Consider the following 126540-nt stretch of genomic DNA (forward strand, 5'->3'; position numbering starts at 1 on the left):
ACAGAACTGGGGAGAGATGTACTCCACATACCAGAGCCATGTGTTTAAAGAGTCAGGCTGGGAGTATTGTTTTGGCGGAAAAGATAAGGAGGGGAGAAATGAAAAACACAGAAAGAAGCTCTCAGCAAGTCACATTAGAGAAACTCCCCCCCCCCCCCCCCCATCTCCCTCTCTTGTCTCCCTGCCTGTAGGTTATTGATGAGAGGGGGTGGGTGTGATCTGTAACCCCAGACAATCAAGCCTGAAAACACACACTCGTCCCAGACACACACACACACACAAAATGCTTTTCCCGGCACTTCACTGGCTGCCGCCCGGGCACCGCCCACCCCAGCAGCATGATTCAACCCTGCACACACACACACACACACACACACAGACAGACAGACACACATCTTTATATAGCCAGTGTGAAACGGAGATTTGTAACTCAAAAGGCAACAGGTCAGCCCAGGACCAGCAAAGATCCTGCAGGGTCAGTCGGTGCCTGACCCCCTCGGAGCGCGGCGGGGCCTGGGTGTGAAACTGACCAGCAAACTTTCCAAGTTTGGGGTTTGGTTTTGGTTTTTTTTTTTTTTGATCGCTCGTCTCAGCTCATCATGACGCCCCGGCTGGTGCTGCTGGCGGTGATCTGGGGTCACATCAGCGGCGAGGAAGGGGACTCGGTCCAGGGTAAGTGATTCTTACCGGCGGCTCCAGGTGCAGCTCTTCAAAATAATAATGCAACCACCCCCCAGCCAAAAAAGCAACCCCCCGCCCCAGCCACCTCATGCGCCCCTGTTAGCGCGACGCGTGTGTGTTTGCAGGTGAGCTTTGCAAACCGCGGGGGGCAGAAGTTGCGGTGTGGGGGGGTGGGGGGTAAATATTCCCCCTTCCGAAATAAAACCCCTTTCCAATGCCGGGGCTAAACCTTGCGATTCTGCAGCGCTCAGATCTCAAGTCGGTCCAAGTCGCTTCTGACCTCGTCCCTGAACGAATCCGGATCAGGATCCGAGCTGGCACCCAGGCGAGGCGCACCTTGGTTTCTTTTTTGGATGAACGTCCTCGAAGCGCCCGCCTCGCCCGACCCCCAGGCGTGGCCGTCCCTGCAGGGCCCGCCGCCGAGTGGGGTGCTGCCCCTTAAGGCTGCAGACGGCGGGTCTAGTCCGGCTCCGCCTGGCCCGGAGACCTGCCCTCCCGGCGCTGGAGAGCTGGGGCTGGGCTGGTCCCGGGGTGGGGGCAGCGCTGCTCGGAGCTGTTAAGTGTTTCACCAGCTCCTTGGCCCTAGTTTAGTCACTTTAAAAATGATCTACGGTAAAGGCTGGTTGGCACTGTGGAGCTGGGACGTTCAAATCAGGCGGGGTACAAACATCTGCATTAGGGCAGGGGGGGGGAGATGCCCGGCTCAGTGTGTGATGGAAGAGGTGCCAGGGCTTATGCCATTTTTTTTTTTACATTCATAACTGATGCAGCAAGTCCAGGGGTGCCGGGGCTATGAACTGCCCAGCCCAGGGGTGCTGGGGTTCAGCTCTGGCACTGCAAGCACCCATCCATGTACCTGCCACATGTTTCTTACCTTCCCCACAGCCGGGTTCAGGAAGAAATTCCCTCCCTGTGTTATAATTTTGTAGGTCTCTTAACCTCAGGGAAGTGATCCCCGCAGAGATCATCACAAACAGGGGTGTGTGTGTGTATGGGGGAGGAGGGAGAGGAAGGTTGTGACCACTTTCCCCCCTTCTCATATTGCTAAATGAGAAGGGGTTCCCAGTACAGGAAAGGTTGAGAACCACTGTCATCTAGCATGATGGCTGTTCTGTGTCTTCCTCCGTAGGATTCAGCCCTGGCTGCTATCAGAGACCAGCTAAACTAGGGGTGTCTTTCACAGGGGCATTCCTCCTGTGCTTATGTTTTGTCTCACCAGGTTTCCTGTAAGATACTGAGCATCCTCTGCCCTCCCCCCTAGCTTCCCTCCCTGTTCCATTTGAGCCTGTGGGAAGACATAATGATGAAATTATGGCATTGATACAGACCGCAGTGTCATAGGGGCTGTGGTTTCATTGTAGAAGTGATTTGCTCTGTGGGAAAACGCCAGTAACTACAGTAAAAGAAAGGGATCATGGGCAAATGTTGGCCAGGACGTTCCCCCACTATCTCAGTATTCTGCAGCTGGTCTGCTTCACCAAGCTGGAGTTCCTATAAAAGTTGCTCATTGGAATCAGTTCCTAAGAGGTGTGGCGCACCCACAACTCCCACTGATGTCCCCCGATGCTCCGCACCTGTCGGGATCGGTCCCTCAGGATCTCCAAAGCAAGAGCTCCCTAGGGTAGCTGTAATGCTGAGTTTTATCTGTTAATGCCTGGAAATGGATTCCAAAGCCCAGCTCTAACTATTCCTGGAACATAGGGCGTTCAGAATCCAAACCTGGGAACAGACCTGAATTTAGCAGCCAGCCCATGGGCCTGATTTCCCATTGCCTCGTGTGGTCGTTTACTCCAGGGCCCAGGTACGATCATTCTGATCTGGTAGCATTTTACACTCACTTTGCACCACTGCAAATGGCTCCTGAAGATGGAAGGTAATGGAGAATCAGGCCCGTCGGCTTTATAAAGGGGCCAACCCCAACCCCCAGATCCATCTAACTCAGAACTATGGAGCGTGCCAAAGCCAGGTGCAAATATTGCAGCTTGAGCCCCTTTCTGCTGAGAACATTGTTAAGGTAAAATGACATCAGGCATGGTGTTGGCCATTACCAAAATTCCATAGGCAATCTACTGTGGAAGCTACCTTAGAGACTCCAGCCAACCAACAAATCCCTGTCTTATGAGAGCATTTTAAAGCATCCAAGTTCCCACGGCAGTTTTGCTCAGCCTGTATATAAAGCTCGACTTCTGCCCAGCAATTGGTTTTTGCATCTTTCTTGAGTGACACAAAAAGATTGATGGCAGCATTGCTTAAATATGGTCCCCATCACTTTTGCTATGGCATCAGCTCAGCACGCTGCAAATATTAATGGATTTTATGCTTGCAGCATCCTTGCAAGATAGGATTCCCATTTTACAGGTAGGGAAACCAAGACATGCATGTGATTTATCCAAGGACCACAGCTGGGAATGGAACCTAGATCCAGTCCAATGCCTTCACCGCAGACATTCCACTGATCCCCAATGCACCGCTGAACCCAGTCTAATCCAACTAAAAGTACTACTGCTTGCCCATTGCACGAGATACTGTTACTGACCTGACAAGGGTCATTTGGACCCTTGCTGAAATCAAAAGAATCCTTCCAAATACCAGCCAAGAGCCAGTTAAAGCAAGGGTATTGGATGCACTAACAGTGTCACACGTACAGTTCTTGGGCCAAAACCCCGGCGTCCTGAATTAGCTCTTATTTTCACAGAGGAAGGATGATCAGAGGTTATGCACTAGCCTGGAATTTAGGCGACCTGGATTCGACTCCCTGCTCCTCTACGGGCTTACTGGGTGGCCTTGGACCAGTCACTTAGTCTCTCTGGCCCATGTCCTCAAAGGTATTTAGGCTGCTAACTCCCCCTGATTTCAATGGGAGTTAGGAGCCTCAATGTCTTGAAAGATCTGAGTCTCTGTGCCTTAGTTCTCCATTGAACAGCACTTTCCCTGCCTCGCAGGACACTGTGAGCCTAAATGCAGTAAGGCTGGTGAGGTGCTCAGGAACTTCAGCGATGGGGGCTAGAGAAGAACCAGGGATGGATTCAGTCCCTACAGAGGCAAAAACCAAGGGCCGAAATCCTGGCCCAACTCCCCTTGTCAGCTTTTCACCCTAGGAGTCAACAGGACCTTTGTCTGAGTAAGAACCTGGGGAATTGACTCCTTATCAGGGATTGTAAAACCAACCTCAGGACCACTCATTGTCATTACAGAACCCAGGACAAGTATACAGCTGTTTGCCCTGAGGGCCAGGCCAAATTGCAGTTTGGAGAGTTACATTCTGCCTTCCTTAAATTCTCCCCTGAAGTATGCAATTGGATGTGGGATTCTAATTTGCTCTCTTCCCTGAACTGCTGTGCAGAGTTGCTGTGCATTGTTAAACCGACTCTGTGGTCCTCCCTAGAGGTAGCTGCATTTCAGCAGTAGCTGAAGTGTTACTTGTGTATAAATTCTCCTGATAGTTAAGTTTACAAAGTGCTTTGGGGTTCCTTTAAATTGAAAGGCACTAAATATTGAAGGACTTTAAGTGTGCTAAGCACCATGGGCCACAGTTATAAATGCATGAAGTTGTTATGTAATCACAATAGTATTAATGGATGTGTTTTTAAAAAAATAACGACACAGGGTAAATATCTTAAAACAGTTGTTTTTTCTAAGAAAGCTCAGAACTACTGACCCACTCTTCATTTGCAAATTATTTTGTCAACTCGCCTATTTTAAAATAGTCAAAGATTCCAGAAAATCTGGTTCTGATTATATCAAAATGTAATAATTCCGCACCCCACAGTATCTGAGCACCTTAGACGATATCTGTGAGTCCCATGCCAGCCTAGGCTGAATTTAAATCCCACGGGAGGAGTGACATTGCTTTATTAAGCAGGCTCACGGGAAAGGGTCTGGGCCACTTCTAATATCTGTGCTTATATTTTTCATGAGCTTTTGAGGGGTGTGGTGGGAACAGACATTTGTGAGACTGAGATGCCATGAAATTGGGATGTCTTCAGGTAATTAATCTCCCGGATCTAGCCTAATTTATTTCTAAGGTGCCAGTGGCACTTTAAATACCTATGACTAGTGGAAATCCCATAGAGAAATTAGCGGGGTCAGGACCGAGGTGCATCAGCAGAGCTGTGAGTGGGGAGCCCAGGACTGGAACAGCAGGAGTGGGGGCAACTGCAGGTTAAGATTGAGGAGGGTTGACAGGGAGCTGTCTGGGGAGCCCAGCTGGCCGAGCTGCAGGGCAGGGCTGAAGTTCCTCAGCAGAGCCGTATGGAATGCAGCGATTGGAATTGATGGAGGTGGGTCGGCTGGGGCCAGGATTGGGGAGGACGGACGGAGCTGTGTTTGGATTGTCCAGGACTGGAACAGCCGGGCATGCTGCAAGGCGAGCAGAGCCATGAGAGGGGCCACAGATCCCCACATTGCATCAGGCAGAACTTAGTACCTCGTCTGGTGTTGAGATTTCCACTTGGTGAATTACATTCAGGAGAGGGCAGTGCAATTTCTGCAGCAAACAATAAAGAATCATACAGGGCTGACTGGGGTGGAAAACAGGACTGAAAGAAGAGGTGATAGACAAGGGCAGAGGCCCAGATCCTCAGAGGTATTAAGCTCCCATGGGAGTTAGGCGCCTAAATACTTTTGGGGATCTGGGCCTCAGCCATTTATTTCAATAGGAGCTCAGTACTTCTTGAGATCAGGTCCAGAATTAGCATCTGGACGTAGAGATGGGTGAAAAATCGTGGATGCAAACACTTTCCACCCACAAACCTTTTTTTTTCGGCGGGTGTTTTTGAAATCTGAACCTGGATTTTGCACCAGGCCTCTTATCATCTGCTATACTAAAAAACCATGGGCCAGATCCTCATCTGGTGTAAATCATTGTAACTTCATTGAATTCAGTGCAATGATGTGGATTTACACCGGCTGCCTGCATACTTTAAAAGCAAACACATTCCTCTACCCATAGTGCTCTAGGTTGAAAGAATGTTAACAATCTACTGTAGGGTTTGATCCTGCAAACACTGCTGAACAAAGTGCCGGCTATCAGGATCAGTGGGACTGCTCTGGGTAATAATTACTACACTCACTATTAACAGCAGGATCTGGCTTGCCCTTGAGGCTCTTTGTTTACCTTTTAGATTGCTCTCAGCTTGGACAAGGAAAACAGGCTGGTCAGTTTCACTGTTTCCAGTCAATTGCACCAGCAGAATGTTGCAATGTTAGGGTTGCAAATGGGGCACAGGGATGTTTATTTGCTTCTAAAACTTTTTTTTTTTTTTTTTACCGTAATGGGGACAAAGATCTGGCTCTGAGCTAATGCTATCACATGCAGAGTACGTAAGTGAGGCCTGGTCTACACTTCAAACTAACCTCGGTATAACTGTGTCGCTCCTCAACGGGTGGGCTTCTCCCGTCCACAGAGCTTCTGCCTCTTGGGAAGGTGGAGTATTTACGCCGACAGGGACAAGCTCTCCCATCAGCGTAGGTAGCGTCTTTGCTAGGCACGACAGCCCCTGCAGCGTTGTAAGTGTAGACAAGCCCTCGGACACTGATTTGACTTACACCTGCCAAAATGGAGCGACTCCAGAATGGATGTTACAGGGATTTTGTTACAGGGTAACAGAGCAGAATCTAGCCCAGTTAATGCTATTGACAGATGAATAAGGAATTTTACACCAAATTCCAGGCTCACGGACACCCATGTAATCTCAATGTACAGTTGCGAAGGAGGCTGTGTTGTTTAGTGGTTAGATCAAACATTGGGACTCAGCCTTCTAGTCCTGCCTCTAGGAGGAACTGTGGTCTGGAGGTTAGAGCAGAGGAGTATGAATCAGGACTTCTGGGTCCTCTTTCCCGCTGTGGCATGGAATAGTTATGGACTTTGGGCAAGCTTCTGCGGGCTTGTCTACAGGGGAAACTTATACCAGTATAAGCTAAGGTGTGAACTGGAACCAGTTACATAGTGGTATAATTCCTTGCCTGAACACTAGGGTTCATGTTATTTTGGATAAAGGTGGGATGAGAAGTTTAAAGTGCGGCAGACATTCCTGAATCACTCCATGCATGGACACTCCGTTCTAGCATAAAATGTCCCTGATTAGCTCAATTCACTTAGATTAAGCTAAATTGGAACGCGGCACTCCGAACAAGCGTGCCCACATCTGGAGTTACTCAGGAACAGTTATTCTGGAGTAGCTCTATGTGGAGACAAAGGTACAAAAGTGCTTTTGGAAAAAAAAAAAAAAGTAATTTATTGTGCTTGGGAAGGGATTTAAGATAAACAGGAAAAAGCCACTCATACTGGAATAAGGGTGTCCACAGGGTGCATTATGCCCTTATAGACAAGCCCTTACTCGCTCTGTGCCTCAGTTTCCCCATCAGGGGAGTGGTCCTCACTCATCCCCCAAGGGGCTCTGTGAGTAATAACTCACTAATATTTGTGCGGGGCTATATACAAAGGGCTGTGTCGGTGCTCGGGGCTGAATCCTGCCCTGGTTTACACCCTCTGTGATGTCTTTAACATCTATAAATGGGTGAGATTAAGGGCAGAATCCAAAGTCCTAAGCAAAGAAACACTGATGGCAAGGGGCGGGACAGCCCCTGTCTATGACCGAGGTGGGTGGGGGGTGAGGATGGAGGGGGGTATGCTACCCCAGGGTCATCTCTGTGGCTTCACCATTGGCTGTAGCATTGTGGGGTTGTGGGGAGAGGGTGGAACTCAGCCCTTAGTCACACAGAATGATCAGAACTCAGCGGCTGGTTTGTCCAGGATTCACCCTGCATGAGGCCACAGTGGGAGAATCCCTCCAGGCTCCCGATTCCCATTGTTGCTGCTCAGACACCCCACCCGTCTAGACCGGTGACTGGCGTGGGGGTGGGGGACTAGGAGCCTTCTGTTCCTCAGCTAGTGGCATGTTGTCCTGTGCTTTTAATCGGAGACGGCCCAGACACAGAGCCTGTTATTATCTCCTCTATAGACCAGAAAAGGCTGGGCTGCAGTGGGAAATCTTCCCTCTGAGCTTCCGATTGCCAAGGGCAAAGAGCTACTCCAACCCAACCAGAGTCAGGTTCATTGTGGGCTGGGGAATCTCTGGCCAGACTTATACTGGGGTGAGTCCGGCATGTCTGAGGGCGGAAACTGGCCCCCACATCTTTAGCTGTTTAACAAACCCCAAATAGAGCTAATGAGAAAACAAACCAAACAGCGTCAGCAGAGGCCGGTTTACAAGGACGGAAATTGCAAAGGAATCACTCACAAAAGAGAAGGAAAAAAAAGATTCACTGGCAAGATTAAGAAACAAACCAGGCTTTTGACTCAGTAATATCAGATGCCAAGGGGCTGGCTGGTTCCCAAGGGGCTGTCTCCAGTGCCCAATGGTCAAGACATGGCTGCATACTAGAGGGATTGGTCAGAAGAGCCATATCACCAGTTGTCGTCCCGCACTTCTGCTCCTCCAGCATAGCCGGTAGTTGTGCAGTGCTACACACTGCATATCGGGTCTTAACCCAGTCTGGGCACACAGCACCAGCATGTCTGAGGCATGACATTTTGGTGTGTTCTAGGTCAGGGAAATTCATTGTGCTGCTGGTGATGTGCCAGGTCTTTCCCGCCTGTTCTAGTCTTGCTTGAATGATTTGTGCTTTTTTTCCTCAATCGGTGACTGTAAAAGATGAAAATATAAGAAAGGGAGGAAAGTAACGAGGCAGGGCTTGGAATCTCCAGAGCCAAAAATCCCTCGACTCCTGGTGGGTGGCTTGGACTCTTGGAGGGAGGTTTGAAATCTAATCCTAGATTTAAAACTCACTGTTACCAACTCTTGCGATTTAATTGCGAGCCTCATGTTATTCAGTGCCTTTCTTAAAGCCCCAGATCCTGGATTCATGTGAATAACTGAGAATCTTTACTTTCATTTTAAACAAAATAAAAGATTTTGGCCCAGAAAGCTTGACCCACTAGAGGCGGTGACACTGGAAGGCAAATGAAAAGCATCCTAAAATTGCTTCTTCTTTTTTTTTTTTTTTAAAAAGTCTGATGATTTTTAAGCCAATCTGATGATTTTGGGGCACCCAACTCATGATTTTTGAATGCTTGGAGCTGACAGAACTTCAAATCTTTTTCCATTGAGGGGTGTTTGCTGTCTGGAGCCCAGGTCTATAGCTTGGGCCCCATCTGTAGAACTAGTTTCATGAGTATACAGCCCTACAGAGGAAAATGAAGGGGTCTGGGAACGTCCAGTTTAGGTTCTTGGTGCTACCCAACAGCTATCCCGTGTCTGTTTTTCAGAACCTAATGCCAGAGGTGGGTGAGGAGGGACGGTCAGGTCTGGCTCAGAGAAGGCACTAAAAGGGGTTATGGGGAGAGAGACAGCCCGTCTCAGACACAGTAATTTGCAGACAGCTTGCCATTTGCAAACCCACCCATTGCAGACGGTGCTACTCGGAAACGCCCCTTTTCTCAAACCAGCCACAATGGGGGCAACCTGCAAAAATTATTGTGTGCACCTGCGGTGCGTGCAAAGCCCTGCATTTGCATGCATGTATTGGGCAACTGTGCATGCAGATGGGTCACTACACATGCAAATGCAGACGCAGGGGATGCACATGGCATAGCAGGCTGACACGCATTTTGCAAAGCCAGCTCTAAATACTTCCCGCTCGGTTGCATCTCTGAAGAGGGGCGACAGCCAGCTTGTGAGCTGCCAATATCTAGACGCACCAGTAGGTAGGGAACGAATTCTCACATATTATGCACTGTTTACATGATGCATAGGCTTCACCCAATAAATGCAGTCGCTTCCTCTTTAGGACACTGCCTCCCACGTGTGGCTCTCATGGTCTGCTTTCTCCTTGCAGGTGGGATTTGCTGGCTGCAGCAGGGGAAGGAAGCAAAGTGCACCATGATCCTAAAGACCGGCGTGACTTGGGAGGAGTGCTGCGGCAATAGCAACGTTGACGTAGCCTGGTCCAACTACAGCCAGCCGGGCAACAAAATCAGCCTCTTGGGGTTCCTGGGGCTGGTGACCTGCCATCCGTGCAAAGGTAAATGGGCTTGCTGATGGCTGAAATAATACAGCGCTCCTGCTGTCCTCATGTAGGCCGAGTGCCCGTGGAAGCCCTGCCTGCCCAGGGGCTGAAGGTGCAGGCCTGTTGTGTTTTATTATAATTAGTTGTTAGTGTTATGGGAGCAGCGAGAGGCCTCCCCTGAGATCAGGGCCCCATGAAGCACAGGCGCAGTATGTCTACACCGCAAAATAACCCCCCAGCAGCAAGTCTCAGAGCCCGGGTTAACTGACTCCGGCCTGCGCGAGGGAGCTAAAAATAGCAGTGAAGATGTTCCCACCTGGGCCCTGAAGCCCTCTCTGGGTCTCAGAGCCTGGGCTCCAGCCCTACCAGGAACGTCTACACTATTTTTAGCCCTGTAGCATGAGCCGGAGTCCATTGAGCTGGGCTCTGAGACTCGCTGCCGCTGGGTTATTTTTTTGCAGTGTGGCTGTACTCAGGGAGGCCTGGTCTACAGTTAAAAATTAGATCCACCTCGCCACATGGCCCAGGGCAGTTGAAAAATGTCACACCTTGTGCTGGGTGGTTAGGTCGACCTCACCCCTGGTGTAGATATGACGTAGTTACCGCCTCCTGGAGCGGTGGATAACTACATTGAGGGGAAAAACCCTTCCACGGCAGCATAGACAGACTGAGTGAGACGGTCCCTGCCCCGAAGAAATGAGTTTAGATTGAGGCCAGGTAAAGGATGGGAGGAGAAACAAAGGAAGTGATTTGCCCAAGGTAACACAGCAGGTCAGAGGCAGAGCCCGGACTAGAACACACGTGAGTCCTAGTCCGCTGTCATAGCAACTAGACCCCAAACAGCCACTAGGAGTAGAGGTTTGGGTTTACATTTAAAAGGGCAACAAATCCTGAATCCCCCTTGCGGGATTTTGGTCCTACAAAGCAGAAATCTCTAGCCATTGGCTGTTCTTGCAGCATTTTCACTGTCTTGGCTCAAGAGACGGGGGCCGCAATGGACCTAGAAAAAACAATCCCTTTCTGGATCGGGGGCCGGCATGGAAATAGAAGAGTCGGTTCTGATCCAGGGGTGCAGTCCCTGCCATGCATGGCGTGCAGTCATTCACACCCGTGCAAGGAGAACGTAAGCGGATCCCACAGGAAACGGGGGAGCCTTTGCACCCACTTTGAACAGGTGTAAATGACATCATGGGCTGTCAGGCCCAAAGTGTGTGACCTCGTTTCTTCCTGCTCCAGCATTTGGAGGAGGCTTGGCCTGGAGGTTCCCCCCATCATGGCCCATGTCCCCTGGTTATAAATAAAATCAGGATTAGGAGGTTCTGGGGTTTGTTCCTTGCCCCACCACTCCTGGCCAAATCCTAGAGCGACAGGAGCAGAGCGTTGGACGGGGTAACAGGGCATCTGTAGGAAAATCTGTTTCACGAGCCGCTTTCCCTCTAGCAGCAAGATCCCCAACTAGGGGCAAGAGCCCAAGGGGGCAGAGCTGGCATCATGCCCACAGGGTTCTGGGTGGCACCGGGGGCTGGAACGGCGCCTGACATCAGAGTAACCCCACAAGAGCGCTGTGTTACAGCTGCCTATGGGCCGCCCTGCATTCCAGAGAAGTCTTGCGTGTCCATGGCGTGCATTGTGGAGACATCTCCTCCCACTGCTGGCACTGCACCAGAGCTTGCAAGGGGGGCAGCGTAGGACAATTTACCACCGCCCCACACTGTGCCTGCTCCAGGCGAGTTTTCCTCCCAGACCCGTTGGAATGGACGCTGCTACCGGGGCAGGGCGGAGCAGAGTTTCGAGTGCGCTAAGCCGGCTTGTGGCTGCTAGTTCCCAATGAAATACGTTTCTTCTTGCCAGATCTTCCCTTCCAAGCTGCCCTCCATAGATTTCCCCAACAGGGAATTGTTATTTACTTATTTACTGCTCTTCCCTTTCAACCTCTCCAAACGTCTTTCTATAACGGGCTAGTTCCAAAACTGGAAACACTCCAGTTGTGCCTTCCAAGCTGTCCAGATGTTTCGGAGCGAGCCAGAGGCACCGATCTTGCGCGGCCATGTGAGGATGGGCCAGGAGACCTGCTGACTGCAGTAGTAAGGGAGCGGGTTGGGATGGTCGTGTGGAGTTATTTGTTTTACAAAGAAGGCCGTTAAGCGACAGCGGTCCCCCACCCTTACGCACCCCACTCCGGCCGGATGACAGACACTGCTGCCTTCCTGCCCTTCATTCAGCCTGGGAGGGGTCCCCTGAAGAAGAACAACGTGACGGGTGGTGAAAGAGACTGGAGGCAAAACTGAAACCACCCTCCCGGTCCTTGATTCCTCATAGACACCAGGCCCAGGATTCAGACTTGGGGGAAAGTTTTGCGCTTGGATCCAATTGCAGAGTCTTAGGATCAGGGCCACGTCGGATGTCTGACGTCACATGGCTCAGCCCTGAGTGGCCGGCAGCAGTGGGTAAGGAGAGGCCCTGATTTAGTGGGCGTTGAGGGAAGTCAGCGCCGTACAGAATCAGGAGCTGAGTCCTTGTGCAAATCTGGCCCTAAGCGACTTACTAACGGGCACCCGAGGAGTTAGGGGCCCAGCCAGGAATTAAACGCAGCTCTTCTGTGTCTCAGGCTGACGCCTTATCCGCAGCACCAGCTTCCCTCTCCCTCTTCCCTCTCACTATCAGGAGGATGCAACAGAGCAAACTCTTTGATCTGCTGTGCTTCTGTTTGGTTTGAGCTCTGCTCCTATAGCCAATCATCGACCCCGCTGCCTGGGGATTATCAGGGCAGGGAGCAGGACCCGAGAGATGAGAGCATCCCAGAGCAGGAGGAGGAACAAACTCCCCACCCGGCAGAAACCCCCGTGAAGTCCAATCTAGATGGAGCAGATCCTGCCCGTTCCCCAGCATGAAGTTCCCTCAGAGCCGCGGATGAGCAGGAGGCCTCGGAAAAGGGCAGGAGGGATGACAGCTCTCTGTGATCCAGCGCCTGGCTCTGCGCCCAGATAAGCTGCGTCTCAGTCGCCAGTGCAATGTCTCTCCCTGTTCCGCAGCCAGGTCGGCTGGAGAGTGGCAGAAAGGTGCTAGCAGCACCTCCAAGGGCTCCGGGCAAGACACGAGGCGACAGAAGTGTCGTGTGTGTCGTCGTCCCCCCCCCCTCCCAGGCTCGTGCTTTGTTTGTCTAACAACTCTCTCCACTGCAAAGCCGTTGCCCAGAGCATCCTCTGTGTGCTGGAATCACCCAGCCCGGCTCACTGAAGGAGCACAGAGCGCACCAGGCGAGTTCAGCCCAGGCTCATGCACGGGCCAGAGCTGCTTCCCCACCGGAGCTAGCCCCTTGCACCCCATTCACGCAGCCACTGCAGGTCTAGGGACGCTGACTCACAAGACAGGCCCTGTTCCAGGCAATTGCTACAGCTCGGATGCCTTGTATGTGGAGTTCCGGCCCGGGTGCAAACAGGAAAAGCAGTTGATCCTCTGCCAGGGGATTTCTCCTCTGCAAAATAGGGACTAACTCCTGGGGGAATTACACCCTCCATGTTATCTTCAAGGGTACCCCCCCTGCATCCCCTGAGAGAAATCCCTTCTTCCCCACCACACCATGTCCCCCAGTAAATCTTCCCCTTATTTGATGGGGTCACTTCCTCCTCACCCCATCTCCTGGGGTAAATTCTCCCTTCCCTACCATGTAGCCTTCCTGCTTCATTCTCACGGAGCATGTTCCCACTCCCTCCCTCCCACGCCGTCTGCAAGGGCAAGTCCCCTTCCCACCATCCCACTTACTGGGGTAACATTACCCAAGGCCCCCATCCCCCCCCCAAAATCCAGCGAAGAAATGAATCCACAGAGGGAGGATTCTCAGGATGCAAAGAGACACGTTTCAAATACTAATCTGATGGGCGTCCGTGTGTGCCCCTAAGGAAGTAATGCTGAGCCCGTTCCTAGCTGACAGGCCATATGTGCCCAGAGGAGTGGGGCAGAGGACAGACCTGCAAAGCAGGGACAAGGGGCCCGAGTCACACCTGTGCAATGTGATGTAAACGCTCCCTGTGGGACAACCTGATTCTCGCCCCCGCGCACCTCAAACTGCTGGAGATGTGAGAACTAGCTTCTCATAGGAGCCAATGTCACATCTTCCTGGCCAGCTCTGCGCTCCCCCTAAATGTCCCCCCATGTTCAGGGGAAATTCCTCAGCTCGCCACACACGCACATGAGTTCAACGGCCCCTTTGAACCCGGACAGACTGTTTTCGCTAGTGCGACAATACGGCCATCTGTTTCATCCTCCCCCGCCTGTAGGGAAAGAGGCATCCCAGACAGATTTTCCCCCCTCGTGGCTGCCCTTTCTCGTTTTCAAGTCACGGAGGCCTGAAGCGAAACAGGGCTGAGTATTGTTTGGGAGAGAGAACTTGTGTTGATCACACAGACGCTTGCCTAGGCTGACCCCGCTGGAGGGTGCAGTGCACGACAGAGCAGGGTTCTCTTGCACGAGAAAAAGAAATGTCTCTTAAAAAAAAAAAAAAAAGTCCGCTGGCAGTTGAACGTAGGGGCCAGCTCCGTGACTGCTGTACATCAGCATGACTCCACTGCCTGATCACAGCTGCAGATCTCTTCCATTATGGGGCCGAGGGGCTCAGGAGCCTGAGTGGCATTCACCTGCAGTTACGCTGGCACCAAGGGAATTGAGGGAACGCCAGGTAAAACCTGGGCTGCCGGGCAGGATCTGAAACGTACCCATCAAGCAAGGGAGTTCTGGGTCTGGATGGAGGGCAAGTTGCAGTCAAGCTAGAGGGAATGACCGAGTTATTGCTTCCCCGCAGCCCCTCGTCGAGGCAAAGCCTGGGGAGCTCTCCACCTCCAGAGCTGAACCCAGCTATAACCCGAAATCGTTACCCTCCATTTGTGTAACGAGTTGGGCGGGTCTCAGGGTGGTTCCTAGGACATGGGCGGGCACATCACAAAAGCCAGCGCTTCAATGAGCATCTTGATGGTGGTCCCAGAACTGAGCAGGCTGGGAGGGAGCAGGGGGGCAGTGTCCTCATTTCAGCCTTCAACTACCTGAAAGGGGGTTCCAGGGAGGATGGAGCTAGGCTGTTCTCAGTGGTGGCAGATGACAGAACAAGGGGCAATGGTCTCAGGTTGCAGTGGAGGAGATCTAGAGTGGACATTAGGAAAAAGCTTTTTCCCTAGGAGGGTGGTGAAGCACTGGAATGGGTTACCTAGGGAGGTGGTGGAATCTCCATCCTTAGAGGTTTTTAAGCTGCGGCTTGACAAAGCCCTGGCTGGGATGGTTTAGCTGAGGTTAGTCTTGCTTTGAGCAGGGGTTGGACTAGATACCTCCTGAGGTCCCTTCCACCCCTAATCTTCTATGATTCCTCCCCAGCCTGTGACCCAGCTTGGGCTGCTGCTTGCTCCTGGCCTGTGGTAAAGAAAGGCTTCCAGCCCCCCGGGGCAGTTACATCCTTGCCTCACAGCAGTGGGACTGGTGCGCAAGCTTTGAACTGCCGCCGGTTCTTTGTCTGCCTTAGATCACTCTGCAGAGGGAGGGGACGTGCCACGGTGCAAATCGAGCGGGGGGTCCCTAGCGCTAACGCTGCTTTCGTTTCCCCCAGAGACCTGCGAGGGGGTGGAGTGCGGCCCTGGGAAAGTCTGCAAGATGAAGCACGGCCGCCCCCACTGCGCCTGCGCCCCGGATTGCTCCAGCCTGCCCAGGAAGTTGCAAGTGTGCGGCTCGGATGGGTACACCTACCGGGACGAGTGCGAGCTGCTGACGGCTAAGTGCAGAGACCACCCCGACCTGGAAGTGATGTACCAGGGCAAGTGCAAAAGTACGTTGGGCCCATCTGCTTTCCCCCGCTTCCTCGCCCTCTCCCCGCAAGGCAACAGGCTTTGCGTACTAACGGACTTAGTGGAACGATCGTAAAAATGCCCAGAGTCAGGGTGTTTCGAGCTCCCTTGGTAACAGGAGGAAATGGCGCTCAGTAATTTCATGTCAGAACGGATTGCCCTGGCTTCTCCAGGCTGGGTCTCCTCCCAGCTGACCCTTTCCACCGAGGCAGCTGATCCTCACCGAGGGCAGCTTCCCCAGTGTCTGGTGTTTGCACCCCTAGCCCATTGACAGCTTGCTCCAGGGAACCCTCTCTCTCCCCCATGTCTGGCAGCTTTGAGGCAGGTCTTGCCCCCCGGGAATGACTTTGCAATAATTCCCCCACTGATGTCCCCATGGCATATCCCTCTAGCAAGGAGTCTAGTGCCTTCCCCTGACGTTCAGGATGTGCCGTCTGCAGCGGAAATGGGAATGCACTGTGGAAGAGCACAGCAAGAACGGCGCGGGGAGGAAAGCTCAGGACTGCAGCCTGGGGCACATGTGCTGACAGGCCGGCGCTAGGTTTGCCCTACATGCCCTTCCCCCCCTTCCTACCTCTTGCCTCTGAGCAGAAGCTTTGGGGTCCAAGAAAGCCCCCTGCCATGATGCGTGCTCAGAGCCAGGGCCTTTGCCCCAGCAGAACCCAAGAGGGGATTGCCCGGTTGGGGCTACAGTCTCCCTGCTGAGCTGTTAAATTGGGGCCCCTCCTGACCATGCCCCGGGGGCATTGAGAGAGAGGTTAACGACTTTGCACTTCCCATATAGCACCTTCCATCCCTGAGGATCCCTGCCCCCACATCCTTTCCCCTCGGCCTCGCCCAGGCTGAGATGTGGCAGCTGGTTGCCCGGCTGAGCAGATCCTACTCAGGAGCTCCATTTGGAACGGGGAGGTGATAATCCCTGCGCCCCAGCCAACTTTCTCTTTCGATGGCCCAGCTTCTAACATCAAAGGCTGCAGTAGGAGCACAGGCTCCTGTCCCCTGGGGTGCCGCTGATGTATCCCGCCTCTGACCTCTTACTCTAGGGCTGCTCTGGGAGTCTAGGATCAGAGCTGTGCTGGAGAGATGGCGTTCAAGTCTGGGCTTCTCTAAGGGCCAAGGTGGGGCAGATCCATTATCTGGTTCAGGCCTGTCTCCAATTTTATTGCATGCCTTTTCATGGGTTATTTCAATGTCACAGGTTGCCCAGTCGGAGAGACCTGGCTTTCTCTTGGCCGTGTCTGTTCCCAAATGGTGGGAATGCCGTGGGGAGAGCAGATCGTGCATTATTTCATCCTCCTAAATAACCATCCCGAGCTCCCAGTAAAGCTTAACACGTTTTACAAAGGAAATGTTTCCCATTGGGGAAACTGAGGCACAGGTTGGTGAGGTGACTTGCCCAAGGTCACTTGGCAGAACTGGGAATAGACCCAAAAAAATCCTGAGTTCCCAGTCCAGTTATCCACTGGGTAACACTGCCTCCCATGTCCCCCTGAGGGCAGAGCCTCCCAGAAAAAACAGGCGCACACCTACTAATCAGCAAGATGGGGGGTGTTTTTGGCATTCCTGAGGAACCTGGATGCTGAGCCCCGTGTAGGACACCTCCAACTTGAGCCCACTGAGACCTGTCCGCAGTTCGCCCACTCGTGGTCTAGCCCCAGTGGAGCACCACCCATGCCAGCAACACCAGCCCTGAGCCGGATGAGACACCTCGCTGTAAAACCCCAGCACCAGGTCTGCACTAGTGAACCTGCTTTGGTCGCTTGCATTCCTGCCAGGGTTTAGAGAGGCCCCATGCGGTGAGAGTGTGTAGCACTGGCTGGGACCCAAACCAGAGAGAATCCGAGGGGCTGCCTGTGTCCAGCAGCTGTGATAAACGTAGCAAATTATTAGTAAAAACCAGAATCTTCTAATAATGAATAGCCTGATTCTGCCACTCTCTTTGCATAGCAAGTCCCCAGGGAGCTCCTTGCCTCGCAAGGTACCACTCTGCATGGGTAAAGGTGGCAGAATCGAACCCTACGGCTTTGAGCGTCTGAAGAACATGTTGAAATTCTGTCCCTGAGTCTGATCTCTTCTACACTGATCTCATTCCATTGGCTTCCATGGATTTCCCTCCGATGTTCACTGACGTAAATGGGATGAGGTTTAGACTCCCTGCCTCTAACACCCCGCTGCGTCTAGGAGTTGTAGGGTGTCTCTGGCTACGTCCACACTGCATTGGAAACCTGGCTTTCCATTTGCTGGACCCGGGTCTCACAGCCGTGCTAACTGCACTGGGCAGACCTGACTTGGCTCTGCAGTTTGAGCTGCACCCGCACTGCAGACTGACAGGGCTTGGACCTGGGTCACAGCAGGACTCGGGCTCTGATCCATCCCACTAGCAGAGTCCTAGGACCCAGGTCCTGAGCGCTGGCTGAACCAAGTCAGAGTGATCTGTGTGTGGGCGGAAGGAGGAGGGTTGGGCTCAAAGCTGAATCAGAGCCCGGGCTTAGTGTGCAGTGCAGGCACGCCCTCTGGGACGCGCGTAACCTCACATACCAGAGGGCAGATTCTCAGTTGCTGCAAGTGGTCAGAAATAGAACGAAGACCATTTACACCAGCTGAGGATGTGCCCCCATACGTGCTAAGCTGACTAGGCTCAACAGAAGTGTGAGGAGTTAAGGTGATAAAGAATAAAAATAATGCCTTCCATTTAACCCCAACCATCCCAAAGAAATTTGCAAACTGATCTACTGCTGTGGGGGTTACTTTATTCATCACTGAAATGCAGCCACCTCTGGGTGAGAAGTGGCAGACATTTAACAGTGCACAGCAACGTAGATCATCATCATTCACTCCAAATAGGTCGTTGCAATAGGAACCTTTTGACTCTAAAGGCTTGATTCTCCGTTCCCCTGCACTTTTTGCGGTTGCAGCAGCATGAAGTGGGTATAAAACGCTGCCATCCTCCTTTAGAAATGACTGCACAGGGGCAGGGCGACAGAGGATCAGCCCCAAAGTCTCATTGAGCAATGGGATTTTTAAGTGTCCAAAGAGCCCTATGTACTCACTGAAACACGATGCACAGTGTTGAATGTGCTGTATATTCTACACTGGAGTAGCTTCTTCTGACGCATAAACAGCTCAGGATTTAATGGGGGTTTTATATACATCACAGGCTAAAGAATAACAGCCCATAACATGTCACTTAGACACAACAAGCTATTGTTTTTAAAACAAAGCAGACCAGAAAAGCATCCCAAACCTGCCAAAGTCTGGCAGCTTTATTACTCCTAATTTTGCCAGCCCCCTCTCTGAAATTCCTTCCCGTCGAAATCATCTTCAAAGCCAAATCTGGGGAGAGACGTTTGAGTGGTGAGCTGGGATGCCGAGTCACCCACCGCCTGATCCAGCTTCAAAAAGAGCTGAAGTTTTAAACCCCTGTGAAAGAGTGTTTATAATATGCAGTAAGTGATGACGCACTTTTGCCATGGAATGCCTCCGTCTGCTGCTGTGTGTGTGTGTGTGTGTGTGTGTGTGTGTGTGTGCACAGCAGAGATGGGACACAGGCGGGTTATCAGAGCAGAAATCAGCCATTGCTCCATGTGTTCCGGCTAGCCTAGTGGGTGGGTAGCCCTCTTGTGACTGCTGGGTGGGCTGAGAACCCAGCAATTCACCAATTTTATTTGGCACTGGCTGGGGAGAGTTGTGTGCCTAGGTACGGGAAAGCCCCTGTTCGCTTCTTGTTTTAATTTGGAGTGAATTGTATTAGCCAGGTCAAGGGAGCCTGGCATTGGGTACAGTGCAGACGGGGGGCATCCCCCAGACAGCTCTGCCAATGCATCTCTGTTCTACTTGCAGCACCTTTGCTGTTCTAAGCCTGCTCTGCTGTTGCACCTAGTTCTGGCCTGCATATCCCTCAACCCTCGTCTGAGCACAGACCTTCCATCGGGCAGCGGTGCGGGGCCAGAGGCAGGGTCGCCAGTTTACATCAGCTGAGGTTTGGTGATAGGTGCAGGTGTCATGCCAGTGGGCAGATGAGGCCATTAGATTCATTACACGTATGATCTGATTAGCTCCTGAACCCAGATCAACAGAGGTGCAAAGAAGTTGCCATCAGATTCACAGCACCGTCTAAAACCACATGGGCTTTTTCCTGCTGCAGGCGAAGAGAAGCCAGCTTTCGCCAGGAGCTAAATACCTGAATGTGTGCTGAATAAAAAAAGTGAGAGGAAGCCCATTTTTCCAGGGAAACCTGTTGCTAAATCCTGCTCCCAGTTACCTCAATGTATAGCCGGAGAAGCCCCACAGAAATCAGTGGGGTTATTCCAGAGCTAACCTGGTGAAACTGAGAGCAGAATGTGGTCCACAAGGATCCTTTGAATGCTTTTCCCCAGAGCAGCATCTCTAGAATTTCCTGTTGATTTCCTCGCACCCACATGCTCAGACCAAGTGGTTGATCTCCCTCTCTGGCTTGTGACTGCTCCCCTTAGAGTCCTGCTCCAGCGTGGTATGCCCCGGGACTCACACCTGTGTCGTGGACCAGACGGGCAGCGCTCACTGCGTGATGTGCAGGATGGCCCCCTGCCCTGATCCCTCCACGCTGGACCACGCTCTCTGCGGCAACAACAACGTCACCTACCCGTCGGCCTGCCATCTACGGCGGGCAACCTGCTTCTTGGGCAGATCGATTGGAGTCCGTCACTACGGGAGCTGCTTAGGTATGGTTTGCTTCTTGACCTTTTAATGCCTCTGTTTGCAAGAGCCCAGCGTCTGGGTCTCACTGTCACCGTTACGCTGAAGGAGATGGGGCCTGCTTTTCAATGGTGCTGGCCGCTCACTGCTCTAGCTGAGGTCAACGCAGGGGGGCGGGCCGGCCAGGGCTCAGCGCCTCTGGCAATTCAGGCCGTAAGATTTTCAAGAGGGATCAGCTCCCAGTTAGGCCGTGGGGAAAAAAGGGGCCGGATTCTCAGACGTGCTCCCGGCGTTGGGCGCTGAGCATTAGGGAAAATCCATTCCTTGGTTTGGTGTCTGGAAGGGGAAGTGAACTCTTCTGGAAATCCGGCCCTCTTTGTGGTTAAGCGAGTGCTTGGGAATCCGACCTTTGGTGGATTGGAATTGGAACCCCCAGATCCAGGACCCCAAATGATCCAGGCTACCTTAGATAATATGGCCGCACTGTTCAGCTGCTTGCTGAAGGTCACGTACTGATACGGGTGAAGAGCTGGGAATAGATCCCAGCTCTTCAGCTTCCCCTGATCCAGAGACCTGACCACTGGGTACTGGTCTGAGAACTGTCCAGAGAGCAAAATGATGACTTTTGGCCACTCTTGTGATGGGCCACGCTACACCAGTGACCTAGAGGTAAAAAGCTCCGTGGCCCAGGCCCAGTCCCCCGAGTCATTCAGACTGTGGTGTTTAATATTTCCCTTCAGCTCATTCTCTTTTATGGCTCTGTTTCCAGCTGTGGCCAAGTTCCCCCTTGATACGGGCGATGCCGAAGAAAACTATGTGTGAAACACTCCTTCTTTGCCAAGCGGCCGAACCCAGGAGACAGGGGCATTATGTGTATATTGTACAAACCATATCCTGATATTTATTAAGATAAAAGATCCTTATTTATATCTGTTTATGTTATGCAGATACATAGGGCCCAACTCTCATTACTCTGTTCCTGCGTTTGGGGCACGGGAGGGGGATTAGGATGGCTTTACACCACCTTTCTGCTCCTCAGAGTCCAGAGTGGCTCAGACCCTGGCGTAAATTAGAGCAGCCTCTGGGGTGCTCTAACTTATGCTCTGCTCCCCGTGGGAAGCAGTGAATAGCCGGAGCACAGGGCACTCCGACCATGCCTACAGTCTGCCCTCTGTGCTGGGAGCAGGACTGTTGTATACCAGCTCTACCCTGGCTGGGGAGATCCCCAGGCGCAGGGGGGATTCTCAGGGGGCCATTTCCACCCTCTTTAAGCCCCCTTTATGCTGCCAGAGGGCCATAGTGTCCCTGAGAATTGGGCCCACACTGTACACTAGCCCTGAGACAGCACTTCTGTGCATATTTATTTTTTTGTTTTAATCCTTGGTGCCCCCATCTGCAGAAGCTCCTGGACCTGTCTAGCGGGAATCCAAGATCGATCCTTCCCTTGAGGGACTTTCTGTCCTAGGGGCTCAGCTGTGGGGATGGACAGCTCCCAGCAGCAGAAAACACAGTGCAAAGCTGTGGTGGTTGCATCTCCTTGTTTTCCTACTCTTGTCTGATCCAGGTGCCCATGTGATAAGCACCGTCCGTGAGGACACCGAGGTAACACAGCCTCACACACTGCCCTTGCGGCTGGGTTTCACACGACGGGCGAGGCTGGGCAGATCTTTGCCGTTATAATGCCATGCCCCTGGGTGGGTGATTGGCAGCAGGGATTGAACTGGAGACCTCTGGTGCTCTGCCAGTGCTGCGGCAGGCTCATCCACCGCTAGCTGTGGACTGCGCATCTCTAGATGGGAAGAGAGTGCTGCGGGAGCGGGTCACACCATCCCCAATCACTGTCTCCACAAAGGGCACCAGATGCAAAGTCTGGATTCAGACCCAAATTTACCCAGTCTTCAGTGGCGTTTGGCTCCGGGGTCTTAGTCCAGGCCCACCTTGGTAATGACACGTTTTTCATTGCCTTGCACCTCTGTGGCACCACTGATGCTGGCAGGATTTTGCACTTGTTCCGAGACTGTGCAAAGGGGAGGGCAGCTGAGCATTGGGCCCCAAGGGGATGTGAGTTAAAGAGACAGGCAGACAGATTAGGTGCCAGCTCTGACCTCTCCCAACATCGTTACAGACGTGATCTCACCTACATCAGCTTCACGCCAGCTGCAGGGGAGTTAGTCCAGATTGACACCCATGTAAGTGAAAGGAGAACCAGGCCCAGTGCCTTTTGGGTTCTAGGTACCATTCTGGGGTTTTCAGATCAGTCCCTCGATAGTTATACCCCGTGGTCACTATCAGGCTCACGCTAAAAGGCCACTGCTAGCTACAGAGTGTGCTGCAGGTTTACTGCAAACTCTTTCCAGACTGGGCACGTTCCCCCTGCTGCTGACGTTGATCACCAGTGCTGGGACACACATGGGGGAGGAGACCCAAAGAGACACTGACTAGAAAGTCCAGCGGGGAGGGCAGTCAGGAGGGCAGGTTATCGGGGTTTGGCAAAGAGAAAGGGAAGTATTGTGAGATGAAGGCTGGCTGTGTAGCCCACGCACTGGACTGTGGCTCAGGAGATCTGGGTTTAATTCCCAGCCCTGCCACTGATTCTGTATGTGACTTTGGGAACTTTGTGCCTCAGTTTCCCATCTGCAATTAACGGTTCTTCCGTTGTCTGTCTTATCTAGTTAGCCTCTCTCCCAAACTCCTGCCACGCTTTCTCTCCCTATGTGTATTAACAGAGCCCTGCCCAAGGGGGGGCCTTGGTGTCAGCAGGCATCCCTACATGCTATTACAGTGGATTGGCCTGTGGGGTACTGGAACCAGTGCCTGACTCCATAGTCCATTCTGGACCCACCCCAGCTGCCCCCTCTCCAGCAGGTTGGTTTCTTGAGCCTCAGGACATTACAACCGTCTCTTAACACACACATCACAAGAACCTCATGGACACATTCAAAAGGGGGGGGGGAGGCAGCTGCCACATCCCCCTTTGCATCCTCAACTCAGCTTCCTCTGATTGCATCCCCTGTATTTATTTTTCACCTCCTCTGCGACATCGTGTGAGTTGTGAGCTGTGTAAATAGCGTATCATCTCCAGCACTGTGTAATTCAGAAGCTGTTGCCTTTATATTATTATGTGTATTAAAAAAATATCCTCTCTTCTATTTTTGTATGGTTGTGTCCCATTCCTGTAGAGGTATGCAATGCAACATGTACGTTTCCTATTCCATATTGTTTGGGGCATTTTACTGCTATGTTACATTTTGGGTTATAATTAAAAGGAATAAAACTAGTTCCATGGCATTGTTTTCTGTTAGTAATTTCTAAAGTGGATGCAGTGCCCAGTTTCATAGAGGTTAAGGTCAGAAGGGGCCGTACTGATTCTCTGGTCTGACTTCTTGCATAATCCAGAGCAGAAAATTTCAACCGATAATTCCTGCATCAAGACCTGGTAATTTGTGGTCGAGCTGGAGTATGTCTTTTAGAAAGACATTTCACCTGGATTGAAAGATGGTGAATGCTAAACTCTTCCAATGACTAACCTGTATTAAACATTCGCATCTTTTTTTTCCCCGTCTGAGTGACAGCACCAGAGGCAGCAGTTTTCTGTCATCCCCCGAACAGGTGCATGCTGGGTAGCGACAGCGCCAACTTCCCCAGCAATGTTTCTCACCACGGCCCTTTGCCTCTCAGCTGAGATTGACAGCAAAGGGGACCCATTAGTAGCAAAGGTCATGGTGTTTTTTGGGGTCTCTTGTGCATGGATGGGGGGTTGATTGAGATCTACCAAACTCATTTCACGTAGGTTGCCACACAGCCATCATGTGGTAAAGCCATTTGGGCATCACTGACCAATGCTACATCAGGCCCTACGGGCCAGTTTACAACACCAAATGGAATTACTCTGCTGTACCGGAGACCATTGAAATCAGGGGAAGCCTTTCTATGGCCCTCATTACCATGGGGTCCAAGCACCTCAGTCTTTAATGTAGTTAGCTTCACAACACCGCTGGGAGGTAGGGCAAGCTGCTAGCCCCATTTTACAGCTCAGGTTCCAGCTGATGGGAAACTGAGGCACGGAGCAACTGAGTGACTAGCCTAAGGGCACACAGGGAGTCACTAGCAGAGCAGGAAATTGAATCCATGGTTCTGGAGTCCCAGGCTAGCACCCTAACCACGAGACCATCCTTCCTTTCCAATAGGTTTTAGATGAGCCTGGAGTGGAAATGTTGCAGAGTCCATTCCCAATTCCCGATCAATCCAGTCCACTTGCTTTTGTTAGCAGACGGCTTGTTAAAGCTGGTACGTTAGTGAATCAGGGCATTCTGGCAGAGTCCCTAAGGAAAGGCTAGGTGAGATCACCATCGATACTCAAGGCAGGTAGCATAACACATGCAGGGAAATGACGTAGGAGTTAATCATGCAAAACACATTTGATAGACTGGGCGAGCCCGTTAATCCTTTCTGCGCCTACTGCATATGGGTCACATGCGAAGGTGACTTTTGGTACATCCCATTTTGAGGCAGCAGATGGAGGAGGCAGTACAGGGTGGGCACTGGACTGGGTGTCAGGCCTTGGTTCTATTCCTGGCGCTGCCAATGTCCTGTTACGTGACCATGGGCGAGTCACTTTCCCTTGGTTTCCTTCTCTGTAAAATAGGGATAGTGAGATTTGCCCAGCATTGTAGAGCTCTTGGGGATCTAAAGACGCAAGAAGCGCAATAGCACACTCGGAGGTCCCTTGGCCATGACGCACCTTCCCATTGCGCAGCTCAAATGCCCTTAATGCACTTTTATACATTCAAGCCACTTTGCTTCCCAGTAAAAATGGCTGGGACACGTCACTGCATTAATGGTGTTTGAGCTGGTCTGTGGAGCTGGGGGGGGGGGGGGGGGGGGCCGTGCAGAAGCCTGTCCATGGACAGATTGGATCCTGTCTCTGGTTTTCTCTCAAGCCCCTTGCTGAATTCAGTAAGAGTGAGAGCAGGATGTGGGGCCAGATCCTAGGGTCACTTAGATGTGAGGCTACTTCAGAGAAAGAATAACTGAGAATAACAAGAAGCTGTTTCTCAGCTTCTATTTTTTACTGAGCACTTTCTGGCTCCGCTGACTGAGGTTGGAGCAGAGATTAAAACAACAACAGCACAGAACACTGGCTAAGAGAGCAGGACAGAAAAGCAAATTCCTAGAGGCTCTGCACAGGCATCAGTCTGGCTGGTGCAGGCTGAGCCATGGGGTGTGTGTGCACAAGAGTGGGAGTGCATGTCCTTGTGCAAGTGTGTGTGTGTGTGTGTGTGTGTGTACACATAAGTCTGCGCGTGCATGTGTGCCCCTGAGTGTGTGTGTCTGTGTGTGCATCTGCGTGTCAGTGAACTGTCACTGAAGTTCCCTTTTCTTTAAGGGTCTTTATTATTTGTGTAATGCCAACGCGTGCGCTGGGTGCTTTGCAGACATAGAAGGCAGCAGGCTCCTGCTTGTCCAACATGGGAGTGGCAGAAATGTCCTGATGTCCTTCTGTAAATCCGGAAAAGGGAGCAGGGCCGGCACCGTCTGGTGCGTGTTTGGCAGATCACTGCTTTGCGATGCTGTGATGCAGCTTCAAAACGTCACAGCAGGGCAAGTAGCATCAGCTCACAACGGCCATGAAAGGGACGTGACATCCTGAAGGAGGTAAAACCCAAAGCAAAGGGACCTGCAGCGTACAGAACAGACCCGTGGCAGTCAGGATGCTCCCACAGCTCCTTGGGAAGGTGCACAGAAGCCCTGTCTCTAACTTACTGGTCACAAAGTATTTATAACAGCCGAGGCAATCAGCTACATCTATAGAGCCAGCTTTAATTCCAGCATTAACCAAGCCTCTGTTTTTGCACCCACAAAAACCCACATGGGTGCAAATAAGCTGCTTAAACCTCACATGCCCTTGCAAATAACCAGGGGTGCAAAATTGCAGCTGAAAACTGCCAAGAGAAGCCGGTGTTCGCACACCTGGCCCACCTGGTAGTGAAGCAGAGACAGGACATTGGTAATGTCATCTTTCCTTTGCAGAGCCCTGACTTCCCTGACTGGCACTTTCCCTTACTATTGTTTGTCCTCCAGTAGCACTTACTGAGATCCCGGCCCCGTTGTCTCAGTGCTGCACTGACACAGCCTCAGACGTGGGCCGGGCCTCAAAGAGCTAAAAATAAAATCGTGATGACAGACCAAGGGGAAGAAGCGGCACAAAGCAACTTGCCCAACCTCATACAGCAGGGCAGTGGCTGAGCGGATGCCTACCCCCAGTCCCTATCCACTAAGCCACCTGGATTCCTGCATGAGCAGATGTTTACCCCTGTGCGTAAAGGATTTACAGACAGTTTAGCTTGAGTGCCGGACGTTGGTTTCCAAGCGTAGAACTGTACCCCTTGTTCCTTTCAAGGAGCTTTCTTCCTTAAGTGAACACACCCCCCCAGCTTGGCATCCGGCCACCCAGCTCTCTGTTATTGGGAGGGAGGAGGAGGATTAAAACATCTACGCTGTCCCTGCTGCAGACGTATCGGGCGCTAGCAGGTGAAGAATGCACCGTGGCCAGGCCTTTGCTCCTGCAGGGTTGTGACTGGAACACGCCAGACCCACGGCACGCATCTGGTTTGACTTTGTGTTGGGGTTTATCCATCCTGGCCACGTCTCCTCTCTGTGCAGAAAAGAAAGAAAGAAAAAAAAAAAACCCACCATCCAATGTGTTTTTCATATCAGCGTGTGCCATAGAGGTTTGGTGTTTCACAACACAAACGCCTGCAATTAATTGAGTCCCGATGTGCGACTCCCCCGTCCGACCTCACCCTTTGCGAAATCGCAGGAGCCGCAGCCTGAGACGGGCTGTGCCGACGGCTAGGGGTCCTGACCATAGAATATTAGAGTTGGAAGGGACCTCAGGAGGTCATCTAGTCCAACCCCCTGTTCAAAGCACCATGGTCCCTGGGGGCGTGTTTGGGGAGTGGGGGAAACCTGTGCGTCCACCCAAGGAGTTTGCTCTCAGGGGGCGATAATTGACCCTAAAGTGTGAAAACCTAGCACACGCCTGGGCTGCAGAGACCTAGCACAAGGCCTGGGGCCGGCACCACTTAAGCCCCGGGGTTGGATGTGGGTCTGTAGCCGGGAGGGATGGTTCCCCTCTGAGAGAGATCCAGAGGGAGAACCAAACCCACCCTGGCTGCTAGAGCCCAAAAGAAGATCACCTGACCGGAAGCAGGGAGGTGGGGCCAGGCCTTTAAAACCCCGGCCTGCGAGCTCAGTCAGGTGGGGATGGTTGACGGAGAAGGATGTCTCTCCATGCTAGAGCCAGGCCTGAAGTCCATGCTGAAGGGGAAAGACTGGTCTCAACCCCAGACTGGGGACTGATGGAGAACCTGTCTGAATCCCCCGTTGCCTGGGAGTCGGGTGGGAACCCACCTGAGTCACCTGCTGTCTGGGAGCCAGAGGAGGACCCGCCCAGGCCACCTGCTGCCAGGGAACCTGAGGAGGATAGACCCGAGCAGTACTGAGCCTGGGACCCGGAGACCCTACTGGTGGCCTGGGGGCCGCAGGACCTGGAGGAACTCCCATCTGAGGAGGGGCCCATGGAGTTGCTGGAGCTGCCACTGGTGGATGAGGAGGGCCTGATGGGACTACCTCATCCTGGTGACCTGGAGGAATCAGGTACCGGTGGGTACGGGGAGGAAGAAATGGAGGCTGAGTGCGGGGCAACCTGGTTGGTGTGTTGTGGCCGGAGCCCCGCCAATGCAGTGACAGGTACCCCGCCACTGCTAGTCCCTGGGCTGGGATGCAGTGGAGACTGGTGGGTCTGCGTCCCCCTCCCCCCTTCCTGAGCCACCCTGGGAGAACCTTACCCTCCCTACCATCCTGGACTGCTTGTTGCTTGTTTTCCAGCCCTGCCTATGGGCTGGGGGCGCTGGACTAGGCTCCCCCCACAGGGGAGAGTCAGGAAGATCGGTCCCCCTCTTGACAGGACTCTGAGGGGAAACCCCAACGCTGTCCCCAGAAGGGCAGGTTTACACGGTCCCTAGCAGCGCCTTCGTTGCCGACTCTCGCCGTGGGTTGCTGCTCGCAGAACTCCAGTCCAGTGCCCGAGCGGGTGTCGCTCCCCTGGCCTCCAGCAAATTTAAGCCCTGGGGAGCGGGGGAAGAGGAGGAAACTCCCTTTTGACTGGCCATCTGTCTCACTGCCCCGCCTCCTCCAGGGGCAGAGCAGCCAATCAGAGCTCTGTCTCCCTCTCCTCACCCGCCCCCACAGCAACCACAAGTGAGGAGGAGCCGAGCCTGGCAACTCCCCCCAGTCTCTGGTGAGCAAGGGGTCAGCTTCTCTGCCCCTCCCGCAGCCCTTGGCCAGGTGGGGGCTGAGAGGGGGGGAAGAGACCCTGGAGCTGCCCCCCAGGAGGAGCAGCGGTGAGGTGCTGAACAGGGGGGTGGGGGCTCAGTTGAGGTGGGGGCTGGGGAGCAGCTGGGGTAGAAGTGGTGGGTGCTGGGTGGGAGTGGGGCAGAATTGGGGTGAGGTTGGGGATGGACTGGTGGAGGGTGAGGACAGACCTAATGGGGGAGCTGGGGGGCAGAACTGATTTGAAGACCAGGGGCAGAGGACTGATCTGGAGGTTGGAGGGGCAGAATTCATTGCTGGGCAGGGGAAAGGCAGATGTGGGGGTGCCTCCCTGCCCCCGTATAATCTCTTGGTGAACTCCAGTCTCCCGATTTCTTTTCTGATGGCTTGAGGCTGGCAGTCCTCTGCGTGGGACTTACACGGCGCTGATGCCTTCTGCTGGGCTCTCTGAACAGGGGTGAATTGCACCCTGGAGCCCAGACGTCTCCATCCCTAACTCAAACCCTTCCCAATGCCGTGTTCTGCCTTTCTGGGTTTGGGGAAGGTCGGGAGACAGGTCACAGAGAGGCCAAGTAGGGGGTATTCACAATCTGCAGCGGCTCTCTGTGGCAGCGTGAGGAGGGTCAGGGGCTGTTGGCACCAGGAACATGTGGATCTGGTGAATCCTCACCCAAGGGATGCAGGACCCCAGCTGTACAGCCCAAGGGCTGCTGCAGGAGTAACCCTGGCACCCCGCATCTGTCTATTTATAAGGGTCCTCTCAGTGAGGTGTCTGCGTGTGGACACAACTCGCCTCCTTTCTGTCTGAAGGCTGTGGCAGAGAGATGGGTCTTAAATCTCACTCTGTTGTGGCAGGATCCATGGTCATCACATCCCAGACCCCTCCCTACCCCCCGTGGGAAGTAGTAATAATAATAACAACCCCTAGCAGTTCTCATCCAAAGAGCTCCAAGCGCTTTACAAAGGAAGGCAGGAGCCTTATCCCCATTTTACAGATGGGGGAAACTGAGGCACAGAGCAGGGGAGTGGCTTCCCCAAGGTCACCCAGCAGGCCAGTGGCAGATCCGGGAATAGAATCCAAGTCTCCAAAGTCTCAGTCCAGTGCTTTGTCCACTGTGTGTCATTCTTCCTAATGTACAGATGGGGAAACTGAGGCACAGTGAGGTGAAAGGCCTGATCCATGAGGTGCTGAGCCGTACCCATGGCCCTCAGTGAAGTCAGTGGGAAATGAGGGCATTCAGCACCATAACGGATTTTTGTTACTAGCCCTGCAGCTTCTGAAGGAAACCAGCGGTTTCAAATCCAGGGCCACATTCGCTGGTTCACTGCCAGCATTGCTGAGCCAGCATTGCAAAGCAGCCATGACCCCAGTTTCAGTGGCCGATTCCGCTGGCTTGCTTGCATTGCCAGAGCTGGGCAAAGCAACTGGAATGTACCTGTGAGTCTGCTCCCCTGTCCTTACCTTTGGGGAGGAGTTTCAATGAAAGCCACTAATACCTGCCGTGGGCTGCAGGGATTTGCACAGTCCTCCCTGCAGAGCAACTAGCTACCGATTTAAGGATTAAAAGCGCCTTGAAGATGAAGGGCTGCATCATGGCTGCTGAACGATTGCATCGCCAGAAAGCCCCAGGCGATGTGTTTTTAATAACCTGCTGGCTTTCAAGCAACATGCAATAACCGTCCCGTTACTATCCACATGAAACACACATCTAAGGCCCTGCGCTCACTGAGAGAGGAGCTGAAGATTTGCCAGGGACTCAAGATGCTAGCGCCTCCCTTCCTCTCCTCACCAGGCAAAGCCTCATAAACTTTTATTGCCTCCTACGCCTATGGCTGCATTCAAAGGCTCTTGCCTCCAATGCGGCAATGGGGTTTGTGGGGTACCAAGCTGGCTGGGGACTCAGACACCACACACGTGGCTCTCAGACTGTCCTTCCTTGACGGTTAGAAGAGACCAGTTGAATTCAAACCTGACCAACTGTTTCCAAACAGAGCAGCCTCCTCGGATGTTCTCAGGGCTTCGACCTCAGAGCTGGGGTTAGCGTCTCGTCCCGGTCTAATGGGGTCTGGGAAACGGGAGCCTCATCTGCACTAGATGTTCGCTCTGAAGACATCCCAGCGGTGCGGCTTCCCTGACTTCCGTGGGAAAGAACTGCACCTCCGATCAGCCCAGTGGATTCCCAAAAGAACTGACGGCTGCGGACTGGTGCGAGTTGTGTTCTCTGGAGGGAAGGATGTGTGCAAAGGACGGGTGGCCGTGTCGGCGAGGCACCAGATTAAAACTCCGGGTTCTGTTCCTGGCTCTCCTACTGACTTGGTGTGTGACCGTGGGCGAGTCTAGCCCGGTCTCTGGTGGGCTGCAGTATTTTGGTCTAATCTGGGTTGTTGGGTTAGTGTGCGGGTGTTGGGTGGCATTGGTAGCCTGTGACACGCAGGAGGTCAAGTGCTGTTGACGAGTTGCGAGGTTTAGGGCCCCAGTGGCTGGGAGTGAAGGACTCAGCTGGGATTCCCGCACACACGCCTGTCCAGATTGCTGCGCCCAGTCGCTGGGGTGGGGGTCTGCGGTTTACACACCTCAAGAGTTGGATGCAGCTGCCTCCCGCTCAGACCTTGCTTGCTGGATCGGAGGAAGGGAGGGAGCAGATGCCAGGGCAGGGGAATCTCAGTGTATCTGGATTACGCTCACTTGTTCCATGAGGACATAGAAGGGCTTTGCTGGCAATGGCATGGGAAAGGCAAACTTCAGGCATCCCTCTGCCGTCCGCTCCACTGCCTGCCAGGGATAGAGACGGCACAGGTGGGCGAGTGCAATGGTCGGAGGCCTCCCAACCAGACATCCTCTCCCTCTTCCCCCCCCCGCCCCCCTCCAAACATCCTGATCTGTCTGTTCTGAAGAATCACTGCTTCCCTCCAGGCCTCAAAAGGCTGAGACGTCATCACATCCCATCTGTGCCTTCCTCTGCCTCTTCTCAGACCTCTAGGGATTAGGATGGGGTTTATTAACCCCACGTTATCCCAACCCTCTTGCTCACGGCTGTTGGGGAGGGTCTGAGCCGTATGGAACAGTGGGCCCGTTCTGTCATTGACTAAGGGCCATTGAGACAGCTTCCTGCATTCAGTCTGCACCAACGGCAGGCGCCGTGGGGTCAGCAGTGCCGGTCCCAGCACATGGTCTGGATTAGAAGCTGTGACTTTAACAGAACGGGCCTCTCAGTGCAGACCAGAAGTAGGCAGCGTGTCACTGTGGGTGTCTTGGGGGAGGCAGTGTTGGCTAGTGGTTGCAGCAAAGGACTGTGAGCCAGGACTCCTGGCGTCTATCCCCAGCTCTGGGGAGAGGAGCGCTGTTTAGTGGTTACTGCAGGCGACTGGGGCTCAGGAGTCCTGGTTTCTAGTTCTGAGGCTGCTCTAACTTACACCATGGGCTGGGCAGGAAGCCGCAGAATATGGGGAGCATAAAGATGACTTAAAGGCACCCTAACCTTAGCCCTGCTCCCCCCCCCCCTTCCCCAGGAGCAGAGTAACCCCGGCCCTGAGCAGAACGAGCGTGATGTCATCTGCATGGTACTGACGGCTGTTGTGGGCAGATAGCACGACCGTGGTCTCCTTCGGGAGTCTCCCGGAAACGCGATGTGTATCTTGCACTGGCGCAGCGGCAGGCCAGCAATTTGAAAATAAAACAAATAAATGGGAGCAGGGGAATGTCCCAGGAGGAGGCTCAGAAAAACCCCAGCAACGGAGGGTCAGCGCCACGTGCTTGTGTCAGCCGAAAGTGAAATATAATTTGGAAAAATATTTGTTTCCCCCTGACACTAGAGCAAGTTCCCGGCCTATAATAACAAGGTGAAGGCCAAATTCTCCCCTCCAAGAAACGTACTCAGCCTCTTTGACTTTAGTGGAGCGGCTCCAGTCTTGCTAAGAGGAGAATTTGCTCCTTGCCTGGCAATCCGGATTTAGGGTTAGGGTGGTGATATTTTTAGGGGGGGAGGACGATTGAGGCCTTGGGCTGGGACTCAGGAGACCTGCCCCAGACTCCCCACGTTCCCCGGGCGCATCACTGCCTCTCTCCCTGCCTCAGTTCCCCAGCTGTGAAATGGGGTAACACTCCTTCCGCGGTTTAAGTTGCTAACTCCTTTCCCGTGAGGCACCATCTCACTATGTATGTCCAGCGCCCTGGGGCCGAGTGTACAGGTATCTAATGCCACCCCTGGGGACCCTGGTAGCAGCAGGATCTGGCTGGGGATTGGGGCAGGGGAGTCTAGTGAAACAACGCTGGGTCTGCAAGGGGGGCAGTGGCTGGCTGGGGCCCAGGAATGAGCCCCAAGGGCATTGTTCTGTGTGACTCAAGAACTGGAGGGGGCAGGTCCCCCACAGGGCAGATAAGGCTCCCAGGCTCATCAGCCCACCCCTGGCCACATGGCCAGCAGGACAGCACCATCCACCTCTCAGCAGATCCCTTTCCTGCCGACGCTGCCTGCGGCCTGTGCCGGTGGCCAGCCAGGTCCCAGAGGGAGTCTCAATTCGTTTCCACTGTCGCCGGTTGCGTCAATCGGGGGGGATTGGGAAACAGCTGGGGAGGGGGAACAAGCCCCCAGCGGTGCAGTTTGTGCTGTGCTGGCTGCTGCGGTGGGCTTGGCAATGGCAAAGCCTGGCCCAGCACGCAACACCCCCTGGCACCAAGGCCCGGCTCCTGCTAAGGGTCTGAAGGCTCCAGCCCCATCCCCTTCTCTCGGGCTGGCGGGGGGAGGGAATATCGGAGGCAGGTGCCCCTGGATACGGTGAGGCAGGGATGAGGGGCTGCCGGAGGAGGCGTCGGGTCTGATTCTCATCTCACTCACCCCGGTGTAAAGCCGGAGTAACTCCAGTGCTTGTCCTGGGCCGGGTCTAGGATTTGTAACCCGACCTGTACGCACGGGGGTAAAACTGGTTTGCCCCAGCGGCTAAAGGCCCAGCAGGGGTATCCCAGCTCCCTGGTGCAATAAACCCCTTCCCCTCCATTCCTACCGGTGCAGAGTGTTCAAGTCTCTAGACGGCCGTGTGCTGGAGGCGGGATGCCTGCCAGCCTTGCAAGAACCAAGCAGCTGGCTGTCCCTTGCACACAGGGCTGGGGACCAAGGCAGGTGCACTGCATGCCGCTACGGAGTTAGTGCCCGTCTGCCTACCTTCCGCTTGCATGTTCGTGGCTCCACCCCGCTGCCGCCTTAAACCGGTCACCTCCCCCAGGCAGCAGAGACACTCAGACCGGGACCAAGCGCCGGGAGGAACTCTTTATTGAGGAGCAGAAACGAGCAATGATGGTCCTTCTCGCTTCCCCCAGGAAAGCCTTTACATCCATGCAGGGTGATGGCTGGAGACCGGGGTGGGGAGGAGACACTGGAGTAGAGGGACAGGTGACCAGATAGCAAATGTGAAACATCAGGCTGGAGGGGTGGGTAACAGGTGCCTATGTAAGACAAAGCTCCAAATATCAGGACGGTCCCTATAAAATCGGGACGTCTGGTCGCCCTAGGTGAGGGGGGCAGCGTCAATGGAGGTAACGGTGGATCACAGCACCTGCCAGGTCTTCAGGTGTCATCTGAGCGGAGATTTATAGGCAGAAGGCTCCAGCGTTGCAGCCCCAGCGGCTGTCCTACTGGTCAGCTGGAGCGTGCGAGGCCCACGCTGCCTCCTTGTGGCTGTTCGGGACAGCGCCGTGAAATGGAGAACGGTATAACCCAGGCCAACGGTGTGGGGCCGTGTCACCCTCTAGTGGCTGGACTACAGAGAGGTTGGTGATGCAGGGACACAGGTGGCTCTTCCAGCTCTGACCAGCAAGGCCTGTGTGCTTAGCTCCAACGGCTGCAGGTCCAATCCTGGGTGTTGCTGTCCCCTGCCCCTCTGGGATGTTGTGTTACAAAGGGCAGCACATGTGGATGGGGCGCTCCTCCTCCGTGCAGCCTGGGAATGGCACCTAGGCTTCTGTACATCCCTTTCACCAGGCTGTGTGGGACAGGGAAGCGCACGATCCACTGGACCCAGGGGCGTACCATGGCTCTGCAGAGTTAGGCTTGTCCTGAAACAGCCGAGACAAGAAGACGTGCAGCACCTCCGTCTGCCCCTTTCATCTGAGCACTTCACAGGTATTAACTCATGAAGCCTTCCAATAGCCCTGCGCGGTAGGTACCCTTATCCCCATGGGGAAACTGAGGCACAGTGCAAGAAAGGGAGTGGGCCCAAGGTCACCCAGTGGATCACCCAGGAGTCCTGAGGCTCATTCCCCCCACCCTAACCACCAGACCACATGGACTGTATAATAAAGCCCCCATTAACTGCCCCACAAAGAAAGATCCCTCCTCCTTTTTCATAGTCTGAACTGCGCCTTCTTCAGAATTCCTCACAGCAGCAGCCCCCAGAGCTTTCCTCTCCAGCACTAAAAGCGCTTCAGAGTGTCCTGGACCCAGGAGACGTATTTGGAAATCCGAGTGTAGATGTCCGGGTACCTGCGATACCCACATCTCTGCCCGGAGAAGGAGACGATGCCATGTACCCTGCCCCCACAGGTGAGGGGCCCCCCAGAATCGCCCTACAATGCAAGAGGAAACCTGTTGTTAGCACAGGACTGGCTAAGTCTGGAGGGAGAGGAAAGTCTCAGGAACTCGAAACTACGCGTGGAGCTGGCCCTATCTCGCCCTAGGCAGAAGAGAAGGTTCGGGACTGGACTGTGGAGAAGATAAAGGGGATTTTTTTACTCAGGCGGCTGGACACAGACAGACCCTGGGGTTCTCTCTGGCTCTGCAGCTCCCTGTTCCTCGGACCCCTATCTGGCCTGGAGAGACACTGGAGTGCAGTCAGCAGCCCTTGTAGCAAGCCCTGGCTGTGGGGAAAGTTTACATGGCAGTTTGTGCCTGGCATTGACGGGGGTCGTGCTGGAGGTGAAAGGCCAGGCGGCTGGGTCCTGCAGGGCTATCACCTCCAATGCTGAAGTCTAAAAACCGCTTGAGTGACTGGGCGCTGGGAGAAAGCTCAGAGTCCCGGAGTTCTGGCTGGAACTGACCCAGCTGGGAGGAGAACTTCAGTGTTGGAAGCTGAGCTGGCCTGGCTCAGATACTGCAGGTGCCATGGCTGGCATGGACAAGGCACCACTGTGGGGGAAGATCACAGCACCCGCTATGGACTGGCACCAGAAGCCGCTTCAGGCTTCCCGGCAAAGCAGTGCCATGGCTGGGTCTCGCAGCCTGGGCTCCGTGGGAGCACTGGGAGGAGGAAGCACTCACCGAGCAGACACCCTGGAGGGTGCTGTTCAGGCTGGCGGCACACAGCATGTCTTTGTTGACATGGCCTGCCCACAGCGCTCTGCAGATCTTCCTGTTCACGATGGTCGTCCGGGTCTCCATGAGCTCCGTGGGGATGGTGCCAAAATTGGAGGTGTCTCCCCAGCCCAGCACTCGACATATGACCCCAGGAGACAGGTCGGTGTCGGGTTGGGGGAGCCTGATCCGCTTCACAAACTGGTTAAAGACGACCGATTTGTTCAGCTGGGAGAGGAGAGCAAACGTAACCTGTGTTAATACGGGGGGAGGGGGCATTTGTCTCCCTCTAGTGGCTGAATCATGGAAAGAGGTTTCTGAGCCTATTGCTACGCCCTGGCTAAGGGAGCTGGCCCTTCAGCTCAGGCTGCACAGATGCCTGCTTTCAGCTGGAGGGCCCTGGGTTCAATCCCTGCTGGGGGTCGTTATACAAACACAGCCCCAGTGCCCAGTTCATGGGGTGTCCATCCTGCTCCAGCTGTGCCTCTTTAAATGCCCAGGAGCCTGTCTCAGCACCACAGGCTGTTTAAAGCACAGCCCATGCAGTTTACCCAGCGGCTCCAGTTTGCTAAAGTTGCTGACTGTCTAGATGTCAGGCAAAGCTAACAAATCTAATGCCATCGCTCCGGGGGTCAGGGAGAGACCGCGATGGGGCAGCCGTCCATCCTTCCCTGCCTTCCTGCACGCTCCAGGGACCAAATCCAGCATGGGTGTAAAGCGGGTGCAACTCCCTTAAAGCCCCCAGGACTGCAGCGTTTTTCTGAGCTTTAGTCCCACCTAGTGGCTGATTTAGTTATTCCTTTCCAGACAGGTCCTAACTCCAATACCAAGGTGGCAGTGACTGATTTTTCCACACTGCCCGAGGCTGTGTTTCCTATTCTGACCCACACCCCAAGTCCTGTCTGCAGGGGCTGGTGCTGGGGCTGCTTCTGTCCTGCTGCTGCCCCCAGCAACGCCCCTTGCTGCGCTCTGCGGAGCCCAGGCATTCCCATCACAAATAGACTCCGGGGTGGGGACGTGACAGTGAAACCGGCTCCATTTTTCACCGTGTATTTCTGCCCCTCCACCCCCACAGCCTCACCTAAGCACAATGCAAACCGCAAATCACACAAGCGCCTTTGAACCCACCAGCTTTGTGCGACTCTGATCTGAGTCCCCAGATAATACCCGCACCTGAGCCCACCTCTGTAGGCTGCACACTTAACCTGAACAGGACATCAGCAGATTAGTCATTTATTCCTCCGGTCGGAGTTTGCCGCAGTGGGTCCAATTCACCCCTGCTGTGACCTCGGTTGGCTTCCGTATGGTTACCCCAAGAGGGAAATTTGAGCCTGATTTTCCAGTGGAGGTGGGGAGCATGATTACCCACCTTCCCAGCGTAGGGTTTGACCCCCAAAAGAAAACTCTCTCTAAACTCTGAGAACTTCGGAGCAGCTGGAGGTTTCCAGCCGGGCTGTGAGCTTCTCTCTTTCCCCAGGGATCTGAGGAGCTAAGGAAACTCCCAACTCAAGGAGGGCGACTCACTTCCAGCAGGCGGATGTCGTTGTGGACTGTCTGGGCGTTGAAGTCCGGGTGCTTGATGGATTCCCGGATGCTGAAGATCTGCTGAGAGGCCTCTTGGTGCTTCAGGGAGTGAGCCCCCAGCACCACGCGCACGGAGGGGGAATGTCTGAAACGCAGCGTGAGAGGGATTGAAATCAGCACGTGGCTGGCCTGCTGGAGCCAGGAGCCGTCTGCAGGTTGGAGAAGGTAAGGGGCTGGGAGTACAAAAAGAGGGGCATGCCCACCTCAGATGGTGAGGGGCTGAACTGCCTCTGCTGGGATTTGAACCTGCATCCCCAGAAGGTGTAGAGATTTCTAACGAGGGGCTTAGACTTTGATGCGGGGGGCTAAGGGCCCCTAGGAAGGTCCCTGGGCTGGGCAATGGGACAGGATCTCCTCAGCCCCTTGCAGTGAATGTCAGGGGAGCAGGGTTTATTTCACATCCTAGGGGAATGCAGAGATCTGGGCTAACTGGGGTCCTCCAAAAGGTGGTGCCTTACCTGGGAATCAAACAGTGAGCAGCCGTCAACACCCACTTGTGCCCGACCAGGGATCCCCCGCAGACGTGCTGGCCATCCATCTGGATGGAAGCAATGTAGGGCCGGGAATGGGGCTTGGCCTCCTTCCCCCCGATAATCCAGCTCCGCAGGGGACCTGTTCCCAAGCCAAACAGCTGTTTGCGGGAGGGGAAAGAATCCACCCTCCAAAACGGATGATCTCAGGGGGCGAGGCTGGGGGCAGAGGCAAGGACTCCCAAAGGGGCAGGAAGGATCATCCTGGGAACCACGGGGCTGTGGGAGTGGCTGTTCCAGGACATGGGGGCACTGCACCAGAGGATGAATTATGCAACCCTGATTTATACTGAGTCACCCCCTAAGGGTCAAATCCAAGTCTAGTGCACATGGATGCAGCTCTGTTTGCTGTCATAGGGGCTGGTGGGGAGGTGACATCTCCCGCACAGACCCCACAGGTCATGGGGAAGAAGCTGGGATTACAGCTCAGCCATTCCGGGATCCCAGACCCATGTGCAGGCCATTAGCTCACACATCTCTCTAGGTACTTATGCTCATGAGTGGGGAGGGGGGGGAGAGGGAATCCTGGCCCCACTAAAGGCAATAGCAATTATCAGAATGCCATCAGGTATTTAAAGCATTTCTCTCCACACCCCCTGGGAGGCAGGGTGATCACCCCCCTTTTACAGAGGGGAAACTGAGGCACAGAGCTGAAGTAACTGGCCCAACATCACACAGGGCATCGGGGACAAGCGCTGGGAATTGAACCCAGCTCTGCTGAGCCCTAGGCTGGTGCCCAAACCACTAGGCAATACTGCCTCTCCCTATCCAGAGCCAGCCACAGTGGCTGTCTCCCCACCTTACGCCCCGCTGCTTCTCAGCATCGACTTGCTTAGCTCAGAAGCCGCTGAGCTCAGACACACTCGCCTGCTCCCCACCGAGCCCCTTCTCCCCCAGAGGGGCATCGTCGTCTGCCAACCCCGCCCGCCCGTTGTCCTTTACCTGCTGGGCGGAGAGCAAGGGGCAGCGCTGGGCCCCACACAAGCAGGAGTAGCAGGCTGGTGCCCCTCATACTTGCTCTCGCTGGCAGGGTGAGTGCTGGGGGCTGAGGCCCTGGGAGGGGGTTAAGTAAGCCCACAAGGCGTGGGAGGGTCTTGTGGTGCCGCTACCCCGCACAGCTAGGCTGCCGCTAGGTCTCTGCCTGCCCCCCTCGACTTGGTTCCTCTTTGGTTTGCAGGCTTGTGCAAGCCCTGTCCTCTGGCCCCTGCCGTAACATCCCAAAGGGAGAAACCTCAGGCTTCGTGCAACTTCATGGGGGAGATTTAGACACAGGCCCCCACAAAGGGGGAAGGGGCCCTGTGCCGTGGCAGGTAGCGGCCATGTCGTCGGAGCAGCGCAAGGGGTTCTTCTGCAGATGGGTTATGTCGGGGCGGGCGGATTACGGGGCTCCTGTCTGGCCTTGGACGGCTGAAAGGGCAAGGCCCCCGTGCACAGGGTCTTGCCCACACACGGAGCGAGAGACGGTCCCCGCCCCGGCGCTTGCAGTCTGAACAGAGAAGACAGGCAGAGGGTTCTTAGCCCCATTTTACAGATGGGGACTGAGGCCCAGAGAGAGACTTGCCCACAGTCACAAGGAGCGTTTGGGACTGCCAGGCATTGAACCCTGACCCCCGGCCATCCCAGAACTCACTGCAAGATGGGGAGGGACGTTTTGGTCTCGTTTTCTAGCTCAGTGTTTCTCAACCTGGGGTACATGCACCCCTGGGGTACTCAGAGGTATTTCAGGGGGTACATCAACCCATCTAGATCAGTGGTTCTCAACCCGGGGTACATGTACCCCTGGGGTACTCAGAGGTATTTCAGGGGGTACATCAACCCATCTAGATCAGTGGTTCTACGGGGTACATGTACCCCTGGGGTACTCAGAGGTATTTCAGGGGGTACATCAACTCATCTAGATCAGTTTCTCAACCTGGGGGTGCAGCCCCAGTGGGGTCACAGGATGGATTTAGGGGGGGTCGCAAGTGCAGAGCCAGCATTAGGGGACGGCAGGCAGGGCAACTGCCCTGGGCCCCACACCACAGGGGGCCCCATAAAGCTAAGTCACATGCTCCAGCCCCACTGCCGGGGGCTCGGGCTTCAGACACGGCTCACAAGTATAAATCAGGCGTACGTCTCACACTGAGATGTAAGTACAATATTTATATCCCAGTCAATGTATTTTATAATGATATGGTACAAATGAGAAAGTCAGCCATTTCTCAGTAACCGTGTGCTGTGACACCTTTGTGTTTTTAGGTCTGATTTTGTAAGCAGGTAGTTTTTAAGTGAGGTGAATCTTGGGGTGCGCAAGACAAATCAGACTCCTGAAACGGGTACAGTCGTCTGGAAAGGCTGAGAACCACTGTTCTAGCTGACAGCCCCTGAGACAGAAAGAGGGTGGGTTGCGTTTCAAAGCAACCCTGGTTGTATTTCAAAGGAGCCTGGGCCAGTTTATGGGGTGGGGTGGAAAACAATCTCTCTAAACACTCTGAGGGAGGGACTGTCTCTTCCTGCATTCTGTACAGCACCTAGCACACGAGGTCCTGATCTCACTGGGATCTCTGGCTGCTACTGTAATACAAATAAATAATGATTGTGACTGTGTGGGAGGCAGCATTGTCTAGTTGTTAGGGTCCTTGGTTGAGGCACAAGATGCCTGAGTTCTGTTCCTAACTCTGCCACTGACCCGCTGTGTGATCTTTGCCAAGTCACGTCCCTGCTCTGTGCCTCAGTTTCCCCATCTGTAAAATTAAGATCATGGGCCCAGATCCTCAATGGTATTTATTGATTTAAATGGGAATTAGGTACCTAGATACGTCTTAGGATCCAGGCCATAGCACTTACGAACCTCTGAGATGCTGTAACAGGTAGAATAAACCTCCTGAGATTTTCCATTGTGCCTTTCGCTGTAGTACTGCAGCTCAACAAGTCTCTGCATTTTCCCTCAGAAACCAGGTGAGACCTGGTGGGTTTGGCTCCGTTTTGCTTTAAAAAAAACCCTCCAAACAAAATTTAGGGGCCGGGATAAAAACGGGGAATGAATCAGACCACAAGGATCAAAACTAGGGAGGCAAGATTGCCATGGACGCCAGCCAGCCAAACCAGAGATCTAGCCAGCAGGTGACTTCCACAAACGTCACCTGGAAGCTGACAATCATCCTGCCAGCCTCACCTCCACAGCACCGAAGCGTCTGCATTCACGCAGGAGGGAATCTGGCTTGCTTTGCCAGGGCTACACATCCCCCACAAGCTCAGCAGAAGAACCCCGTGTTTGCACATATGATAAAGTGAGCACCTGAGACCCGGGGACCTCCCAGAGCAGGTGGGAGGTGTAACAAAGAAGCCAGTTTTACAGAGATGCTCTCCTAGCTCCTCTAGTGGAAGAATTTTATACGTGGGGCCCACGTGACAAACCTGCCATCCAAATTTCAAACCCTCCCCAAGAAGACAAGGCCCAGACTTTTATTTCCATTAAAAAGATAAGGAGCTGCTGTGAATTTAGAATCTGTGTTCAAATGCACCTGCAGCTCTGACAGCTTGGTTCATCCCATGCTAGAGTTAAGGGCCAGCTGTGAAATTTGGAGCCAGATTCCAACCCCACCTACTGGGGTTTGGTTCATCCCATGCTAGTGTTAAGGGTCAGCTGTGAAATTTGGAGCCAGATTCTAAACTCACCCACAGAACCAGGTTTTTGGTTCCGCCCGTTATAGAGACAGGAGCAGTTTGCAAAGTATTTTCCCACCAGTGTTTGGGAAGGGGTTTGAAATTTGGAGAGCTGATCCCATTGCTGCTAATAGGATTCAAATTCATCAAGTATTCTCCTGCCTGTGGAAGTGGAGTAAGAGGCTTCTGCTCTGGACTTCAGGCTTCAAGCTTTCACCATATAGATTTCCCAACTCCACTTGTGGTTCTGAATTCACCATCTTTGCTTCCTGTGTCAGTTTGCTGAAGGAAACCGTTGTGTTGGGGGGGAGCCCAAAATTTCTCTCCCCTCCCGCTGCTTGCCCTGGCTTCGCGCACCATCCAGCCAGCAAGATCATAAAATAGATGCAAACACTCAATGGAACATCTTGGGCCCAGATGCAGCTCCCCGATGGCAGAGACGCAGCTCTTTGTTGCGTGCTCAGCTGTAGCTATTCCTTTAGAAGGATACTATAAATGCATCCACAGCCAACTCGAATTGCAGTTTGCTGGGACCCCTTCGTGCCAGTGGGGACAGAACTCAGGCCTGCCTGCTTTTGCAAAAGGGTCTAGAGCAACCAGCTGAGCGGTTCTGCTTCCCCGCAGGGGTGCCACCTCCAAACTCACTCTTCATGCCTTAAACTTAAATTGTTCCAGTTCCTAAGGCGCCGCAGTCCCCTGCTAAGGGCTGTCCTGTGGGGGAGGAAACGAAAGCTCGTGAGCAGCCCTGGGGAGGTGGGTGGCTAATGGGGCAGGGAGACCTCACGCAGTGGTGCAAGCTGTTGTGTCCAGGGGGGACCGGAGCACCGCAAACTGGGGGGCTGTGATTCATAGCTGGGCCTTGCAATCTTCAGTGGATGTCGAGCTGCACTTGGTGGGGGAGAAAGTCCAGGAGCCGCCTGATTACTGATAAGGTTTATGTGGGTCACAGGAGCAGCTGGATGGGCGGCAGTGTGCTTGCTGCTCTGCATCACCCTAGGGAGAGAGAGACCCTGCCTCCGGGGGCTTGCAGTTGAAATAGACGGGAGTGGGAGAGAAAACAGAGGTCTGGCTCCAGAGGCTCGGGGTAGCAGGAGAAACACCCACTCAGCACAGGGGAGTGGCCAGCAGAAAAACTTGGAAGAGTCTGTCTACCACCAGGCTGCCGGATGAGCCCCAGCGCTGGCTAGTGATCACCTGCCAGCCCTCAGCACCCAGTGCCCTGGGCCATTGTCGCTGCGCGGCGATCGTCCCTCCTGGAGGAGCAGAAACGGCCAAAGCAGGGACTGCTGCACTGGGGAGGTCAAATGGGGCCCAGTGGGGACCCTCCGGAGCTGTGCATTAGCAACCCTCCCTTCTTGTAGGGGCACTCGGATCCTCCTCCACCTCGTGGCTTTGGGGAGGGGAAAACAGAGAGGAGGGACTCCAGCTGGCTGGCGCAGACGCAGCCCAAGCAGGGACCATCAATCATTCCGGGAACTTGCTACGATTTTGTTGGGACTTTTTTGCCCTCCGCTGACCGGCTCTTTGCGCCCACCCCAGCCCTGGCCAAGTTTTACTGGTAAAACGTGGCTTATTTCAGCCCAGCTTTGTGGCCCCAGTTTTGGGGCCCGACTCTCTGTTTGTGGCTGAACCTCCCCCGCTCGGCACAGTCCCACCGGCAGACGGCACGTGTGGATGCGGCGTTACCTGCGCTGGCTGAAACAATCCTCCAGCAGCAGCGCCCCAATGCTCCAGCCCTATGACAATGCTCTGGTCACCCGTTTGAACTCTGCTGCCCAGGGGTCACAAGGAGCGGAAGCCCCTGCCCCCGTGTTCAAATCGCCTGCGTGTTTCTGAAAGGCCTCTCTCCCCGCTTGGCGAGCCCACGGGTCCACGTGAAGCGACAGCACCTGCTGCCACCTGGGCCAGGAAAGAAGTCCTAGATCTCCCCGGCCTGCGGGAGGAAGGGGTGGCGCAGACAGCCACGTAATAACAGCAGGGATAGAGACGGAGAGTCAGACGTGCTGCAGAGGGCAGGTGGCCGCTGGGGGGTCCGACTAGAATGAGCAGCCCTGCCTAGTGAAAGGAAAGGCACGGGGGCAGTCCTACCACAGAGCAAAGGAAGGGCAACAAAAAAAAAAATCTGGGGCCGCACCCTCCATCTTTGCTGCTTCTGCGTGGTGCTCGCTGTCATCCGGGGCGGGGTCCCTCCCCCCCCACGCAAGTGACGGTCAGACCCAGAGGAATGAACCCTGCCGAAGCCAATGACAAAGAACTCATGGAGGAGGGGAGCGTGGAGGAGGCAGCCCCTAGGAGCCGGTGGAGAGCCAGCCAGCCCCAACCCAGAGGAGGAATGCCACGGGAACTCAGGGAGCTCTTTTCTCTTCTGGCTTTTTAAAAAAAACAAAACAAGAAAAACTTTGTTTACAGGCCCCAAAAGTTAATTTTCCCCTCTGGCCCTCCTCGAAACGGCGGCCAGAAGTGGAAACGAAGGCATGGCAAAGGGGCCGGTTTATTTGAAGAGAGAGAGCCAGGGCAGTAAGAAAGCCGGAAGCCATTCTGACCTGGCCCTCACCCTGTGCCCAGTGTGTCACAGAGTTTAGGGCCAGAAGGGAGCATCAGATCATCTGGGGTATATCGCCGGCCACCGAGCACCTGCACACTGCACCCGACAACTGGAATTGGCCCAAAATTATTACAGGAGACTAGCGTTGGCTTTGACTGCCCATGCTCCTAGAACTCAAGGTTCATGTCCCAACAGCGTCAACTCCTCCCTCCTGTGGAGTGTTTTTTGGATTATTATTGGCAGAATGCAGCCCTGAGGTCAGGGCCACGTTATGCTAGGCCCTGACTATTATCCCCGTGAGGCACAGAAAAATTAAGGGCCTTCCTCAAGGCCATGCAGGGAACCTAAGTGAGTCAGGAATGCAGCCCAGCTCTGCTGAGCTCCAGGCTAGTACTCAGAAGTGAGGAATTTCCATCAGAACGGCCATGCTGGGTCAGACCAATGGTCCATCTAGCCCCGTGTCCTGTCTTCCGACAGTGGCCAATGCCAGGTGCTTCGGAGGGAATGAACACAACAGGCAAATTTAAAGTTCTTAGAGTGATTTAGGTGAGAGCTGAGGTTTGCTCCCATTTACTTAACCAACATTTCCCCTCACCCCCTTTTGTTGTTGTGCATGGGTTTGGCTACCTCCCCTGCCACTCCAGAGGTGGCTGCATTTCTGACTGTGTCCCGGTATGGTGCAGCGTGCCGGGTTCCCTCTCACCTCCCTTTCATGCAAAGGTGGTTGCACTTTGTGTACGGCTTGTAAAGCAGGCAGGGGGATGCCCGGCGCCGTATACTTTCGTTTCAGACCGCCGCTGCATTGCCTACGTGAGCTCGCTGGGCGCTGCGGGCCTGGCAGGGAAATCAAAATCCGTGACCATCCTTGCACGCGTCCGCCTACCATGCCCCAGTCTCCCCTTCACCTGCAGCGTGTCTGCCAGAGCAGGCTCTTCCTGCCTGAAGACTGGACCCGCTGGCTGTCAGGAGAGGCTTGCTTGGGAACTTAGGGACAGGCAGCTGTTAAGGAAATGGGATGGGGGAAATAAATCCTCCTCCCTCGGCCGGTCCAGCCCTGCTCTGCCCCAGCTGGCTGCGGGAGGCGGATGAGCTCAGGCTGGTGGGTTGTTCACCAGCTGCCAGGCCCTGGGAGAAGGATGCAGCCTCCACAATGAGCATGTCCAGGCAGCTGCTGGCGGTCTGCGCGGAGCAATGCCGGGCGGCGCCCAGCAGAAGGTGCTGTTAGGATGCTGGGGAAGGGGAAGGGGAGGGGAGAGAGGAAAAAAAAAATCCCTTCGCATCCCCAGCCCAGCCCGCCGCCGCCGGCCGCAGGCAGGACAATAACACAGCTGGGGATGCTGCGGAGCCGGCGATCGCCGCCCACCTCCTGCCCGTGAGCGCCGGGGGAGGAAACAGCCCGGGCCGGCGCTTCTCCTCCCCTGCAGAGCCGCGCCGGGCGCCGGGCAGGGCGGCGAGCCAGAGGCAACTGCGGAGGCTGGGAAAATGGAGTAAGTACCGTCCCCCCCCCTCACCCCGCCCCAATCCGGCCCCGTGCATGTGCCAGGGGTTGCGGGGAGACAGGGGGCATGCAGCCCTCCGTCTGTCTGTCCGTCCAGGTGCTTCTGTAGCCCTCAGCACCGTAGCATCTCCCCTCCCCACCCAGCCAAACGCCTTGTCCCCCCCATCAAAGCCGTGCTGAGGTTGGGTGCATGGCTCATCTGCCCTTGTCTCTTCTCAGGAGCTGGCCTATCCCGGCCGGCTTCCCCCTCCACCTGCATCCAGCCCCTCTTCCCCCCCCCACTGGCCAAGGGGCCCGCTCGGGGCACGGGGAGCTCGGCGGAGTCCTCCTGTATCTGTCACCGTCGGGCAGCAGGAGCGGGAGGCCCGTGTGAGGCGTTGCCACCGGTTGGCATGAGTGCGGGCGGGTGGGGATTGGTGCGGACGCCCCCCGCCGCCACCACCCCCCTTGCCCGGATACCTTGGCAGTGACTCAGAAACTCGAGCGTGGCCTGCCTCTCCGTCGACAGGGCCTCTGGGCTCTAGCGCCGCTGACCTAGGCAGGGCTCGCAGAATCAGGATCGGGGCCGTGCTGAGCAATCTCATGGGGGTGCCCACCGCAAAGAGCTGCACATTTAGGAAGACAACAAGTGTGGGGGGGGGGAGTGGAGGGGGTGAGGGGGGGAGAAGCAGGGAGATCAGGCAACCGCAGGACGCAGCCGGGCACTGAGCTACGCTGAAAGGGCCTATGGACCATGCTTCCCGTGGGACTCTCGCAGCGCCTGAATGCACCGTCCCCTTGGAATCGCTGGCTCCAGGCATAATCGCCTGGGCGGGGAGGCAGCGGGTTTGCCATGGCTCGGTGCACTCCGGTGGCTGGCACTGGGGTGTCTTTTCTAACTAGCATCTTCCCTTCCCCCCTCCTCCCTCCCCTCCCCCCGTTCGCTGCCCCGTTCGCTGAGCCGTTCGCTCAGGTCTCAGCCCTGGGCAGGGTGAGCAGCAGGCGTGCCTGGGGCTGCAGGGGGTCGATGCCCGTTCTGCCCCCTGCTGCCATGGTTTGCTGTCGGGAGCCGTCAGCCCTGGGTGAGAAGTGCCCAGCTCACCAGTGGAGTTCTCCTGGGGGGGGCCCTGCCTCTGCGCTGATTGCTGGCCATCTGGGAGCCAGATGCCAGGTGCTCAACAGGTCCCGCTCGCCCGCCGTCTCCTTGGGTGGCTCCCTCCAGGCCTGCAGCGAGACAGGGTGCCCCCGGGCTTCCTCTGGCTGCCCTCCCTCTGCAGTCAGCCTTTGATTCTTCCCTCGGAGTGATCAAAGGAAGCAGCGTGGGGGACGGTTAATCTGGGTCAGTGACAGGTGGGGACAAAAACAGATGGATCCTGGGGAGGCATTTGAGATTCATCTCTGAGGCCTGAACACAGATTGCCTGCAGCGGGGAGAGGCAGGAGAACTGGCTGCATGGGGAGCTCCCAGCTAGTCCACTCCCTGCCTCTCCCAACAGGAGGCGCTGTGTGCGATGGGGCAGAAGGGCTGGCTGTGTCGGGGGGGGGCTCCCAAATTCTGTCTCTGCCTCTGCTAGTATGCCGTGGCTGCCGGGAGCAGCACAGGTGAATTAGCTGCCAGGGTGTGTGTGTGTGTTACAACTTCTCCAAGCCCAGCCTCTCTCAGCCGGGAGCGCTGTCGAAAGCAGGGCAGGCGCGCTGGCTGTTGAGGAGCTCCCAGCTTGCCCCCGTCTTGACACCTCCTACCGGGAGCGCTTGCTATGGGGAGCTGGCAACATCTCCAGTGCCAGGCAGGTTCGCTGCAGGGGGTGGGGTCAGAGCACTGGCTGGCAGGAGTTTGATGGTTATTTTAGTCCTGGCCTCTCGGAGCAGGAACTGCTGCAGGGAATGGCACAAGGGGAAATGGCTGAGAGCCGGTGTGGGGAAGCACCCTAACCTGGGAGGTGCATGCTGGGCTCGGGGAGTGGGAGAACAGACTAAACTCTGATAGCCATTGATTCCTCAGATCCCAGCCACGCCCGGGCTGAGAATGTCTCGGGAGCACATTTCCACAGCCCAAGCTCTTGGCGCCAGGCCAGAAGCACCTGCAGCTCCTGTTGACTTTGGTGCCCGTTAACACGAGAGCATGCGCTCCAGCTGGCAGAGGAGGGTGAGGCTGAGTGGCCACTGGGCTAGAAGCCCCTGTTTTCGAAGGTTGATAACATACCTGGCCGTATGAGGCCTCAGCAAATCCACGCTTGATGCTTTCTTTGGGAATCTCCTTGGCATGTTTATTGCTCCCAAGTAGTTTCTCTTTCAGGAAGAAAAACTAGCACGTAGGTGCAAAAACCCACCATTGCAGGCAGCCCAATTGTGGGAGGGAGCACTGTCTAGTGGGTTGGACAGCAGGCTAGGAACCAGACTCCTGGGTGCTGTTCACCGCTCTGTAGGGGCTAGTGATTAGAACAGGAGACAATTTAATTTTAATAACTTCTGTCACCTTCTCTAGCATCATTGGATCTCAAAGCACGTTACAAATATTACTCGCTTAAACTGAAATGCTGGGCCACAAGGCAGGACTGTATTAGCCTCATTTTTCAGGTTGGGAAACTAAGGCATAAAATTAGCCTCCGCCCTCAGCCTTGGTTAACAATCTCCTGTTCTAATCACTATACCAGGGCTGCCTGGTAAATTTCTGCCTCGATTTCCCAACCTGTACAAGAAGGCTAATACCGTCCTGCCTTGTGACTTAGCATTGCAGTTTAAGTGAGTAATATTTGTAACGTGCTTTGAGATCCTACGATGCTGGAGAAGGATGGCAGGGATTATTAAAATTAAATTACTACTAAAGCCAACCAGGCTGACTTAATTGGGTCTTGAGTGTCAACTTTAGCATGATGTGTGCGGGTGTATGGATGAGGCTCCTCTAGGCATTATCTGCACACCCGGGTGTCGATACATGCCGACACAAAGAGAGACCAGTACCGATCCCACACCACTGTGACTGCGTCGATGCAAGGGAGTTGCTCTTGCTTTGCGTTGCTGTGAGCGAGAGGGGCGTCAAGCCTGCAGCAGGAAGGGGGAAATCGCGCTGCTTTTCCTGAGACAGGAAGGATGGTGGAGTGATTAGTTCCCTGGCTCAGGACTTTGGAGAGCCACGCTCCGTTCCCAGCTCTGCCATAGGTGCCCTTGGTGACCACAGGCAAGTCCCTTCGTCTCTCTGTGACTCAGTTCCCCCGCTGTAGAATGGGTGCCGTGGCTTTACTCGACCTCCCGATGGTGCTGTGAACATAAATATACTACGGATTGTGAGGTGCTTGGATGCTCTGACGATAGGGGTCACGTTGATAGATGTGTGTCCGCCTGGGGATGGCTCCCTCCCTGGCTAGATTTGTAAATGTATTAGCTCCTAGGATCTGAGCGAGAAAGTTACAAGGAGCTGCCTGTATCTTAGTCTCCTTCCTGGGAGCCGGAAATAGCCATGGTGGCTGCTGCAGGTGTTAATGATCCCACCGCCCAGTTATCAGCAGAGCTTGAACCCAGGGCCCAGAGCTCAGACTTCTACCACATGAGTTAAAGGTTAACCTTTCCCTTGGCTGGTAGCAATAGCAGGCTCTTCTCCTCTGTGTGGACCAGTCTCTGGGGAATGGGGGACACATTTTGTGAGCATGTTATACACCCAGGCGTTTGACTTCTCTCTTTGCTTCTGTCATCCCCAGCTCCCTCCTCTGACATAGCAGGGCTTGATCCTACTGGAAGTCAATAGCAAAACTTCCACTGCAGCCAAGAGCAGCGCAGTCAGCACATAAATGAGAGCTGTGTCAGGGTGCTCCTGCGTCCTCTCTTGCCCCAGTGCCAGCACAATTCACATCAGATGCTGCGTCTCCCCCATCACTTTGTCTCTAATGGGATCTATTTGCTTTTCATATTGTGGGGGACAAATGACTGTCCTGGCCCGTCAGATACCTGATGCACCTTCTAAAAACCTGTACAAACTTGAGGCCGAATCTGGAAGTCCTGAACTTTGCAAAGCTACCACTGACTCGAAAGGGAGCCGGGACTTGAGTAGAAATGAAAGCAGGGCTCGGGATTTCACCCACTGCAATGAAAATAGACTGGTTGGTTTCACTTACGCTCTAAGTTTCTCGACAGTTTTTTCACTCTCTGGCTGTCATGCCCGAGCACAGCCTTACGATGTGTAGGCTACAGGTCATGTAGATGGCTGTGTCTGGGGTTTAGTGTGTGTCACCTGTGTCCTCTGGATTTATTTTTTAATTTCACGAGAATATTTTCTGGTCTCTTTAAAAGCAAAACCCCACCTAAATTTGAGCTGACGCAGTCACCTCTTCCCCTCCGAGCACACACTAGAAAGAGCTTTGAGAAGCGTGTTTCTAAGTACTGTCCCACTTTCCAGGAGGATTAACTGGAAAGCATAGTGGTTTGGGGAGAGGTTTTGTGCCTTTTTAGACGCTCAGACACATGAGGTTTGAGACCCTCTCCAGCCTGAGGTTCGTTTTGGGTTTGTGTTTGAATAAACTCCAAACTGGAAGGAAGTTTCCTTCGATGCCTCCATATTCTACCTGGCTTTGCCACCGAGCTGCATAAACCCAGCAACCCCACTTTCCTTCACAACCAGGCCCAGGTTTGAGCAAGACTCTGTTTTTAAGGTGCAGCTTGACAAAGCCCTGGCTGGGATGATTTAGTTGGGGTTGGTCCTGCTTTGAGCAGGGGGTTGGACTAGGTGACCTTCTGAGGTCCCTTCCAGCCTTAATCTATGATTCTATGAAGCTTTGGACCCCTGATACTGGTGCCCCAACCGAAGGAAACACTTGAGCATTGAAGTCAGTGAAATTTAGAATAACAGAAATGTTGGGCTGGAAGAGACTTTCCCATGCGGATCGTCAAGTCTAGTCCCCTGTGCTGAGGCAGGACCAAGGAAACCTAGACCATCCCTGACAGGTGTTTGCCCAACTTGTTCTTAAAAACCTCCATGTGATGGGAATTCCACCACCGCTTCTCTGGGAAGCCTTTCCCAGTGCTTAACTAACCTCAAAGTTAGAAAGATTTTCCTACTCTCTCTCCTAAATTTCCCTGGCTGCAGACTGAGCCTATTACTTCTTGTCCTACCTTCCGTGGAAATGGGGAACAATTGACCACAGTTCTCTTCATAACAGCCCCTGACATTATTTGAAGGCTGTTATTCGGTCCCCGCTCAGTCTTCTTTTCTCAAGACGAAACATGTCCGGTTTTGTTAACTTTCTAGCCCAAGCCTAAAGATAAGCACGTGCTTCAGTGCTTTTTTCCTGAATCTGGGGCCTGGATTTGTATCTGCAGCCTGGGTCTATCCCAGGTGGGGTTTAGAATGAAGGTTTCATGCGGTTTTCGTAAAGCCTTGCGAATGGGATTTGGGTCCTATTTTATGTGAACGGCCAGTTGTCAGGGAGGGAGGTGTTGGCTAACATTTTCCATCACTCATTTAAAAGCCTTTTTCTTTTCTCCTTATGGCACCATTTCTGCCGTTAAGTAAATGGAGATTTTATTTTTCCACCTCTAACTGCTCTGATCTGACCCCTGGTCTGCACGCACCATGAATTCCCTCTGCCTTTCGGCTCTCCTCTGGACCAGTGAGTCTCATTAGAATCACGTACCCTGTGCCCTCTCCACTGGTGACTTCAGATCAGAGAGTCGGTTTTTAATATGGGGGAGGGAGGGATGTTTTTTACTTTTGAAGGCTTTAAAACAATCTGTGGAGTTTTGCAAGGGAGACTTGTGTCTCCTAGGCCAGGATCCTCCATGGATCCACATGGGCAAGCCTTTACTGAAGTCAATGGAGCAACATACCCCTGCATGGGCTCTGGCCCCTCATTGGGTCTCCATTTGACGATCCAGTCCTGCGAAGGTCCTTCTCTGATCGCAGACCTCCTACATCTGTCTGTACATGTCTCAGAGGACGGAAGAGATAACTGGATTGATGGTTTTCCCACCCGGCACTCAAGTGGTGGATGGAGGAGGAACTGTGAGGTCTGGATGGGGATGCAGAGCCCTGAGACAGCAGCAGGACAGAGCTGAAGGAGATGGGTCAGCCGCGAATTGTGTTCAGAGACCAGGAGAGAGGGAGCCCCTGCCTCCCCCTGAACAGACCCGGGGATATATTTTGCATTTCACTCGTCTCTGACATATTTGTATTTGAATTTCACATTTGGTGGGTTATTTTTTTAATTAATTGACCCAGGTTCAAAAAACGGAGTGAAATTTACACTGCTGGGGAGAGGGATTGATCCCGCTGGGGGCCCCAGAGTCTGAGGAGCTGTCAGGCTGACCGGGTCTGAACTTCACCGGGGCGTCAGAGGGTCACGATCCAGATAGTTTGATTTGACTCCATCTCCTTCAGCTGCAAAGCCAGCCAGAAGCAAGAGCTACAGGGATCTGAGCGTTCTGGAGCTCAGGGGTTTTGTCTGGGCTGGGGCAACCACCCCACTTTGAACCAGAGCAAGAAGTGAAGCAAACTAAGGAAAGGAATTGCAGGCAAACAGTCCAAAGGGGCCGCTGATTGTTGGGGCGGGGCTTATCCTGGCCTAAGACCCCTCGGAGGGGCCGTTTTTCAGAGTTTATCATAGTTAATGCTAACCTGAAATTTGGAAGACGTCCGACCTGTGAAACCTCACGCTTCAGGGGATAAGTCAGTCTCTAAGTACTAGAGCAGGGGTCGGCAACCTGCGGCACGTGTGCCAAAAGTGGCACGTGTACCGACTTCGAGCAGCACGCAGAGCCCTGTCGGGAACCGCGCTGCTCCGTGCTCGCCGCTGTCACACCACCTCCGGAAGGGGGGCTGCAGACCACCCCTGCCATGGACACTGCCACCAGAACGGGGCTCCAGACCTGTCCCATCGCCGGCACTGCCGCTGGCACTGGGAGAAGGGCAGGGCGGGGAGGGAGATTGGGCACAGCCCTTTCTTAAGGTTGCCGACCCGTGTACTAGAGATCAGGAAGTTTCTTGCACCTTCCTCTGTAGTAGGGGGCAATGGCCAGTGTAGGGGACAGATACTGGACTGGACGGGCCACGGTTCTGATCCAGTCTGGCATTCCCTCTGTTCAGCAGAGCTGAAACTCCGGTGGAAGTCACCAGGAGTTCATCACGTCTAATCAGACCTGGGTGTCTCTGGTTGGGCTCCCAAAATAATAAGACACCATGCCAAAAACCAGCACCCACGCTGGTCCTAACTCAGCCAGGGCGACCTCTCTCCAAGGATATGTCTGCACTGCCATCACAGGGTGTGACTGCCCCTCGTGTAGACATACCTCAGCTAGCATTAATCTAGTTTAGCTCTGGAAGCAGAGCAGTGACGTCCCGGCAGCACTGGCTATACAAACCCACCCAGATCTCTTCCTAAGCACTTCCGTGGCTAACTCGTACTGCCGTGGCTTCGTTACTCCAGTGCTCAAGATAAAGCTAGCTCAGATGTGCAGTCACGCCTTGTGATGCCCTAAGGTAGGCATATGGCTCCCATTACTATAGTACCAAAGACCTTCACCATCTTTAGTGTATTTCTACTCACAACACTCCTGGGAGATAGGGCAGGGACCTTATCCCCATTGTACAGATGGGAAACTGAGGCACAGAGAGGCTAAGTGACTAGTCCGAGGTCACACCAGCTGCGCTAGAGCAGGGCTCTGAACTCAGGTCTCCTGCAGCTGAGCTTAGTTCTCTAACCGCTGGGCCGGCCTTAATCTCCAGGCCTGGAGTTCTGAAATGAGATGGTGACAGGGTTAAGAGCTCAGGCTGCAGCCCATCTCATTCACAAACACTGTGGGTGTTTCTAGGGGCGGGGGCTGTCCTAATCGGGCTTTGCTTACCGGAGAGGAGCTGGAAAGCGACACGTCTCCAGGCCACTGGAACCATTTGGAGATCGCTGTAATTTTCCACTCAAATTGGCTCCCGGAGCCTCTTGCATCAAATATTCAGGGAATCCATTTTCTCCTGGCATGCCCAGCCCAGGTCTGAGCCGGGAGAATCAATCAGCCTACTCTGCTCTGCTCTAATGCATCCTGCACTTTCAGGACCCTGGGGCAGTCTCCTCTACCCTCCCTCCCCCTGAAAGGCAGGCGCTGTGGGATCTGGGCTGCTGAGGCTGTGGTAGAGGAAAAGGAAAGTAGTGAACTGGTGCATGGGGGGGCCGTTGATGGGAGAGGAACGAGGGAGGTAACCTCCCCAAGTGCCTATATAAATAATTGCTATTGAGATGCGGCCACCTCTGGGCAGAAGGCAGGCATCACATATAATGTCGGAGGGTGGGAACAAGGCGGTCAAATGTCTTTGGTATGAGGGCAGACCCCTCTGTTTATTCTGAGAAGAGCCCTGGGGTCTTTAGTGTCTCTGCAGAGTGGACTGGATGGTGGTTATTCAGTGTAAAAAGCTGGCTGATGAGGGGCTGAGTTGACCCTACTGGGATTTGAACCTATGGAGTCTTGATGCAACTCTGATGGAGTGTGAAGGGCCACTTTTTCTGAGTGCTCAGTTTGCCCCAAGGGGACCAGACTTTCAGAAGCGCTCCACTCCCAGCTAGGCCCAGTGCTGGGACTTTCAAAGGACCCAAGGGAGTTAGGCACTCCCCTTCCCCCACCCCAGCTGTACCACACTGAGATTTGGGTGCCTCATTCCCTGAGGCTCCATTGAAAATCTCATCCTGGATTTTCCAAGGAGCTCAGCACCTGGCTAGCACCAAGCGCGGGAATGTCTGACCCTGAGACACGGGGGCAGCCGAAGCAAGGAACGGAGGAAGGGGGAGCAGCAAACAGGTCAGCGGAGTCACCCTATTGCTAACACAGGGTCTCACAGAGCGGGTTGTAGACTGGATGTTTCTGGTACGGGAATCTGTGCAGACTCCAGCAGAGGAGCCATTCTGGGCCCTGTAGGTAGCAGCTCTGGATTATGCCCACTGCTGTCTGTCTGAGCTACTTATATGGTCCCCACCATAATATCAGCCTCACACCGTCTTCACCAGATTTATGTTCACAGCGCCCGGGCTGGGCAAAGCCGTGCAATTCTCTCCAGTGTACAGGGGAGGAGGGCAGGCCCGGAGAGACGAAGGGGCTTACCAGAGGTCATACAGAGAGCCAGCAAGTGAGCAGAGACTTGAACACACCTCTCCTAAGGTCTGGGCTAGTGGCCAAACCATTGGCCCATCCTCCCCCTCCACCCCTGATGGGTTGGCTGAATGCCAGACTGCCCCTTCTCTTAGCCCAACTGTAGTCCTCCGCCGGGTTTTATCCTCAGGAAGTCATTTCTCTGCACCGGATCCAGCATGATCTTGGGCACGGGCCATGGGGCTGGGAGTGGGCGCTGGATCCTGTGCGAGGCCGGGCACAGGCCACGGGCCATCCTTTATTTCTGACTGGGGCAAACTGGGCACCCAGTGGCTCGCGTGATGCTTAGCCTGGTGTTTATAACTGGGATGACCAGTTAGTTCCTCTCTGCAGGACCACTAATAGATGACAAACGTGGCCTATAAATGCAAGGCGGGGCTCCCAGTATTGGCGTAGGGAGATGTCGGAGCTGAAGCCCCAGCCCTGACGTCTCCCTACCCCAATATGGTGGGCCCGCGGGGTGGGGGCAGCGTCTCTGGAGTGTAGTACCTGCTGTGTCCTTGGAGGCTTTTCCATCCTCTGCCTGTCCTGGAGTCTTCATCCTCACCAGCTGCCCCTGCCTGGCAGCTGGATGTCCCTCGCCCTCCCCCAGGCTGACCTTTCTGGGAGGCCAGGGGAGGAAACGCCAGGGTACTTCCTTTACAATTAACACAAGAATGTTCCCGAACAGTGGTCCCCGGATGGCAGCCCGCCCCTGCCCCCTCCTCCTCCACCACCCACCACCAGCTTTGGGCTGCAAGATGAACCACGGCCCAGAGAAACCCTCCCCTCCTGCCGCTACCGCCATGGCTCTATTAACTCTTCCGGGGCTCCCTGGCCTTTGGGCTCTGCTCTTCCAGGCACCAGACGCTTCCTCCCACCGCGGAGGGGACCCACTGGTGGCCAGTGCAGCTTCAAGCCATGTTCACTTCCAGTGGGACTCCCGCATGGAGTCCACGGCCGCCAGTGCCACGGAGAGAGAGGGTGCCTGTCGGGAACCCTTCTGCGGCTCCACGAAAGGAGCTTCCGTGGGGTGCCAGCGCTGAGGGTCCCCGCTTCCGTCCCCGCAGACAGATCCACATCACCCGAGTCCCGTCTGCCCGCCAGCGCAGAGGGCGTGATGCCATCCACTGTTCCCACCGCGATCCATTCTTTGCTCGGCCCAGGATGCTCCTGGGAACTGGTCCCCGCCCTCCTCCCTTCATGTCTTCAGCGTTTTAACCCCTGGAGACCTATCTGTCGAGTTAGTTTCATGGTCCCCATTGCTGCTGCAGTGGAGCAAAGGAAGCTGTGGAAAATCTCGGCGCCAGGCCCCATTTCATCTGCTCTCTTGGGAGTTGGGGTTTGGGGGAACCCAGTCCTCTTTTGACCTCTCTCCGCTCCAAGCCCCGCTCCCCGCACGGCTGAGCCTTCCCATGAGCTGGTACCTCTGCACCTCTTGGGCGCTCAGTGTCTTGTTCTCGCCTGGTTGTTGATTTGTTTGTGCTTGTTGTTGATTATTGTCAATTACTCGCCTCTCCTCACCGCCTCCTGTTCTCTGTCTCCCCCCTCCTCCCCATGCTGTGGATCAAAGGCACTGAATCGAAGCCGTGCTAATCATCACCTTGTGAAGGTGGATTTTATAGACTGCTCTGCAGACAGATCCCTGTTACGGTGTTGAAAACCAACTGCAATTTGCTCCACCCCAGCAACAAAAGAGGGTTAAGGTCTCAGCAGAGGTAGAAGACATGGGGCCAGCTCCTCAGATGGTGGAAATCGGGGTAGCTGTGTCCACTTCTGTTTTGCTACACCAATTTACACTAGCTGAGGATCTGGTCTACTGCATTTAAACCACCAGCTGTTGCCAGGGCCCATCTACACTAGGGCTTGCAACATTGTGAATGCCAGTGGAGCCAAACTGGTGTTAGCAAGAGTGTGGGGGTGGGGAGGGGTTGGCAAAGTTTCCCTAATGCAGACAAAGGTTGTGGGAACACAACTGGCCCCCAGCCCTTTCCAGCCTGCCCTTGGGTACAGAGAGCCATGGGCTGGCACAGGGCTGGAATGCAGGGACAGGGAGCAGAGATTGTTTAGCAGGAGAGGAACTTGAAACAGCTCTTCACACATTTGGATGATACAATGGGAAAAGCCAGAGGAAGGTGAATCAACATTTATTGTTCCATGTCAGGGAGAATGAGACAAAAGGTCATAGATTTTCCTTCTGAGCGTGGAAAAAGGTCTGATCAGCATGGGTGAGAATGCTAGGCCAGTGAACCGTGTGTGTGTGTGTGTGTGTGTGTGTGGTGCTATAGGGATAGGATACTTTATAAACAGAAACGGAAAGTCTGTGTCTGCATGTGCAGAGGGAAATTGACTGGGGGGGGTGAGGGAACAGGGGGGATAAGATTATGTGAGATGGAGAGGCGGGTGAAACTGGGGGGGTCGCAGGTCACAGGTTGAGTTTGTGGGGCAGAGGCTGTGCGGAGGGGGGCGGATGAGGCTGTGCGAAGGGCAAATGTGGGATGAGACTGGATGTGTTGGGTCCACAGCAGGTGAGCCCGTGTGTGTAACAGGTGCGCTGGGGAAGCAGGTGATGCTGGGGGGGTGCGAGTGCAGGCGCGGGGGGAGCCAGCTGGGTCGGATTTATGGTGCACACGTTCCCCGTCCCCTGCGGCACAGCCGGCAGCTCCTGGGCGGGCGGCTGGGTGGGGCCGTGCCCTCGGCGCCTCTGGGTATATTTGTTTCCATAGCAGACTCATTGCTCAGCTGCAGATCCCCCTGCCTCCCTTCTGCGCATCAGCCGGGTCCCTGGATGCCTAGTTCAGCCTCGTTACCATGACGATGTTGCCAGGGTACCCGCCTCCCAGTGGTGTAAGCTATAAATCACCAATAAGTGGCTTCCTAACCGCGAGAGCCAGAACCACAGAGCCCCCCCCCCCATCCCCTTCCATCCGCTCCGGTGGGGCTGGGCCACCAATACCAGCCCTGGCCCAGATTCCAGGCCTATCAGAGGGGCTGAGATGTGGGGAGAGAGCCCAGTCCTGGAGCCCAAGGACTGCTGCTGATTTGCGCAATCATTTCCCTCCTCTCCTCCCCCGGCTCCCATTTGCCATCGATAAAGAGCAGGAACTGGGCGCACCCTGCGAGGGAGGAAAGGCGGGGGGACTGGCTGTCCTTTCCCTGGTCCCCTCCTCCTCCCCCACCTTCCGCCTCCCCAGCTACCTCCCCTCCCTGTTCAGAAGCCTCTCTCCTTCCTCGACTCCCCCCTCCCATCCGCACCCACCCCTTCTCCTCACCCAGCACCCCCTCTCCGCCTGCTCCTTCCCAGACCCTTCCCCCCCATCTCCTTCCCTCCTCCTCCTCTCTTGTAGCATCCTGCCCCACCTCTAACCCCCCTCCCTCTCCACCTCCTCCTGCTTCTCCCCTGTGACAGAACATTGCCCCAGGAATCCCACCAACTTCCTTGGGGGAAGCGCTTAGCCTCCGACATCTCAGCCCCATCGCCACCCCTCTTCCCTGGGGACAGGCGGGGGAGCTGGCAGCCACCACGTGAACTTAGCACCGGGTCAGCGGTGACTCCGTTTCTCCCGCCTCAGCAGGATGAGTGGGTTTCCTCCCATCCCACCCTCCCCCCCCCAGCTGCAGGGCTATTGGTGGGAAAAGTGGGGGCAGGCACCACCCCTGCCCTCACCCAGCGCTTCCAGTAACCTGCCTCTCTTATAATAAAACCTTAATTAACTTAACCAGACAGCAGCTGGCTGGAGAACAGAGCACAGCCTTCCCTGCCCAGCTAATTGCTTCTCCTTAGCCAGACACTCCCAGCCCTGCAGCTCTGGTCCACCTCCCCCAGGTCATGTCCTCATTGGCAAGGTCCATAGGAAGGGGCCTCCCGTGTGTGTGTGTGTCCGTCCCATGGGTTGGAAGCTGGTTTCTTGATTGTTACAATGAGGCGCCGATGGATTCTCCTGGGGCAGGAGGCCCAGCCCGCGAGCCAGTGTTACGGTGGAGCTGGAGATGGAGGGGCCATCCACTCTGGATGCTGGCTGTGTTGGGAAGAGTAGGCTATCCCTACTATCAAACATGGCACCTTTGGTCCATGGGGAGAGGGGATTTGGGATCCTTCTCCCCATTCTGCTTCCCGCTCCGTGCCCTCATCTGCCTGGTGCTCGCTGCCCGGCCTCCCCCGCCAGTCTTGCTGCATGATGAGAATTTAGAGGCTCCAAAGCGCAGGCTGCAGATGCCAGCGAACGTAGAGGTGCCAACCCTCCGTGCATCTCTGCCAGACATGGATCAGATCCAGCCGCTCCAGCGGGCCCAGCTCAGCCAGAGGAAGGGGAAGGAATGTCTTGGCCAGGTTCCTAATAGCGGTGATTTTTATTTTGACTGTTCTCGTTTGGATCCAAATTAAAAACCCAGAAACCGTGAAGATGGGGGTTGACAGCCGCCATCTTGGCCAATCCATGGGGGACTGAACTGAACCCAGCTAAAAGCACGAGCTGTTAACACTTTAATTAACAAAGTTCCTAGCAACATCAAACCGCACGGACAGGTTCTTGGTACCTATGGCTTCGCCACTGTCATTATCCTGCATGGGAGAGAGAACCCAGATCCGCCTGCTCCCACGTTGCGGGCTCCTCTAGGCTGAACTAAAGGGCACTCTCCCTGGGGTGTTAGCAGTACAGGGCCTATGACACACACCATGCAATGTGTTACCGTGAACTGACACCGCGCATCTTGTCTTGCATCAGTTACAATCAACCAAGGCAGATTTTACACTGCTGACCATTGGTTTCAGCTCGCCACCTGCTCCGCCACCAGTAGCTAGGTTTTCTTTGCAGACTCCACGACAGAGATCAGTTTGAAGGAGGAAAAAGTGATGATTACATGGATTGTGTTGGAGAACCATGGAACAAAGCTTGGAGGTGCTTGTGAGTGAAGCAGTCTAGTCTAGGGGGCTGGGGACGGGGGTGCAGCAAGGTATAATAGTACTGCCCACCTCTGTAGAGGGCTTGGAGATCCCAGGAAAAGCCCCGTATAAAGGCAATATTGTAAACCCGTGAGCTGGACTAGTCCATGATTCTGGATTCAGTGTTACCAAATATTGCAAGACTCAGGAACTGGCGTTTTTTCTGAAAGCCCCAGCTCCTGGAATCTTGTGGTGATGGCAAAAATCTCAGCTTTCATTAAAAAAAAAAAAAAAGAAAAGAAAGAAAAGTAAGTTTCTCTCCCTAGTGGTGGTGAAGAAAAGCATGCATCGGTAGGTATGTCTACACTGCACGCTTCAGCCCGGGTCTGTGGGACCTGGGCTTGTTGACTTAGCGTTTCCAAGCCCATGCTGGAGCGTCCACACCGCGTTGTGAACCTGTAAACACTCCACAGACCTTCTGGCCCGTCCACACTGCAAAATGGCAGGGGCTTGGACCCAAGTTGCTGTGGGAATTGGGCTCTGACCCACCTCTATAGCAGGGGGCTAGGGTCAGCTCCGAAGTGCTGGCTGACCTGTGTGGCACTGATTTGTGTGTGGACAGAAGAGGGAGGTTGGGCTCAAACATGGGTCGGAGGCTGGGCTTAGCGTGCAGGGCAGGCATATCCTAACGGTTCAGACACCAGAAGGCAAATACAATGAACCTGACGCTTTTTCTCGCTTAAAAAAAACCCTATGACTTTTTTGAGGGGGGGGCGACTCATAATTTTTTCACGCTGGAGGATGACAATAGTGGGATTTCTTCGCCTTGGATGTCAGGAAACTCTCTCCCCTGGGCTGTTGCAATCTCCGCCAGTAATTGCAGTTCTGACCTTTCTCCCCGCTTTGTGCCAGACAACAGCTCCTATCAAAAGGAAAGGTTTGTGAGGTTGCATCAGGATTTATGTACCTTCAGACACAGCAAGCTGTACTGCAAGTTGCGTAGAAGACGGGGGTGGGGTGCTGCAATCCAGAAAGTCCCTCCGGGGGTGGGTGGGGGGATAAGCATCAGCTGTTCTCCACCCCTGTTATTTATGTTCTGTATCTTTTGTTTCTTTACACAAACACTGGCTTTGGCTCCCTAAGCCCCGATACTTGGCCACTGCTCCCCTCCCATGATCTCAGCTAGCCAGAGTTCAGCAAGAAACAATTGGGAAAGGGAGAAGGGATTGTTAGGGGCTGGGAGCTGGGTCGTGGGGCTTTTGTGTTTGTTTTTACATTATTTCATTTTGAAGTTACTCACGTAGCAGCATCGGAACAGAAGGCAGATTGCCAAGCATGACAAGCAGGATAGGCTGACTAGAGGGTGTGCGTGTGGGTGTGTGCGTGTGTGTGTGGGGGGGTGTATTTGTGTGTCAAAATTTAACGAGGCAAAAACTAAACCTTCCGTGATTTTTTTTTTTTTTTGCTTTGATTTCACACCCTTTAAAAATCCCAGAGCAGGAAGTGGTGGTGGTGGTTGGGGCGGGGGAGATACTTCTCAACAACAAGAGATTAATGGCTGGGTTTTTACAGCTAGTTCTTTTTCCCTGTTGCTGAGTCCCGGGACTTAACTGCAAAGCCCCCTCCCCCACGTCCCTGATACAGCCCCCAACAGAAGACAAACCTGTATACGCACAGACACATCCATCCGTTCCCTGCATATTCTCTCGCTCTCTCATCCACACATGCCCTTTCCTCCTACTGCACGTTTGTCATGCTTTTCCTCCCACGGAGGTGGGTGGCTGGGTGCGTGCGTGTGTAAAGGTGTATTTGCAGAATACAAACACACACCTTCTTTCATGAGAATTTAGAGACCTCTTCCCCTCCCCTCTCCCCATGACAAAAACCATCAGCTGAGAACAGAACCTGAATTCTGGAGCCATCCAGAAAGGAAGTGAGGCAGGGGAGTTAGGTTGCAGGGAAAGAGATGGAGAGAAATAGCAGTGACACCCTCGGCGCTTTGCTCTGTGGAAGGGAAGCTGATCTTTTCAGACCCTGCGCCCAAAGTAACAGCAGCTTCTAGGTTTGCCCAGAAACGGGCTGGCGCTTCCTGGCATCTGCTGAGAGGCCTCTAACAAGAGTCCCAGCTAAATCCCCAGCACTGGGATGGGGCTTTTCCTCTGCAAAGGGCTTTCCAAACAGTTGCTAATTAATGAATCCACCAGCTCCCCTCATCTGACCCTTTGCGGGGTCTTTCCTCTGGCCGTTATCAGCGTAATCGTGATTGTAAGCTCTTCTGGCCAGGGACTCTCTGTCTAGGGGGTGTGAGCAGCTACAGAAGCATGGGAGGACCCCAGTAACTTTCTTCTTTTGTATGCGGCACAAGGCGAGATCTAGACAGTTCAGCAAACGGGGGCGGCAAGGCGTGGCAGTCCACCCTCCGGTCTTCTAACTGCGCTCTTTCGCCGGCGGCATCGCTGAAATCCTTCAGCCTGCCTGGCTCTCTATCCCCCAGCCGCCCCCAGTAGCCGAATTCTGGCCCAGATTGACGCCTCAGCCCCAGCCTTCCTCCTTTGCATGGCCATGGCGAAGCTCTGACCCAGCGGCTTGGGTCTGTCTGTATAATGGGTCAGACCACAGTCACCCACTCACTACAAACACACCCACCTGCGTCTTCAAAGACTTCTCACTTGACTGCCCAATGGCCAGTCAGCCCCCAGGAAGACCTCGGCAGAGACACGGTGACTGTATCGCATTTGGTGCCTTGTAAATAGGACCAGCATGAAAGGCAGCATCTCCCTGTGCAAGCACGGCTGCGCTGGGATCTGGAAACAATTAGCCCTTGAAAGACCCCCACGGGCAGATGCTGCCTCGCAGACGTTGGAGGGCATCAGACAGGATACGCGCGAGGTTCGGTAGTGGGTTCTCCACTGTAGCCAGGCCGTTGCATCACTGCAGCGAAGGCTGTTTTAATGCTTGTCAGATGCCAACATAGTGGGGGAGCGAGAAGCCTTTTACTTGCAGTAGAAAAAGAAGAGGGAAATCTTTCCACTCCCAAGACCTGGCTGCATCAGCTCTGGGTGTCGCTGACTTCCGGGCTGGGTGAATCAGCCTCACCTGGGGGATGTTAAGGGCCATGCCGGCCTGGACGTGCTGATTGCCAGGGAGGGATTTCTCAGTCCTAGAACCAGACCACGCCGTTGCCCAAAGCATGCTGTTGTGGGGAGAGGGTCATATATATTTTTCCTCCAAGGACCAGATAAGGGGGTTAGCAACTGAGCTGGGGGTTCTATGGAGAGCCAGTTGCCATCTGACTGCTGAAAATACAGGCTGCCCTATGGGAGATGGCTAGATTTGTACCGTACGTAACTGACAAGGGAGGAGAATTGATTCTGCAGCTAATATTATCCCAGTGTGCTGAAGACACATCAAGTTAGTTTATAATGACATCAGGAATCAGAATCCTTTTCAGACCGCACCTGTAGTATGGGCCCCTCTTATTAATCCTGTTTATTATGGTAGACCTAGGGATCAACCAAGATCAGGACTCTGTTGTGCTAGGTGCTGTACAAACTCAGCGTGGTAGCGGTCCATGTCCCGAAGAGCTTACAGATTAAATGGACATAAAGGATAGGAGAAAGGGATATAACACCACAAGCAGAGGGCTTGCAATTTGCGTAGCGATGCAAAGTAATGATACAGCCAGGGATTCAATCTGTCACCTTATGCCAAAGCACAGCAAAAAGTGGTATAGGGCCTCATATAAAATTACAGCTGAATTGGGATCAAGTTGCAATGTGGTAAAAAGAAGTGAGATGAGACGTAACTGTGGTAAGGGCTTGGAATGTCCAGGGTTTTAGCTGGAGCTGGTTGGAAAATAACTATTTTCCATAAAAAATTTCAAAAGAAATAGAATTTTTAATCTCGGCACAGATTTTTTTTTTCCAACTAAAAAATGTTCCGTGTTTCTGACAAATGTTACCAAAAGCCACGCAATTTTCCATTTTCAGTGCTGGAAAAACTCAATAATTTTGGGGGTTTCCAGGCTTTCCTTAAAAAACGGGGAAATGTTATAAGCAATGACAATTTTCAATCAGTTTCCTAAACAAGTGTCTGGAAAAGTTTTCAACCACCTCTAGTTTTAACTCAATTCTGGGGAGATGGTTCTGTCCTGTTTACATTGCAGCTTTTAACCGGAACAGAACTGAATCAGGCTGACTTGATGAATAGATTCATAGAATTAAGGAAAAGAAGGGCCCATTATGATCATCTGGCCTGATACTTGACATGGTCAGGAAGACGATCAGAAAAAGTGAACTTGAGTTGACGGGACCTGTGAGTCAGATGAGTGGTGGAAGATTGCCAAAGCACGTTTTAGTAGGAACTGGTGCCAGGGGCAGAGGGCACCCATGGCGAGCGTGGTTCAGGGATGAAGATGACTGGCTGGGTTGCGGAATGGTGTGCTTCTCAAGGCTATGTAGAGGCTGGAAAATGTGGAGGAAGATTGCCGGCCAGTGACTTGTGTGTGTTGTGGTTACTGTTTGTGGTGATGTGACTCTGGGATGCTTTGCACTTTGAGGAGGATGAGGACGCAGGCCAGAGAATTTCAGCCTGTTACTACTCAGCCCAGCAACTTGCGTGTGACTGAAGTCTCTTCCAGCCATGTTTGCTGTCGTGTATAGCATAGATGGGGCTGCAGCCCAAGGGGTCACAGACTGGACACCCCGAATCAGTCGCCCCTTCTGGAAACTGGGCTGCCAGCTCGATAAGCTGAATTCGGCAAGAGGGAGCTGGCTGGCTGCATGATTCTATTACCCTGGAAACAGATTAGTGTGAGGTAGGGTGTGGATCGCTGTGTGTTGTTGTTTTCCGTAGTTTGCTTCACTGTAATGGGTTTTCCTCCTGTATCTCATAATGGGGCTCCATGAATAAATGTTCTGTGTGTTCCCCACCCTTTCCCCTGGGACCATTCAGCCCCCGGGCCTATTAAACAAATAACTATACTCCACTGCAGAGTAGTTTTATTACTTATTAGCATTCCAGCAGCACCTAGAGGTTGCATCCTGACAGGCGCTGCACAGACAGTGAAAACGCCTGCCCCAAAGAGCTCATGGCAAAGGAAGGATTAGTACTCCCATTTTAAAGAAGGGAAACTGAGGCACGGAGCGACTGAGTGACTGCTCCAAAGGTAAACAGGGTGACTGGAGCAAGGCTGGGAAATGGACCCACATTTCCTAGGCTGTAACTGCAGCACCATCCTTCCTCTCAGCCCTGGAACACCGAATCAGGGAGTAGAGATTTTCGGTAAGAACAGATACAGCTTGGGCAGTGGCTGCTGGGGCTCCTTCACCTCTTAGCTGGCGGGGTCCCCTCTGTAGAGGAGGGAGCAGGCCTCCGTCCTTGCAGTCTGGAGCCTTCAGGCAGCAAGATCAGAGGTGAGGAAGCTGGTAACAAGGGAAAGCGATCCGGTAACCTAGCAGGCACTGTGTCTATGGGGCAGGCGTGTGTGTGGTGGGAGAGCGGCCGGGAAATCCTCTCTTCTCCAGAGGGATTTTAAAGCCCAGCTGCAGTAAATCTTAGACCTTAGAAAGCACCGGACTCCTCGTCATCTCTGGGAGGAGGCCAGCAGCAACACTAGCAACCCTGGCTAGTGCCTTTCTCCTTCCCTCCTGGTGCAGGGGGAATAACTGATCATGACCCACTTTGATGAAACCTTAAAAGCCCAGCCAGTCTCTCCCAACCAGAGCAGGTTGGGAGCCCGGCAGCTGCTCCGGAGCCGCTTGGGAAGGTGAACGGTACATGGAGGTCACGTGATTCCCCGTCCTTCAGCCAGCCTGGCACCGGGGCTCTTGTCCAGGACGGGAGCTCCTGGGATGCACAGTAATGTATTTGCCCTTCACCAGTGGCATAAATTAAGACTATAAAAGATGCCCCCCCCCCCCCCCACACCCACCCACCCACGTGCTCACCCTCCCTCCGCCTGCTCTGGAACGAGCTGGGCCCCAGGGCACCCAGCAGCCCACTAAATATTCAAGGCCACGATTTCCAAGCAGGTCCTGTGATTGAGCTTTGGGCCGGGGGGAGACGCAGGGAGAACCAGGGGTGCCTTTCTCTGTCGCTTCCTTTATCGCCCCACCGGGCCGAGCGCTGATGTGCCTCCCAGCCACGAGTTCTGGTTTCGGCCCAGAAGGTTCCTTTTGGGCTGACAGGACCTGTGGCCGCAGCAGCGCACGCGAGGCAGGATGGTGGGAGGGCAGATGTGGGTTCGAGTCTCCGCTCCACCACCGCCTCCCTGTTTAACCCTGGGCAGCTCCGGTTTCCCCATTGGTCCAAGGGAGGAGAAAAATCCTTCCTTGGTCCTTCTTTTCTGTCTCCACTATGATCTTGGTGGGGAGAGACACTTTTACTAGGCGTGTGTGCAGCACCCAGCGCCCTGGGGTCCTGAGCTCTGTTGGGACCACAGTCATACAAAGGGGAAGGGTGTTAAGGGCTGGGATTTTGGGAACGCCCCTCTCCCCCCCAACCTCTGTTAAAACTCCAAGCCCTGTGTACTCTGGTCCCTCTCTGCAACCGTGCACCGGGGGCCTGAAACCATCAGCGCCTCAGCCTCCCTGGTGGGATGCGGCTCCGGCCTAGCAGCCCCTCCACGTCGGCCAGCTCCACCGTCAAAGGTGCAGGAGCAGGCACTCCTGGGGGCACTTGCATCTTGGTCTCTGGTGGCTGCCACCGACGTGGGGCACCTGTCCACTTGCCTCGCCCAGCCCCCACATGCCATCAGCACCCTCCCCCCCAGGACTGCTAAATCCAGGAGTGGGTGTGGCCCCGTGTCTTGAAGAGGCTGGAGCTAGAGAGCCGAAGGGTGCGTCTACACTGCAGCTGGGAGTGAGCCGCCCCGCCCAGGGCCACAGGCTTGTGGTCGCCGGGACGTGTGCTAGCGTGCTAAAATAGGCTGTCTGACTTTGGCATCAGAGGAAGCCTGGGGAAAATGGCTAAGTAAATGGTGTGTTGCTGGAGTGCTTGCGGCTGGGGCGCCGAGGATTAAACAGATCACAGTCACAGCGAGGCGACAGAGTTTTAGGTGGGTCAGAGCAGCAATTTCAAGCTGCCTTCCCCAGCTGTTTGACCCCCATTTCTGAGTCATCACTAGCAAGGCCACTCTCCTCCCCAGCTCCCACTGAGCTGCAGCTGCACTGCTCCCAGGCCCTGACGCTGTCATAGTGCGTGGCCAAGCGGGGGTGGGCTTGCTCCTTGGATGCTGCGAGTGACAGTGGCACGCAGAGGTTGCCGCTAGGATCTGGGCCCTGTCGTGCTGGGTGCTGCACCCGCCCCTGGCACGAGATGGCCACGGCCCGCTTCCCTGCCCCCAGCGCTTGCCATCTGAAGAGACGCGAGGGCTGGCCCCGTTCTAGAAATGGGGAACCGAGGGGGTTCCGGGACAGGGAAGGGAATTAAACCAAGATCTCCTGCATCCCAGTCCAGTACCTTAGCCCCAGGAGCAGCCTTTTAGGAGGGAGCCTTTAGATGTGGTTCTGCCCTGAAACCCTGGGCTGCGTGTGCTGGGTCCGTCGCTGGCTTGAGGCATGCAGCAGGGTAGTTTGGACGTGACGAAGCGCAGCACCCAGGAGAACCCAGGCCAGCCCCGGGGCGCTCAGTCTGCTGCATTGCTTATTCCTGAGCGGTGGCAAACGCGGGCTGCAGCTGCCTGCCTGGGTGTCCTCTCTGCCTGTCCTCCCCTTGGTTGCCCTCGTTCTGAGACAGCGACAGGGCTGCTCCCAGCATCCGCCGAGAGAAACGCTCAGATCCTTCCCTAAGCACCGGGGCTCAGGGCACTGCTGGAGCCAGAGGGCAGCAGAGGGAATGAATTGTCCAGGGGAGTTAGGATCAGGGCGTTCCCAGCAGCCCTGGAACTGGTGTCTTTATACACCCGAGGGTCTCTCTTCTTGAGTCCAGACGGACCCTGCACCCCCAGGGGAAAGCTCTGTAGGTCGGCAGTAAAGATTCTTCAGGGTAACATCTGTCCAGAGGCTGTGTGAACTCCCCTGGACTGCAGCGTGCTGGGGAACTTGCTGGGGAAAGCTGCTGTTATACTGGAATAAGCCCAGATCTACACTACAAATGTTTGCCAACACAGCTGTGTTGCTCAGGATGGCGGGGGGAGGGGGCAGAGACGTGAACTTCAACCAACAGACAAATGTGGGAGGGAAAACAGAGGCACAGAAAAGCTAAGTCAAGCTGGATGAAAGTTTTCAGAGGAATCGCTGATGTGCCAAAAACCACATTCTGAGTCCACTGAAAACTATTTGCAAACGAGGGTCAAATTTGACAAATCATTTTGGCCAAAATTTTTTTTTTTTAAGTCAAACTTTTTCCGCTTTTCGTTTCCAACAGAAGTTTTTGTGGCGAAGTTGAGCTTGTTCGTTCGTTCCTTTCCAAAAAGGGTAAAATAAACACCTGGACGCTAAACGAAACAAGCAAAAAGACCAAAAAACAAAACCGCAGTTGGGGGGGGGTCAAATGAAACATTTTGTTTGAACCAAAATAATCAAAAAAAGTTCCGATTTTTCATTCAGCCGCCAAACTGAAAAATCAGTTCTTCGTCCCGCTCTGAAGCTAAGTAACATGCCCCCGGTCACCCCGTTGTAAGGAATAGAACAGAAGTCCCAAGCCACTCGACTATGCTGCCTTCGAATTAGGCTGCATTGATCTGGGGAGTGCAGCAGGCTTCTCCCTCCCTATCAGTTTCACCCCCAAAATCTCCCACCTAGCCCAGCTGCTCTCCCGGGGGTGCTGAAGCAGGGCCTTGGCAGCTGGGAGGATTCCTCCCATTCTGACAGCTTCTCTCCCTGCCTCGTAGCTGGAGGGAGGCTGTCTGCAGCGCTCTTTTCATCGTCAGCTCCCTGTCTGGACAAGGGCAGGGAGCTGGCTCATCCACAAAACTCCGTTTGTCTGGTTAAAGTCCGGCTTGGGGAAACTGAGCCCCCAGCGACAGCGAAATCCAAAAGGCCGCACGGGATCCGGTGGAGGCGCTGGGAGGGCAGCGGAAAGACCCCGTTCACAGGCTGCCCGGACAAGGAGCTCTCTGCTTTAGCAACAAGTGCACAGACAGGATAAACAAAGAGCTGAGGGAGGGTTGCAAAGGAAGGGAAAAGTTCAGTCATTGTCTGTGTGCTGCGTCCGGTTAGCTGGGTGACACAATGATTCTATTCACGGACACACACACACACACACACACACACTCCCCTTCCCCAGCTAGTCTCTCGTCCTGCACTCTGACGGTTCATTTGTTCTCGTTGCAGGATCCCGGAGGCCAGCACCATTCAGCAAGAGAGGCTGCAGGCCATAGCAGTAAGTGGTCCCTTCCCATCTCCTCCCGTCTTCGTTATCGTGCACTGAATACATCGGGCCTCAAGCAGGGGGTCTGGCTACAGGTAGCAGCTTTGCCTGCACGTGGCATGGAACAAAACCAAACCACCATTCCAGACCATTCGGTGGCAATGCGAATGGCCCCTCTCCAGACCATTCGGTGGCAATGCGAATGGCCCCTCTCCAGACCATTTGGTGGCAACACCAATATGCCAAGGCCCACACTTGGGTTGCAAGGTGTCACACTAAGCTGGAATGAGGGATAAATAGAACGTATTCATGCAGCAACCTTATAATGCCGGTGGGATCCCTTTCTGTAGCGTCAATAGCTCTTTCTGTAAACCCCGGGCAAGAGTACGTTCGTTTTGATCTAAATGCAGTGCCCAGAAGGACCAAATATACAAAGCGAGTGATCCCTGCGCAGTGTTGCTGTGTGGTATTTCAACAGCTGTCGTGCTCCACCCCAGAGGTGGCTGCATGTCAGTGCTGGGTCTTGCATATGGTTTATAAGGCACTGTAGGCTGAAAGGTGCTGTTGAAATGCACAAGATTAGCACACACTGAAGCTCTCTCCCTTATGTCACATCTGCACCTTCCTCCTTTTCAGGCTGCGGGGGGATGGAATCCATCCACCTAGATGCTTTCAACATTCAATACCCTCCAGTGTGGAAGGGAGAAAGTTTTGGGACTGAAATGAGCAATGCCTTTCAAAACAAGGGACGTTTAAAAAGGGATGAGAGCTGGGGCAGGCCCAAGCCTAGATTCCAGGGGCCACCTTCCCAGGTGGTGTAAGTCTAGTGAAGTCCGAATTACGCCAGCAAAGAATTGGGCCCCGGATTTCAACACCCCCAAGCTTTTTTGTTGTTGTTTTTTTTGAGGCTTAAAACTAAATTTTGCAGCTAACCCAGGGGTTGGAAACGACAGGGAATGTAGCTGCAGATCCGGATCTGACTTTGGTAGCTTAACTCATTTATTTATCACCAGCAAAACTCGAGGCTGCGTGGCTAGCCAGAACAGCAATGAACGTATCAACGTTTAAACCTCAGTGGATAAAATTTCCTCCTCTGCATAAGGCCCGGGCTCCAGTTTAACTCCCAGAGCTTCTGTGGTGTGTAGACCATCTTCGCCTTCCATGCAAGGGTGAATTTCCCTTGATGGAAGCACCTTTCACTCTTTTCCCCTGGCTGTGCAAAGAAATTCTCTGTCTCCCACAGCCCACCTCAAACACCAGCCCCTACCCATGCAGCCCTCCCACCATCCTTTCCCCCCTGCTTTTGACTTCACACCGCCATGGCAACTAAATATGTCGTCAGGAGATACAGCAGCTCCTAGGGCCTCATCTTCTCCACTCGATTAACAGAGCAGCTAGGTGCGCAGATTCCCCTCTATAGCCTGAATAAGGAGGAAGGTGCAGATGTGACATAAGGGAGAAAGCTTGTGTTCGCTAATCTCCTGCGTTTCTATAGCAACTTTCAGCCCAAAGTACAAGACTCAGCACTGAAGTGCAGCCACCTCTGGGTTGGAGCACAGCCGCTGTTGGAAAACCACACAGCAACACTGCACAGAGGATCACTTGCTTTGTGCATCTGAATGGGGGGTGAGACTGCTTGTGTATCCCCTTGTGAGTATTTGTGTATCTGGGCATCAGTGAGTGAAAGGCATGGAGTATATCCATTAGTCTTTGCAGATCTGGTTGCACACGTGTGCTTGCGGTAGGAACGGGTGGATTTATTTGGCCCAACTTCTACCCCGCTTGAGTTCTGTTTAGAGGTGAGGAGCTAAGAGGAGCAGGGAGGGGAAGAAAAATCCAGTGGGGGAAAGGGGAAAGAATAGAGCTGGGGTTCAGATAGGGTGGGAAATATACAAAGAGGGAGAATGGGCTGTTTGGTAGTCAGGTGTTGTCAGTTGTCAGTGTTGGTTGCGTGCGTGTGTCCCTCGTGGAGGGGCTGTCCCAGCTCTGCACAGGGAACCGAGACGGCACTCACCAGCGGATGAATCCACACGACCACCGATCAGGTGAGCCATAAAGGCCCGCAGGCCAGGTTTATGGCAGGTGAAGCACAATGAGAAGCGATCTACAGGGTCTCTACCAGCACACTGCCAATAGGAGTGCTCCGTCACAACGGACTGGGCACAACTTAACGGTGGGACTCCCCGTTCTGCCCTGGGCTGGACAGCATCATTCCCTCGGACACCCTCTTTTATACACGGTTCCAGGCAATTTCGTTCTGCCCCTTCGACGCAGGAGCTGCCACCCTCTTGACGTGGTCTGATACCACCCCTCACCTTGCACTGTGTGGTTCCGGCAAAATATCTCTATTTGTCACAGTCTCAGACATTTCTATCCATCAACGTGTCGTTTCAGGGGTCAGGGGGCCCTTGTTATCTCCTTGGTCCTGGCACTGTCCGTCTCCGATGTGTGTTCTTAGATATTAGTGATGGTTTGGAATATCCGGGTTTGTGGGGTCAGCGCTTCTTGCCAGTTTCAGTGAGGTCGTAAGTTCACAGCCTGACGCCTGTGTCCTCGGCTCTATAACAGACTTAACCCATCTTTCGGTTTAGGCCTTCTGGCTCAGCCTGGTATGCTGGGTTTCAGGCCTCCTGCTCTCACTTGCTGCTACATCATGCACGGCCATCCCCGTGAGCACTGATTGCCCTGGAGGGAGGCCGAAGTGTAGAACCCAGAGGAGCACAGACAGAAGGAAGACAAGGAGCCGCAGAAGAATAACTCAGACAGTCCCTTCCCCTTCCCTCCTCCCCAAAAAGGATCATTTAGACGCCAGGGGAATTGCTGATGACTAACTCAAAGAAAAAGAGCACAAACCGCCAGGAGCTTGGATCACAGTTACCTGCTCTGGAATGATGTGGGCTGGTTTTTAGAGCAGAGAAACGGGAGTCAGGACTCCTGGACTCTTTTCTAGGTTCTGCCACTGCTTCCCTGCATGAGTTTGGGGAAATCTCTAGGCCTCAGTTTCCCCACTTGTAAAACATGGGGGAGGGGCTACAGCTATTTGGCTGGGCAGCTGTGACTGGCTTAATGGATTAATTAACTCACCCCTGGGAGAGGCAGGGGTGAAAGGCAAATTACTGTCTGATTATTAATTACTGTTACTACTTCCCCAGTCTGGGCCTGATCCAGATCAATGGAAAGACACCCAGGGCCAGAGGTACTGAGGCTCGTAATTTCTGGGATCAGGCCCCCTGGGTGGGCAGTTTCTTCCTTGCCTCTCTTGCTTGCAAACACGATGCCTGTGCCCGCTCAGCTGACCGAGGTTTTGGCGGAGGCTGACTCACTCATTGGTGGCCGTCCAGGACCCTGCACCAGGCCGGCTGAGTGAACCGTATCCAGGCTCTGGTCTGATTGTGAGGGCGCACGCACAGAGGCAGGTCAGCCGAGCTGTGGGTGAAGGGAGATGGTGGCTGCCTTCCCCTGCCTGTTGGGTAATGGGGGGTGATGTGGGGTTTGAACTGCATCGTTGCTGGCTCCTGCCCAACAGCCTGTAGGGCTGGAAGGTGGAGTCAATTTCGGTGGGGCTTTCGCATCCGGTAAATGCCATGATTTCCTGGCCGGGGGCCTGATTTCTAAAACCCAGAGAGAAAAGGGCGGTGTAAGGGCCCACGAAGGGGTATGATTGTCAAGAGAACAGGGGCCATCGCCTGGCAGGAGCTAGGTGCTGAGTTTCTCAAGCAAGATGCCCAGCGCCCTGCACTGCCAAAGGATCAGGCTCAGAGATTTCAGGTGGCTTGTAAGTAATGGAAGCCCCCCTCGCCCCAGCTCCATGTGGACGCAGAGCCAGCCCGAAGGTGTGTAAATGCTGGGCGACACCTTCTCCGCCTGGTCATCCTTTGAGACAGAGGCAAGCGTGGTCCTTTCCCCATGGCTGCCTGTTGGCTCCCAGCCTGCACCTTCGTGTGGTGGCCTCGCCTGCCAGCTTTCCAGTCCCCGCTCACTATCGAGCCGATCTCTGCCACACAAAAGGCAAATTGTTCTGGGGCGGGCAAGAAAATATGAGACGCTTCCGGGGATCGGGACATGGCTGAACTGACTCGGATGAAATAATCAGGACTTGACCCCCACCTCTGAGCAGGGACTGGAGGCGACTCAGATCTTCCCTGCGGGCTGGGGAAATCCACGTCTCTTCTTGTTTCCAGGTGGAGACATTTGGGAAAAAAACAAGGCCCAGTCTATGAGGCAGTGAGGACTAGTGGAGAGAGGCACTAGATTAGCACCCAGGGGAGCTGGTCTCTATTCCAGGCGCTCCCACTGATCTGCTGCATGATCTTGGGCAAGTTACTTCAGCCCTCCATCTGTGGAATAGGAGTAATCATCCTTGCAGGAGGTCATTCTGGCTGGTCTAGCCCGCTGTGACCTGGTGTTGACGGGGTTAGAACAGCAGTCTAGTAGGAACAGCAGTCTTAGGGTTAAATACCTGGAACTGGGAGTAGAGGAGGCTGGGTCCTTTTTCCAGCTGTGGCAGGAGTGAGGTCTAGTGGTCAGAGCAAGGAATTGGGAGTCAGGACTCCTGGGCTCCGTTTTCAACTCTATTGCTGCCTTCCTGTGAATGCTTGGGCAAGTTCCCTCCCACCCTGTGTGCCTCAGTTCCCCATAGCCGTAAAAACGGGGTAATGAGATTTCCCTGTCTCACTGTGCAGTTTAGGGGGCTCAACTCATTTGTGTTTGTAAAGATCTTAGAGAAGGCATGATAGAAATGCAGTGTGATCTCGTGGATAAGGCACCAGATTGGGAGTCAGGAGCCCTGGGATCTACCGCTGGCTCTGCCACTCACCTGCTGCGTGATGCTGGGCAAGTCATGTCCCCTGTCTGTGCCTCAGTTTCCCCTCCCACCCTTTGTCTGTCTCTGTTTCATTTGTAAGCTCTTTGGGGCAGGGACTCATCTCTCATCATGACTCTGTGGAGTGCCAGGCACAATGGAGCCCTGATCTCAGCTGGGCTTCTAGGTTTTATTGCAATAGAAATAATTATTAGTAATAATATGTGGGGTCCGAGTTCACTCTGGCTCTGGAAAAACAAGAGTTCTGGGCATGTGTGTGAATGTTGTTTCCTTCAAATTAGAGCAGGCATCAGTTGCAAACAAGAGACGTTATTGTCTGAGTAGCACAGGCTCCCATTTAGTCTGAAATACACGTGCTTCAGCCAATGTAATTAAATTAAAATTCTCCTGGGAGAAGACAGGGTTAAGTGAAGGGCAAAAATATTTCAGGAACGCCCAATACGTAAAAGGAGTACATTGCAGATGTCCGATGAAGCCCGGAGCCACAGCACATTCGTCCACCCGCGCTCGGTCCTTCCAGCTGGGACTCCAAGTGGCTGCACAGCTAATAATACAGTAATATATAGAGAGCCTAGCTGAGACCAAGGCCCTGTTGTGACAGTCCTTTCCCCAAAGAGCTCACAATCTGAATAGACAGAGGAAGGATTATTATCGCCATTTTACAGGTGGGGAGACTGAGGCACAAAGCAATGAAGTGACTTGCCTAAGGGCACAGGAAATCTGTGGCAGAGCCAGACCCAGCTCTCCTGAGTCCCTCTCCAGGGGCAGCCAAGTCCTGATTTTCAGAGCTGCTGAGCACCCATGACTGCAGCCTCAGGGCAGCCCAACTTCATCCCAGCTACCCACAGCTGGATCACCCGGCCGTAGAGATACCCCAGGAGGCCCATTGCAGCAGGAGTGAGACTGAGCATGTGCCAGTTGCACAAGTGATCTGAAGGCAACGGGGAATCCTGGCCTGGGCAATTCCAATTTGGAGGAATGGAAGGCTTGGGCCTTGATATTTGTTCTTTCTTTGTCGTTTTCCTTAATCTGAAAGGAAGACCCTCTAGCCCGGGGAAAAGGCCTCTCTGCTCTCAGGACCTGGAGCAGACACAACAGCTGCCTTGATATCAACCATCACAACGTACCTGGCTCCTGCCCCGCTCTCTCCTCTTTACTGACTCGCCAGATCAGTCGCTATTGATCAAAGGTGAAATACAGCGAATCAATCCTCATCCAGCCCCGGGCCGCGAGGCCACGCTGCTCGGAGATCCAGGCCATTGGGTCGGGCAGCAATTTCCATTTCTCTAGGCAGCCAAAGATGGGACTCGGGCTGCATTCAGTGTGCGGCTGTCACACGCTGTGCAGTTGCAGCGCACTGGTTGTATCGCTGTCATGCTCCTTGGTTGTGTCGTTGGTTGTTGCAAATGCAGCTGCTGTGCGCTGTGGTGGTGGTGAGCAGCGGGAGTGTAGTTGCTGTGTGTCGTTTTGCATTGCTTGGGCATTTGTCGTGTATTGTGTAGCTACAGTTTCTGGGCAAGATAAAAACGAGGAGAAATTAGAGAAGGGGGGGAAATAGAAGGAACAAACAATAAAGAAGGAGAGAAAGAAAAGGAGAGGAATGTGGAGGAGGCAGCCTCCCTGGCCTGACCTATCCACACATCCTGCATACCACAGTGATGGAGAAGGGCTGAGACTGGAGAAATCTCAGCTGTTGAGCTGAAGAACTCGGCGGAGGGGGGGAATTTCCCGAGTCAGTGAGAAAAATCAAACCAGTTAAAATCAACTCTGAAAGCATCAGGCCAGAATCCCTGCGTGTGTATCAGTCTAGCTCCTATTGGCTTAGGTGGGTTTGTACCGATGCATACGCCAGCTACGGACATGGCCCTCCACCTGCCCACTGTGTCATGGGAAGTCCTGCCTCTGACGCCCCATTCATGCTGGGAGATGGAGGAAATTGCTCAGCAGCTTTGGAGGTTCCAGGAGGGACGGATTCTGAACCACCGGTGGAAATGGCTGGAGACCTCCCCGAGAGCCCGGAGTCAGCCAGGTGTTCAAGCACACGCCTGGCTTTAAACAGCTGAGCTCCCCCCTCACCACTGAAGTCAGTGGGACCCCCCGCCTTCTCCAAGATGAGTCCTGGCACATCTGTCATAATAATTATTAATAATAATCAAGTCATTTTTCTTTTCCCCTTTCTTCTTCTTTTCCTCCTGCTTTCAGGAGAAGAGGAAACGTCAGACCGAGATTGAAAATAAAAGGCGGCAGCTCGAAGATGACCGGCGCCAGTTACAGCACCTAAAGGTAGTGACACGGATCGGGGCCCATGCTGCAGGGCTGGACCGGAGCCAGACCCGAGCAAACAGGCGGCCCAGGAGCCACAAAACATGCCCATAAGCTCAGTCCAGTGTCCTTGAGAAAGCGGGCCCAGTGGTTCAGGTGATAGCCTGGGGCTTAGGAGACCTGGGGTCACTTCCCAGACTCCCTGTCCAGCCTTGGGCGAATCACTTAGCACCAGATTTGTCAAGGTATTGAGGTGCCTAACTCCCATGAATTTCAGGAGTGAGGCACTAAAATATGTTTAAAAGTCTGGCCCATTGCTGCTCTGCGTCTCAGGGGCGAGCTGTGAAATAGGCTGCTGGGGAGGGAAGGCTGTGAGATGCTTTTCACATGATTAGTGGGTCTGACCCTTAAAACGTCCTTCATCCTTTATCCACTTCCCCTCCGCACCCAGGCATCCAGATCGGTGAGTCATTGCACAGTCACCTCCCCGGGGCGCCTATGATTGACTAGAGGGTGAGCAATTGGTATCCCCGTGTCTGGGAGGAGGCCAGGAGAAGCTGTGTTGTGGCAGCTTTACAGACCGGGGGTAACGGGAAAAGATCCGGGAAGTAGACGTGCTGCTTTTAAGTGCTTCCTCAGAAAGGTTTCCAGAGTGGAACGAGCAGCTTGGAGAGCAGCCATGCCCTGCTCGCATGAGCCAGCCGGCTACTGTAAAGTCTGAGGTCTGATTCGCCCACCCTAAGAAATGCGCCGTGGCGCACTGAACTGGGCACCCTGCTTGCTAGAAACAGCTGTGATCACATGCAGACTAACCCAGGGGCCTGATCTGAACAGCAAGGCCAGCACAGAGCCTGGCTCCGAGTGCATCTCTGGAGAGGGGAAAGCAGCATTTCCCTCCTCCCAGAGAACAACCCTCACACCTCATCTCCTGCACCGAGTCTGCGTGGCTGTGCCTGAGCCACTCTGATGTGGGTTATACACAGCTATGGGGAGCCCCAGGCCGTATAAGGTTTAAAACCACACCAGGCTAGCATGCCATGGGTGTATCTGCAGACCCCCGTGGTCCTTGGCAGGGCCTGAACCTACCACCATGAACTCCTAAAGCCTAGGCTGCTGCTGCTTGAGCTACAGGAGCATCTCCTACAGGGACAGAGTCCTTTCAGATGAAAGAGTTTTTAGCCAGCGCTCATCGGTCCCTTGGTTTTCCTGGGCGGGAGGGAAGGAGTTAATTGAGCCAGCCCTGAATGAACCCTTCACTGGGTGTTTGACCTGAGTAACGGGGGTGGGGAACTGGCCGTCTCTTGATGTCTTCAGATCAAGGCAAGATGCCTCCTTGGAAGATGCTCTCGCCACCGTTACTGGGCTCAGTACAGGAGTGAGAGGGTGACATGCTCTAGCCTGCGTTATACAGGAGATCAGACTGGATGATCTGGCCTTAAACTCGATGAAGTCCCTGCGGATTCCCGCCCAGATGCTACAGTACTGGGCGACGGCATAGGTGGATTCAGCCCCATGCTGCAGAGTGGTGTCCTTGCTGGCTCATGTTCTGCAGGGTCATCATTCCCCGGCCAACGTGTTTCCCTGATAACACTCTGCCCCGCCGCTCCTCCCGTTGCACATAGCAGTCGGAGGTGTCATGGTACCGCACAAGGAGGCCCATTAGGCGAGCACCCCCGTGCCCAGCTTCCTCCCTGCTGCGTCTGTGGTGCGCCCGGGGACCGCAAGTGCTCGTCCCAGTGTCCCTACTGCAGAGGAGGTGGTGGGAGGAAAATAACCGGTCTCCCTGTGTTCCCCACCTAGTCAAAGGCCCTGAGGGAGAGGTGGCTGCTGGAAGGTGCCCCGTCGTCCGCCTCCAAGGAAGACGAGGCCATGAAGAAGCAGATGCAGGAAGACGAAGTGAAGACCAAGGAGCTGGAAGAAACCATCCAGAGGTAATGGCGAAGGCCTATAGGGATGGAGAGAGGACCATCCGGAGGTGAAGGGAAAGGGAGTGAGAGGCCGTTGGTGGGTGCAGAAAAGAGGGGCCATGGAAGGCGGGAGCTGGTCCAGAGAAGGAGCTAGCAGGATACCAAGGGCTATGCCGAGAGGTTGGAGGCCAATGAAGTTGCTAGTTGGCTTTGCACTAACCACTTGATCCGTTGCATCTTCACTTCCCCATGCCCTTCATCTCACCCTGCCCCTCCTTCCCTGGCCTGGCTGTGGAGTGTCTCTGCCATTTGTAGCCCCCACTTGTGAGCGCCATGCAGGTCGGCTGGAAGAAGCCACGTTCTTCGGGGCTGACGGGAATATCGCGCAGGGGAGACCCAGTTCCCTTTGCACGTGGGCTGGCTGGATCCTGCGTGGAGAAACAGCCACCTGGAACCCCAGATTCACAGCACAGGTCTCGGACAGCGCAGAGCACCCAGCTCTGGGGCACTGGTAGGGGGTCTGAGGCAGCGTGGGTTGAGCAGGCGCTTTGAGGCAGGGTGCCCGAGTTCCAGGCCTGACTTGAGGAGGCAATGTGGTGTAGCGCTAAAGTGGGGGTGGGCTGCCAGGACTCCTGGGTTCTATTCCAGGCCCTGCCACTGATTTTATTTATCTAATCTCCCTGTTTCTCCGCCTGTGACTTGGAGAACTGGTCCATCCGTAGCTCACTGTGAGGTTTGTAGGTAGGGCTTTGATAAGGGGTAATACATATCATCTGTTATTACAATTGGGCTAAATCCTGAGCTTTTGACTCCGATGTTACTCAAGCAAAGCCCCCCTGGAAATCACTGGGCGTTTTGCCTGAGAGCAGACTGCAGGGCTCATCCTCCCACGAGCAGCGAGTTCATTCTGAACAATGCCTCCCACCCCTGCAGACACGTCCGTGCTATTTTGGCTTCTCCAAACCAGGAGCATCTCCCAATCTGCTGTAAGTGAGGCCGGGTGTTGGGGGAGAGCTGTGCACGGCCGTGGGGGCCTTTGGTGGGAAACAGGGCGCGGTGGAGGGAGCTGACGGATTATGTAGGAGACAGCTCAACTTCTTCAGACACAGCCAGTCAGCTGGGGGTTGCCAGGAAATAGAATGGACTTGAACTCCCCATTCCTTGCACATGGGAGAGCGTCTAACACACGCAGCTGAACATTCTCTGCAGCCCAGTGGCCAGGTTCCCTCCGGCCAGGAGCTGCTGACGGTTTTCCCGTCCTCTCCCCAAGCAGTGCAGAGCTAAGCTCCTTTCTCTGTCCGTGCATTGAGGGCAGAGCCACAGCTCCATAGCTGTGCCTCAGAGCAGGGCAGCAGGAACGCCGGTCTGCATCCCTATCAAAGCCCCGAGGTTTTTCCATAGCCATCCTCCGCCTCTGTCACTTTAAAGCCTTCCGTCCAGCAGCCTTGACCTGTTGACTACGGCGCGCTGGCAGTTAGGGCTGGTTGGAAATTTTCCATCTAAACTGTTCTTGGCTGGAAATCTGGAATTTCAGCTAAATGGGATTTTGCAGAGAAAGTTTCCGGTTTCTGCAGGACATTTCAGTTTAGCAGCGAACCCTGGAGAAGCACGACCCTGGGATTCTGAAACGCTGCCCTGGTGCCTCAGAGGAGCTGCCGTTTGGGTGTCCTGCACTCCCGTTCTCCTATGTGGACGGGCCCCTCAGCCAGACTTCACCTGCCCTGAGGCACTGGGCATATATGACTGCCAGGATGCACCTCCTCTCCCACCAAACTGAGTGAAGGGAGCCTGGGGTTGGAATAGCAGGGACAGTGGGTCGGGACGGAGGGGCATCAGCAGAGCTGCATGGGAGAAACTTGTACAACGTCTGTCCTTGCTAGCGCTGGCCATCTCCAGCCAGGACTGTTAGTCCCCTCCGTTTCCTAAGCGCTCAATTCCTTCCCAGTTCAAAAGCCAAGCACTTGGGTTTCCCCCATTAATGTGGCAATTTTCTCCTTGTGCAGAGGGGATTTCAGAACCCACTTGCCTTGTCCTCGTGGCGGGAGACCAACAGCCCAGCGCCCCAGAGTCCCCGTCAGGGGCGATTCGGAGACATCATCATTTAAAGTGAAAATCCAATAGAGATTGGGAGGGGGAGGGGAAAATTGAATCTATCAGGAACTTCTGATGCAGCCTATAATGCTGCCCCAGGGGAGGGCTGCCTGCACACAGATGGATTTGTTCCTCTAGCGCTCTCCTCAGTGGTATTTGTGCCTTTCACATTGCTAGAGGCTGCAGAAAGCTTCCCAGCCAGACACAAACTCAGGGGGGAGCAGAAAGGAGCTTTTGGTGCCCTGGACAAAGCACCATGATGACATACAGCAGAGGGATGATCCTAACGTTGGCTGGGCCTTTCCCATTTCTGGCTCCCAGCATTCTGAGCCTCACATCCGTCCAGAGCCATTTTGCTTTCTCCCAGTCTCAGGAGTAAAGCGGGTTTATACAGCCTCAGCTGCTCTGTTCCTGAAATCATTCAGAGCCGAACTCCTGCCCCTGCCCCATCCAGGCTCTGCCTTTCCCTTTCCCTCCACAGATGACAAAGGGGACTCCTCCAAGGGCTTCCTGCAGGGCTGCACCACCATCCATAGACACATTGGACTCCACAATGGGGTGTCATCTGAGAGCAGAATTTAAGCCAGTCCATGGATTGTTACGTCCATTCTCCACATCCACATTAGAAATACTGGGAAATCTTGCCTATTTCAGAAAGTGCAACAATTTTCCCTTTGAAATTAGGAGGAGATTAAGCAGGGGCATGATAGCGGTCTTCAAATACTTGAAAGGTTGCCATAAAAAAGAGGGAGGAAAGTTGTTCTGTCTTGCCACAGAAGTCAGGACAAGAGTCCATGGGTTCAAAGGACACCATAGCAGATTTAGATTAAATCTCAGGAAAAATTTCCTAACAGCAGGACAGACGGCCTAGGGAGATTGGAGGTTTTCTAAAGGAGGCTGGATAGCCTTCGGTCTCGGCTGGATTAGACACAACAAATCCTGCGTTTTGGCAGAGGGTTAGACTAGATCAGTGGCTCTCCACCTTCCAGGCTATCGTATCCCTCCCTTTCAGGAGGCTGATTTGTCTTGTGCAGGCCAAGTTTCAGCTCACTTAAAAACCACTTGCTTGCAAAATCAGATGTAAAAATACAAAAGTGTCCCAGCTCACTATTAACTGGAAAATGACTTCCTTTCTCATTTTTACCGTATCATTATCAATTGGAATATACACCAATCAATCAATTGGGATATAAACATAGTACTTACATTTCAGCGTGTGGTTCTAAAGCAGTATAAACAAGTCACTGTCTGTTTGAAATTGTAGTTTGTACTGACTTCGCTCGTGCTTTTTGGTAAAACTAGGCGAATATCCAGACCAGTTGAGGTACCCCCGGAAGACCCCTGGGTACCCCCTGGGGTTACACGGACCCCTGGTCGTGAACCACTGGAACAGATGACCCCCTAAGTAAGGGGTCTTGGGGGTGGGATGGTCACTTTCAGAGGCTTTAGAACACTTGGAGAACCAATCAGAGTACACTCAGGCATGTATGCGATCTGATTGGTTAATGCTCTTCCAGGCCTGGCTATCACTGATTCCTGGGGAGAAGAGCAATAGAAAGGATGGATTTCATCACCTGGCTCTTTGTCTCGTGTATGTAACAGTGCACATGTGAGATTGGACCTTTGTTGTCGTTGAGTGAGTGGCACTGGCTGTTCCCAGGAAGGAGTGGGGGAGCTGTTTAGTTTTCCAGTGGATACTGCATACTCCAGCAACCGGATCTGGAGTGTTGGCCTTGTAGTCTTATATCTTAGGAGATTTAGATGAGTCAGAAGGACAAGCGAGAAACTTTTACCCTCTCCCAGTAACCTCCTTCCTGTTCATTCAGCTGCCAAAGAGCAGGGGGAAAAAAAAAAAAGCCGCAGCAAAGAAGCCTCACTAGGAGAGGTATCCGAGCAGCCAGGAACCCCAGTGAGAATGCAGTAAATTATGCCTTCTGTCTCTCATGCTGGCCATTAATTACAGAGAATCAGTGCAGATATAGGTCAGATCCAAAGGAGCCATTGTGCCAGTTTAATGGCACAATGGATTTTTCAGAGACTGGAGAGGGAAAGGACACTTTACAAACAGACAGGAGACAGAAACAAAAATGTGCTGAAGGGGACACTGTCAAAATGAAAATTATGCATCTCCAGGGCCCGATGCTGATCTCAGATGTATGGGTACAAATCTGGAGGAAGTCCCCTAGCGTCCTGGTGTTCCTTTGGTTCTATGCCAACGCCAGTGAGGTCAGAATGAGGACTGCGTATTTAAAAATTCCCTGTCTGAATTGCTAATAACTAGAACTAGTCGGGAAATGGGGACAGTTTTTCATGGGAAATTGTGACGCTTTCTGGGGGGAAAGCTCAGCAAAATGTGAAACTTTTCATCCAGCTGACTAATAACACCTACAAGCCCAATGTTAGCCTGATCCAAAGCTCATGGGCATCCATGGGGGATCTTTCCATTCACTTGGATTGTTTTTGGATCGAAACCTTACACCCTGTTGATTTCAGTGAGTCTGCTCAGTTGTAGCTGGAGGATTACATTTGCCCCATGTCCCCTTTGCCAGCTCTCACAATTTTATTGCGAGTCTCATGACGTTTGGAGCTTTTCTTAAACTGCCAGTCATGTGAAGATGAAAGAATCTTGGCTTTTATTTTATTTTTTTTTAAAGTTCCTGTCCTCCAGGGTTGCAGAGAAAAGTTTGAAAGCGTGATCTGGGTGTGACCTAAAGGCTCCAAAACCAGAAAGCAAATACCCAAGCTCTATTATTATTATTACGTTATGTAAATCTCATGATTTTTAAGCCAATATTGTGATTTTTTGGGACTGGGACTCATGATTCTTGAATGCTGGAGCATCGTAATGCTGCAGTTTTTAAATGCTGACTCTCTCTCACCACTGATGCGGTTTGTTTATGGAGAATTTTTGTTTGTTTTTCACTCTACTTAGGTAGCAAAACTAGTCTAGTTGGTTTCACTTCCTCCTTTTCGCCACCCAAGGGAGCCAGTTGCTGCAGTGGGGAGATGTTTTGCGCTTCCCCCGAGGAACTTTGTTTGCAAAACTGACGCTTGTTTTAAACATTTTCATGTCAGGCTCTGCACTCTGCAACAGTAGTGGGGATGCTCAGTTTTCTCTCGCTTACACCAGGTACATTTCCATCTGTGACTAAGGAGAGGCAAGCACTGGGCAGGAACTCAGGAGATCTGGGTTAATTCTCAACTCTGCCACCAACTCAGTGTGTGACCGTGGCCAAGTCCCTTAGGGTGTGTCTACACTCCGGTGCAAGTCTGAGTAGAACTCAAGTTAGCAGATCCTGGGTTTGCTAACCTAGGGCTTAAGCATCTACACTCATTTGTAATCACAGGTTAGTTGTTAAACCCTGGGGCTCCAGCATCTACAGCATTATGGGGGCCTGAGTCCAACCACCCATATCCCAGACTTCCTAGCACCCTCCCGAAATGTGGCCGCTCTAGCCCTTTGTTCATGGCGCAGTGTGGGAAAACTTGACTGTCCACCCCACTGGACTGTCCAGAGGGCAGAGAATGTCAGCCCATGGTACTGTGGGCTACTTTTGGCAGAGTCCCAGAGTACGAGCCCAGTGAGGCTGCGTCTACACTGCAAAGCAATAGGCCTTGAACTCTGGGGCCTGGCTTTACTCAGACTGTCCACCCTACGGGTTCGTGGACCAGGGTCTGAGCCCTGGCTTAGCATGATTTGTGTGTAGAAGGAAGGGGGGAGGAGAGGAGTTGGCAGGCGCTTGACTGAGCAGCCACACTGCAACTTTATAGCCTGGTCGCGAGCCCGAATCAGCTGACACAGGCTGGCCATGGGGGTTTAACTGCAGTGTAGACACATCCCGCATGGTCCTGGGCCCTGTTCCCCAGTGTTGTGCTGGCTAGGAACATGGGTATGTATCCCGGGTGCTTGATTCACTGCTGATTCACTGCTGGCTAACCCAGGCGTGCCGGGCTAACCTGGCCGTGTAGACATACCCTACGGCTCTAGCCCCTGCGGCGGCAGCTTGAAAAATGTCACCCCCGAAAGGCTGGAAAGCGAACAAGGCGAACAACGGAATCCCAGAGGCGTTGTGAAAAAAACTTACGATTTTTTAAACCAGTCTCAGGATTTCGGGGACTTAACGCCCGAGTTCTGAACATGTGGGGTTGGCAGGGTTGGTTTATCGCTCTGTCAGACAGGGGTCACAAGACTCCCTTTCTCCCAGCCTTTGTCGGTTCTATCTGTTCAGACTGTGAACTCTCCGAGCGGGTCCATCACTGCGGAGTTAACTCCAGCTGTCTGCTCGAGTTAGCCTAGCTCAGGTGAGGGCAGCCACCCAGCAAAATAGCCCCCCAGCTCCCCAGCATGGTCGTGTTCGCCTCTGAGGAGTCACGCGCACCCCAGCTGCAGCCTGTATCCCTGGGCGGGCCAGGCAGCTTAACCTCAAGTTAAGGGGCCTGGCGCACGGTTGGGATCGAATTGGGGCAACACCTGAGTTAATTCTGTGGTGTTTACGTTGGAATTCAGCCAGGAATTTCTAGTTCAAACAGGAATTAGCTCAGGGATGTCCTCTGGCTTGTGCGAGGCAGGGGGTCAGACCAGATGACCATGGTGGTGCCTTCTCACCACATGATCTATGCGTCTATGCAGTGAAGACAAGCCTGGTCTGTACAGCGCCTGGCACAGGGGGGTCCTGATCAGGTTGTGGCCTCCACGTGCTGTTTTATATCGATAACAAGAACAGAAGGCTTTTGAGTCCTCCTGGCAAAAGTAGAGTAACAGAGAGGAGAGCCACACTAGAGAGTCCTCAAACCCTAAACACCGTGGATGGTCCCGTGGCTAGGGCACAGTCCTAGACTTTGCCAGACGCGGGTTCAACTTTCTCTGTGATGTCAAGCAAGACACTTAGCCTCTCCGTGCCTCAGTTCCCCCTCTGTACGGTGGGGATAACAGCACTGCCCTACCATACCAGGGTGTAGTGAGGATAAATACATTCAAGATTGTCAAGTGCTTTGAGATCTACTGATGTAAGAGCTATGTATCCTTATTTATTTGTATTGCAGTAATGCCTAGGAGCTGCCATTATGGACCTTGGGTGCCAGGCTCTGTTCAGACACAGAACCAAATGACAGTCCCTGCCCCAAAGATCTTACACGCTTTAAACTTCCAGTTTTTTGGTCTGAAGCAACATTTTCTCCCACACTTTGCAACCCTCACGTCGTAACCAGAGTTGGTCAGATTCTTTAGCTGGCAAATTTCAGCCTTTTTAATCAGATGAATAATCTTCCTACAATAAATGTGTTTTGTCATTGGGCCAGTTCTATAAATGGCTCCCTTATTTTCCTAAATATGATTCGACCATCTGTAGAGATGGGAGAAAAAATGGGGTTGCAGATAAGTTGTTTGGTGAAAAAAAAGGCAAAATTGAGACCTGTCAAACACTTGGCAATCCTCTGAGAGTGGGTGCTTCGGGAAAGGCAGAGCGCTAGCGCTGGTTAATGCTACCCAGTGTAATTCCACTGTAAGTCCATTGAAGAAATGAAACTCACAGTAATGCTAGCACTTTGTCTTTCCCTAAGGACTTATTGTCAGAGGATTGCCAAGTGCTTTGCAGCTAATGGATTAGCCTTCCAACTTCCTTGTGCAGTAGGTATCTCTAGTTACTGGTAGGTAAACTGAGGCACAGAGCGGTGATGTGACTTGCCCACGGTCACATAGGGAGCCTGGAACAAATGTCGTGTATCCCAGCTCCCAGTTGCCTTCTCTAGTCACTTGATAACACCCCCCCTCCCAGCGTTAAGACTAGACCAGAGGAGTCCTGGCTCCCATTCCTCTATTCTGACTACTAGATCGTGCTCCGCTCCCAGAGCTGGGGCTGGACCCTACAAGTCTGACCCTCAGTCCTGCGCCCTAACCACTGGCAAACACCCGCCTCGCACAGAAAAATTGCGGCAGTGGTTTCCTTGTTCTGACATGTCATCCGCTGGCCATCCTGCCCCTTGCCCGCCCGCCCCAGCTCCATAGCTGTCCTCCTCCTGCAACTTCTCCGTCCCACAGAACTCCGGATGCCACTGAGCAGTTCAGGCCCCTTTTCCAAACCGGGATGGTATTTTTGTCCTTTTTTTTTTTTTGTTGTATATAAGCAGCAGGAGACGCTGTTGTCCTGATGGCAGCGCTGTATGAACGGTAAGTACAGAGAGGTGCAAAGCCTTGAAATAAGTGGCCCATGGGATGCAGTGACTGTGGGCCCCGATCCTGCAAAGGCACCCGTGTGGACAGCTCCGTCGGCGAAGTGTCAGCGGACAGAAAGGTCTGCCTGCATGGATCCTTTTGGAAGATTCTAGCTTAAGTGAGGCCAGTCCAGCCATTTACACGATCCACTGCCAATTTTATTCATCTCTGGGCCCACGTGCTACAGACTCCACCCCGGGGCCAAAGTCACTAGCCTGATTTTCATGACCCGGTCTAAAAATCCAGTGCTTCAGCTGGGCCTCCGGAAATGGAAGCACCTAAAATCACTAGACAGTTAAACAAAATCTTGGCCTGTGCCGCCAGCCCTGTGGACGCTAGAATCCGCTCCAGGAGCCCGTGATACTGGCAAAGAGCATGGGGGCTGGAAATTTGCACCTCGTTTTGCGAGCTAGTTTTGCCTTCTCCCATCAATAGCGACGTCCTACCTTGGGGAGCATCAGTGCATTGTGGGCTCCTCATTTCCAGGCTTTGCACGGGTAGTTCTGACTTGAACCTGATTTGTCGGTGGCTGTCGTCCTCCTTTAGCTGTTGTAAATATTCAGTGGAGGGAGTGAAAAGCTCCTAGACCTGGTGAAATCTTGAGACAAGTGCAATCACCCGCCATGCTGCGGTCTCTTGTGGTTCCGGCCTGCCAGGGGGAGACGTGGCTGCAGAGAGCGTTGCACTTTGAAGGCCTGATTTTCAGGAGCGCTGAGCGCTAGCAACTGCCGCTGAAGTCCGTGGAAATCAGGCTTCCAGACCTCTCCACTGGATACATAGATCGCTGTTGTAACCCACCGGTCAGTGTGTGTTGTTCTCTCTCTCTGTGCCTGATCTGCAGAGGAGATGAGGCTGTCATGGCTCTCATGGCTTTTTATCTCAAGCAGCAGCGATTCATGAGTTTAACTCTAGAAACTCCCCCCAATTCAGCCCCTGTTGCTGGCCAAAATGGTCGCCATCATCACGCCATAAAACACACATGGTGGTAAAGCCATTCTCACCTGTCCCAGGGGGGCCCTGATTCAGCAAGCCCTTCAGCACACGCTTCGGTCCCGTCAGCTTCAAGGGGCTGAACTTTGACCCTGAGCAGAGGGCCAGCAAAAGAGGTAGGCCCCGCCGAAGCCCTCAAAATAGAACTTAAATGGCCCCCACGCCCTGTGCGAGCTCCTTTATTGGCTCACATCCGGCGGGCAGCGGGGGAGAAACGGATGTTTAGGGAGAATCCGCATGAGGACAAAGGCTCAGTGTTCTCCAGGCCGGGGCAGTGACGGGGAACAAGTCCTGGAGGCGGTTGTGGGAGAAATGGGGCATCCCAGCTGGAGTGGAGGGGGCCGGGGGCGATGGATGGGTTGAAAGAGCTGGAGGAGGAGGGGTCTCGTCCTTGGGGAATGTGCTTTGCAAAACGACAACGTGGAGAGCAGGATCCTCAGGTGGTTTAAATCGGCATTGGGCCAGTGAGTGCAATGGAGCCCTGCCAGTTATACCAGTTGAGTATTTGGTCCATGAAACATCCGTCTGTCTATCTCCGTACACTCCTATCTGTCTGTCTGTCTGGCTCCGTACACTCCCATCTATCTGTCTGTCTGTCTGGCTCCGTACACTCCCATCTGTCTGTCTGTCTGTCTGTCTAGCTCCGTACACTCCTGTCTGTCTGTCTGGCTCCGTACACTCCCATCTATCTGTCTGTCTGTCTAGCTCCGTACACTCCCATCTGTCTGTCTGTCTGGCTGGCTGGCTCTTTCAGTCCTTTGTGGGTTATACAAGTTAAAAACAGGAGCTGGGGGTCCTATCAGCCCCTCTCTCTCTCGCCCGTACTCACAGCCCCGTTTGCACCGTATGATCAGCTGTTTTAGGCGGTCCTTCCTGTTTTGTTGGGGTTTACATCCTGCCGATTGGCTCTGGCCAATGCGCCGAGGCCTGGTTAGTGCAAGGGTGAACACAGGCCCTTGCGTGAAGCCAAGGAAATTAGCAGCAACATGGGCAGGTTGGTTTGACGCCTGCGTGAGTCCGCAGAGGGAGGCAGGGTTGGGGCTAGCTGAGCTCCAGCTTCATCAAACGATCGCCAGGTGATTTGGCAGAGATTTTCCCCCTCGCTGAGCATCCTGTGCCTGATTCGCCTTTCGTTTACACCAGCCTCCTTCCTTCGGCTTTCATGACTGACAGCTGTTTTGCAGCAGAGTAAGGGCCTGATCCTCAGGCTGCCCATTGGAAGTCAAAGCGCTTTGGCTCAGGGCATGCATGAGATCAGAATCCGGCCTTGGGGGGGGGGGGGAGGCATGCGGCGACCAAGCATTGTGGGCACTCGGGGGAAGAGCAGGGGGTGCTGCAGGTGGAGCGAAACATATAGTGGGAGCTCTGAGAAGGCAGTGGGGTCTAGTGGGTGGAGCAGAGAGGGCTGGGAGTCAGAACTCCTGGCTCCTCTCCCCAGCGCTGGCAGGGGAGTGGGGTCTAGTGTGTAGAACAGGGGGGACTGTTAATCAGGAGACCAGGGTTAGGGAGATTTAATGGCGCACTCTGAACTCTGTGATCCAGTGGGGTTCCAATGACCATAACCAGGCGTTGCATTCCCAGGTTTCCCGGGGTCTCCTTTGTGACTGGTTGGGCTGGCCCTGGGGGGGCTGTGGGGGAGAAGCTCGCGCTAACCCCTCCCATCGCATGCTGCTCAGCAGCCTAATTCTGTCTTCCAGGTTAGAGAAGGAGCTGGAGATTCTGGAGAACGGGGACTCAGCGCCTTCCACCAAGGAGAACCTGGTGGCGGAGGCAGCGGTGACAGCGAAGGAGGAGAAGAAGGAGGAGAAAGCGGCAAACATGCAGAAGGTCAGGAGGAGGGGAAACTGGGCCGCTGAGCTCTGGCTAGCCTCTAAGCCTGTCGCACGCTGGAGTCCAGAATAGCAATGGGATCTCCCACTGCACAGACTGGCATGGGGGGACTTGGGGGGAGGGTCAAGGGATACCCCATGAAAGCATCTCTGGCTATTCCCTCGAGACAGCCGGCACCATAATCCCCGTGAAGGAGCAGCAGTGACAGACCCAGCGGCCTCTGTTTACCCCTCTGCAATCCTTGCCCACGGCCGGGGTGGTGTTGCTATAATGCTCCCAACGGCACCGAGTTTGGTCGTCTGGGGAAACGGGGCTGAAATCGGGTATCTGCCTTCGAGTCATGCCAGTGTCTGCAGGCACTCAGGGCCCCGATTTCCCTGCTGCCTTGTGGCGGGGTTTACACCTGTGCCGAGTGGGGGCCAAATGCCACCAGTCCACAATGGCAGCATTGCGGAGCGCTCGGCACGGGTGGTGGGGGCTGTTCCGATCGGAAGTGCTTTGCGCCCAGCAGGTGCGATCCATGACGAAAATGGAAGCTAGGAGGAGACGCAGACACACAGTATTAAATGCAGCCTGGCTTTATTACCGGGTGAGATCTAAATAGGCGAAAACCAGAGCCTCTTAACCTGAAAATAACGCTCCCGTCTTCCCAGCCCAGCACCGTCAGGAACCAGCCCAGCTTCCCTTCCCACTGCCAGAGATTCCCATATCTGCCTCCGAGAAAACCCCCAATCCTCAGCTACAGCGCGGGGCCAGTCCCACAGCTCTGCCCTAGGCGCCCCGGCCCTGCTCGGGAAGGATGAGGCATGCTGGCTAGCTGGCTGTCTGTCTGTCTGTGCAGCTAATCAGCCGCCTGGCCCTAAAGGGTCTATGACACACACAGCTGAAGGGCCCCGATCCCACCCCTGCACATACACACTGGCCAGTTCAGCACTGTATTCCCCTTTTGAAATGCGCCAACGCTGGGGGCTCCCTTATTCCTTGCTGCACAGATCCCAGGCACCGTGATTTGAGCCAACATGGCCCAAGCCACGTGGCTGGGATGAGACATACCCCGGGTCTGAATGCTGCTGTCTGGAGGGCTGGCAGCACAACTAGCAGAGCATGGGAGCCGGTCTCAGGCCTGGCGCTTGGATTAGCTAATGCCTGCTCAGCTGTGTGGAGGACCCAGGTGCAGAGGAGGGCGGGAGTTAGCAATGCTACTTGTAACCTCTCTCTGTTCTCTTCTGCAGACTCCGCTGGGCACAGCTAAAGGTGGGTCATTCTCTGTCTCCTCCGTGTGATCTAATTTTCCTTCCCTTTTAGGCACAACCCGGGCACCCTTCCCCTAGGAGCAAGCTCCCTGCTGCTCTTGCTCACAGAGCGGTGGCCTCTGAAGCAGGAGAAACAAAATGTGATGCCTTCTCCTGTGCACGTCCTGGCCTGGCAGTCCTTGGTCACGCTGCATGGCTGCGTTCAGCACCAGGACAGGATTGGCAGCTGGCGGCCACCCAGGGATGAGTTCCCAGTTCCCTCACTCGGCGGGGAGTGGATCCCCAGGAGCAGGCATGGGTGGAGTTTGGGGTGGCATGGGGGGGCAACACCCCCCTAACTTCTGAGTGGGCATTGCCCCCCCCAACTTTGCACTAGGACCGGCCGGGGTCCCGGCTGGGAGTGGGGACTGGGCGGGAGCGGGAGCAGAGACCGGGCAGGAGGCGGGCAGCTGCCGCCAGGGTCCCGGCTTTGCCCCCACAAATGACTAAGTCAAAGTCCGCCCAGGGGAGCAGGCATGGCTCCTTCAGTCAGTAGATTCCCCTTTGTGCCACCCGGTGCCTTCCCAGCCTGTGCCCCCTTCAGCTCTTTCTGAGCCCCCCGGGAACGGTCCTGGCACGTCCCCTGCTGCGGTGGGCGGCTGGGAGCCGGCCATGGGGCATGGCTGGGAGGAGGGCATGATGGGAACAGGGCGTGTCCCCTGCTATGGCAGATCACCTGGAGGGAAAGGTTTCCAGCTGGGGGAAGTAATTTCTTTTCCTCTTCTTTCCCAAAGCAGAGAAGATCTACAACAGCCCGATGAAGCTGATGGAGGGCACTGACGTGATGAAGGCAGGTACGTCGCCTGTTGTCCCAGGGAGGGTGCTCGAGGCTCGCTGCCCCGGGGCACTTAGCGTTGGGTGGGGGCGGGTTGTCGTGATGCTTTGCTGGAGTCGAGCTGTCTCAGAAGAGAAAATCACAGCGAGGCCGTAGTGCACCAGCAGGCGGCACGTGTCCGTCAGGGTGCCCGGCAGGTGGGTCCGAGCTATGGATGTCCATGAAACATGAGTTTAGGTGGGGGGTAGGATTTGTTCAGTTCCAGGTCGGGGTGTCGAGCCAGGTGGATCGAGGTCATTGGCGTCCGTCACCCGGAGTGAGAACTGCAGGCACCCGTTCATCGGCCGGTCCCGCCACCCGGGCCATACGCCCGGCACGTGGAACCATTCCCACGGCGAAGGGCCCAGGAAGGACCGAGACGCCAGACAGATCCAAGGAGGGGAAGTCTGAAACTCACTTTGTACCAGGCACTCGCCCCTCGGATCTGCTCCCGCTGGGGGTCCAGGGTCTGGCGCACCCAAAGGGCTGTGCCCCGGGGAGAGCGAGTCCCGCACTGCTAATGAGACACACGCTGCCGCCCAGTGCAATGCTGAGTGCACGCTAGTGGCGCGCTGGACGGGTTTCCCTCTTAGCCTGTTGCCTGGCTCTCTGTCTGGTGTGGCGCTTGAGTTACCAGGGAGACTCGCCCCTTCCATGCGCCCCCCACCCCGTTCAGAGCCAGCTGGTTGGTGGCTGAATCTTTATTTGATCGAGCCCCTCGTGTTGTTCCTCCAAGATCTAGTGTAGCTGCCAATACAGCCTCTTGTACCCCATCCTGCAGGGAACAATCTCTGGGACCCCTCCTCCACCTTGCACATTGAGCCTCTGCCCTGGCAGAGATACAGACGAGGTGATCACGGGCCCTGTCCCACGATGTGCTGACTCCCTTTGGAGTCAACAGTGGCTGAGGATACCCGTACCGGGGGGGTCATTTCAGAGAAATTCAGAGGGCCGGGGTGGGAGGGGCGAAACTGCAGCAGCATGTAGGTGATATGTGATTGTAATCCTGGGAGGGGGAGTGCAGGAATGTGGCCCTAATGGGGCCTCTCAATCTCTTAAGGACTGTGCTCCTCAAAACCCATTGTAGCAGGGCTTCATCAGGCCAGCCTCTGCCTCAGTTTCCCCTCCCGCCAGGCCCACAGTCCTTTCTCAGGGCTTTACCTAGCTGGGGCCTCGAAGCCAGCAGCTCCTGCTCTTCGCAGGGCTCTCTCTGGGGCGTGCGGATAGGTGCCCGGACGTGTGATGGACACAGGACAGGCCACTCAGCGGTGCAGGCTCAGCTAGCAGTGCCATAGCGCTGAAAGCATTGCTGTGACTTTCCATTCTCGACACTGACCAGCCATCAAGATGACGCAGCTGTTTCTAAACCGCATCCCGCGGGGGCCATTTCACACCGGGTGGGCACCAGCCACTGGTAACTACCGGGCCAAGCCCAGCCCCGCTTTGCCGTAGCTGTGGGGTGAACGGAGGCCTGGCTGCACGGCACCTTGAGCCCAAGAGTGCAGCAAGATCGTGCTAACACCACGAACGAGCCGAGTGGCGGCCCCCAAACCTCTGCCTTCCGAAGTGGAGTTACTCAGTAACCCCACCCCGGCTGCACTACATTTCCAGCCATTTAATGTCACGTGCGATCCATGCAGTTCAATTGGTTTCCAAGCCCCAGGCGGGAATGTTATTTACATAATCTCAGATGCTGTTTCTAGCCGTACCCGTTTATCTGAAACCCAGCTGCACTCCTTGGGTTGCCTGTCGACAGAACTCACCTCACTTTGCCTGGGGTTGATTTCCTGACTCATTTGCCTCCTGCTCTTCGTGGCTTGTTGGCTCGGAGGGAAGGACACCTTGAACCGTAGCATGGCTCGTCTACCCCGCACCGCGGCACTGCCGCCGTGCTGCTTAGTGAAAGCCGGCTGGCTAACCGAAAGGCCGCTCGCACACTCGGCTAGGAGCACGTTAGCAATATTGGCCTCTGTAGGTACATGCAGCCCTTCTGCTAGAGCGCTGGCAGCGTCTGCAGGACCCGTGTGCAGGAGAAGTGCAGCGGGGCTTAGCGATGTTGCGTGGAAGCCGGGAGACTGCAGGGGAGCGACATTCCTGTTGGCAATGATTTGCTGTAGACAGGTGAGTATGGATCAAACCTCAGCTCCATGAGAACCCACGGCTCCATCCAGGAGCTACCAAGACAGTGGGACAATCGAGCCGCAGAGCCCAGAGGCAGCGTGCTAGAGCTGGGTGCGAGGTGTTCTCAGCGACGGGGATCCAGCCGTCGAAGTGCCAGAGATCAGGCCACAGCCTGACCCCCTTGGGGAAGCGCTGCACGGAGTCCAGTGGAGCTGCGCCGTTTTGCACCAGCTGAAGATCCGTCCCAGGGCCTGATTCTCCATCGCCCTGCACCTTGCTTCGTCGTTGGCGCCTGTGCAAAATGAGAGCGAAAGCCGGGGTGACACTACCAGCCACGGGGGCGGGGAATTCCATCTGGCCCCCACTTTGCACAGGAGAGGAACAATGCCAGAGCTCAAGACAAAGGGGAGCTGGGCTCACGGGACCAGCCGTTCATTGGAGAATCCAAGCCCCTCTCCGTCATTGAGCCGTATCTGCTCACTGGACTGTCGGAAACAAACCCCAGATTCTTTTCCGCCGCTGCGTCCATCAGAGAGAATCAAAGAGCAGCTTCTTTCCCGCTCTTCTCGCTACGACTGGGTGTGAAAGTTGGGGTTTTAAATGCACAAAACCAGACTGAGGGTCAGAGCCCCGCCCAGAGTCCCCCGGAGCAAAGTGCCGTGCTCAGTGGAGAGAGGCGAGCCCGGCTCGTTCCTCAGCTCTCCGCACAGCCCGGCGGCGATGCAAGCCGTCCTCTGTCCGCAGCATAGCATCGGTTGCCGAAGGGGGATCCCACAGGTAAGGGAGCTCACGGCAGCATTGGGGTGGCGCTTGGTGCTAAGGGCGCTGGAAGGTAACGTACATCCTGCTGCGAAGGCTGTGCCTGGACCGCCGGGGCTGCCCGCCACGCTCTCCTCCTTGCTGGAACGCACACCGCCTCCCTCTCCCCACCTAACATCTCCGAGCTCGCCCGCTGGCACCCGCTCCTCTCCATCTTGCACCCCCCTCCCGCCCGTGCTAGCTACCTGCTTCTGAGCACTGCGGGGTGGGAGCCGGGGGCTGGTTTAACTCGCGCTGTCCTGTTTGTATCCCAGCCATGTACTCCGTGGAGATCACGGTGGAGAAGGATAGAGTAACTGGAGAGACCAAAGTCCTGTCCAGCACCACCCTGCTCCCCAAAGATCATTGCCTGCAAGGGGTCAAGGTGTACGAGGATGAGATGAAAGGTATGGGCCCAGAGAGTGTCCCTCCCTTCCCAGCCTTCCTGGTGACTGGCAGACTGCACTGTTCCGGTGGGTCAGGGGCACCAGATTATCAGGGTTAGCAGCTCACAGCCACCACACCCCGACTCCCTGCCCAGGACCCAGCGCGATGTTGCTCTCATCGAACTGGTAGATTCAATTTGCAATTTGCCAGCACCTGGAGAGCAATGGGGTTTATTAGAAATAATCAGCAAGGGATTTGTCAAGAGCAAATCATGCCAAACCAAGCTGGGTGCACAACTGGTTGAAAAACTGGACTCAGAGAGTCGTGATCAATGGTTTGCTGAGGGTGTATCTAATGGGAGCCTGCGGAGGTCAGTTCTGGGTCCAGCACACTGCAGTATTTTCATTAATGGCTGGGATAATGGAGAATACGCTTATAAACTTTGTAGGTGACACCGACCTGGGAGGGGTTGCAAGCACTTTGGAGGCCAGGATTAGAATTCAAAATGACCTTGACAAATAGAAGAAATGCTCTGAATTCAACAGAATGAAATTCAGTAAAGACAAGTGCTGAGTACTTCACTTTGGAAGGAAAAATCAAATGCACCCCTACAAAACGGGGAATAACTGGCGAGGTGGTTGTACTGCTTAAAGGAACCTGGGGGTTATAGTAGATCACTAACTGAATATGGGTCAACAACGTGCTGCAGCCGTGGAAAAGGCTAATATCATTCTGAGGTGTATTAACGGGAGTGTCGTATGTAGGGCACAGGCGGTAACTGTCTGGTCTCCTCGGAACTTCATTTTGAATCCTGTGGCCAGTTCTGGGCACGATACTTTAGGGCAAATTGGAGAGAGTCCAGAGGACAGCAACAAAACCGGTATAAGGTTTAGAAAACCCGACCTATGAGGAAAGGTTAAAAACTGGGCATTTTTAGTCTCAAGAAAAGAAGATTGAGCGGGGACCTGATAATAGTCGTCAAATATGTAAAGGGCCGTTATACAGAGGATGGGGATCAGTTATTCTCCGTGTCCACTTGAAGACAGGACAAGAAGTAATGAGCTTAATCTGCAGCAAGGGAGATTCAGGTTCGATATTAGGAAAAGCTTTTGAACTCTAAGGGGAGTTAAGCTCCGCAATAGGTTTCCAAGGGAGGCGGTGGAATCCCTGTCATTGATGGATTTTAAGAACAGGTTGGACGAACACTGTACGTATGGTCTAGTTTTACTTGTTCGTGCCTCAGTGCAGAGGTCCCTTCCAGCCCAACTTTTCTCAGATTCTGTCTCTCACTGGAGTATGTTAGATGAGCTCTTTCATGTCCCAGTGTGCCCCAGGAAATAGAGGAAAGATACCAAGGGTGCATGACATAGTCCAGAATTGATGCACAGGTGTGTGTGTGAGGTAAGGTTGTTTAGGTCCAGTTCTGTCCCTGGCTCTGCTACTTAATTTGTGTGACCTTAAGCCAAGTTGCTTTCCCTGCCCTGTGCCTCGGTTTCCCCAATGTGTGAAATGGGGGATAAGAAGAGCTGGCTTCATAAAATGCTTTGGGATCTGTTACTTGCTTTCTCATTAAGAGCCTCGATGACTGCAGCTATCTGGCTTCTGAGTTGGGCCCCCACCCCATCTGACAGCTGCTTCCTGGGGCGTTGAGCCGTCACTGTGGGGAATGGATAGCAAGAGGGGGATGGCTGGGGAAAGGGTGGTGCTAACTGTCTAACCTCCTTGGTGATTTGCTCCAACCTTCCTCTTGTCCCCTTCTGAAGCAGCTCCTGGGACAAATGCCCCAGCTTGGCAGAAGCTGTGTGGATTGCTAGGCACGGCAGCTGGGAGGGATCCAAAGGAGTTCGGACTCTTTCCGTTGCCTTCTTGGGTTTTTGTTTGTAGCCATTTGGGTGCCGGGAGGCAATGGTCCTGGATTGAGTAAAGGCACCTTTAAAAGCTGCTTCTCCCCTTGCAGCATCCGGCAGATTTGGGGGATCGGTTTACAAATGATGGGCAAACACGACAATATTTTCAGTGAGCACTAGTCCCCATGAATTACCTGAACAGCTCTTATCGTGTGCGGCTGTGACTTTCACTGGTCCAGCGGTAACTGACACTGGCCGAAAGCTACTAAACACATTGGACTTTGCTGTGTGTTCTGCTTAGATAGGTTTGTAACAGCATCTCCAAGGGATGCAGGCAGGAGCTCTGAACTTGAGGCTGCCCTGGTATATGCAGGGTGCTCGTTTTGCTCTGACCAGATGCTCTGGCTTCTCTCCCAGCCTATCCCATGCTCTGTGTGTGAGTTGCACTATTTCACTGTTCAGGACAGCCGTCAGCTAGCGGCACACACGCTCGGCTCCTGGAAAAAGCTGCACCGAACTAACCAAACGATGAATAACAGAGCCACCTTCCATGGGGATAAGATGTCATCACAGCTATGGGGAAATGAAACCAAAATGCCTTAGAATGGAGCATTAGAGCCACCTAGTGGCTGCCTATACTAATCCCGGGGTGGTTTTTTTTCCTATAGATGTCCCAGGTCATCACCCCTCTACTGAAGATGACATAGATTATTCCTGTGGATGTATAATCTCAGAGCTATTCTAGCTGACCAGTTCCAGGACTGGTTTCCTATTTAAAGGGTTTTTTTCTTTGTGGGTGCCCCGTGTGATGCATCCAAACACTTCTTTGGAAGCCATTGGTTATCTTCACCTGGCTGTAGCTGCGGGGATGCCATGGAGCTCTCCAGGAATAATGACCTTGGTCGGTAGCACTGTGCTGCTCTGGGGGTGTCACCGGATGACAACCGCTGTTTCTGGTGATTGGTTCCACAGGGCAGCAAACGGGGGGCGTGTCTGCCTCTTTGAAGGGATCGAAAGCTGCCCGACCCATAAGGGGAAGGGGAGTTCTGGGTGTGGGTCAGATCCTAAAGCAAGCTGGGCGCGATAAAGTGAGATGAGCTCCGTAGATTCCTGCACTCTCAAACCTGAGCCCCCGGCCCTGGCGTGGTTCCACGTTTAGTCCCCAGGCACCACTTCCCATCTCTAGACCAGACTGGCCCACGCCCCTTTTGCCTTCCTCTGAGCCCTCACTGTCTTCTCTGTCTCCCCCGCAGTGGTGCACGCGGTCCACATGGAAGACGGAGCCATCGAGAACGGGGTACACCCTCTCAGCTCTTCGGAGGTGGACGAGCTGATCCACAAGGCAGACGAGGTGAACCTGAGCGAGGTCTCCAAGACCCAGGAGTGCGAAGAGGCCAAGAAGGGGGGTCCCAAGAGCAACCTACCCACGCCCCGGAAGGAGATCACTGGTGTGCAAGCCAAGCCGGTGGACAGCCCGAAAATCCTGGCCTCCGGCGAAGGGGCAGAGCCGAGCAAGGAGCAGCCGGTCACCATGATCTTCATGGGCTACCAGAACGTGGAGGATGAGAACGAGACGAAAAAAGTGCTGGGTCTGGGGGGCACCATCAAGGCTGAGCTGGTGGTGATCGAAGACGCCGACAACAAGCCGGCAGCGGCCGGGGCGGCAGACTGCATGGGCAAGGACCACGCCCCACCCAACGGCAGCACCGTGGAGCCTGTGACGGCTCTGCCGCAGAAGGAGGACAGCCAGGTCGGGGAGAAGCCGGGGGCCAACAACACAGATCCCACGGGGGCCGATCAGGACCTAGACATGAAGAAACACCGTTGCAAATGCTGCACAGTGATGTGAAATGTCCGCCCGCTCCTCTGACCTCCCTCCATTGTACAGCCAAAAAGGACTATCCCCTTCTGTGACCCTGTCCCCGCCCCTCTTAGTCACCTAGGTTCTACAAACTCCAAGTGACACAGTATTTTATTTACTTACCGGACACAACTTCTTTTTCTTAAAAGACTGGGGAATCAAATGCAGTGTTTGTAAAAGTGTATGATAGGCAGCACCATATCACGGCTGCGGCATCGCTCGTCTGACGTCCGCTTCCATGCAATACGCACCCGGCGCTGAATATTGTATTTATTATATACACTTCTTTTTTCCCCCCTTGCCTTTGTCTCTCCCCCCCGCTACGCCAGAAATCCTCAGGCCACCAGGGATGGCCATCATCAAACTCGCCTGACTGTAGGACTCCCGCTCTTTTATTTTACTGGAAAAGAAGCTGGAGTTGGCATTTCCCTTCATTAAATCACAACCTCCTCTGTTATCCGAAGGATGCTGGGGCTGATCTCGCTGACGGGGGGCTCAGGAGGGAGTCATAGAACTAAGAAGCCTTTTAGATGGTTCTTCAAGAGCTGGCTGTTGTTAGGATGCTGCGTTTCTTTCCTGCCTTATGGAAGGGGAAGGAGGGAGGCCACCCAGGTCCCAGCACTTTCTCCACGTCCCCTGGTGTCAACGGGACACGAGTTAGAAACACGGCGGCCGCCTGCTCCAGCAGGACAGAAGCTCCTGTATCGTCTTGATGTGGCCATGGTCCAGCAGTCGGCGTGGCCTGTCTGGTGGCAGCGCCCAACGAGTCACAGACGTACCGTCCCAGCTTCCCCAAACCACAGAAGTTTGAAGCAGAGGTTTCAGCTGGTGCGTGAGCTGCTGGCGAAACTCGGGTTTGGCCCTGCGCTTGCTGCTTACAGTTTTTAAGGACTGACCCGAGCCGGCAAACCCGCAGCAGGACGGACCCTTTCTGCGGCGAGAGGAAAAAGACGCGCCAGGAGAGGAGAACGCTGCAGGTGCCTGTGACGTTCCGACGTGGCTTGGCCGAGGTCTGCGGGGCTGGGCCGTGGGAGGGACCTGCTGTTTCAACACCTAAAGTGGATGGTTCATGTTGTGCCAGGAGCAACGCGCCGCTCCAGCAAAAGGGAGCGCTGTAAAAACCAGACAGAGAGGTCCCTGCTGGGTTTCCAAGCGGCAGGATCAGTCATTCTGGAGTCACTCCTTCCCTGGAGGAACTTCTCAGTCCGGCACTCCCAGCGATGGCAACAAGCCTTAACATACTTTATTGACCCTGTTCATTTGAATGCCGGTGCCGGGGCCGGGGCCTGTCAGCTCTCACGCCCCCCGTGTTGTGATGTCCTCTGGTGGTTTCTACAGACGAGCGGCTCCTTTGTGTCTTAGCTGGCTTTTCTCTGCTGGAATGACCAGGCCGTGAGGGGGGGCCGAGGCGGTTGGAAGGACATGGACTACGTCTCCCCTCGCATTAACTTTTCCCTTTTTGATGTCACCCCGGTAAGGAGGCCGGCAACGGAGCTGTTGACCGGAAATGCTCCCGGACCTGGACGGTGGGTGACATTGGAGGAGGCTGGCCCGAGTCCTGGTCTGTGGAAGAAGGGACGTCCAGCGTTAAACCTGGCCGTGGCTTCTCGACGGGAGGATTCTTCTGAATGGGCTCCTTGTCACTAAACTGGGGAACCCAGCTTAGCCACGGGTAGGGCCCTTGTCCCCCCTCAGCTCCATCCACTCAGCACCGGCACCCCCGGTCTGCTGACACGGATGGGGTTGTACCAGCTGTACCTGGAAGCAGAATTTCCCCCCCAGAGTAAAGAGATGGGGCTGGATTCTACTCTCGGCTACATGCTGACTGCTGTGGGACTGCCCTGCAATTTGGGGACCCCTCTGGGGGTCACTCACCGAGGTTTTTCCCCTCCGAATATCTTTGTTCTTTAACTGGGTTATGCTCAATGAGGGAACCTGGTTTTTAAAGCAGCCACGTGAGTGGTGATGCTTTGCCTGACCGGAGAGGGCTCACCTTGGCACTTTAGTTCTTTTGCTGCTCCTAGTTCGAGTCTGTAGCTGGCCATTTGGCTCCAGCCACCTACCGGGAGATTCGGGTTCTTACCCAGGCTGCCGTCCGTTCTCGGGAACAACTCCAGGGAGCTGCTCACAACAGATCCCCTCCCTGGTGCCTAATTTCTTTCCTTGCACCTACTCTCCTTGCAGTGGAGAGCTGGGGACTTGGAGAGACCAGGCACTCGGTCCCTAACGAATTGCAGGCCAGCCCCCAGCTGGTGCAAATTTCTGTGGCGCCGTCGACTTCTGGGGAGCGACGCTGGCTGACGCCAGCTACGGACCTAGCCCAGATTCTGCAGCAGAGCGTTAGATGGGAGGCAAATCTGCTCCACCACGGCCAAATTCGCAAGGATGCTGCCGGTCCCCCCAGGGCAGCTTGTTGGCTAACTGCCTTCGGGCCCTCATTCTAGTGGACAGTCCTTTCCTGCAGAGAGAGGGTGCCCCAGGGGAGGCGATGGGAGTACAGGATAAGCCCCATCCAGCAGAACAAATCAAGAAACGGGCCCCGAACAGGGGAGCCCTTAGAACGAAGGCTCGGTGCTAGTGGTAAGACCACATGGATAGTGTGTGTGGGTTTAGGGCTTCCTTTGGAAGAGGACAAGCTCTAGGATGAGTGGTAGGACTAGAGATTGGCGCTTCTGTAGCACGCGTTGATCAAGAAAAGGCTAGCGCTAAATTCGCGTTTGGTTTAGGGTGGCAGTCAGCGAGGCCGTTGGAATTGAGTAATTTCTCTGCAGTGAATCATTTATTGATCTGAAGTTAGACCTTTTTTTCCAGTCCTCAGACAGGCTTTGATGATTATTACAAATGTGCTCGTTACGGGAAATTATTCGACAAATGCTCGTATGAAAACGAGCTTCCGCGAGCGAGGTGTTGGCAAGTCACTCGCTCTGGCAGGCTGGCTTTGTTCGTGGCAACCCTTGGTGGGCCCGAGTCTTTGGCATCGCCTCTGCTCTCCAACTGGCTAATTGAAATTGTTCCAAGTGGGGTGAGGGAAGAGATTTCAGGAGGTGGCCATGGGAAAGCTTCCTGCACGAGCGTGTGTTTGCACAAGCCTGGGCAAGATGGGAGCGTCCCAGGAAAGTTCTTGCAGACAAACAAAAACAGAAGTTTTTTCGCTTGTTCGCAGAAATCACAGCAAACGCCATCCAGGTCAGTTTGGGGGCAGATCCTCACCTGGTGTGAATCAGTTTAGTTCCATTGACTCCAGTGAATGTACGCCTGCTGAGGTTCTGGTCCTTGGAGTTCATGAATGCTCACCCGGCTCTAGACGCTATGGGGCCAAGTCCTCATCTGGTGTAAATGGCAAGTCAAGGGTGTCACGTGGATCCAGCCCCAGGATGGTGCATCAGTGCCATCACTGACACCTTCCCGCCGGGACGTAGGAAATAGGGCTGCAGGCTGGTAAATTAAAGGGGAGGCGATAAAAGGGTGGGGAAGCAGCACTGCGCAACCTTGTTTTTCACCCTGTTCTTCGTCACCTCTTGTGTGATCCTCAGAGGCTGATTTCCCACTGATTTCCCACTGACAATAGCATCTTCTACGAAGGCCTGTTGGTCTTGAAGGGGGGACGTCATCCCTGCTTCTCAGTTATGTGAACATTTCCACTGGGCACGTGTAACAGCACAAGCCCAATAGGCTTAAACGGGGCACAGCTGGTGCACAGACCATGTGCTGGCTCTGCAGAGAGGTACATTTCACCCTAATCTGCTGTCTCAAGGATTAACCAAAGATCAGTTCCCCGATTGCACATAACGAGCTCCCCACCTCCTCCCGCCGTTCGTGTAGCGTTTGCTGGTAGAGCGTTTTCCCCCTGCTATTCGGTGTAAAAGGTTCATGTGCTCGGTGTCGCCCCATTGCTACTCCCTGCCACGCCCCTCCGTGCCTTTCACCCCCTTCCAATACTTGTAGATGGTTCTCAGCTCCGGCATTAGTCCTTCTGTGGTCGGTCGCACTGAGCTGAATTGGCATCGTGTCAAAGCTTCTCGGGCACCACACGCAGAGCAGCCGCGTGCCCAAGGAAATAGACGCACACAGGGGCCAGCCCCCTCCTTCCTCATGTCTCCACGGACTTTGAGAGAGGTCCCAGTACGAAGCAGCAGCGAAGCTGGCCCACAAATAAAAACCGAGAGGTTAAAAAGCGTGTGCCTAGACACACACATCGCAATGCGAAGCCATGATCCGCAGGGAATACATTTTACAATCCAATTATTCTTGCCTCTGCTAGGCTGGAGTCCAGCAAAGCACGTAGGCACACGTGTTACTTTGAGCATGTGTTTTGCCGGGCCAGGGATCCCTTGAAAGGAGTTTGCACGTGGGTTAAATTTTCAGTCTCCTCAAGTTCCTGGCGAAAGCATCTCGCAGAGGGTCAGGTCCAGAGAAGCAGCTCTTGGTTAGTCATCTGCATTTTTTTCCCACTGGCCAGTTCTTTTTGGGCTGTGACAATCATTTCTCCGGGGGGAGACAGGAGGCTGACATTTTTCTGTCCGTGCCCAGCCTCCGACCCTTGGCCTTCGAATGCAGCAGCTTCACAGACGCCTCTGAAGTCTAGCTTCCCCTCGTGGCTCCTGAAAGAGGCACTTGGCCTCCCCAGCGTTGGATTTGGTGCAATCCATGATGGCCAGTGGCAGAGCATCACCCTGCTTGGATTCCATCACCCGTTAGTTATTTCATTTAACCAATGAGCTGAGACCACGTGGCCGAGATCTTTGCCAAAAAATAACGTGAAGGACCCCAGAACTTCAGCTGTAATCATGTCTCTGAAACTGGAGGGAGAGACGTAGTCGGAGGCCAAAGGTGGCTCGCTGGTTGTGGGGTTCTTGGGTGGGGAGATGTGGGTGGGGTGGGAGCGGCCCAGCTGTACAAAGAGTGAGGTTGCCCCCCTCTCTGCCCAGCTGGCTGCCCTTGGTTCCGTCACAGCATGGGGTGGGCCCAAGCTGTGTCCTCCCCTCCCCAGCAGGTGGCTGTCAACGATCCAGCCAGCTGCATGCCGTCTGCTGTGCTGGGGTCTGGCCCCTAAGGATCCACGCATCCTGCCTCAGTTCAGCTCCAGGAACCTTTGCTGTTCTGGGGCCAGGCCCCCCCACTCTAGACGGGGCTCATATGGGGAGTTAAGATATGGGGCAAACTTGCCCCAGGTTCCATCCATCTCGTTTATCTCTGGACCCAAGTCAGTCTTGAACCTGGCACTAGCCTGGCCAGGTGGGGCCCGAGACTGGACTTCATGAGCTTCTCGCTGCTGCTGTCTGTGGACTCAGGTTCGGGCCCTTAGTTCCTCAAACAGATCAGGGCGGGGGCGGCTGGAGGGGGGGAAAGGGGAGAAAGCAGGAGCCTGGCACATACCGAACGGGGTGATTCGTGGCTGGCGTGGGCCTCCTTTCCCCCCATCTGCCCGGCCCCTTCCCAGACAATGTACGTACATAACGGTCCCTCCGTGAGTCCACCCCCCCACCCGCCCCCATTCCTCCCTCCCTCTCCTGCTGCGTGACTCAGCTAACGTGCACTTCCCGCGCGCCTCTGCTTTTGAATTGTGACGAGCCGTTCGAAGTGACAGCCCCCCCTTGTTTGTAATACACCTGAACCAAGCCAATAAACTGTGTGACTAATCAGCCAGCCGCCTCTGCCCTCTGCTTTGGGGCCCAGCCCCGGAGGCCCGCGTGGGGAGATGCCCTACATCCCCTCCGCGCAGAGGCCGCATGCTTCACCGCCATTCTCCATGCCCGGCAGCATCCGACGGCTAAATCTCAGGCTGAGGGGCGCCCAGATACTACGGTAATGGGGGGACATGCAAAACTATGGCTAGACGGGGGGGTGCGGGGAGGGCTGGATGGGTAGATAGAGGGGTGTGGATGGGGATGGAGTGATTATGGGGTGTGTGTGTGGGGGGGGATGGATAGGTGCTTGTGTATGGGGAGGGGTGGATCGATAGATAGCCAGCAGGGTATGTATGGCCACCATACACATCACCCCCCCTTGAGACACACACAGGATAATGACCTACTACTGCTCTCAGCCAGAGGGGTATTTCCTGTAGCTCAGCCGGCAGAGGTAGGTGCTGAAGCTCCTGGGTTCAAACCCCCCCCTCTCCCGGGGTGAGAGGATCACAACATGCATCTGTCTCTGATCGGCCCCTTTCCCAAGCTAATGCCCCCTTCGCGGGTCAGCAAGATGGGAATGGCTGCTGAGTTCCCCTCCTCCAGCTCCTGGCGGGTCTCTGAATGCTGCAGGGTCTCTCCTGCTAATGGGCCAGGGTCTGGTCTTACCTTGGAGCATTGGGCCTTCTCCGGCATTTTAAGGAGAAGTCACTTCACACCCTCCCCCCCCCAATCTAGTTCTGGGTTTGTGCAGAAGCTTCCAACAAGGAGATTTTTAGGTAGCCGAGGCGGGTGGGAGGCTGATTCAGGTCATAATGTCCTGTCTAGGCAGAAAACCATCTAGGCAAAGGAGAAGGTTCATGAAGAGGAACCGCGCTGACCAGCCAGGAAGCAGTTACAGCTGGAGCGTGTCGCTGCTGCCAGTGATAGATGCCCCCCTGCCCCAGGAGCACCGGCGGCCGTCCTACTGGAGCGAGGCTGGCCTTTCCAGCCACGGGTGTGCGGTCTGTGGTTAAAAATGAGGGTGGGGGACAGTCTGCGCTCTTGTGAAAGGGGGAGCAGAATACATGGGGAGCTCGGGGCACACCTGGTCCATGAGGATAACCATCTGCGTAGATTCCCGCAAGCCCTGTGCGTGCTCCATGCGCCGCTCTCCTGGCAGGGTGGCGCTTGCCAGCTTAGACCCTGCGGGTGTTTGTCTTGGGCTAAGCAGCAGGCTTCGGGCTGGGTAAGGGGAGCGTTCCCCACCACATCCCTCGCTGCTCCCTGGTCTGCACTGGGCTGTCAAACAGCCGCTGCGCTCCACCCTAGAGGTGGCTGCATGTAAGGGGTTGGTGAAGCCAATCCCAGCTATTGCTTCAGGGCAACGGCAGCACGGATCTATTGTATCGCGTGGACGTGACTTTAGCTAAGCGTTGCGACACGTCCACCGGCTCTCAGGCTGTGCCACAGTGCGGCTAGAACGTGGCTCCTTCTCTTGTGAAAGCACCAAGCCCCCACCAGTTTGAGTTCAAGGAGAATCCCTAATTGCCTTTAGCAGTATAGGGCATATGAAACACACAGTAAAGCAGCCCTGATTCAGCCCAGTAGAGGGCAAGGGTGCCACCTACTTCCTGACATACATTATTATCAGTTCCCTGCGGGGCGACGTCCTGTCCCGATTCCTCCCTGTCCTTGGGGGCTCACGTGAGGTGTGTGCGCTATCACTGCCTGTCCAAGGGCAGAACTTTCCCGCGTCCCTTTTTAGCCTGATGATTTGTTTGTTCCAGCTGGGGGTGGTTGTTGATGGTGATAAAGCCCGTCCTTTGCTCAGCAACATTCCTGCAGCCTCATTCTGCCCCGTCAGCACCCCCTGCCCCATGGTCTGCCCTCCCCTCCAGCGCCTGGCCCAGCATTTCCACTGTCAGCGCCTGGGCCGCTGCCCAGCCATCAGCCGTCGTTGCCTGCAAATCCCAGAAAAAGCCTGGCTTTAGCCGACAGATGCGCCAGAACCGCAGGCCTGCCGCCTCCTGCAGCTGTGGAGTGAGGGCCCCGGGACCATGAGCCTGGAGGCACAGCCCTCCCCTACTCCCCGTGGGAATCCCCAGAGATGCTTCCCTACAGCAGGTGAGTGACTGGCCAGTGCAGTGGGGCGGGGAAGCCTCCTGACTACTGCTGCTCTGAAATGGTTTGGTGTCTTGGGGGTGTGTGTGTGTGTGTCTCCTGAGTCGCTGGGTCAGGGCGTGTACGTGGGGGTCGGGCACGGGCAGACGTATGTGGGTCGCTCTTCCAGTTGGCTGCGGCCACCGCCTGGCCCAGACGCCCTGGCTCCTGTCTTCATTGTGGGCAGGTTCCCAGAGCCCCAGCATGGATGGAGAAGCCTCCGTCCTTGGCTAGTTGCGCCGGGCCTCAGACGGCGGGAGCTGATGTTTCCTGGAAGCGCCAGGAACTGTAGAAGGCAGCCATCCACGGAACCTGATCCTGCCGGGGCCTGGGAACTGGCAGGGCGCTCAGCACGCACGCAGGATTGAGCTGCACGCTAGGGATGGGCGCTCTCCTCTTTGCGCAGGCTGGCCTTGACTGACCCCTGCCAGCAAGGGGAGCCGCCAGGGCTGAATGAGGAGGCCGGGGCTCCTAGGAGCCCCTGCGGGAAGGGAGCTGCCCTAGCCTGGCTGGGAAGAGGGGCTTCCGGGAGGGCTCATTAAGCACAGGCAAATGGCCCCTTGTCTTCAGAAGAGGCTGAAGTCAAAGGCAGTTCTGGACACGCCGGGGCTATTCAAAAGCCAGTGCTGGAGCCAGAGTCCGTCGGAGCCCGTCTCTAGTTCTAAGGGGGTCCCTGGGTGGCCGGAAAGCGGCGTGGCTCGTGGCACGGGGGGAACCGTGGTATCGGCGATTGCGGAGCCATTTCCATAGCACCGGGCGGGCCCCGGCAGCCTAGTGGTTAGAGCAGAGGGCTGCCAATCACCTGCATGTCTGCTGGGTGACCTGGGACACGTCGTCGTCCCGCTCGGTGCCTCAGTTTCCCCAGTTGCAGGCTGGGCTAATGCAATTGGCTCGCCTTCGCGAAGCACAGAGTGAGACCGGGGGGGGGGGGGGGGGATTGTGACAGGGCGTGCTGAGCCAGGAGCGCCCTCAGCCCCCTGTCACTCGACCCCCCCCCACCCGGGGCTGTTAATTAGGATCCAGCTGGAAGCCAGGCAGCTGACAGAGGTGGCGAGTCACAGAGCCGGGTCGCAGCCGAATACAGGCTGCCAGAAGGGAGGCTGAAGCAGGCAAGAGCAGTTGCTGCTAGGAATTTGCCCTGTCCGAGGAGCAGGTGTCTGTGCACCTGTCACTCCTCAGCGTCATAAATACCACCGCGGGGCTGTGACCTGCTGGAGGAATACCGGAAAACACGGGGGGGGAGTGGCGGGGGTGGTGAGGTGCTGAGTCCGCAAAAGCCCCCTCAGGGGACCCCGCAGTGACAGGCAGGATGAGGGCTCCTTCTTGTTACTGAGTCTGGGTTTATCGACAGGGAAAAAATAGGTCCAACAAACCCCCGCCTGTTTCTGGGTGCTGGGCGGCAGGACGCCCGTGTAAACAGCCAGGGAGAGCGAGCGGCTGGGTTCTAGGCCCGGCCTCTCCAAGGCCGTGCCCCGCTCCGTTCAGTTCTCTCCCTGGAATTCGGTGCTTCTGGCTGGAACGCCCTGACGGGGGCTGCTCGCCTGGGATTTCTGGCCCAGCTAGACACTGGCAGCGGCAGGAGCCTCCCATGCATGGGGCCTGGTTTCCTGCTCTCCTGAGTGGGAGGCCATGACAGCTGTGCCTGAGCAAGGACTGCAGGATCCAGCCAGATTTCCAGCCTGGAGCAGCTCTGTACCGTGGACGTGGCGTCTGGATGGTTCTCGCTGCTGCACAATCAAGACTGCCTTCGAAGTGTCTTCTGACTACGGGCCCATCTAGCGATAGCTGCTGGTCGTAACCAGCCCTTTCGGGGCCGCAGGATACGTTGCATCCTGACAGCGCGACCTGAGGCCATTCAGATTCTTTTCCTGTCTGCCCACTGCTTTCCATGCCACGTTCAGCTGCTCATCCGAACCCAGCGCGGAACCTGGCATTCCAGCGGGGAATCCCGGTTAGTGCTTTGCTCCAGGGCACCAGCTGCCGTCCAGCTGCGGTATCACCCTTCCTTTCAGCCTCGCACTGGCCAGAAGCCCGCACCATCTCTTATAAGTGTGGACACGGGGCAGAGGATGCTCGGGTGTTAGGAGCTGAGGGGAATGGGCGGCGTATGGCAGAAAAGCACTAGCCAAGGGAGAAAAGACATCAGCCTTCTGGAGGAGGCAGAGGGGAGATCTCCCCAGCTAAGCTGACTTCAATCTCAGCCAGGATGCAGAAGCAACATGTGAGTGTGCTGTGTGTTCCGGGGTTGGCCCTGTGTGCACCGCCTTTTTCTTGGGGGTTTGCAAGCCGAAGGAAGAAAGAAGAGACGCGTCCATTTGTCTGGGGTGGCGGGAGCAAAGCTGCCACTCAGGGCAACCATCCACGATTGTTTCACTCTCCCTGCACCAGGACACAACTTCTCCCGGGACCTGGCAAACAAGCCGTGCTCATACTCCCTGTTCTGCGCTGTTGGGCTTGGCTGGGACAGGACAGTGCTGTGGCCAGATTGAGAAACAAGCAAAAGGACATTGAGCCACTAGGACATTGAGCCATTCCCTTAAGGGGTGGGGAAAGAAGCTGATTTCTAGGGCTGAATGCATGAATGTGAATTAACCAAAGGGTTAATTTTCTGAGTCCACTGGACCTCTCCGCTTCTGAGGAAGCAACATGAAGGTAAATTAGCTCTGATTAGTAGGGATGTCAGACTGACGGGACCCTCCAGTCTACCAGGGGTTTCAGATCATTGGATTCCAGTGGCCCAGGAGTTCTGGGGCTTTTCTTGTAAATTTCTGACCCGGAACCTGTGGCAAGACACGGATCTTGGTGTCATAAGGACACACACGACCCAGGCAGGGCAAGTCACGTAGCTACATGCAGTTAGACAATCTCAGCCTCTCTCACGCCCTCAGTTGTCATACGTATTCACAGAGACACGCCAAACGTGTGTGTGTGTGGCTCATAGGATCACAGCACTGAGTGATGGGAAAGACCTGTTAGTCTACCCCTGTACAGGAGACGTTTCAGAAACTGTGCCCGGCCTTAGACAAAAAGCCAGCTCTGCACAAACACCCTGCTCCAGCACGAGGCCCAAACCCTCCCCCGTGATCTAGGCAAAAGAAACGGATGCAAGTGACTCCTCCTCCGGGGCTGGTGCCTGGATCCTGTTGTCCCCAGGCCTGGGGGCATCCAGAAGAGGCGGACCCAGCTGGCCCTAGGTCTTCCCTCTGCTTCCCTGTGTCGTGTTGCACCCGCCCGCCTTTTTTCTCGCCTGCCGCTTGCAGCCAGTTCGCCCCGCCCGCCCGGGGAAGCTCGCTCCTTTCGGATCATCTCGGCCGGGTTCTAGGGACAGGTGGGATGCTGTGGCGGTGGTGCCTGCTGCTGCCGCCCTTGGAGATGATCTTCGGGTGGGGGGGGGGGGGGGGTCCACGTTTCCCAGGGAGGTTGTGAGTGTGTGTGTGTAAGAGAGAGACACACAACCTAAAGTAGGCAAAGTGGAGAAGCAGCTGCTCAGAGGGGTGGGTGGGCGCTCAGAAGCAGAAGGGAAGGGAGTAGCCATGAGGTTGATCTGGCTTTGCCTCCCTCCCTCCCCCCGTGTCCCTATGACCCACACCTGCCGGGGCCTCGGCTGGGCTGCCTTCCCCATTCCTGCTGAGTGCCGTGTGGCTCTTGCTTAAGAGGGTGCAGCCAGCTCTGCGGCGCCCAGAGGGGGAGTGGAACGAGGAGAGCTTGCTAGCTGGGACCGGCTCCAGAATGGACTAGTCATTCCCTAGCCAGGTGTAAACAGGCTAAATCCCCTTTCTCCGTTTCCTCCAATCAGTCCCACCCGCTGATGGCTCGTGGTAATCGGCGAAGGCTGGGAGCCTCAGCACAGACAGACTGACGGACGCGTGTCTGCACTGGATTGCGGCTGTCTCAGCCCCGCGGCCAAACGCCTGCCGCGGACCCGAGCCTGTGTGCCGTGGGACAGCCTTCCTGGCACAAGCTGTGATTCCAGGGGGCCGTGCCGTCCAAGAGAAGATGTTTAAATACACCGCGCCGTGGCAGGTCCTCTGTGCCACCCTGGAGCCCAGGGCACAGGTAAGATACAGCCTTGGTCTGTTTCCTGATGTGAATCTTCACTGCCGGGCTAGGAGGAGGCTGTGTGACCTAGTGATTAGAGCGGGCTGAGTGGGAACTGTGGGCCAGGACGCCTGGGTCCTATTTCCATCCCTGGGCTGCCATGTGCCGTGGGGGTTAGGCTAGGGATCAGGACTCCTGGGTTCTATTCCTAGCCTCGGTTGGGTGTGTGGTCTAGTGATTAGAGCAGGTGGGCTCCAGTCCTGGCGAGTGCTCTCTGGCAGGTTAAGCGGGGGAGTGGGAATGAGGATTTCCGTGCTCTGTGCTGTCCCAGCGCTTGGCTACATTCCACAGCGGCTCCTTTTAACCTCCAAGTGACCCTGGCTCTCACCAGACAGACTGGTTCGTTCACCGCACCCCTGGAAATTGCTGTCTTTCTGACAGCCCCGGCGCTCACCGGCATAAGAGGAGAGCTGGTTGTCCCTGCCGGGAAGGTGCTGGGATGCGCACTCTGCTGTCACACTGTCCTGGCTACAGCTCCTCATCCCACTCACAGCGGGGGAAGTTAGGGCCCAAATAACCTCCTTGGTGCATGGCAGCGTAATGGGTGAGTCCTTCCTGGACTTATCTGTGGCAGGTGTGTTGTGCCCAGACGCAGCTGGTACTGCTCACCGGCACAGCGGGGACCTTCCGCCTGCATTCACCTGCTACGTTCAGCCACGCACCGGCTGCTTTCTGTCCGGACTTCCGTGAAACACTCAGCTGCATGGGAGGTGTCCTCTACCTGCACTCACCGGCTGCGCTCTACTGAAATGTCCAGCAACCGCTAGCCGTGTTCTGGGAAAGGCCCCGGGGCGCTGAGACCCAGAGCTATAGAATCGGCTGCACCTGTTCATGGGTAAAAGAAATCCCAGGGCCACATTTTGAACTAGATACACTCATCCAAGGGTGTGGTGTCTTTCTCAGCCATGATAAAAGACTGTGGACTTTGTTTCAAATCCACGGTGCACTACACCCCGTGCTCCCTGCCCAGAAACACACCTGCTTCTGCACAGCTACGGCAGCCCCACCGGAGCCTTTGTCTCCAGTGAAATAACAAGCGCGACAGACGCCCCTGCCCGAGCTGGGTGAGGAACTGAAAGCAGAGATCCAAAGAGCGACTGAAAGGCAGCGGGGAGAGTAAGTGGTTTTCCACGGGGGTCACAGCAGAGCTGGTGAGTCAGAGGGCGCGGGACTGCCTCGAATTTGCAACTGGGATTTGCAACTACGGCTCAGTGAACAAAGCCCGCTCTAGGGCGTCAGCATTCGTTTCTCCCAGGCAAAATGCTTCTGTGATTTAAAATGAAAAGGGGAGACTGGATTCTGCTGTGAGCAGGGATCTGACCCTTGGAGAAATGCCGCCTGCTTCTCAGCGAGCTTGCTCGGAGCCGGCTGCTCTGGACGCGTTGTCGGCAGAGTGATGGAGATGCTGGGTGCGGTGGGACATGGCTGTGTCGTGCTCTCTCTCTCCCATGTACACACACTTCCATCCCACGCTCAGAATAGCTTTGACCCCGTCCCCCTGTTGAGACGCCACGCTGACGCTTGGCAGAGTCGCCCTGGCCTTGCTGGGCGAGATGCCAGGGCCCAGCAGAGGGTGAGGTGGGTCATGCACTGGTCTGAACTCACAGCTTTCCCTTTCCTCTGTGTCGCCCCAACGGGGAGCAGGTTTTCCCGTCTCTAGTTCAGCTTGCGAACGAGTAAGAAAATCAAAACAGGGACGGGCTTTTCGTTCCGTGTCTGGGCCGTGCCTAGCACAGTTGGGTCCTGGCCTATGATGGGGCTCACCGCGGCTGCAGTGTTAATAATAACACAACAATGGAAGAGGCCCCTGGCCCTCGAGGCATTGGAAAGTGCGGCTTCCCAGGAGGCCTCTCTGGCCTGGGAGAAGCACAGTGGTGGGACTGGCCTTAAATGGGGGCCGAGCCGTGTGCCGTGCACTCTCAGGAAGCAGCGTTATGGATTCCCGAGGTGCTATCACTGCCCTCTCCCGCGGCACTGCTATCTATCGGGAGGTGGCCCAGGGGGTGCTAGGATGAGGGGCTGCTGTCTGGTAGCTGCTCGCACTAGGTGGCACTTCCAGAAGGGGGCGCTGGGAGCATCGGGAGGGTTTCCCCCCAACCCGCGAACTCAGGGGATGCAAGAGAAACGCGGGCACACACACACACACGTCCCGCCACTGGCTTGTTAGATGGAGGATGCCCAGGGGTGCTCTGGAAAGGGTGAGCGGGTTGGCACTGAGTGCGTCGGAATGTCCATGGGAAGGGGAGGCCTTAGTCTGACTTCTCCCCGTCCCCTTGCTGGTCTAGCCTCCAGCAGACGTCATTTGCTGCCGAGGATTAGTAAGAGCTGCCCAGAACAGGTCCTTGGCAGGGCAGGGTGGTGGTGCCGGCACCAGGCCTGGGAAAGGCTTCCTAGTTGGTGGACCGTCCTAGGGGGAGGCAAGGGAGACCAGAGTTTGGGTCCCTCAGGACAGCCTGGGCTGGGAGCATCAGCACAACCAAAAGGCGACTCCCAAGAGATGGCCCCTCTCTCGCGAGGCTTTGCAGCTGTTGAGCTGCGTGTTCAGGAGCTGAGATACCATGCGGTTGGCGAGAGCTCCCAGCCCAGCTATGCAGGAGCAAACACTCGGGTTATCGGACCTAATGCACAGCTGGGACAGGAGGAATCCTGGCTGGGGAGGGGAGCTCATAATGTAAACAGGAGAGTGCATGTGCCTGAATCCGCCTCCTCAAGTGTTTGCTGAGGCTTGCTTGCTGCCCTTCAGAGACTCTCAGGCATTTTCCTTCCCTTTCCAGGAATTTGCTTCCTCTTCAGCGATAAGCCACAGGCAAAGAGCGCTGACTACCACACGCAGGCACTGGCGCGTCGTTCCGGCATCTGTGCTTGACAGCCACTAACCCCGGGTCTCCCACACACCGGCTGGTGTCGCAAGGAGCTGTGTGGCCACCTCAGGCCCCGGGCAATTCATATTAGATAGGTGACAGTTAGAAGGATGCAGCTGGCAAATTTCAGATCCAGCGGTGGATCCAAACAGCCACCCTTCTTCGCCCTTTTCCGGTGCCACGTGTCGGACACGCTCCAAGCACTTTACATGGGCAGGCGCTTTACATAGCGAGAACGTGGCGCTTGGCTGGGCAGTGGCCCCAGGGGCTGCTGGGTAACAGAGAACGTGGCGCTTGGCTGGGCAAGGCACTGCGTTGCCCTGCACTGATGAACTCACCCTCACAACCCTACTCATGAGGTGGGTCAGCAGCCTCATCCCTTTCATACAGCTGGGGAAACTGGGGCCCAGAGAGGGGAGGTGACTAGCCCATTGTCACAAGGCAAGCCTGTGACAGAAGTAGGAAAAGAACTCAGGAGTCCGAGCTTCCAGCTCCAGTATTTTTGCCTCAAGCCCTCCCTCCAATTTCAGCACTGTTCAGGTCCAGGGCTTTGGCAGAGTCGGGATCTAAGAGGATCTATGTTGATGCTGGCTGAGAAGCTGAGGGATGGCAAGAGATGGCATCAAATGCACTAAACCATGGAGCCCCGGTCCCTGCAAGGGCAGGGTGCAGTGTCTGGGCATTCCACACGGCAGGACAAAGTCTCCAAAGCCGCCAGCGCTAGGCCTGCCACGGCAGGGCCGGGTCTGTAGCCCTGGCTCCCTACCGGGGACTCCCAGCGGGTGGTGCAGTAACTCCGCTGCCAGATAGCTAGTTGCAGGGTGCTGCATAGTGCAGGTCACGATGAGGTGCACGCCGGAGGAGGGAGCAGGGCACTGGACTCAGGTTCAACCGTTTGCCTCCAACAGCAAGGCCCCGTCGAATTCTTGGAATTCCTCCACTGACTTTGGGCCAGGAGCTTATCTGGGCAATGCAGCCCACGGTCTACTGGCTGCTCCGGCAGCGTCACCCTTCTCCGCCCCTGGCCCATCGCTGTGTAGTTCAAAAACACGCTCACACACAAACACCAGCCCAGCCTGATGCCCCCTAAGAGGTCTCCGTGGGGAACAGGAAAGCCTGCTCCGGAGGATCCATCTCACAGTATGTGCATTGTGCTCTGTTGGGTTGGAGGGGAATTTTAATCTCCTGTATAATTTTCTACTGCTCATCTATGGCGCGTTCAGCTGTGAATCTCAAAGGCGTACACTGCACTGTAGTCCATAGACCCGTCCAGTGTGTGCAGCCATGGTCGTGTGCCTGGGAATGTGTCTGCGTGTGTTGATGCATGTTTGTGTGTGTGCCTGCGGCTGCTTCTGGGGATGTGTTTTGTTCCGTGTTCAAGCCTAAAAGGAGAGAGAACCAAGGCAGTATGGCCCCAGGGGCTGCTGGGTAATAGAGAAAGTGACGCTGGGCTGGGCAATGGCCCCAGGGGCCGCTGGGTAATAGAGAACGTGACGCTGTGTTGGGTAATGGCCCCAGGAGGGACTTCAAGGCCCTTTATAATATTCGCAGTGCGGACCCTGAACAGTCCATGCATGCTACAGAAATGCCAGAGCCCTACCGGGTCCCTCCCGGCTCCCGTTCTCCTAGTAAGGAGGCAGCTGTCCCAAGCGACGGGATTGCTTCTCACCTCTCTTTGCATGTGTTCTACTGCCCAGGAACAGGCGGGCAGTGGGCAGTAAGGAGGAGGGCTCAGGGCCTGCGATGGGTTGATTTTTGCCCCATTGCCTCCTTGGCTTCTCTCCCAGGCTTGGGAAGCAGCAGTTCGGGTCTTGCTTTTATTGCCCACGTTGGTGGCGGCAGCGCGCAGGGGTGCTGGGCGAAAGCAGGCTGTCAATACCAGTCCAGTTAGACCCAGGCATCCTTCTCACCCCTCCAGAGAGGTGCTGGGGAGCAACGGGATGGCGGAGGTGGGTGTAGCTGTGAATCATGGGACAGTTAGGAGCTGTATAGATCATTTCTTCTGGTATTTCCTCCCCCCAATACTCTGCTTGATCCGCCCCCCCCACCCCCATGTTCCTCCATCTGTAATTGAAAAATCTGGCATGATGGTGACCAGCAAAAAGCCCTGTCGCTTCCAAATACAATGGGAGTGGGCGTAGTCCTTACTCAGATATATGTACTGGACCAGGGACATCCATCGAAGGGTTAGCGCATCTCAGGGAGCAATGGGCTGCTTCCCCCCCGGCAGCCTGGTAGTGGGGCAGTGAGTTTAGGAACCTGACCGTTCATTCAGGGGTCGAAGAGGGTGCTGGCCAGGAGCATGGTTGTGATGTTGTCCCCTCTCAAATCACGGCGTGCTGCACGTGTGGATCCCGTGCGTGTGTGACTTACAGGGAGTTGTGTGTGAATTCTGGGGAGGAAGGGGGCCAGGGATCATATACCCCACTGCACAAAACCCAGAAGCAGGGAGGTGAGTATGCAAAACTCTTATGCTCTTCATGGAGGCCTCCCTTGATAGATCCCACAGCGGTTCATAAATATGTTGAAGTATCATTATCCCCATTTTACAGATGGGCAGACTAAGGCACTGAGCTGGAAAGTGACCTGTGCAAAGCCAGCTAGCAGGTCAGTGGCAGAAGCAGGAAGAGAACGTTTCCTGCCTGCCCAGCCCACGTCTCACCCATCTGGCCACGCTGCCCCCTGGACCAAGATTGTCAAAAATGACTCCGGACTCCGGGTGCCCAACTTCAATCCCCTTACAGAGGCCTGAACTGCTCAGTGTTTTCTGGTCATCAGGCCTTTTTAAGGTGTCTAACGCTGAGCACTCCGAAAATGGAGTCACCCCAAATCACTCGTCCCTATGCTCCTTTCCCCTCCTACCCTACACAGCAACAGAGCATAGGGCGGAGTCGCAGATCGAGGGGAATGTTTTCAAAGGTCCACTTTGGTGTCTAAGTCCCATTGACTTTCAGTAGGATTTTAGCCCCGGAGGTCCAGATCTTCAAACAGATTGAAGCGCCTAACCCCCATTGACTTCCCACTGAGGCTCTGGGCCTACGACAGTTGAAAACGCTCCTGCTCCGGTCCAGCACCAGGTGCCTGCACTCAGCAGCTGGGCCGTAGGAGTAGCATGGGGAGCACATTTACGTGGCCAACGCCACCCACTTCCTGACACCAGCCAACATTCCACAAAGGCCAGGCCACTCCCAGCAGGGACTTTTGACCCCCTGGAAGGAGATAAGCTGCAGGCCTGCGATAAACGGCCAATCTCTGTGTAATCAGGGACTGTAAAGGAAAAGTAATTACCCACAGGTATGGAATGAGAGAGTCTTACAAGAATTCAGCTGAGCCCAAACACCTGGGAACTGCAGATCAATGGGATTTCAGTTGCCAGTACACAAGGGGCCCAGTTCGTCTCTGGAGTCAATGGCCTTCCACCTGGTGACCCAGTGAATCCCTCTAAGCAGGTCAGTGTCTGCCATGAAAGCCTATAGGCTGCATTCCCACCTGCGATAAACAGAGGTGGCTTCAGTGTAAGCCAATGGAATTGCACCTGCTTCCTCCAGGTTTGAATTTGGCCCACTCAGCTGGGAGCAGGGACTTCACAGAAGAGGGGCAGGAATGGCTTCTGAAGGAGTCTGAAATAGCTCCAGGGACTCTGCTGCTTGGAGCGTTTCTGCTTGTTGTGTATCAATCAGGCAGTAGGAAATGGCTGTAGATACCACTGAATGAGAGGGGGGTTGTCTCACAGTTACAGTAGGGGACTGGGATTCAGGTTCTCATTCAGGAAAGGGAATAAATCCAAGGTAGTGATTAGGAAAGGGACTCAGAACGCCTGGCCTCTACGCTCGGTTCTGGAAGGAGAGTGGGGTCTAGTGGTTAGAGCAAGAGGTTCTATTCCCTGCTACCAGTTCACTGGGTTATCTTGGGCAGGTCTCTGTCAATTTCCCCCACTATAAAATGGGGTGTCATAATATTTACCTAACCTCCAGATGTGAGGCTGCGTTAAAACTGTATTTGTAAAGCACTCCAAGCGCCTGGGAGGGACAGCAGGGCAGAGTCCTCTAATGGCTGACAGACAGAGAGCTGTCACTCCCGTAACTCAAACTTGGTGCCTCTTCCCTCCTGCCTGCCTGATGCATTTAAACCTCACACAGTGTCCAGCCTTAGCCGGTGATGCTATGTTACTGACTGCAGCACTGTCTCCCCGGGCTCCCTCCCCTCCCCTCCCCTGGCTCTCATCACCCTCAGCAGGTTTCGTAATGAACAACTGGCATGGGAAGACATATAAGCCAAGGTCAAGGGCTGGAATTTATTTCTGTTTTGCACGATACTACAGTTAAAGTTTGCTGCATTTTATGAGCCATAAAACTACGTTTATGATCCTCACCCTTTCAATCATTTCAAACGTATTTCCGGGTTGCTGGCGCTTATCTTTCTGCAGCTCGAGAGGAGGAAATCTGTGAGGGCTACAAAATGTGAAAGCTAACTGCCTTTCTTTTTCCACCCACTGGTTCATTCCCCTGGGCCATCTCAGACTGGTTGTCTTTCCCTGCCTGTGTCCTCTCTAAATATGAGCCCCTCCCCTTTATTTCTGAACATCCTGTGCCCATAACGCATCCATCGGCTAACATAATCATTATGCTAAGCAACACAGCCATAGTGAACGTTACAGCAGTAGCTCTCAGATCCTCCTGCCTCAGACACACAGGTCTGTAGCACTGTGCTAAAGGAAATCCCTTGTGCCAGCAGTATAGGGCCTATGACACACAGTTGAGCAGTCCTGATTCCCTCTAGTAGAAAGCAATGATGCTACATACACGCCAGCCATTTCTTCAATATGTTTTTGTCACATGATTCCCAAAAATATGGATAGTCCACAGGTGTGGTGCCACCCACAGCTTCCACAGTATTGTTCTTGTTATGCCCGATGTCACCAGGTGGCGTTGTTCCACGTTCTGAGTGTGTGAGCAAGTTTCACCTCTTGGGAAGACATGCAGTGTTGTTCTTAGTTTTGGTTTGTGCAAGGTGTTTGTGTAGGGACAGCTACGAGAGAGAGGGGGCTCTGAGAGCAGCAGGAGAATTTGCTATCTGCCTTGGGCTCTGATCTGAGTCAATTTTTGAGGCAGAGTTGCTCCCAGGGAAGCAGACATTAGCATCGGGCTGAGATTCCAGGAGGATTGCCCTGCATGCTCTTTGACCACTTCTGTTCAGGAACTGGTATATATGTGTCAATAAAACAAGTTATACTTAGAATATTTCCATATTCTGCATCACTGATTTTTCCTCCACTAGGAAGCTGACCTGCAGGGCCCTGGACCCCAGCTACTGATTGGCAGAGGGGTAGCTCTGGGCTCAGAATGGAACACGGAGAATGAGCAGCATCCTCCTATACTTTTGTGACTCCTGCTCCTTGTGTTTCTCTCTAACATGTGACTTCCTCCCCCCTCCCCGCCCCCATTTTAGGGACAGCAAAGAGCAGAAGGCCTTCAGGTGTATGAGGAACCCAAGATTAACCCGACAGTTGAACAGCAGCTCAGAGTCCAGGAAGATGCTTCTAAAGAGTTGAATGCGGAATCTCCCCAGGAAATGGATAGAATCACCAGAAACCTGATCTTCCATCTCCCTCACACAACTCCCGAACACGACCTGCACCAGGACAGCTTGTCTGCAGAACTGAGTTCTGAGAGCGTCGATAACGTGTATGCTCCCAACAGCCCCGGCAACCAGAAGGTTGAAAATGGCCATGACTGGAGCCCCAGCCATCTGCCAGAAGACAGATGGAATTCAGCAGCGAACTCCCTGGATGCTGAAAGGGATCTCTGGACTCCACCTCCGGACAGAGAGTCCAAACTAGGGTTCGTGAAGTCGGGGATGTTGTACGACATCAGGGCTTACGCAAAAGAGACGAAGCCATCCAAGCTGTACTCGGATGATGAGGAAGAGCTGAGATACAGGCTCACCCCTTTGGAGATCTCACCCGAGAAAGCAAAAGAGCTTGAAGAGGAGAGGAAAGAAGTCATCCAAAGCCAGGTGGTGAGGAGAAACTCCACCACGACTGAGAAGCGGAACTCCGTAGACGAGCTGGATTCTCTAAGTGCAGGCTCAGCTGGGCGGTATGAGGCTAAGCAAGGAGGTGGCTATGCCACCAGCTTTGCCCTTTGCTTTACTAGCCCTTCCCCAGCGCAAGTGAGGACGCCCGTCGACCCTGAAAACATAGACAGGGAGCAGATCAACTTTGCTGCTGCCCGGCAACAGTTCCTCATGCTGGAAAAGACTAACCCAGGCTCGCTCTTTGGCCCAAGGCAGCAAGTTAAGCCGCTGAAGCCAGAATCAACTCAGAACATCTACAGGAGAGAGTGGCACAGTGCTGAGGGTGGGACGAAGATTTCTCTGGACTATGACGACGCCAGCACACCCAGCCAGAGAGAGATCAACGGGTGTGACGTCGGGTGCACGATGCCCATGAAGGAGGAGCTGTATGTTCCCAAAAAGGCTGCTGTGGAGAGGGAAGAGCCCAACGGGAGAATGGCCAGCTTGATCAAAACGTCTTCCAGAGATGACCTAGACTCTGGCTTGGGTGAAATGTCCAATGAGTTCGGCGCAGGTTATATTAGCGACGGGAGCATGTCCAATGAGGTCTTCGACGCTCAACTGGATTGGAAGGCTGGCAACCAGGATCCTGCCAAAGAGCTGGAGGTCAGGAATGAGACACCCATTGAACGGGAAATTCGCTTGGCAATGGAGAGGGAGGAAAGCCTAAGGAAAGAGAGAGGGATCCAGAGGCTGGCTAGCAGCAATGAGCTGGTGGAAATCCAGACTAAGCCCCTCCTCTCCACGTCCCTCTCTTCATCTTCCTCCAGGAAAGGGAAAGACAAAGGCCGTGTTTCCTTCTATGTCCAGAGGGAGATCGAGCAGGAAACCAAGCGGGAAGAAGATCTGAAGAAGGAAGGGAGGCTGCTGGGAGGGTATGACAAAGGGATGCCGCAGGAACTGGGTGAGCGCAAGAAAGTATTTGAGCAGGAGGATGCCTCCCCGGCCCCATACAAGCCACCTTTTGCAAAGAAATCAGAGGATCTAACGGGGACGCTGAACAGCAAATCTGCACTAGAGCAAGCTACAGATGGCAGCTTTAGCCCCTCGGACAGCACAGTAGATGGAAAGAGAGTCCCTAACCACAGCGTGAATCTAATAAGCTTCCAGGCTTATGAGCCATATTCCATGCTAAACACCAGTAAGAGAAGCCCAGTGGATGAGCTGCTGTCCTGCAATCAGCCCTCCGCCAGCTGCAACAAATTGGTGGATGAGGATTCCTTCAGGGGAAAGCACGCTAGCACCGCAGAGAGGGCAGGTTCCACCCCAAGCCCGGAGGAGAGGGTCGTGGTGCACAAGGAATACTTTGCCATTCCGTTCTGGAATCCCCAGGTCTCCTTTGTGAGCGACGAGGGGACGCAGTGCCCGCTCAGAAAGGAAAAGAGGCTGGGGCCAGCGGGCGCTCCTGAGGACCGGTACACCCTGAAGAAATGGAAGCCCCAGACATCTTTGCTGATCGAGGAGGAGATCCGGAGTGTTTTGCAGAGGGAACAGGAGCTGCAGGAGCAGCGGAGGTGCAGGTTGCTGACTGACGGCTTCTCTCCAGACAGCGATGCCTCTGCCCAGGAGAAGGGCTTCCGGTCTCCGCTTTCATCCCATAGTTCAGGTGAGGAGAGAGAGACAGAACTACAGGCTTCACTCCTGTGGGATGCAATCCAACCCCTGTAGAGGGCCAGCATGAGTCCTATTCATCACCGATCTCCTTATCCCCATGATTCTTGGTGACACCAGGGCCCCTTTTATCTGCCCTGGCTGCATAAAGAGGCCTTAGTGTGGGTGGAAACAACCCCTCGAGGCTTTTTGCTCCTCCAGCCACCCCAACACACTCAGGTAGCCTCCCCAGCTGGCCCAGTTCCCAGTGCAGCAAGTGGATTTCAAGCCAGGGCCGCAGTGCGTGGCACTAGTGCTATTCTGTGCTTCCAAGGTCCCCTAGGGGATCATGGGAACCAAAGTGTAAATTAGAACAGCCCTAAGGCTGCTCTAACTTACAACGGGGATTGGGCCAGGAATGGAGTAACTGGGAACCAGGCCCTTAGGCTTTAGATGGTGCATAGACTTGGTGCTGGCCTTCTGAGCAGAGATGAGTTTTGCCCTCAATAGATATGCATGGAGCCTGCAGCCTGACCAAAGGGATCAAGCGCTGGGCCCAAACTGGGACACCAGATCCGGGCTCCCCTGACCCACCCCACCACATCCCACCCCACCGCTTGCCACATTTGAATTCAGATCCAGATCCAAAGTTCCTGGCTCAAGCCCAGTGCTTAATTTGTCATGAAGGAGGTGCCGGGGCTCCAGCCATTTTTTTTTTTTTTTTTAACTTTCATAACTGACCTGGCAAGTCCAGAGGTGCCAGGGCTCAGCTGTGGCAAGCCCCAGCACGAATTAAGCACTGTTCAAGTCCCATCTCCAGCAAACAGGCATCTCTGCAAGGAGCTCCCAGTCTGACTCAGGCAGGTGCCCTGTTTGCTCATTCCTCTCCTGCGTCAGCCTCCCACACCCCTTGGAATCCAGTTACGTCTTGCAAGCCGCGGGGCTGCAGTCAAACAAACAGAGTAAAGGTTAAAAATGTCACGTCCGCTCCACCCCTATGGGGCAAACATCCCTGAAAGCAGAAGGAGAGGGTGAGGAGGCGGGGCAGAAACTCCTCCCTGCAAGGACTTGCAAAGCCTGGATCCTGTTAACAAATAATCCCTGGTGTCTCTGCTCTGCAAACAACGCCTGGTGTCTCTGCTACACTCAATCCTCCTTAGGCAGGGATTCCATTACTGAAGCCCATTGCTGAGTGGCTCCATCCAGAGCCCACTGAAGTCCATGGGAGTCTCTCCGTTTCAGTGAGCTTTGGATCCAGCCCAATTGCCTGGGCGGAGGCAATATTGATGTGGAGAAGACGTAGAGGACATTCTTGCTGGTAGACACTTTATAGAATGAGGGATGGGTCAGACCCGGAGCAGGACCCAAAACTCCTCTTGCTTCTGGGGGTGCTCAGATTTGGGACAGAACCCTGGGCCCAGTCCAAAAGAAAACTCCTGAGTCCTTCTAAAGACCCCTTTTGCACCTGGTTTTATATCTATGGGCCCAATATGCCTAAGGACCTCTGGAAATGCAGCCCCGATATCTGCTGCCTTTGCATGTGTCTCTTTTTCTTTAGCCGCCTCGGGCATCGCCGACAGCTACTGTGTGACTGAATCACCAGTCTTTGCTCCTGCCTCACACCAGTCAGGGATGCTGGGGTTACCCTCTCCACCTAACATGCCCAGTCCCTATGAGGGCTACACGGGCAGACTCGCCTCTGAATCAGCCCAGGACGGTCTCACAGGGTCCCTGCGGGATGAGAAGAAGAAGAAGAAGCTGAAGGAAGACAAGAAGGTGAGGGCTCCAGCCTGGCAGTGCTGGGGACAGCATGGCTCAGAGTCACTCTCTAGCAGCAGGCTGGGGTGCGGGGAACATGGTCGTGCACTTGCTCAGCTAAGAAAGACAATGAAATGTCATCCATGTTCCGCTTGGTGCTGGCTGAGTGAGGAGAGGCTGAGCCTCCCGGGCTGCCCTGATTCATTTGGAAGCCCTGCCACTTGGCTCAAGGGGGAAGCTGTAGGTTACGGCACCAGGCCAGGGCTTAGAAGACCTGGTGTCTATTCCTGGCTCTGCTGCAGATTCCCTGTGTGTGATAGCTCATCTCCCCATCTGGAAAACCGGCCTACTTCCTGTGCCCGTGGGGAGGACATGGTCCTCAGTGGGTGCCCAGATACGGACGGAGGCTGGCTAGACGGAGCGGCAGCTGGACTGGAGGGTCTGTCTATACCACACAGCACATGTAGAGCGACCCAAGCCTTCTTTGATTGCATTAGCTCCAAGAGCAGCAGCAGTGACGGCATGGCAGCTGGAATACAGACCCAGGGTTGGGGGCAGAGGGGGACTGGTACAGCCCGTGCTGCTGTGGCTAGGCAGATCCGAGCTAGTTTGGGGGATGTCCACACATGCTGCAGTCACGCCCTGTTTGTGGCATAGACGCATCCTTAGCCCCTGCGACTCCACCACCTTGCAAGAAGGGCAGAGTGGGTCCCCCGGCGCACCCAGCCAATGCGATGGCGGAGCTATGCCCATGCCCTACTCCTCCCTACCCACTTTGGGATGGCTAGCGTTGTGTAGTGGCTGTGCTCCGCAGCCGCATTGTACCTGGTACGAGAAGGCGAAGAGTCTTCCCTCGCCACACACACTTTATGCAGGCTCATCATTATTTCTCTCTGTAGGGGACTTCCCCTATTGCCTGTATTCTCTTTATCACCCCACCAGTTCCTCTGCCAGGCTCCTATCATCTGACCCTTTCTTTTCCTCTTGCAGTATGCAAGCATTGAAGCAAGCGATGAAGTCAACACAGAGGTAAAGTACATCATACTCTTCAGGGTTGCCTCCGGACTACCCTGGTCTTCTCTGACCTGCCTCCCGCCCCCCAAATAGCCACATTGTCCAGACCACGTCTGCATTTCTCTGGTGCCCTTTTCCATGGCCCCTTCTAGCCAGGAAGATGTCAATCGCTGAGCAGTAGTCCGAAAGTCAAGTCCCAGTCAGAAGCACTTAATGAAAGGGAACAGCTGTGAGGGCACCCATATGTGTGGCTATGGAAAGCAAAGGGCATGGTGGTTGGCAGGGAAAGGGATAACAGCCTATCCTTGCATGGCATAGCTGCTTTGTCTGGCTGTGCATGGAGGAAGATATTCCAGAGTGAGAGGAATATAACAGAAGTGATTTCTAGACAGTCCCTCACTCCAAGGTCCGCCTGTGCTAGGAGCCCAGCCCCAGCTGGGGTGAAGGGAAACTCCAGTGGGTAAGCACTAGTCGTGAATTCATTAGAAATGGGCCTGATCCAAACACCCTCCAACCTTGGGGAACACCAGATGGGAATCCAGCTCCCGGCTGAGACTTTTTGGCTGAGCCTGGGTCTCTGAACAACTTTGGGAAGTCCTGGTCTGAGTCTGAATCCAACTCCAGGTTTCAATCTGTGAGCTCTGGCTGTGGGAGGCCTTCATTTATTCCTGCCAATCCCCGCAGTGCTTCTATACCCTCAGGGATGGCGGTCCCTACCTAACCTTTCTCAGCATACATCACAAATGCACCACGTTAAATTCCTAAAGTTTCAAATCATCTGATGGAAAAGGAGCATTACTGAACTATTCCTGAAACAGACAGAGCCTTGGCGCTGCTACTCTGCACCGTGCACTGTCATTGACCTCTGTGCCAAAGCGATATAAAAGGTTAGTCAGCCAGGATGGTAGCAGATTATACCCACCTGACACTGATGTGAGAGATGGCACGAGGTACTGGGCAGCAGTGAGCCAGGCCTGCAGTGTTCAGTGCCTGTCCACGCAGAGATTTAGGCCTGGTGTACGCCGCAATGTTGCAGGGAGCGGGTCTCTCCGAATGTCATGTATTAATAAAGTGAAAGCTCACAACTGCTCATGGAAAAGAAGAGGAAGGACAGTCTGTCTGGTGGTCAGGGGCTAGTCTATGACTTGGGAGTCACAGAGTTTAAAGCCAGAGGGGACCATTAGATCCTCTAGTCTGACCTCCTGTATATCACAGGCCCCCAGCACTCGCTCGCTAACCCAACAATTGGAATGAGAACCAAGTATTACAGCTCACAGGAGACTAGACTATTATATGCCAGAGGCAGAGAAGGCGGGACTGAGCTGCACCAGTGCCAAGGCCCCCACATGGCAGGGAAATAATTAAGTGAGACTCAGGTACAATTTCCTTCTCTGCCACAGGCTGCCTGCATGACCATGGGCAAGTCACTTAGTCTCTCTTTGCCTCAGTTCCACATCTATAAAATAGGGATAATAGCACTGCCCTGCCTCACAGGGAGTGTTGGGATGATAACACATTAAAGTGCGAAAAGCTTAGACACTACAGTAATGGGAGCCATATAAGTACTATAGATAGATCTTGCTTCCTCGTTCTGCACAGAGGGCAGGATTTGGCTGGATCAGCTGCCCAACCCCACTTAGTGCTTGTTTAAGGCACTTTCCCTGTAACATCTGTCTCTGATCAATGGAACTTCCAGTGTCCAGATGTTAATAGATATGTCCACAATGATTCTGACTTCACTTGCTTGCTGTCAGTCCGTTTGTCCTCTGCAGTAACAGTTCATAGCAGGGTGCAGAATTATTGTGATTAATCCAATGGATGTAGAACACTGGCATCCTCCAAATGTGTAATTAGCCAGTCAGTCGGGCAGATGTGCCTGGTTCAACAGCAAAACTCCCACCGATTTCAATAGGAGCAGGACTGGCTACCTTATCACAGCCTTCCTCTGTAAGCCTGATGTCAGGGTCAGCCCTAGATTTTTAAAAGTGGCCTCCAACTTCGCGTGCCTTAATTCTCAGGTGCCCAACTTGACTCACCATAAGTCAAATTTTCCATGAGTTGAGGATGCTCAATTCTTCTGAAAATCAAGCCAGAGGTGTGTCAGATTAGGCACTCAAAACTTAAGACAATTCAGATCAGTGGCTGTGACTGAAAATTTTAGGCCTAAGATTTGGTGCATCAGAAATCAGTCTAATCAATCTACAATTTTGTGCTTAATGATTTTAGATTTTAGAAAGCACCAGAGTGACTCGCCACAAGAATGCCATGGCTGAACGCTGGGAGTCAGGACAGTTCTTCAACAAAGAGGATGCCTGATGAAGCTCTAGCAGCCGAGGAAAGAGCGGTGGCCCGCCAGACTTTGCTTTGTATTTACATTTACTCCGCTTTAGAGTCAATCTACACCAAGTTCAAATCATCCAATTGTTTCGCCACTTGATTGTAAGAATCACGGACTTGAAAACTGCATTTGTTTAAATCTAAAAAGGCAACTGCTTAAAAATTTTACTTTGTGCTTGTACCCCCAACCCCATGAACCAAAGGAATATTTTTAAGGTCGAAAAATGGATCACTTTATTTTAATCTCTTCTCTGAGTAGAAGACTAGCTGAAATGAAATTTGGACAGTAATTTAACTCCACGCTGCATCCCTGTCGCTGACAAAAGGAGTTATTTCTGAAGATGTTTTAGGTTCTTAGCTACTGCGCCATTAGAACCTACCAAGATAGACAGATGTCTTTGGATCTTCACAAGCATCTAAATGGGTAATAGAGGATCTAGACTTAAGACAATATGGTCTATGGAGATGCAGTGGTACATAATATATATATATATATTTTAATGCTGTTGTTTATTTTGCTAATAATTTATTAAAGAGTCATACCTCCCCTCATTCTTTCCAGTCTGTCTTGTCTGTAGAAATGTTGTGTTGGGGATTTTAAAGTGTGCGTTTGTTTAGGGAGACTGCAGGGAGGAGAGGGAAAAGTATGGGAAAGAGCATTGAGATAGAACTCAGTTTGCCCTTGAACTGCTGCAGCAAGCTTTCCTAGCGTTTCGAGAGGAAGGGGTAGAAAGAATTAATTCCCAGGCGGTCTCTTTATGTTTGGCGCAATACATTAAAAAAGCTGAAATGCTGTCCCCTCGGAGGAGTGGGAAAATATAAGCAAACCTCAGGATACTTTGAATGTGCCTTAATCTCTCTATTCACAGCTGTTAACGGAACAGCCTGGTGCATCCATCTTCCAGAAGAAGGACGCCCGCCTGGTG

At 54.3% G+C, this 126540-nt stretch overlaps 4 protein-coding genes across 8 annotated transcripts; 3 read left to right on the forward strand and 1 right to left on the reverse strand.

The window, feature by feature from the left end:
* Window positions 1-420: 420 nt before the first annotated feature.
* FSTL3 (follistatin like 3) lies at window positions 421-23084 on the forward strand. 2 transcript variants are annotated; one of them, XM_067558898.1, is made up of 5 exons: window positions 421-672; window positions 9520-9705; window positions 15281-15496; window positions 19988-20215; window positions 20959-23084. In XM_067558898.1, the coding sequence occupies exons 1-5, from the start codon at window positions 600-602 to the stop codon at window positions 21009-21011; spliced, it is 756 nt and encodes a 251-aa protein (XP_067414999.1). In that variant the 5' UTR covers window positions 421-599; the 3' UTR covers window positions 21012-23084. The 2 variants fall into 2 exon arrangements, with proteins under 2 accessions (XP_067414999.1, XP_067415010.1); XM_067558909.1 differs by lacking the exons at window positions 19988-20215; window positions 20959-23084 and adding an exon at window positions 16714-18008.
* An 11744-nt stretch (window positions 23085-34828) lies between these two features.
* Window positions 34829-40840, reverse strand: PRSS57 (serine protease 57). The gene is made up of 5 exons (XM_067562262.1): window positions 40747-40840; window positions 37849-38002; window positions 37331-37475; window positions 35774-36034; window positions 34829-35082 (listed from the first exon to the last, which is right to left on the reverse strand). Exons 1-5 carry the CDS (start codon window positions 40838-40840, stop codon window positions 34930-34932), a joined length of 807 nt encoding a protein of 268 aa, XP_067418363.1. The 3' UTR covers window positions 34829-34929.
* A 4566-nt stretch (window positions 40841-45406) lies between these two features.
* Window positions 45407-103093, forward strand: PALM (paralemmin). Of its 4 annotated transcripts, none has more exons than XM_067558924.1 (9): window positions 45407-45597; window positions 68843-68891; window positions 75904-75984; window positions 77764-77894; window positions 88860-88989; window positions 90225-90246; window positions 91019-91078; window positions 94293-94424; window positions 97505-103093. In XM_067558924.1, the coding sequence occupies exons 1-9, from the start codon at window positions 45593-45595 to the stop codon at window positions 98098-98100; spliced, it is 1206 nt and encodes a 401-aa protein (XP_067415025.1). In that variant the 5' UTR covers window positions 45407-45592; the 3' UTR covers window positions 98101-103093. The 4 variants fall into 4 exon arrangements, with proteins under 4 accessions (XP_067415025.1, XP_067415034.1, XP_067415042.1 ...); XM_067558933.1 differs by having other exon boundaries at window positions 91022-91078; XM_067558941.1 differs by lacking the exon at window positions 94293-94424.
* Window positions 103094-114780: 11687 nt separating this feature from the next.
* MISP (mitotic spindle positioning) lies at window positions 114781-126166 on the forward strand. Its single transcript, XM_067562275.1, has 6 exons — window positions 114781-114789; window positions 116149-116289; window positions 118289-120521; window positions 122064-122281; window positions 123254-123292; window positions 125504-126166. Exons 1-6 carry the CDS (start codon window positions 114781-114783, stop codon window positions 125591-125593), a joined length of 2730 nt encoding a protein of 909 aa, XP_067418376.1. The 3' UTR covers window positions 125594-126166.
* The last annotated feature ends 374 nt before the right edge of the window (window positions 126167-126540 follow it).

This window comes from Emydura macquarii, unplaced genomic scaffold, assembly GCF_026122565.2.
Source record: "Emydura macquarii macquarii isolate MOO-44397 ecotype Brisbane River unplaced genomic scaffold, CSIRO-AGI_Emac_v2 contig_306, whole genome shotgun sequence".
In the NCBI taxonomy this organism is placed as follows: domain Eukaryota; kingdom Metazoa; phylum Chordata; order Testudines; family Chelidae; genus Emydura; species Emydura macquarii.

Coding starts and splice junctions, on each gene's coding strand:
- FSTL3 (XM_067558898.1), top strand. CDS start 600: ATGACGCCCCGGCTGGTGCTGCTGGCGGTGATCTGGGGTCACATCAGC. Junction 673..9,519: donor GGAAGGGGACTCGGTCCAGG/GTAAGTGATTCT, acceptor TTCTCCTTGCAG/GTGGGATTTGCTGGCTGCAG. Junction 9,706..15,280: donor GACCTGCCATCCGTGCAAAG/GTAAATGGGCTT, acceptor CGTTTCCCCCAG/AGACCTGCGAGGGGGTGGAG.
- PRSS57 (XM_067562262.1), bottom strand. CDS start 40,840: ATGCAGAGACTTGTTGAGCTGCAGTACTACAGCGAAAGGCACAATGGA. Junction 38,003..40,746: donor TTACAGCATCTCAGAGGTTC/GTAAGTGCTATG, acceptor GCTTGGGAACAG/GTCCCCTGCGGAGCTGGATT. Junction 37,476..37,848: donor GCTCACTGTTTGATTCCCAG/GTAAGGCACCAC, acceptor GCTGCGTTTCAG/ACATTCCCCCTCCGTGCGCG.
- PALM (XM_067558924.1), top strand. Junction 75,985..77,763: donor GCCAGTTACAGCACCTAAAG/GTAGTGACACGG, acceptor TTCCCCACCTAG/TCAAAGGCCCTGAGGGAGAG. Junction 90,247..91,018: donor TCCGCTGGGCACAGCTAAAG/GTGGGTCATTCT, acceptor TCTTTCCCAAAG/CAGAGAAGATCTACAACAGC.
- MISP (XM_067562275.1), top strand. Junction 122,282..123,253: donor AGCTGAAGGAAGACAAGAAG/GTGAGGGCTCCA, acceptor TTCCTCTTGCAG/TATGCAAGCATTGAAGCAAG. Junction 123,293..125,503: donor GCGATGAAGTCAACACAGAG/GTAAAGTACATC, acceptor TAATGATTTTAG/ATTTTAGAAAGCACCAGAGT.